Below are 128,717 nucleotides of genomic sequence, written 5' to 3'. Positions count from 1 at the left end.
ATTTAGATGACATGGATATCGAGATGGACAAAGGAGAGGAGTTAGAATATCGTCAAATATTGGCAGCAAATGTTTGTTTTAATTTTCGTAACCACACATTATATTGTAGATCTACATTGTTCTTCTCGCTGTAGCTGTAACGTTCATAGTCCACGTTGTGCATATATCTGACCACAACGCAAACGAAGCAAATTTCCAAGTATCCCGAACGTGTAGGGAATTGCTTCGTTTGCGTTGTGGTCAGATATATGCACAACGTGGACTATGAACGTTTCTGAGTGAAAGTACGAGTAAACCCAAGTCATTTGAGCAGCCAACTGCCGTTATTTTTAGAGCAGTCCTGAAACATTCGTAATAGTTGTTGTTTTTATTTTACTTATTTTGTTACAAACCGAGTTGTTGGCGACAAGGTCTCTTGTACAAGCAAACATTTGAAACTATTACGGGCCGTTGGGTTTTTTGAATTTTGCACAGAGCTTGCCTGAAGCATGCTGATGAACTTGGTATAAGTTTTGTTTTTGATATACCGTTTGAATCTGAGTGCATTGGTGCGTGAAATTATAAACGTTGAAAAAAAAATATATTTCGCCGAAATGACAAAAGTGATTGAACCATAACGATCATAGGGTGTTTACTTATAGCCCACGTGTTGCTGTCTCTAGTTACGTTAAGTTGGCAGATGAATCAAGCAGGAATTTGTACGCATTTGTAATTCCATTTTATGCCCAATTCGATTTAATGCACGTGGAAGAAAATATTTGTGGTTAGTATTAGGGATACACCGAAAGCTCGGTTTGCCAAATTTATTCGACCGAATGTAAGGTTTTTGTAATTATTCGGTTTCGGTCGAATATTTTTGCCATATTGGGCCGAAACCGAAACTTTTTTACTGCTTGCAACGCCGATAAGCAAAGTTCAGTATAGATTGGAATCATTGTTCAAAGAGTACGAATGTGTTCGTTTTGTTTGTTTTTTTTGTGTGACAGAAATGATGACATTCAGTGCACAAAAGTAGTTATAGTATGAATTGGGCTTGCATGGGCATGAACGGGGCGTTGATTTTTTATTGCGTCTCGAACATCTTGAGAAATATTATCGTGTGTGTCGATGTCGTAGTTTGGTAACTAACGCATGAGAACGGCTGGGCGTATTTTTTATCAAAACATTGTCGATAAACTATAATAGTTTTGATTACAGGATTCCCCAAATCACGCCCAAAATTGTGTTCTCCTTTTGGCATCGGACTGGCGACGCAAAGCGCAATATCAACGAAGAAATACATGTGCGCATTGATTTTTCAATAAAACAAACCTATAAAAAGCTTGAAATAACGTACGATCAACCACAAGAGTGTCGAATAGCAATATAACGAAAAATGTAAACAGTGCATAGCGCGTTTTAGCGCCGTTGGCGCTAAATATGTCACGAAGTGTACAATTCTCCGTCACCCTGCAGGAGATGTCGAACAGACTTAATATTTGCACAGACAATCACAAATGTGTCTAAAAAAAACATACCACAAAAACTAAGTGTTGCGACCTGTATGCCAAATGTTATTAACTTAACGTTGGATGTTAACAAGATTAATTAACCATTGATAACGAAACCCTATTTGATTAAATCATTTGACATAAGGCCACTCGTGAGTTCTAACCGTTGTGTTCCTGACCTGCTTTTAATTGCAAACCTGATAAAAAATTACTTTACCATATATTAGATTAAGGATACATGATTATATTGGTTGAGTATATAGAATCGAAATTACAAGTTACGAGATCACGAGACAAACTGATTACAAACAAAGCTTAGTTGAATTAGACGTAGACCGAGTTAGACTGAGTCAGAGACTGTGACTGAGTTAGTCAAGGAAGCATGTACATATATACACTACAATAAAAGTCACCACAACGAAAAAGTCGGTTCGAAATTCCCACGACAAAAGCTATTATGTTATCTGATGGACATCAGCCCATCTCTCCACAAAACAAGTACTTGAAAACCAAACCAGAACAAGTGATGCATTACAACAATTACGTGAGAAGCGAACCCTCTGCAAAAAATGACTGGGCAGTTCGGGTAGAGAACGCGTGCAAGCACAAAGACTGGTCAGTTACTGGCCACATGTCAATCAAACAAAACAACGAACATCGCGTGAGAATAGCGTGGGAGATTTGCAAAAGCACAATTCTACCAGAGATCAGGAAATGAGGTCACCAACGAATGCGCATGCCTATTTTACCTACGTAACGGTTCGGAACGATATTTTTTTTGTAACATAATTTTGGTTAGCATTGGTAACGGTTCCTAACGACCATTTGGTGTTACAATTTTTGTTCGCAACATAATTTTTTAATTCGAGTCTCAACATTGGAAAGTCGTCAGATGGAGGTAGAGGTCCATATATTTTGGCGTTGAAAATCCCACACTTGAATTGATTTGATATGTTAATTAGTTTGGAATTCTCAAGTCTGTATTTAAGCAATAAATTTACATGAAGTGAAGAGATTTATTGAATATGAAGTTACATAGAAAAGAAATAAACTACAGTGATGAACAACGTTGTTGCAACAAGGCACAGCTGTTAGAGCATACAGTGATAAAAATAAATGAATATTATTTACAAAAATAATGGAAGTGAACACTGAACAATGAAAACATTGCGTGTAGCTTCTATGAGTCTCTTATAAACCTCTTAAGTATCAAGGTTGCGTAAGTTCTTCCGGGGTCTAGTGCAAGTCCGACCATTAGTGACAACAAATCTTTTTGTTTTAACGTCTCTATGTTTGAACACTGAATGCATAGCTGGTGGTACTGCAGGTAGTGTGATGTAAACCGCCATTGAAGTTTTGGTAACTGTTTTGAGGGAGTGACAATGTTCCCGCAATTGCATTACAAAGCCGCATGTGTGAAGATGTTTTGATAAGACTTTTTCCCGTGTTCCATCATAGGGGGGAGTTTTTGTTTGACAGGGACACTCTATCTTAAATAATGCCCTAGAGACTTATCCACTTATCAAATGTCCACATGGTATTTACGAAAACACTGCCTTTTTCTCACTACAACACACGTCACGTGGCTTCCAGTTTGTACGATAACGCTTTCGTCTTTCTTACCATTCTATTGTATTTGATTCAATTCTATTCCATGCTATGCTATTTTGAACAAGACTAATTCTGATTTCGATTCGATCAATATAATTACAATTATTCTGCCTGTCTGCATCTCAGCCGAGAGCGCAGGTGAACAGACAATTCAGTGGCAACTAGCCAGCAAGTCAGCCGACCTTCATTGAGACTCATCGCGGTAGAATTACCGACACAAATTGTCAGGAAAGCCGAGTACTCTGCAGTACTGAATTTTTCAATATCAGATTTTGAACTGCTCCGCGAGTCCAATTAAATCTATTGATCTCGTCATGACGTTTTGTTTGTCGATTTGCTTCTTCATACAATAAAGATAAATAGGTCAAAAGGCCGCAAAGTAATACACGCGACGAAAGAAACTGGCCCAGTGTGAATTTAATCAATCAAACTCCGCGGCAAATGGGAGATTACAAAAGCTGTAAAACTTCATATGTTTGTGATGAAATGAGCTTATACTTTACTATTATACTTCAAATTACAGCTACATTAATTTTCAAGATAATTTTCACAGCTTAGTCGGTTCGAAAAATGCACCCTATCAACCTCTTACAACTAAACTGCACGATTGCAAAAATCTATCGCGCATAGAGAAGTTGTCGCGTAAAATATTGTAACTTCCAATATGAGATGTAACTACACTCAAATAATGTAACCACCATGCAACTACAAGGAATAATAGAGCATATTAAGTTTCGCACAAGTACGAATGCTTTAAAGCTGAAATTCAAAAGGAAATTTGCACGACCAAATATGACAAAATTTTGTTCCAAATAACACTCTTCGTAACAAAATTTTGGTCCAGCTAACACATTTCGTAACGAAATTTTGTTTCAGCTAACACTTTTCGTGACAAAATTTTGTTCCTATGTAACAAAATTGAAATTTCGTAAACGAATTTTGTAACAAAATTTCTCAGACAAACATTCGACACCAGGTTGTGGTTAAGAGTTGTACGTAAAGTTTATACACCACGATACCCCGCTAGGCTACGAAAGTACCATTACAAGTCATTGAGATTTTAAAAACATCCACATGGAATGACTTACTCAAAAAAGTAACAATGTGGATGGAAGCAAAGAGTTAAGGGGTGAAAGGTCGAGTCAAAACTGCAACGGATTTGAAATTCGTTTACAGCGTCTGCACCATACGGAATCCAGTTTTAAAATTTATACTAATCAATTACCAACCATTGCTCTAACTGTTTCCTCACATTCAATGCAGTAATATTTCATGCAATGGCATGATTGGGAGGATCACCTCACTATCACTGCATTAGTAGCCTATATTTAAATATACAGATATGAGTGACGATTGGTTGATGCTATGGCGGCTGTAAGATGCGGCGGTATTAACAAAGAGTTGCCTACCTGCAATATAAACAATTTTAATTCAAGCGACTTGAAAATTTGCACACAAATGCTAGATGCCACTGCAAAACAAGTAAAGAAAACCAAACTTGACTATGTCCTCTAGTTTTTTATTTCTGCGCAAAAACGCATGTTACAAAGTGTGGTGGCGAAGGTCGGGCGGAATTAATTAATTTTGAGAGTTGAATCAAGCGACTTGAAGTTTTGCACACAAATACTAGATACCACTGCAAAACGAGTAATGAAAACCAAATTTGAATATGTCCTCTAGTTTTTTATTGCTGCGCAAGAACGTATGTTATAAACTGTGGTGGCGAAGGTCGGGCGGAATTAACTAATTTGTCTGCCTGTGATTTCAACATTTTTATATCAAGCGACTTGAAGTTTTGCACACAAATATTAGATGCCAGTACAAAACGAGCAGTGAAAACCAAATTGAAGTATGTACTTGATAACTAACATTTTTTCAAACAAAATTTTGTTCCAGCTAACACGTTTCGTAACAAAATTTTGTTCCAACTTACAATTTCCCGTAACAATATTTACTTACAACTATCGCTTTTTGTGAGCTAAATTTATTGAAAACCGATGATTGTTGTAACTTAAAGTTTGTTCCTAGCTAACATTTTACGCAACAAAATTTTGTTCCAGCTAACACTTTTCGTAACATAATTTTGGCCCAGCTAACAAGTTTCCTAACAAAATTTTGTTCCCACCAGCACTTTTCACAGCGAAATTTTGTTTCAACTAACACTTTTCGTAACATAATTTTGGCCCAGCTAACAAGTTTCCTAACAAAATTTTGTTCCCACCAGCACTTTTCACAACGAAATTTTGTTCCAGCTAACACTTTTCGTAACATAATTTTGGCCCAGCTAACAAGTTTCCTAACAAAATTTTGTTCCCACCAGCACTTTTCACAACGAAATTTTGTTCCAGCTAACACTTTTCGTAACATAATTTTGGCCCAGCTAACAAGTTTCCTAACAAAATTTTGTTCCCACCAGCACTTTTCACAACGAAATTTTGTTCCAGCTAACACTTTTCGTAACATAATTTTGGCCCAGCTAACAAGTTTCCTAACAAAATCTTGTTCCCACCAGCACTTTTCACAACGAAATTTTGTTTCAACTAACACTTTTCCATAACAAAAATTTCATACAGTTATCGCTTTTTGTGAGCTAAATTTATTTAAAACCGATGATTTTTGCAACTTAAAGTATGTTCCTAACCAATATTTCGAGTAACAAAATCTTGTTCCTACTAACGCTTTTTGTAACGAAATTTTGTTGTATCTAGCACTTTTCGTAGCAAAATTTAGTTCCAGCTAACACTTTTCGCAACAAAATTTTGTTCCAACCAGCACTTTTCCGTAACAAAATTTTGTTCCAACTAACGCTTTTTGAGAGCTAAATTTGTTTAAATCCGATGATTTTTGCAATTTAAAGTATGTTCCTAAACAATATTTCGAGTAACAAATTTTGTTCCAGCTAACGCTTTTCGAAACAAAAATGGGTTCCAAATAACACTTTTTGTAACAAAATTTTCTTCCAACTAACTCTTTTCGTAACAAAATTTTGTTCAAACTTACACTTTTTGCAGCAAAATTCTGTTTTAACTAACGCTGTTCGTAACGAAATTTTGTTCCATCTAGCACCTTTCGTAACAAAAATTTGTTCCAGCTAACGCTTTCCGTAACAAAAATTTCATACAGGTATCGCTTTTTGTGAGCTAAATTTATTTAAAACCGTTGATTTTTGCAATTTAAAGTATGTTTCTAACCAATATTTCGAGTAACAAAATTTTGTCCCCACTAACGCTTTTCGTGACGTAATTTTGTTCCATCTAGCACTTTTCGTAACAAAATTTTGTTCCATCTAGCACTGTTCGTAACAAAATTTTGTTTCAGCTAACACTTTTTCGTAACAAAAATTTCATACAGGTATCGCTTTTTGTGAGCTAAATTTATTTAAAACCGATGATTTTTGCAATTTAAAGTATGTTTCTAACCAATATTTCGAGTAACAAAATTTTGTCCCCACTGATGCTTTTCGTAACGTAATTTTGTTCTATCTAGCACTTTTCGTAACAAAATTTTGTTCCAGCTAACACTTTTCGCAACAAAATTTTGTTCCAAATAACACTTTCCGTATAAAACTTTTGTTCCAACTAACACTTTTCCATAACAAAATTTTCTTACAGGTATCGCTTTTTGTGAGCTAAATTTATTTAAAACCGATGATTTTTGCAACTTAAAATACGTTTCCAGCTAACGTTTCGAGTAACGAAATTTTGTTCCATCTAGCACTTTTCGTAACAAAATTTTGTTCCATCTAGCACTTTTCGTAACAAAATTTTGTTCCAACTAACATTTTTCGTAACAAAATTTTGTTCCCACTAACTCTTTTCGTAACAAAATTTTGTTCCAGCTAACACTATCCTTAACAAAATTTTGTTGCAACTATCACTTTTCGTAACAAAATTTTATTACAGTTATCGCTTTTTGTAAGCTAAATTTATTTAAAACCGATGATATTTGCAACTTAAAGTATGTTCTTAGCCAACATTTCAATTAACAAAATTTTGTTCCAACTAACACTATTCGTAAGAAAATTCTGTTCCAACTAACATTTCGTGTAACAAAATTTTGTTCCAGCTAACACTATCCGTAATAAAATTTTGTTTCAGCTGACACTTTTCGCAACAAAATTTCCTTCCAGCTGACATTTTTGTGAGTTAATGTTATTATTGCAACGATTTTTTGTAAGATAAATTTTGTTCCAGCTAACACTTTTTGTAGCCAAATTTTATTCCCACTAACATTTTTGTGACGTAAATTCTTCCAATAAACAGTTTTGTATCAAAATTGTGTTAAAGCTATCACTTTTGGTGACGAGATCCAATTGGTTTGTTTTCAGCATCTATGTACAAATTGAAGATACAAAATCTTGAGAAAATATTTAAAAAATTCTCTCTGTCGTCATCTAATGAAAAGAAATACGGTAACAAAATTTTTTTTACGGCCAATTTAACGATACTTTTCTGTTTAAAAAATTTTGTTACGACATACCAAAAATTTTTGTAACTTGTAACAAAATTCGAAACAAAATTTTTGTTCCGAAACGGAATTGTTCAATTTGGAACGAAATTTTGTTACTTGGAACGGTTTTGCTTTCAGAGTTAATGGAAAATTGCATTATGCCTTATTACCCTTTGAATTCTACAACAGAAAATGCACTCCCTTTGTCACCTCAGGTTTAGTGGTGGAAGCTGAATTTGCAAAGCTATTTTCGCAGACAGATGTTCTGTAAGATAATGCTTCAGTGTTATGTAAAATTGGGCACAAACAATATCTTGGTAGAAATATTTGGTAATGTTCATTCTTCTGTATTCCTATGTTGCTACCATTGCACTCATTATCAAAGGAAGTGTTTCGGCATTTCATCATGTTTTCTGCAGCCAGGAAATCTGAATGCAAAGGGCAAATACAATTGCCATGCAATATTTCCAAGGAATTGTAATTGTGAATCACTGTCACTGCTGGATTTCCTCTTTTCACCTCTTTTCTTGTAGGCTTTTTCATGCAAAGGTTTCTACTCATTGTTTTCAATCGGCTTTTAATATAACCCGATTTTTACACAGGGTCATAAAAATGTTCCTAAAAATATGCCTGGCTATTAAATAGTTATGCAAAAAGTAAATAATGCAAAAATACACTTACAAAGCCTTCACAACCACCGATTTTACTTTTGAAATTAGGAAAACTGTCAACAATTGCTTTGGCAAGCAGAAATTTTTACTCTGTTGATGGATATCTGCAGCAATAAAAACACTAGTCATACTAACAATTAGTTCTAACTCACTGTTTTTTTTGTCTCCACGCTTCACTGAATGATCAATCAGAACAAGCATTTTTTTGTTCGGGGTATTGAAATAACCATCTTGTTCCCATTGATCCAACATCTCTGCACCTCTTGTGTTATTTTGAAAACTAAAAAAAATATATTATATATGTTGTGTAAGCAGTGTTATATCAACTGATTAACAATAATTGTTGTATATACCGGATTCGTTGGTGCTGGCACAGTAGTAGTAGCTGGAGTTAATGCAATAATAAAACGGGAAATTGCTTTTCGTTGTCCTATTGTCTTTAATCCTACAGCAGCCAGCTCAAGTTTGATTTAGTTCCAATAATGTTTGACCATCTATTTGTTGCTCTAAAGGATCTATATAGGTATTAAATTGCAGAAATCCTGTCTTCAAGCATGTTAGCGACTGTTCCGGCACTTTTTCTGCAACGAATTTGATACCATTGCATAGAGAAGAATTGGAACTTACAAAAAAACGCAAATAAATGGGCAGTTAAACGATTTATTTTTCTGCAAAATCCGGTTCCATTTTTTTTGCCTTTTTACCAAATATTGACTAACCAGGGGGACAAATGGCCCTAGGGGGTAGCTAAACCATTATTTCAAAGGCTAATGTTGATCAAAATTTGTAGATATGGCATGAATCTTTCATAAAATCATGAACGATCGGATACTTAAACGATTCTATTTTCAACAAATACAGCCTGATTTTTTTGCTCCATTTTCAACATAATTTTCAGCAGCACCCACCTTCAAGTAACTACCTTATTAAAATAGCCCAAAACCCAACTAAAACTGCCCCAAACACCCTGAAATTCGCCATGACAACAGCATGCACATGTGTGTTCTTTCAACCGTAAAATTAACTTACTGGTTTGCTTTGTGATGTAAAATTTCTATTGTGACAGGGGTCTACACGGTGGGCATTTCCCAGCACCAAAACTTATTTACATAGAAATACCAATATGTGTCCTAAAGTAAATAACACAACAAAACATTAAAAATGTTTTGGATCCACAAAGTACAAATTCCCTCTGTAGTTGCAAGGTGACTTAAAATTGCAAGGAAATATGCTTTTAAGTTTATTATGTGAAATGCACACATATTTTTTGGGTAATATTTGTCTGACAGCATGTACATAATAATGAGAATCAAACCATTAGGTTTTATCAACAATAAAAAATACTTTATAATCTGGTGAAAGAAAAAATTGAACAATTTACCAAACAATGGTACATCATCAACCATATTATTACTACACAAAACATGATTATGCGTCATTGCTAAAGGTTAAATTTTATGCCACAAACACACTACTTAAACATTCTGATTTCTCCAATAATAAGTTTCCATATTTCAAATTAACCACATGCTCTATTGTACCATTGCCAACATTCAATTTGTCACCAAAATCAGAAAAATATGTCAAGTCGAGGCACTGACAAATTTGATTTTTGACAGCTAACGATTTTGTAATATTTTTGAAATTACAGATCATATGAGCATGTTTTTTAAATACATTATGTTTTGCTTCATATCTCATACATGATAATAAGGACAGGGTGCGATTATTTCTATACATGTTCTTTGTACAGGATGTGAGGTTCTGATATAAGGTCGTGTATCTGGGCAAGTTAATTGGCCTTTACTCACACTGTGGGAAAACACAATCTCCATTACTTTAAAGAGCAACAAAATTAATTTCAAGCGAAGGCTATCTTCTTTAAACAAATCTCTATGATAAGAGGAAGGTGACGTATCAAACACCATGTTTGGACAACTTTCTGTTTGAAAGAACTTTTTGTCACTTTATGCAAACTGTGGTCCGCAAAGTTTGGAGATGGTTTTTTCTTTATTTTCAATATTACCATAGTTAAAGGATGCCAAGCGGTTGTTAATTTCTGTGATTTATACAAATAAATCGCAGCTTTCACTGTGATTAATTTCTTGACTAACTGATGCAGAACCAATTTTATTTCTTTGGGGCAACCCCTTCCAGTATGTCATGCAATAAATAATTTTCAACTACGTTAAAATGTTTTGACTTTGACAAAGGGGATTTTTCCAAGACACCGCAATAAGGAAATTTGTTTTGAACAATAATGGATTCATGACTGCAGGTCATACTCATCATGAAATCAGACACTTTGAATTTAGTTTGAATATCTCTGCGTGTAGCATAACACAATCGACGCAAATAGGTAGCAGATGGTGACTGGAAACCCAAAATTGAATGGGCAGCCAGTGTGTCAGCATCAAGCATTGTGACAGGACCTTGGATAGAAAAACCGGTGTCGATTAAAAAACCATTCTCACTTTCTAACTCATTCAATTCCTCAATAAAAGGATGAAATTTTCGCAGATGGGCTAAATGATTGTAAAGTCGATTGAATGTTGAAAGACAATTGTTTTGCATATACTCTATATACTATTAATGTCTCACGGTGAAGAAGCCGAAGGTGTTTTGAATTTTTTTTTGATTTGCCGTGTAATAAATCCACACCCATACAGACAAGTTTAATTCTCAATATCCATTTGGCTAAGATTTGTCTATACTTTTTTTTCGACATTTTATTTTATAGTAAGCCTTATGGTGCAACTAGGATAACTTCTGTTAGCCTATACCAAAAGCAGTGATGGGATTCAGCCGGTTCGCACCGGTTCTACAGAACCGTTTCATGATGTTTTATGAGATCAGCGAACCGGTTAGCATTACTGGTTACTGTCAATATGACTTTTAACAAGACCCGCTGAAAAATATGATTTTTGTGATAGAACCAACTGACAAAAATTTTGAATCCCACTACTGACCACAAGAAGAACAAACAAGTTAGTTTTAGTTAATAGTAAAACAGTCTTACTTTGCATTGAATCTTCGATATTTTCGTCAATTAACTCTTGACAGTTCGGCAAGTTCATAATTTCTTCAATCGAAAGTGATGACACTTTTGAAACTGTCAAACTGTCCATTGTGATCAGGTATTCTATTAAACGAGCTTGTAACTGGTGAAATTTGAACAGCCAAAAACAATTTTTCGTTAACTTTAACATTACCAAGTGACGTTTATACAAGAGAAAAACTGCATGAAGTTCAGTATTTAATTACATTGGCACTTTTACCAACCAAACTTTACTTAACTCTCTAACTAGTCTACTCGCAATTGATACCGCCAATTTACTGAGACCATGCATGTGAATGACGAAAAAAATACAATTATATAGCCGCCCACCAGGCAACGACCAATCAGATCCAGGGTAGCCAGAATATTTTTTTTTGTTTAGAGACAAACAGGACGACAAAAAACGCCAAAACTAGTTTTCTTGAAGGAACCAGAACAGAGCCAATCGTTTAAATACTGTACGGTTGAATTTTCTGCTTCCCCTGACATATGTTAAATAAACTGTATTTACAGGCAAAGTACATTCGTGTGGTAGAGCAACGGATAACCTACATTCTTTGTTTATTTATGCTCTTGAATTATTTCCGTCTTTCTATGTGCATAGCAATGCCAGTGCTACGCAAACATTCAACAAACAGTCTTTCAAAACTCAATTATGACGTCACTATAGAAGTAGTCAAGTTCACGCTACCCAGCCATAGAGTTTGCAACGCTTCTGAACTAGCTTGGGCTGTGATGCGTGATGTTTTTTTCCTAAAAGAAGCATGCCGCGAACCTGCCCCGTCACAAACGAACGCGGCCAACTTCCGAACGCAAAACTAACAGGGAAGACGCCACCCAGCAAACAATTTGACGTAATTTCTACTTTCGGTCTAATCTACGTAGTGTCGGAATGTTTTTTTTGCGTAAATCTGTCGACGCGAAACTACGTCTTCAAAACGTTTTCAAAAACGCCAACCACATACGTAGAAATGACGTTCTGTACAGTAACGTTCAAAACCAACGTTGGCTGGACATTCGTAACAACGTTATGTTTACGTAGAAATGTCGACTCGAACAACGTTTTCCTGACGTAGCTGCTTACGTCGCGAAAGGAAATTTGTTTTACGTCTAATCTGACAACGATCTGACATTTTTGAAACGTTCCTTTCAACGCCAGATATGCCTTTCAAAAAATTTAGATTTTGTTAATTAATAGTTTTTGATTGCATACACAATAAGCACCACCTGCACGGTCCTGCAGTTTGTCGACATAAAATAATTTATTAAAATAATCCCAGCACAACAATACTATGCTAAATCCGTCAATATGAAGGCAGTGGTGTCCTATAATCCGCTTTTGGGTAGGGGTACTGCAAAAACAAAGCAAGAATATCACCAATCAATATAATTAAAGTTTTATACAGCAGTGTTACACACTAAGACACAGTTTTAAAGTTTACACAAAAACATACCCTTTAAAAGTCGCCACAACGCCTTTCTCTCCGCTTTGTCTTCTCGGTGCATGCTTAAAAAAACAACCCACTTCCTGTTAAATTCTTGGGGGCAGCATGTAGTTTTTCGGCAAGATCATGTAATAACAAATTTTTGTTACAATCAGTTTTGCTATTCTCATAAAAATGCAAATTTAACTTTAAAGTGCATTAAACAAGCCGTGACATGTACCGCAGTACCGGGACATAAAATGTTATACGCATAGCAAGTATTATATGGAAAAAAGATTTGTATACTCTATAATTATAATTTAACACCCTATAGTTGATTTAAACAATCCGCTACAAGTTTATTATTATATCCAGACAAAACCAACACCTACTTATTCATTTGTCCTGTGAGTGTTTTTTTTTTCACATTCCCAGAAGTACCGCCGAGAAAACAGAATATCTGAAAATCAGGTTTTGGTGCAAGATTTAAAAAACATGTCTTTGATAATTTTGGAACCAAAATAACTGTACATGAAATATGAAAAATAGCAATGTATACAATATACAACAATAAAGTTAAATTGCCTTTACTTTCTGTAGGTTCCTTGTCCTGCTTTTCAAAATGATTCTGTCATGGAACTTTTGAACTTAACAAACAAATAATTTCACACTAAAGCCATTTACAAACGATTAAGCTGCAAAACAACCCAAGTACATTAGAGGCCAACAACAAACTTAACATTTTCTAAATAGAACCAAACAAAATATATGTTGTAAGGGTATGCTATTATAGTATAATACTAGAATATCATCTGATGCAATTTCTGTTTCTGACATGTCAAAAGACTAGAGGATATAAGTTTGATTTCACTCGCAGCCAATATCAATAATATCCCTCCCGAGAGGAATCCAACGGTACTTTGAAAAACTTTCCCGCCAATCGGCTTCTCTCCCACAAGCCGCGGCAAGGCCAGATAGCGCCAAATTTTCTTTTACGAATATGTGAGGAATGCGGTGCGTTGACTTGCCGAACTGTGACCACACGCTGTGGCAAATCCATAAGGGACGAACTATAGCGAGGCCGGTGGACAGCCCCAATTAATCATAGTGTGTGGTGTCGCAAGGAATATAGAATTTGTCGAACTGTGTACGGGACCAATACTGCGCATATGACGTTAATATTTGCAAATCATCACTCTAAAAACAACTGACCTTGCCCCATTTCCTAAAAACAGATGTTTAGAAGCAACTATAAAACCACACAAAAGCCTTTCCATCACGTTTACGTTTTCTTTTACAATTTTGGAAAGACTTGTCCTTCACTATCCTGAGATGCGAATTATGCACAGTATTACAACACTCTGTTTTGAGTTGAATTACAAAAACCGCTTTCTTTTGAATGGCTTTTAAGATCGAAACGACTAAGCATTGCTACGTGCGCAGTCAATAGCCGAGCGCGACGGTCGTGCCTTGTTTTCAAACAAGTTGTCAGTCTCTCATTCGTTTGTTTCAACTTAAATCGAAATCAAATTTTACACATTATTAGAACACTCTATTTTGCAGAGTTTAACTGCAAAAACCTATGTGCAAAACGAATTCCGGACTTTCACTTTCATTTTTAATGTAACCGCTCTCTGTAATGGGAATGCCCATGTTTTAGGTGTTTGTTTGATTTCAAATAAAGTAAATTTAGCAGTTTTATGAAATCCAATCCTGAAAAGTTTCCAATTGCACTGGAATTGACGCGAAGGGAGTCCGTCGACGTTGAGCAAAGGAATATCTGAAGCGTAAACAATTGTCAGATTTTGACTGATAATACCTTTTTCCCATGTGAAACGTTTGCGGCCAAGATTTAATGGCTGCATCAACGGGGGATAATGCGCCAAGAGTTTAAGCGAATGCGAAAATGATTTTTGTTCTTAACCCAGATAGTTTGTTTGTAATTTAACTTTCTGAACGATGAATCAAAAGCGTGTTAATAACGATGTCTAGCCCACTTCGCCTGAAATATTAACGATATTTTACAACACTCTTATCTGGCCTATCTTGTCAATAATAATATCCTGCTAAAATACTCACAATTATATTTTTTTAAATATATCAAATTAACATCTTCTCTTCGTTTTACGGAACGTGAGATTACAGGAACTAGCAGAAAGGGGCAAAATGAGAAAATATCCAAATTTAGGGAATTTGGCGCCGAAAGCGCCAATCTGGCAACCCTGATCGGATCTTCGTGTTTGACAAGTTGAGCGCATAAATCAAAATAAAATAGTGGCGCGAAAATTGTGAACAAAGGCGGCAGGTCTCTAGGGAGTTACGTATGCCGCGCCTCAACGTTCACTTCACACACGTCAACAGCGAAAGGTTCAAAATCACTCCCCATCTTTTGAAACTTTTTGATGTTTTATGGAATGTTGTTCCATTTCTGCACGCCTTTAGAGTGGTGAAAAAAGCACTAATCGACGCCCCAGGCATGAACATCAACAATAGTTTATGCATTAAATAGTTACGGATTTTTCTGTTGGTGGTCTAACAAATTGTTCAGATATGTGATCATAGATTTGTGCTTTGACTAAGTCAGTAGAATATCCATGCCTGCATCTATTTTGAAAATTGGTGACAATGTCAAAGTTTCGCAGTCCATCTTCCATAATTTTTTCTAATGCATAAAGAAAAATTGGTATTAACGATATTGGTCTGTAATAAGTCCTCCTCAAATAATGGTATTACTTTTGTTATTTTTAAACATTTGGGACAGGTTGCTGCTTAAATACAGCAATTTAGTAATAGGCAAACGATTAGTGTAACAACTAGTGTTTCTAATTTGAATAGTTTAATAGGAATGTCATATGGATGTGTTGACTTCTTTATTTCCAATTGTGCAATAGTGTGAAAAATTGTATTTCTACAGTGCAGAAAAAGAAGGATGCTGATGGACTGTTTGTGAGGTAGTCTATTGGTTGTGTGGCAGATGGTAGAACAAGTAGTGCCATTTTGTTTCCCTTGTTGGTTGAAAAAATGAAAAAAAATTCCTTTTAATGTGTGTTGGATCTTTAACTGTGCTTTTTGATGTGGTAAGTGATATTGGTGTTTTCTTTGTGGTGTTACTTGTGGTTATTTTGTTGATAAGTTTCCATGTTTGCTTTGGATTTGCCTTGTTAACATTAAATAAGTTTTTGTGATGATTTTGCTTGGCTGCTCTAACAACTAATTTTTTTTATTTGATTATGGTTTAAGTTGATCACGAGATTTTCTTTTTGAATAAGTTTTCTGTGTTTGTTCTTGTTTGTTTTTGTGTTTAATTGCCTTGAGTTTACCTTTGGTCATTCAAAGCTATGTCGTGTACGTTCTGTGTTGGACTGTATATATTTTTGCAGTATATACATAATGTTTTGGAAAATTTAGATAAAGGTTGCAAATTGATCCTAAATGTCTAATTTGTTTTAAATAATGTTGGTTCTGTTTTCAATCAAAATTTTGTGTCAAATTTAAGTATTTTTATTTTTTTAGTATTTTTTTTTTTATGATTTTGGGTTCAAATGAGCATGTGAGCAATAGCAAATGGTCTGATATGTTGAATTTAGTGAACCACATGGAATGGCATTTGAAAAATTGTTGTAAAAATATGATCTATAACGAATGTAGGCCCTATCATTAATTTGTATTCCTGTATGATTTTTTTTTTGATTTGATTTGTATGTGTGGTGTTTTTTAAATGTCAATGTTAAAGTCTCTAAGAATATAAATGTTGTGTTTTTATTGTTCAGAGAGTAAATAATATGTTATAAATTTAAAGTGAAAACTGTTATGTGGTAATCCGAGTGGCTGTGGATTATTCCAATTACCATTGTTTTCTTTTTTTTTTCGTTCAACTTTAATCCACAAATTTTTGCAACGAGGTATATGTATCAATTTTTATGCCTGTCATTTTTACCATAAGCCAGTAGTCTTTTAATATATGCCCACTGTACCACTACCAGCATATGTTAAGGAGTTTTCTCTGAGGAAATCATATTTATTTGAAGAGATGTTGGTTGCCGTGTTTTATGTAATTTTTTTTTAGAAATTTTAATTATATGAGGTAGTGTACTGCATGCATTAGTAAAGGCTTCTAGCATGGCCAGATTATGAAGCAAACTTCTTGTATTAATGGGTTATTACAAATTTCTATTTAGTCTGTCTGTTGTATTGCTGCAACAAATTCTTGCATACAATAAAAACATGTTTACGTAACATGGACATTGGACATATCATGAACATTGATCACAAATAGCCAGATTACATTATTAAAGTTCGGGACCTCTCTCAAATTCGGATTGTAAATAGGGATGCGCATTCGTTGGTGAACTAATACCTTGATTTATGGTAGAATTGTGTTCTCTGCACATGTGGTCATCAACTGACTAGTTTTTGTGCTCGCACGTGATCTCTACGCGAACCGTCCAGTCATTGTTTGGGGAGGGTTCTCTTCTCACGTAATTGTTGTAATGCATCACTTGTTCCGTTTTAGTTTTTCAAGTATTTGTTTTGTGACGAGAATAGCCTACTTGATATATGAACATTGGTAGTGAGTGGGATATACTGATATAACTTTTGTTGATGATCACTTCCGGTTCCACTTGATTTTGCAATGGAGATAACAATGTCTTTTAAACTCTAGACAATCAAGCCTCCCATACTGTTCCTATCAGAACAGACAGCCATTCGAATCGTTAATTGTTTGATGTTTTCCTTTAGTTCCATATTTTATTTTTAGTTCTTTTTGAGTTTGATTCAGTTTTTTTCCAGAGTTTAAAATTTTTGTTTCATGAAATTTTGACATTCTTTAATTGCATGTAAATCTGCAAATGCTAAGTCTGGTTCGTTAAGTATCTGATTTTTTTTCTGCTGCTTAATTAAAATATCAACTTTTGCAGAGGAGGCTTGTTCCAGTTTCTGTTTTTTGTGAGTGGCAAAATAACAGGGTTTTAATACAGACTTGTTAATGATATTTCAACTTTAGCAACACTCTAATATCTTTTCCAAATGTGGCTTCACATAGTAGTTTACAATTATTTTACACAATGCATTACATCGCTTTTTAGACACGCATGCAACTTTGGTATTGAGTCATGAAAATAAAATTTTTGTCATGGGAAAGGATCAAGACACACTGGTACGGGAACAGAAAAAAGAGAAATCTTTCAAATGCTCATTTTGTTCAAAATTGTTTACCTCAAAAGGGAATTTAGTCACACACGTTCGAATACATACTGGAGAAAAGCCTTTCAGATGTGAAATTTGCGAAAAGTGCTTCAAAAGCGCAGGTGAAGTCAAGATGCACAGACGAAGCCATACTGGAGAGAAACCATACAAGTGCTCATTTTGCTCAAAATTGTTTGCCTTAAAAGGCAATTTAGTCACACATGTTCGAATTCACACTGGACAAAAGCCTTTCAGATGTGAAATTTGCGAAAAGTGCTTCAAAAGCGCAGGTGAAGTCAAAATGCACAGACGAATTCATACTGGAAAGAAGCCACACAAGTGCACAATTTGTTTAAAAAGCTTCTGTTCTTCTAGCGGTTTAAACCACCACGTCCGAATTCATACCGGGAAGAAACCATACAAGTGCTCATTTTGTTCAAAATTGTTTACCTTAAAAGGCAATTTAGTCACACATGTCCGAATTCACACTGGGGAAAAGCCTTTCAGATGTGAAATTTGCGAAAAGTGCTTCAAAAGCGCAAGAGAAATGCTAATGCACAGGCGAATTCATACCGGAGAGAAACCATACAAGTGCACAATTTGTTCAAAAAGCTTCAGCTCTAGTGGCGGTCTAAACCAACACGTCCGAATTCATACCGGAGAGAAACCATACAAGTGCACAATTTGTTCAAAAACCTTCAGCTCTAGTCGCGGTCTAAACCAACACGTCCGAATTCATACAGGAGAGAAACCATACAAGTGCACAATTTGTTCAAAAAGCTTCAGCTCTAGTGGCGGTCTAAACCAACACGTCCGAATTCATACAGGAGAGAAACCATACAAGTGCACAATTTGTTCAAATAGCTTCAGCTCTACTGGCGGTCTAAACCAACACGTCCGAATTCATACCGGAGAGAAACCTTTCAAGTGCACGTTGTGTTCAAAAGTTTTCAGCAACTCAAGCAATTTAAGAAGACACGTTCGAACACACACTGGAGAGAAACCTTTCGAGTGCAAATTGTGTTTTAAATCATTCACAAGTAAAGGCAATCTCAGTAGACACGTTCGAATACACACAGGAGAGAGAGAAGCCTTTTAAGTGTGAAATATGCGAAAAACTTTTCAAATCTGCAGAGGAATTAATAAAGCACAGGCGAACTCATACTGGATAGAAGACATATACGTGCGTAATTTGTTTCCAAAGGCTGTAGTTCCAGTCTAACCAATCACATTCGAGTTCACACAGGAGAGAAACCCCACAAGTGTTCATTTTGCTCAAAAGCATTTCGCCAAAAAGCACGTCTAACCGACCATGTCAGAATCCACTCAGAGGAGAAACCATACCGATGTGAATTTTGCGAAAAATGCTTCAGAACATCAAAAGAAGTCCTGATGTACAGACGAAGTCTTACTGGATAGAAGACATATAAGTGCATAGTTTGTTCTGAAGGGTCCCGCTGCAAAAGCAGTTTATACAGGCACGTTCGAATTCATAAGTACATCTAACCGACCATGTCAGAATTCACACAGGAGAAAAGCCTTACAGATGAAACATATGCAAAAAATGCTTTAAAGCATTCACATGACGAAAGCCCTCTCATTAGGGGATAATGGGCAATTGCGTCATCATTTGCGACTTGTTGCCACTTATCTTTGAGAGATCATGCATGCAACCTGAGATTAGTGGAACCACCCTGTCATTACGTCTAAATGCACGGTCGACAACCATCTCTGGAAATTGGTTCTTTGTTCACATGGTGAGTTTCACATCGTTTCATCTTCTGTTTTATTTTCGTTGTTGTATGCTAAATTTCGTTACTTTGTTCAATACGCTTCTTGCCCATCAGCGTCCTTGGAGTATGGAGAATGTGGCGAAAATAAAATATGGCAATTTGGCTTTTCCTAATACTTTCTTCCTTCATCGTTGTTGTTTATTCAAAGCACAATTTAATATATTCGCATACACACAACACACTGCATTATATTTACTCTCCTCGATTTCCTGCAATTACGTTTTAGGCCGCATATCAGTATTAAATCCCAAAAATCTAGTTTTGAAGGCTATCACCATTAATACCCATACTGAGTAATTTACTTTTTTGCCAACAACAATTCCTGTGGTCAGTGACCTATGAAGATCTACTGGTACTATTCATGGAGAAAAAAAATTGATTGCAGCTGCATCCGCAAAAACACAGCAAGGATCTGAGGAGCCTTCAGGAGGATCTTGTGCCCTATAGGATAGCAAAAGCAGTCCCAGGGGCGCAACCAAAGCAACTTTCCTGTGACAATTTTTTTTTGCCATTGCATAGAAAAGGGTTAGGGCCAACATTAAATTGCAAATTGGACGAGGTTTTGGTGATTCATTTTTTCGCAAAACTATCTTACATTTTTTGCAGCCCATTTAGCTAAAATAATGACTGATCGGGGGCCGAAATGACCCCTAGGTGGTGCTTTAAGCAACTATCTTGCAACTAATTTTCACCTTACTGCGCAGCCAAGAGGCGGGCCTAACATAAAATCACAAATTAAGGTATACTTCTGTGATTCAATTTTGAGCTACATCCCCTTGAACATTTTGATGGTTTTTCAACTAAATTTTTCACAGCACCCTGCACCAAACGTCTGACTGACTGAGAAGAGCAAAAAATGCACTAAAACTGCACCAAACACGCTGAAAATCGCCCTGGTTACACCACGTGACTTCTTGCTCATTCAACCTGAAAATTGACCCCAATGCATCACCGGTTGCATGTGACGAAACTGAGACTCTTTATGACAGGAGAGTACAAGACGGGCATTCCCCGCGGGCAAAACTATTTTAATAAAATTACTGATATGCGGTCTTTACATAGGTTGTATTTACTTTCGGACGGCACTCTTTTTCAATGTTTGCCACATCCTGTATCGCGCCAGTGACTTGCGTGTAACTGTCCTTGATTGGTTCATTGACTGATGCAAGGAGCGTTCCGGGAATGATCTGTTAGTCGTGATATGAGTGTCGCGCTGTACTGTGGTTTGTAGTATTGCCAAACTAGTACTTTGTATTGAAGCGTTTATTGGCGTTCAAGACAACAATGTGTCGTTTAAGTCTCCTGCGGCCGCGCCAATCAAGAAATCGCACTACCTCGCGACTGTTACCAAAGCGAGAAGCAAATGTTCGACGAAGAGCGAAGACTTAACCTTGGTTTCTGTCGGTTTTCTTGTAAAAAATAAAGCTCGCTTTTCGCACACCGCATCGAGTGCTCATTGATCAATGCCATCCTTCATGCGAAAATGTAGTCAGGCGTACGGTTGTGTTAAAGAATTATTTTGCCAGCGCGGGAATAAATCTAGTGAGGATTTAAACGGCGACCAACTTTTTTACTTTAATTTTGTTTAAAGTTTCTAAAGCTTTTAATATTAGTTCACTTATTAAAACCAAACGCCAATTTAGTGAAGCCAGTTTGAGGTTTGGCTTTATTGCGAGGGCCGAGCCTTTTCTGAAATAGGATGCAGCGTAAACGATCATATTTGAGCCTCATGGGTTAAAAAAAAAATCAATCACAAAAAGTACCCTCCATTTGCGATTAAGTGAAGCCACCAACCCTCCTCTACACATTTCATTAAGAATTAGATGACTTGTAACTGTTTTTTGGGTCCCCCCAGGGCTGTTTGTACCCCTAGGACTGACAATTTAGCAGTTAGCCTTTGCAAACCCCCCCAATGTGCTGTCTTAATGCAGCTGCAATCATTTTTTTTCTGTTCAGCAATAGTAGTCCCCCTTTATGAGTCATCAGACCCGGCAATTGTTTTTGGCAAACAAGAGAAACTGTAACCAGGTGCACAATGACAAATGACTTCTGAAACTCAATTTTTAGGATTTAATTGTGAGATGCGGCCTAAAGGCTTGTGGTCATTGTCAAAAATAGCGTCACGCAACACAGCCCAAGCTAGTTCGGAAGTGATTGGTATTTGGCTGAACTGGTGTCAGAAGGTTCGAGAGCTGGCATATTAGAATATCGAATGTGTTTGAGTTGTACATGTTTTGCGAGTAATTGAGGGAAAGAATTATATAGACCAGCTCGCATTTCATACCTGCACTGTAATAAGTTTTCAAACTTATGGATGTATTGCGGTCAGTATATTCTGACAGCATGGTCTGTGGACAACCAGGCGTCAAACTGTGTGAAAACGGTGCAGCAAACTGTGTGAACCAAGGAATAGAAATACAGTAAGAGGCAAACAGAGGTTTTTTTCGGGGGGTTATTCACTGATTGATTGACTTGTGTAATGCTTAGTTGTTTCCAGAATAGCGACGAATTTCTATACTGTAAGATGTAGCCTATTATAACATGCATAAATTTCTGTGATATATGAAGAAATGGCGCGATGGTTAACATACGAAAATGAATATGATAATGTATTTTTCTGCAGATTAATTATTTGCATTGTTGTTTTTATCTTGGGTCAAACATTCTGTTATTGTTTTCATTGATCATGTTTTTTCACGATATAGAGATATTTATAGAAATAGAAACACAGGGAAAACAGAACGTGATTCAACAAAGTGGAAACTGAGAATATTTGAGTCCAGTTGTTGGGACAAATAGTGGGTCATGGAAGGTCGTGGAGTGAAGCGGGTAGAAAACCACGAAGGGGAAGATTCATTCAAATGCTCATATTGCTCAAAGGGATTTGGTCTGAAAATAAATTTAAGAAAACGCGTTCTAACTCACAAAGAAGAAAAACCTCACAGATGTAAGATTTGCGAAAAATGCTTTAAGGCTGCGAAGGAATTGAAAGTCCATGGTCGCATTCATACTGGAGAGAAACCATTTGAATGTACAGTTTGTTTGAAAGCTTTCGCCCAAAAAAGTAATTTAAGATCACACGTTCGAAGTCACACTGGACAGAAGCCATTTAAATGCACATTTTGTTCCAAAGTGTTCACCCAAAAAATCAACTTAAGCACACACTTGCGAATTCACACAGGAGAGAAGCCTCACAGATGTGAAATTTGCGATAAATGTTTTGGAACCGCAAGGCAAGTCGGAATCCACATGCGAACACACACTGGAGAAATACCTTTTAAGTGTGCCTTTTGTCCAAAAGTGTTTCGCCTCAAAGTTACTTGAAATGCACATGTTCTAAGTCATGCTGAAGAGGACAGTTTAAGTGCAACATATGTAAAAAAACTTTTTCCACTTCGAGCAATCTAACAACGCATCTTCAAATGCACACGTGAGAGAAGCCATTCGAATGCAAAATTTGTTCGTTCAAACAGAAATACTATTTGAAGGCGCACGTTCGAATTCACTCGGGGAAGAAGCCTGTTAGCCCTATTTCCTGGTGCTTTCACCTGTGACCAATTGAGCAAAAGATACACAACAAAAAAAAACTTTCTCATTTTATTGAAAAACTAGTAAACCTATGTTTTTAGCAGCACACATATCAACTGTAATGAAATCGAGGTATTATTTTACGATGAGTCTGTGAAGAGGAAACACATTGTTTTAAATCGCTTTTGTTTTGTTGTTCTTTTGCGTGTGTATTGAAATAAGTGCCACAGTAAGAACTGATAAATTGGATTGCGGTTTTTCACTTTTGTTTTGTTAACAAACACTCAAACACATTTTCCACTGATCTATTCCATTGATGTTCATTTGTGAAGAAGTAGAGCCTTAAAATCAATATAACAAACAGACATGTGTTTATGTTTTGGAAAGTTATTGAAAAAGGACGCCTCGTCACTGCTGGCCCTAATGTGTAAAAGATTATTTAACTTGGTATTGGGCATTGTTTTTTATTATAGTTTGCTATTTTGAAAAAGAATAATTGTCATAAAATATCATGCAGGCGTAAAGAAACAAATATTCTTTCACCATGAAATCATCACCACTGTTACGTGTTTACGTAACATGGCATTCAAGATATCATGAACATTATGGTCACAGTCAGATTACGTCATTATATTTGTGTGTAAGCTGCAGACAGATGGCCACTGTTTCGACCTAAAAGGTCTCATCAGTGCAGCTGGTGTGACTATCAGACGACTTTGCTGACCAAACGGCCAAGCAAGAAGATGTATGGGAATGCTCGGTGTGACAGATCTCGTTCGTCCAACTTTGATATGCGGAATAACTCCAGATAGATATGATCATTTACAACGTTCGTATACAGCATAGTATATAGGTACGTAACCAGCCAATGGTAACAAATATTGCTTGATTGCTATGATTCGCAATGAAGTTTGTTGAGAATTAGAAATGCAACCAAATACAATCGAGTTTAAACATCATCGAATCAGAATGGAATCAAAGAAAATAATAAGAGAGGACCAAAGCGATACATTATAAATTGGCGGTCACGTGATATTGTGAGATACAGGCAGTGGGCGCGTCAATAAATTCAAAAATAAAATTTTCCAGTTCATTTCGTAAGATAAAGTGTCCTTGTCTAACTCCACGAATAATGGAATACGAGGTCAAATTCTTATCAAGGGGGTTGGCCCGTATGTAGCATTTTTACAAATGCGGGCACGTTTTTTCTCCCTCAAAACAATTACTCGTACGTGAAAGGCGGTTAAGGCCAGGTCCATACAGAAACTGTCGCGAGCGTAGCGTGCACGGGCATTGCCTTCCACACACACAGAGAAACTTTTGGCTGGCGAACTCGCGCGCTGGCGGAAAGAAAAAATCGGCGTCCTCACTTGCCTCATTTTCGCTGTTAGTTATCACACTTGGTGCTTTGTTTTGTATACCACCAAAAAACTTGAGAATAATGCTGTTTACTGCTGACATGTCGGCCGTGGTGTTTGGTGTTAATCATGAGAATGAAGCAGATGGAAAAAAATACTTATGCATATTGCATTAATCAACAATATTACCAAGAACAACTTTGATTATGTTTGTCTAGTTGTACATAACTTTTGTCCAACATCAATACGCGGAACATCTCATTTTATTGGTGTTTTTGATAGTTAAAGTTGATCGTTACAGGAATGTTTTCTTCAAATGCAAGGAGAAAAAATAAATATTTAATGATTTTAGGGCATGACTTAAACCAATAACCTAAAACAACGCAATCAATCAATACAAAAACGACTCCAGTTGCATTGTTCAAGTTTCTGTCGCACCCACCCACTGCGTGTTTCTCTGAAAGCATTATTACTCCCTGCGCCGTACGATTGTTTCGTTTGTCGGGAAATGAACGCATTGGTTTACTCTTGTCATAAGATATAAGTGCCAGAATGCGTGATGATAGGGGTTGAAATTTGAAAGTGTCATTGGCAAATCCGCCCAATAAACCGCAACCCGTCAAAATAACCCGCAACTCGATGTTAAAAACCAGCCAAATTGGGCGGGAAACCAACACCTTAGCAACACTTAATACCAACTCCGCGAATGCTGGAATACGAGGTCAAATTCTTATCAAAGCAGCTTCCAGCTGTGAGTTGTCCCACATGCGGCTTTGTTACGCATTTTTACTCCCTCAAAACAATGGATCGTACTTGGCGGTTGACATCACAAGACTGCAATTCAAACCGAATCACGCTGCAGCACGAAACTATGTGAAAGTTGTGAATTGGTGCTGTGTGAACGAAATGAGGCGAGCAACAGATTGCGTTGAGAGCATACAGAGGTTAGAGAGTTTATTTATGCGATCTTACACCAATGTGTGAGAAAGCGCAATACGACAGATTTAATTTGTCCGACATCAATATGCAGAACACCTCATTGTATTGTTTTTTATGATAGTTAAAGCTGATCTTTACAGGATCAGCTATTGGTTTGATGTTTACAGAAATTGTTGTTAGTTCGTTGTTTTAGACTAGTAAGACACGGCCACCTTAAACTACCGCACTCAGTACATTATGTGGAGGTTGTAATGCTTGAAACAGTAACTTTCATTCTCCTATGAGTCACAAATTGTTGAAATTGTTGCGACTTCACAGACAAGATTAATAATTTCCAATTCACAATGACAGCATCGTGTGCGCGCCATAAAGACACCAAACTATGTGAAAGTTTTGCATGGAACTGTGTGAAGGAAGGATAGGAGTAACACTTTGTGTGACAAAGTTTTCATTTAATGAGAGTTTATTCACATCTGCAACCAAACTGATTCGCAGATAAAAAAAAAGTAGGCAGATAAATAATATATGAGAAGGTGCGAAGAGTCTATATATGATTAGATTTAGAGATCAAATGTAAGTAGACTGTCCATGTTTTGAAGAAACTTTTTTATGAACAACTTTGGAATGGTTTGAAACTTGGTGGATTTGCCATTTTATTGTAAGTAAATGTCACACAATATTTAATTTCCAGAAAAGTGAATCACTATTCATGATTTTTTGTTGGTGGGCTACCATGTTGCTCTGTGTTAAAGGTAAACTCAGGGCAAATCGCAGTTATGTCAATTAACTGAACGCAGTACTGTCTTTTATTTGCCTGTAATTACAACATTGCCAATGACAGTTTTTCCAAATGATTGTTTTTTTATTTAATCCATCAAGGTAAAAAAGAAAACATCAGAAAGTGAGAGTCATTACATACACACCAAGCTACAATAAGTTATATGTCTTAAAATAAATAGCTATATCAAGACTAAATGTTTTTGAATTTAGTTTCTCTCCATAACATACAAAGTGACATGTTTGGTGACACGCAATGTGACATACTGGTAACATGCAATGTGACATACTGGTGACACGCAATTTGACATGCTGGTGACACGCAATGTGATATGCTGAAATTTGAGTTTAAGACTGTGTCTAGGTTAGTCCAGGAAGCGTACACATATATATACACTGCGATAAAAGTCACCATAAGAAAAAAGTCAGTTCGAAGTTACCATGACAAAAGCTATTCTTGATGGACAGCAGCCCATCTCAATTACGTGAGAAGCGAACCTTCAGCAAACAATCGCGTGAGAGAAGCGAACCTTCTGCAAACAATCGCGTGAGATCTCGTGCGACATGAAAAGCGGTCATTTTAATGAAGTGGTCAAGAAGTGACCAACCACTTATCAATCAAACAGAACAACGAAAATAGCGTGCGAATGGCGACGAACTTCGCGTGAGAATAGCGTGAGATCTTTGCAAAAGCATAGTTCTACCGTAAATTGGGAAATGAGGTCACCAACGAATGCGCATTCCTATTTAACCTGCAGAACAGTCCAAATTTGAGAGGTCCCGAACTTTAATGACGTAATTTGGCTATTTGTGCTCAATGTTCATGATATGCGTAAATGTCCAATGTCCAATGTCCATGTTACGTGAACACGTGAACGTAACAGTGACATGTTCTGGATTGGTGACACACGTCAAATAGTGACACGTGTCATAAAAATGGTTACAAGCCCGCCTCAAGCTAGTTCGGTAGCTGAACTGATGTCAGTAAGTTCGAGAGCTGGTATAATAGAAAATGGATTGTGTTTAAATTGTATATGGTTTGTGAGTAATTGATGGAAAGAATTATATAGACCAGCTCACATTTCATACATAATCCATAATAAGTTTTCTAACTTAAGGATGTATTGTGGTCAGTATATTCTGACAGCATGGTCTGTGGACAACCAGACGTTAAATTGTGTGAAAACGGGGCAGCAAACTGTGTGAACAAAGGAATAAAAATGCAGTAAGAAGCAAACAGAGTTTTTTTCGGGGGTTTATTCACTGATTGATTGACTTGTATAATGTTTGCTGCTTAATACTGCTCTTCTGGCAAACTTTATTGTATTTACGTTTCTCGACGTTTCGGCTATTATGCAACAGCCTTCATCAGGAGGAAGTATCTAAGTCTACCACAGTGGACGATTTGAGGCACATAAACAGAAACGCTAAAAAGAAAGAAGTAGTGAAACAACGAAAAAGCGATAAGGGCGAACACACAAGAAACAAACTCTGTTTCCACCGGTGTATCGACACTTGCTAGAGAAAAATTATGCCGATAGACATTACGCACTTCAAAAACCGTGATAAAACCGTGCGGTTAGTGATAAGTATACTGTGCAAGTGTGTTCGCCCTTATCGCTTTTTCGTTGTTTCACTTCTTCTTACTTTTTAGCGTTTCTGTTTATGTGCCTCAAATCGTCCACTGTGGTAGACTTAGATACTTCCTCCTGATGAAGGCTGTTGCATAATAGCCGAAACGACGAGAAACGTAAATACAATAAAGTTTGCCAGAAGAGCAGTATTAAGCAATAAATATGCCTGGCAGCATCAGTAACAATTTGTATAATGTTTAGTTGTTTCCAGTATAGTGACGAATATCTGATTGTAAGATGTAGCCTATCATGAAATGTATAATTTTCTGTGATATTTGAAGAAATGGCGCGATGGTTAACATACGAAAATGGCAATGTATTTTTCTGCAGATTAATTATTTGCATTGTTGTTTTTGTCTTGGGACGAACATCTTGTTATTGTTTTCAGTGATCATATTTTTGCAATATAGAGATATTTATAGAAATAGAAATATAGGGAAAACAGAACGTGATTCAACAAAGTGGAAACCGACTAAACAGCAATAAACACGCTGAAAAATATTTGTGTCCAGCTGTTGGGACAAATAGTAGGTCATGGAAGGTCGTGGAGTAAAGCGGGTACCAAACCACGAAGGAGAAAATCCATTCAAATGCTCATTTTGTTCAAAGGGATTTGGTCTGAAAAAAAGTTTTAGAATACACGTCCTAACTCACAAAGAAGAAAAACCTCACAGATGTAAGATTTGCGAAAAATGCTTTAAGGCTGCAAAGGAATTGAAAGTCCATGGTCGCATTCATACTGGAGAGAAACCATTCGAATGTACAGTTTGTTTGAAAGCTTTCGCCCAAAAAAGTAATTTAAGCAGGCACTTGAGAACTCACACTAGAGAGAAGCAATTCAAATGCACATTTTGTACGAACGAGTACGCACTTATAAGCCATTTAAACAAACACGTCCGAACTCACGGAGAAGAGAAACCTCACAGATGTAAGATTTGCGAAAAGTGCTATAAAAGTGCACAGGAATTAAAAGTCCACAGTCGCACTCATTCTGGAGAGAAGCCATTCAAATGTACACTTTGTTCGAAAGCGTTCACCCAAAGCAGCAATTTAAGATCACACGTTCGAAGTCACACTGGGGAGAAGCCATTTAAATGCACATTTTGTTCCAAAGTGTTCACCCAAAGAAGCAACTTAAGCGCACACTTGCGAATTCACACAGAAGAGAAACCTCACAGATGTGAAATTTGCGATAAATGTTTTGGAACCGCAACGGAAGTCAGAATCCACATGCGAACACACACTGGAGAAAGACCTTTTAAGTGTGCCTTTTGTCCAAAAGTGTTTCGCCTCAAAGTTACTTTAAATGCACATGTTCTAAGTCATGCTGAAGAGGAACAGTTTAAGTGCAACATATGTAAAAAAACTTTTTCCACTTCGAGCAATCTAACAACGCATCTTCAATTGCACACTGGAGAGAAGCCATTCGAATGCAAAATTTGTTCAAGAGCGTTCAAACAGAAATACAATTTAAAGGCGCACGTTCGAATTCACTCCGGGAAGAAGCCTTTTCGTTGCGATATTTGCGAAAAAATGTTTGCAACCCTTTCTCACGTCCAAATCCACAGACGAACCCATACTAGAGAGAAACCGTACAAGTGCATGATATGTTCAAAAGGATTTGCGCAGAACAGCGGTCTAAGAAGACATGCTCGAACACACACTGGAGAGAAACCTTTCCGGTGCGATATTTGCGAGAAACTGTTTACTACTGCGTATTGTATGAAACTCCACCGATCAAATCATATTACAAAGAGACTTCCGAGACCTTATCAGTGTGACAAAGCCTGTGGAAATTCTGGCGATTGAACGAAGACCGTTTAACTCCACAACGGATGAAAACATTACGTGTATTCTTTATTCCAACAGATTTGGTGATGTTCTCTGATTACATTAGTATTCCTACATTTTCTTATATTTAGTTCTAAAATTTTTGTTTGTTCAGAAATATATTCAATTTGAGGTGTTATTGATTATTTGAATCATACCGACGCACGAAGATGACATAACCACTGTTTTTTCGTTATTTCGGTGTTTTTGTTCTGCAAAGTGTTTTTAAATTCGTGAAAAATGGAATCCGAAAGCTTGGTAAAACGTTTTATTTGACTGAAATATTTGTTACAATGAGTGTAGAAAACAGCTGCTGGCATAACGCGCCTAAATGGGGTATTTTAAGACCAAGATAGAAGTTAAACCGCCTAAGCTAAGTAGTTAGAGCGTTGAACCTGATTAGGTCGGGAAAAAGCGTCTAATCCAGCTATGGTACACTGCCTATTCCAATCTTTCTCACATTATTACGTCTATTATACACAAGATACATGACGGTGTATGCAATAATAATGTTTTCTTGGTCTTTTCTGCAAAAACTTTTCCCTAATCTCAACTCTAATTGCATTTCTTGCACTAAAAATTGTGTTCAAAAAAAGTGTATGTAGGTGTGTTATAACATATGTTCGCTGCCCTTACTACAGCATTGACCCCATGTTCTGCTAAATTATAATGTGTTTGCACTTGTTTTGTGAATGGAAACCAATTAGATCAGTTTTCGAAGACAACAATTTAGATTAATTGCCCGAACCGCTTCCGAACTAGCTGTGGTGCGTGGCAGTTTTCTGGTAACCGAACAGCGAGAAACAATAGTCTAAGATGTTTTGTAAAGTTAATGGATCCAATATTATTTTTCATACAAAAAGTGTGATGTTTGACCGTTAACCCCATTTCCTGGTGCTGTCACCTGTGACCAATTGAGCTATAGATCTTATTGAAAAACTAGTGAATCTATGCACTTCGCAGTACACATATCAATTGTAATGAAATCGAGTCAATTGTGTTTTGACGTGATGAGTGATTTGCTTGTTTGCCAACAACAATTCCTGTGGTCAGTGACCCATGAAGATCTACTGGTACTATTCAAAGAGAAACAAATTGATTGCAGCTGCATCCGCCAAAACACAGCAAGGATCTGAGGAGCCTCCAGGAGGTTCTTTTGTCCTACAGGATAGCAAAAACAGTCCCAGGGGGCAGCCAAAGCAACTTTCCTGTGACAATTTTTTTTGCCATTGCATAGAAAAGGGCTAGGGCCAACATTAAATTGCAAATTGGATGAGGTTTTTGTGATTCATTTTTTCGCAAAACCATCTTACATTTTTTTGCAGCCCATTTAGCTAAAATAATGACTGATCGGGGGCCGAAATGACCCCTAGGGGGGGCTTTAAGCAACTATCTTGCAACTAATTTTCACCTTAATGAGTAGCCAAGAGGCGGGCCTAACATAAAATCACAAATTAAGGTATACTTCTGTGATTCAATTTTGAGCTACATCCCCTTGAACATTTTGATGGTTTTTCAACTAAACTTTTCACAGCACCCTGCACCAAACGTCTGACTGACTGAGAAGAGCAAAAAATGCACTAAAACTGCACCAAACACGCTGAAAATCGCCCTGGCTACACCACGTGACTTCTTGCTCATTCAACCAGAAAATTGACCCCAATGCATCACCGGTTGCCTTGTGACGAAACTGAGACTCTCTATGACGCTGGAGTACAAGACGGGCATTCCCCGCGGGCAAAACTATTTTAATAGAATTACTGATATGCGGTCTAAAGCTTACTGATCATTGGTCTGTTGACAATTGTTCTCTTTAGAAATGTCAAATCTTTTGTGTTAGTGTATATAAGTGCATGGCTTCTTGTCTAATTCAGTCTATATTTACGTTTTCGTCTGCGTCTATGGCTACTCTATTCTACTTCGTGTTCAGGCAACATTTTGATTCGATATGCTCATGTATGGCATAAGCATGTAATCTTCATATAATGATTAGTAAAGTGCTTTACGTCGCGTTTTCAAATAAATTCAGGTCAGAAACACAACAATTAGAACACACGTGCGACCTGATGTCAAATGCGTCAATCAAATAGGATTCTGGCGAGCTACAGACAGGGTGTGTACACGCACTGTTTCGACCTGTAAGGTCTCATAGAAATTAAAATCTTCAGGTACCTGAAACAGCAAAACAAAAAGCGGTTCATTTTATGCACAAACATTGCTTCATGTTTTCATTATACCATCATTAAAACACTCCCATATTACCAGATTTGCCGATGGGTCCAACTACTGCATTCCAATAATGAAAACTTCATTTTCTCTAGAAACGCTGCTGTACCACGGACACAAAATTTGGAATTCAATATCACTAACTATTAAAATTCTTCAAAGTAATGCAGTACAACCAAAAAACTATGAACTGATGTTAGTAAACAATTCACACGTGCTTTATTCCCTAATGTGTGCACTGGTATACACTTTCCGAAATCAAGCTCCACTAAAGAATACGGAGATGAAATTTCGCTGTAGATAACGAGAATTCCCTCCGATTTAGATGACGTGGATATCGAGATGGACAAAGGACAGGAGTTAATGAATATCGTCAAATATTGGCAGGCAATATTCGTTTTTATTTTCGTAACCACACATTATATTGTTCTTCTCGATGTACGTTGCGTTCGTAGTCCACGTTATGCATATATCTGACCACAACGCAACCAAAGCAATCACCAACACGTTAATGTGTGTGTTATTCTAACCCCTTTTTCCAAAGGCAACTGGCAGTCCATGTTGTAAATTGCTTCCGCTGCTTTGCGATGCTTGTGTTTGCAAGCTGATGTATTATTTCATTACGTTCCATTGTGTGACATCAGGTGGATATTAGGAAGCCCAGCGCAACATCACTGCTGCGTCATCGACTCTACACAACCAGAAGACCGTTTGCCTCGGGAAATGTAATAAAAAATCACTGCTTTCAATCAACGGCAGTCTGCTTCTTTACGCACAAATCTCTTTTCAATTGTTTGTATTCATGATAAATGTGGTAACTGAAAAATGAGAATAGAATATAACACAAATACAACATCGCTACGAAGGATTAGATCGTATTCACTGACATGTTGACCATCCTGGTATATATCCTTACATGAGTAGATGACCAGAAAGTACCAAAAAAGGATACGAATGGAATTTTTTAATGCTATCACGCTAGAAATGTCCTGTTTAAGGTGACTGGGAGGATTTTCTTTTCAATCTCCATGTTCTGTCAACAGAATTTTGGATGGGTTTGTATTCCTATAAAGCAATCCTTAACTAAACGTCATACAAGTAAAAAAAAACTCAACACAAATGCTGTTAAATTTTGAATAAAAGTTGGTTTTGAATTTAATGCATTTACTGAACATTTACTGAGTGTTACAACTTGCGGACACCCAGTTAAATATGCAGGCCTACCAAGCAAAACGTTTCAAGCACGCTATGTAACAATCCTAGAGTAAATATAACAGTTGTAAGATTTTTGTGCGCGTAACTTTCCATGTGAAGAAGTTTCACAACAATAGAAACGCCATAATGCCCCTACCAACTGTATGATGCAAGGCTAGTGCCAGCAGTCTTAATGTCGGCCACGTGTTGAACTTGTCAGCGTGCAGTAAACCGTTTTGGTGGGTAAATATCTGTTGTGAATTGCAGTGAATTGACTCAAGTTGATAACTTTAATAATGACTGCCTAACGTAAATTTACCTGGTGCAACCGAATGCGATTCGAAGTCGGTCCTTATTACATCTTGTATTGGTGAGTTAAATATTGTCTGTCATGTTACATGTGTCACTGTTCGTTAATATGTGTTTGTTTGTTTGTTTAGTGAACGTGTCACAGTTCGTAAACTGTGCCGCAGAATAAAAAAATACTGTTCTTTGATGTCTGTGCGCTCAAACCCCTATGACAAGGTTAGCTGGCCTTGGGGCCTGTTAAGATAGCCGTGTTACGACGTTAACGAACTTAGAATCGTCAACAAGCGAAGGATCGACGATTGACTTTGTCACGACGGACATTGCCACGCCATGAAATTGAATTACCAGTAAACCGTTTGACGGAAGATCAAGAAAACGAAATAGAAGATTCTTTAAAGGCTCCACAAGATAGCTACGCTTGCGCAGAGAGTCTTATGAAAATGCCGCAAGATCTTTCAGCGCTACGTGAGTTCCTGCCCCAAGTAAATGCGAACTTTGATAAGCTAATAGTATTTTACTCAAATATGTCGGATAGTGATAAACCACCCGAGACAATCTCGAGTAAGCGTAATTACTGCCGAGACAAACAAGAATTCGATGAAAGGGTCGCAACGTGAATATCGAAGCTACATGACCCGCAGCCTAGACCCGTTTCCCTACCAGTGTCACCAGTCGACGCGTTGTCTGTTCACTCGAGTAGAAATTCAACCTCTAGTTCTATACGAAGTGAAATTCGACCCAGTAAAGGTTGTGAACTCGATTTTTGGTAAGGTGCTGTATTCATCGAATGAAGACAACAAAGAAAACCGCCGGCCGAGTTACGCACAGCAATGTGCGCGACTTCTGCGCCGACAAGTAAGGACAAACACACGTGCAAATGAAGTGTTTACTGCGCAACGGGAGCCATTCTCTTGACGCATGTGTCCAGTTTAAGAAAATGTCGTGGAATGATCGACGCAAGTTCGTGCGTTCAATGGGTTTGTGTTTTAAGTGTTTAAAGGCTGGCCACCGTGCTGACTGTGATTCCAGTCAAAGTTGTTTTGTCAACGGATGCGATGGTAAATCGTACCACAAATTGCTGCATTACCCGGCCCCTCCTACTGTTTCCGAAGGGGTAAGGAACGACAATCCTGCTTGTGCTACGATCCGAAGTCGCGAGTACAGCGCAAGTGTCAACGCGTCTAGTGTGTACCCGAATGTCGTACCTGTCGTTGTTCACCATGGGACCACTGCCATTGCCACGTACGCTTTTCTGGATCAGGGTTCTACAACAACGTTATGTGAACGTAAGTTGGTAGACAAATTAGGTGCGTCTGGACGACCTGAACAAATTTTTTTTAAAACACTGACGACACGCAAAAATTGGATACAATCGCAATTTCCGTGTCAGTCGAACCACTTGACGGAGGTGAGCAAATAAACTTGCCAGAAGTAGTGGTTGTTGAACGAATACCTATGAAACCGAACAAGTCTCCCACCTGGAAAATTCAGAAGATGCACCCATCGATAAGGAATCTGCAACAGTCTTCCATTGCTGGATGGACTGTCACATTGTTGATTGGTGCTAGTGTACCTGTGGCACATCGCGTACAGTGCAGTCGTCCTTGAATCGACGAATGCCCAGATGCCGTGAAGACGCCTCTTGGATGGTCTTTGCTGGGTCGATCGCTCGAGGCTGCCTGCAATCCTGTTAAAGATGCCAACTTTGCTTGCGTCGTGAACACCGCACATACCATGTTTCTAAGCGATGAGTGAGACCTGAATCCCAGAGAAGAAGACGAATTGTTTGAAAGTCCTATCTCCAGGGAAGATCGAAGGACGTACCAATTGATTCCATCCAATACATTAATGGACATTATGAATTGCCACTGTCGTGGAGACATGATCACCAAGTTTTGCCTAACAATGTGAAGATGGCCAATAAAAGATTGGAATCGTTAAAACGTCCATTGAGCAACGACGAGAAAATGCATACACTGAGCAAATGCAAGCAACAATCGACAAAGGATTTGCTGAAAGAGTACAAAAGGAGGAACTGAATACCAAACGTCGGATGTGGTACATACCTCATCATGGTGTTGTGAACCCTCACAAACCTGGTAAGTTGCGTGTGGTGTTTGATTGCGCAGCTCAATACCGTGGACTGTCTTTGAACCAAACGTTGATGCAAGGTCCTGACCTTGTTCACAGTCATTGAGGCAACAAGTGCAAGTTGCCCCTCGTGATCGTGACAGTTTGCGTTTCCTTTAGTGGCCTGGTGAGAACCTGTCACGCGAGCCTGTGCCCCACAGAATGAATGTTCGGGGCAACTTCGTCTCCAAGCTGCGCAACCTTTTGTTTACGTCAACCGCTAGTGATTGTGGAAGTGAATTTGAATCCGTTGTTGCCTCTATAGTTGAAGGTAATTTCTACGTTGATGATTGCCTCACATCGGACAGATGTTGAAACTGGGTTGCAGCTTGTCGGTGGTCTGCGCTCCTCACTTAGAAAGGGTGGATTTCACTTGACCAAATGTTGTCAAACTGCAAGGAGATTCTTGATCGCTTACCGGAAAATAAATTATTAATGGCTTTGCAGGTGCGCCCACTGGACGCTGAATTACAAGAGCGTGTGCTCGGTATACAGTGGAATGTTCATACTGATGTATTTCTATTTGCTGTATCGTTGCCAATGAAACCGCGCACTCGTCGAGGCCTCTTGTCAACTATGAATTTTCTATTCGAGCCATTGGGTTTTGTTACCCCCGTCGTGTTGCGAGCCCGGCTCATTTAAGAAGCTTGTGCAAGCAAGAAATTGAATGTGACGATGAGATACCTGCTAAGGACGAAAATGGGAGAAGTGGTTAGTCTGCTTACACAGCTTGCAAGAAAGACGTATTCCACGTTCATTCGGTTTTGGTGTCAGCGCCAATGTAACAAAAAGTCAACTTCATGTGTTTGCTGACGCATCCAAAAAAGCCTACGGAGCTGTGTGCTATCAACGATTGAAGAAAGCGAAGTGACCTGTACCTTGGTTATGTGTAAATGTCGCCTAACACCCCAGGGTGAAAATTCTATTCCACGGTTGGAATTGATGGCCGCTATTCTGGCTCTGAACGTGGAACTGATTGTCAGAAAGGAAATGTGTTTGGGCGTACGTCCCTCCATATTTTGGACAGATTCGTCTGTGGTGCTGCAAAGCATTAAAAATGATAAACGAAGATTTCCGTTGTTTGTCTCTCGTCGTTTGGCAATGATCGAGAAGAATATCTGTGTGAAGAACTAGAAACATGTTATGACGACGGAAAATCCTGCTGATTTGCTTCGAGGGGACTCCCAGCCGATACCTTGATGAGGAGTGTATTGTGGTTTGACGGACTGTCGTTTCTAAAGAAGACACCCGACTGCTGGCCAAACATGTTTGTTGACGCTGCTTCAGATCCCGTTGAGGTTAATGTATTTGATAAGAAACCTTGTGGTGTGTTTACTGTGGCAGAGAAATGTCCTCCCACAATTGTCCTGTTTTAATAACGAAATTTTTTTCGTTGTATCAGCTTAAACGTGCTGCTGCATGTTTTTTTGCGTTTGAAGGCAATCCTGCGAAGTGCGAGAACCGCGTGATTTGGCTCCTCGGCCCTGAGAGTTGATGAGATGCAGACGGCTGAAGCCGAGTTGGTGAAATACGTGCAAGAGGTCATTTCTCACAATGGATGATAGCAATTACCCCAGATGGAAACTTGAAGAAACCAAGCAAGTAATCGGCAATTTTTAGCCCGGATCCCGTGATAATTGATGGAATGCTTAGGATTGGCGGTCGTTTGGAAAAGGCGCCTATTCCTTTTAAGGCCGGACATCCTGTCATTTTGCCTCACAACTCGTACCTGATTGAGTTGCGAATTTCCCATTTCCATGCAGAGTGTGGACATTCTGGCGTGAACCACATTCTGTCCCAGATGAACCAACGCTATTGGATCGTTAAAGGTGTAGTGGCGGTGCGGCGTGTTTTCCGCAGTTTAGTATGCTGGCGTCGTAACGCAAAGCCTGAAAGGCAAATTATGTCCAATGTTCCGCCAGCTCGCTTGCAATGAATGAATTTCCCTTTGCATTTACAGGAGTTGATTATTTCGGACCTCTAGTCGTCGGGCAAAGGCGCTATGCGAAGTTAAGAGATGGGATTGTCCCTTTTCACTACAAGAGCAATTCACCTCGAGGTGGCATATGACCTAAGCACCGATACCTTTATAAATGCCTTTCGCAGATTTATTGCTCGTCGGGGCAAAGTGCTGCAAATTTATTCCAACAACGGCACGAATTTTGTGGGTGCTTCGCGTGTTCTTCGTGACGCCGTACGTGAATGGAACCAGAACCAAATAGAAGAGTTCTTCAAAAAGAAAGAATTTCAGTGGCACTTTAACCCACCTGGTGCAAGGGAAAGGATGATTCGGTCTGTTCGACTCGTCCTCTCCCTGCTGACGAACGAACGAATCCTCAACGATGATCAACTGCAAACATTTCTGCTTGAAGCGGAATAAATTATCAACTTGCGACCCCTGACTCCGGTCACACTTGATGACGTTGGTAATTCACGTTGACACCTAATCACTTGCTAAGGATAAATCCGTTCGGAGGGTTGCCTCCAACCGTCACAAGTGATCGTAACTGCTACGCGCGCCGGGGTTGGCGCAAGGTCCAACATATTGGAGATCAATTTTGGAGACGATGGTCTCGGGAATACTTACGTACAATCATCGCTCGCCATAAGTGGCAGCATGAGAAGAGAAATGTCCAGGTCGGTGATTTGGTCCTTCTGGTTGATGATGCTGCCCCCAGACGTTCTTGGTCGATCGGCCGCGTTGAATCAACCAATCCGGATGATTTCGGTGTGGTCCGCAGTGTTCGAATTCGATCGAGAGGAACGATTGTGCGAAGACCCATTCACAAGCTGTGTGTGGTCGTACCAGTTGATGGGAGAGGAGACGATAACCTGCCACACGATGACACGGCGACAATGGTCGCTGAGAGACACTGATAAACGGTCGATACACCCGCGGGTTGAAATTGTGTTGTGAAAATTGAACGTCGCTGTGACTTATCAATTTTGGGGGGGAGTGTGTGATTTTTGTGCGCGTAACTTATCATGTGAAGAAATTTCAAAACAATAGAAACGTCATAATGCCCCTACCAACTGTATGATGCAAGGCTAGTGCCAGCAGTCTTAATGTCTGCCACGTGTTGAACTTGTCTGCGTGCAGTAAACTGTTTTGGTGGTTAAATATCTGTTGTGAATTGCAGTGAATTGACTCAAGTTGATAACTTAAATAGTGACTGCCTAACGTAAATTTACCTGGTGCAACCGAATGCGATTCGAAGTCGATCTTGTATTGGTGAGTTAAATATTGTTTGTCATGTTACATGTGTCACTGTTCGCTAATATGTGTTTGTTTGTTTAGTGAACGTGTCACAGTAGGTTGACTGTGCCGCAGAATAAAAGAATACTGTTCTTTGCTGTCGGTGCGGTCAAAACCCTGTGACAAGGTTAGCTGGCCGTGGGGCCTGTTAAGTTAGCCGTGTTACAACAGTATCAGTTAACCCAATTTAAATTCCAGTGTTTTTGTCAAGATTATAACAACGAACAAATTTTATAAGTTGTGTATAAGCTGCAGACAGATGGCCACTGTTTCGACCTAAAAGGTCTCATCAGTGCAGCTTGTGTGATTATAAGACGACTTTGCTGACCAAACGGCCAAGCAAAGACTTCCACTTTGTGGTGACTATACAATCACCGTCAATCACCGTCAAATTTTATAAGGTTTGGAGAAACTGCATCAAATCACCAATACGTCCACTAGATGTCGCCTTCGTGTTGACCTACAAGATTTTTCCGGAGGTCAAGGTTTTGCCGAGTATAGGTAAGACTATGACGTATTTAATGTTTTCCATTTAATGTCATTGTTCTAACGATAATTTACCGGATGCTGCCATGTCGTCATAACTAACAAAATCTTAAAAGACATTAGGGGAATACCCCCCCTTATTACGTCAGATTCCCAAAATTTGGGATTTAAGTTTGAAACAACACATAATATTCCTGCTGTGTTTCAATGCATTTACTCGGTTCGGAATAATTATGAAGCAAAAAGTTTAGATACCGCACACACATAGGGATGAAGCGTAGGCATCTGGAAGACAGTTCAAGCGAAATTAACCACGGCTAAACCGTTTGACAATTGATGCCAGCAATCCGGTGAATATCAGTGCTGTGTCTCGCATCGTTATATGGGATCAATGGATTGTTATATTCTCCATTTAACGCCCATGCAGTGTTTGAAATTTCTATTATCTACCCAACATGCTTGACTCCCAATGTTTTGAATGAGGCAACAAAAATCCTGTAATCGCGACGTGTAAGACGCTGACGCAACTTAATTGTCAGTGTATAATTTGTATAGTGTAAACTCTCTGTGTTCTCTTTGCCCACCCCTGGGTTAGCTGCTGGTCGTTGCGTGGTTGATTTGATATTGTTAATTCCTTAGGCCAGCGGTTCTTATCTGGTGAGAAATTGTAGGGTTGTAGGTGAATAATTAGTTGGCACCGAAATACACAAAAGCAGTCGGAAAAGCATTATAATGATCTGTATTCACTGTGTGTTGTACACTTATTGGTAATTGGTAATGCCATGCGGTAGAAAATGTTAAAAAGTATAGCAGATATAGCGAAAATACAATAATTCAATTCTTAGTTAAAAAATGTAACTACCAGTGGGAAATAAAGATAATGATAAAACATGTCTGATTATATTTCTGTTCTACTAAAAAAACAAAACGAATTGTGTTGAAAACGATAAAATCCATTTCTTGAAACAGTTGAATTTCGTTGACAAAGTGAACCGCCTACCCTAAATCAACAATTGTAAAAATCAATTGCTCTGAAACAGGGGGTTGCCTCAAAGTTTCAGTTAAGCGCAAGTTTTAACTGAGTTTAAATAAGTTGTAACACAGAGTTGTTGACAACCGACTTAAATGAGGTAAATATGAAAAAAAATATGACGTCGACGCTACTTATTATTACATTTTGTGTTTTTCGGATGCCACGTCTTCCATAGAATTATGTCAACGTGTCAATTAGATATTGACAACATATTCCGTTTTATCATTCCTTGTATATCATGTCGTTGCAACCGTTTCCATGCTTTATGTTGATAATCCATGTAAATATAAACATTGATCCATCAGATTTGACAGTTGATTTCTAATTCGAGGATGTCAGTAAATTTGATTCAGTTTGGTTTGGCTTTCTCTGATCAACCCAAAAAATGCATTCACGACAATTCACCGCAAATATTTATAGAAATGCGAGGATATCGCGGCGCCATTTCACCGACTTATGGGAAAGGCTACCCGCAGACATACAAGGAACCGTGTTTATAAAACAACCAAATCGAAGGAAAAATAAATTGATGCGAATGTACAATAAATAATATTAGACAGATAACAATGTTAAAAGATATGCAGTCTAAAGATAAAAGGGTTGACAACAATAGGTACGAAGGCGGTTGGAATATTTCATGTTACGCGGTGACGTCGTCATATTGGTGACGTCGTCGTATTGGTGACGTCGTCGTATTGGTGATCTTAATGCCATGGGTCGTGCGCTGTCGAATCTTTTTGCGGCAATCGGATTCCAAGTGTCTTGTTAGGTGACAAAAATGGCAGGTTGCATTCTTGAAACAACATTCGGAAGCCTGACGCGAAGTCTTGCCACATCGATAACATTTCCTCCCTTTCGGTGACTGCACCGTCCTCGAATCCACGTTACGTTTCTCCCACGATTTAGTTGTAGCACGTACCTTGAACACCGAAGTCGATGGCTGCGTCCCGTAAACAGTTTCTTTAGCCACTTTGGCAGCATCTTCGGTTTCGACCGCAATGTCAATTGCACGAGCAAAACTCAATTCGTCATCCTTCCTAAACAGAGCTTTCAAAACCGCTTCGTTTTCAATTAAACAGATAAAACGAGTGCGCAAAGCTTCATCCAATGGATCTGTGATGGATGCAAAGTCGCAAGTTGCTGCGCTTTGTCGAATGCAAACAGCGAGCTGTTGAATGGTTTCACCCGGCTTGCCCTTCATGTCGGTCCAAAACTTGTTTCACGGACTATAAAACTTTTGGGGTCGAACTGAAACTTCATGTGTTGGACGATTTCTTCTAACGTGAGCTCGTTGATATCTCTTGGTGTCGATTCCTGTGCAGCCAAATTGAAAAGCATCTCGTACACAGTTGAAGCCAGTCGATCGTCGGGTACCACGTGAGACCAGTATTCAACCCACAGCTGTGACGTCGAATCAAAAGGCGAAAAATTGGGCGTATTTAGGTGAGTTACCGTTGATGCCATTCCTTCACTCGAGCGGGGCTTCCCCACAATTGCCATCATTTGTTCTTGGTGTCGATGTTCTTGAATTTCGCGTTAAACGGAACGAAGCAATGAAAATCAGCTAATTTAAATATTCATTAAATTGCATTAAGATCAACTACGTCTTGTTCCCGAACAAACCAATTAAAGGAAGCCATCATTCGAAGCAAGAATCAATGTAGAAGTTTACAAACTCTTGCAATCGAGCGCACGCACTTTAAGGTATTTAAGACCGACTTCCATTGCCCAGATGCATTTTGATACGCCGTGTTTTCGTATCAGTGACGTTATCGTAGGTCTGATTGGGTCCTCGGAAATTCAAAGGTTTCCGATAACTTGAAGGAGGTTTTTTAGCAAGTCAGAGTTGCGTCGTGATTACTGTTTGGAGTTTGCTCGGGTCTGTGTATTTGGAAACGCATCGTTATCCAGTTCAGATCAAGCTTGTATTGCAGCTGGCCGTGGTTTAAAGTCACTCGTGCTTGGACAAGTTATAACTGATTAAGTTGAAGGTGAAGTTTAAACCAAGTTAAGATACCAGATGTAATTTGCGATAGATAACTCGCCTGCAAAACTCGTTTACAAGGATATGTTTTTTCCTTTGTTATTAAAAAACAACTTAATCATAAACAAATATTCTCAACACTCTCTGTGCGGCTGACTTATATCTACATCAAAAGATCCTTAGCGCACATTGCTAATTGACGTGGAAGTACGTCAAAATTTTTTAAAAGCCCAAGCGGTCCACGTGATGAATGCATGATCGGCGCGTGTCTAGGTCGAAGCATTGCGATCACTGAAGCACTATGTGACTTGTGGCAGGTGGCTTTTTACAACGGGTGACGTAAGAGGACCAGTGACTTTTGTATCGCAACAATTGACAAATCAGTTTGTCCTAACAAAGTTTTGTGGTTTATTTGGCAACGATGTACATAACAACAGCATTCTTTTCATTGCATTCGTTTACTGATGTTGTTAACACCTCAGTAGACGGGACAATGCAGTTATGCGCAATTAACAATTAACAATCAACAAACGCACGCACTGAGCACTTCCTTGCGTAATTACTGACCGCACTTGAAGTGTTACATTGAGTAACGTAACATTGGTCAACAGTTTAAGGTTGTATTTTGCGCAACTTTTCTTTAAACTCCACATTTATCATTTGCATTATTATTATATTTGTTTCATCTACGCAGCATAAACGTGTATTGATATTCGCCAGCAGGTCTCAGTGAATCTTCTATATTTTCAATGTAGTTGTTAATCAGGTAATTTTGGTGCAAATTTAACGATGACGTTTACTTTGTTGATTTCCATGTAATGACTGGGCAACTATTTACAGATTTTCAAAGTCTGGCTTGTTTGACAATGTTGAAATTGTTGTTGTTTGGAGTTTTGTTGGTCGGCCATCTTGCTATAACTCACCAACAACAACAAGTATGCAGAGTTGTTTGTGACGGACAAGAACAAGGATCAGAGATAGAACATTCGGGCTTAAAAGGTGCCAGAGGAGAGACGGGAAGACCAGGAAAGATGGGACCACGTGGACCTCGAGGTCACCGAGGTGAAAAGGGAGACCAAGGACAAGTGGCTGGCAAAGAAGATTTGATGAGACTTGTTACAGGTATAAGATTCTTTTCTAAACACTTTTCGACAAAATTTATTATTGGATAGGGAAGCTTTAACAGACCAAGCAGTATAGATAGATATTTCATACAAACACAGCAGTACAACAAATCCACTACACGGTGAACTGTCATAAAATCATATTCAAGTAAATTCATCGAAGATTTTATTCACAGAGTTGTCAAACAGAGTGGATCAACTGCAAGGTCAACTGAGTAACACTTCCAACAGTTGAGTTTTGTTTCATTTAAATTGATATCTCACGTATGTGTCAAGATAACAAATGTTAAAACCTTTGCCCGTAACTCACGTCATGACTCCCTTCTGCCCCTAGTGGTGTAAATACCTGCGTGCTCACCAATCACGTGACAATTATCGGTAGAGACTCAAATCCCCTTCGTAACGGAACAGTCCGTCTGGGTTACTACAGGTCACTCATGTCGTACCACCCACAAAAAAGCAGATTCTTTTTGAAAATAGTTTGTTTATGTCAAATATTGTGTTTTTATGAAGTATATTGTTAGTTATCTGACTTACTCTTGCAAGCCTCGTGATACGACACAAGTGACCAGGATGTATGGCAGAGATTTGTTTTGTGCAAAGTAAGTATTGCATTTATCAACCACAGTCAAGATTTGAATCACTTGTCAGAGGATAAGCTGAAGCTTTTTTTAATAGGTTTTTTCGACTTAAAAGTTTTTTTGCCATTTAGCCCCAAACTCTTTGACTAGCGTTAACGAAAGTTTTGTTGACAGCTTTGGCGAACAAAGTGGATCTACTGCAGAGTGAGCAGAACCGCACATCTAACAGTTAAGTCCATGCACTTGACATTCAATGTCCACTCATACATCGAAGATTTTATTCACAGAGTTGTCGAACAGAGTGGATCAACTGCAAGGTCAACTGAGTAACACTTCCAACAGTTGAGTTTTGTGTCATTTAAATTGATATCTCATATATTTGTCAAATTCCAAAAACCTTTGCACGTATATCACGTCATGACTCGCTTCTGCCCCTAGTGGTGTAGATTGAACGTGAGTTAAGGGCAAAGGTATTGGCAAACCCAACATATACGTCATCACGTGCGAATCAGAGAGGGTTTCATCTGGCACCGGTATATTCCGGTCATAATGCAGGTCGTGCAAATATTGTGGGGTTTTCACCGCCTTCTTGCGTGTGAATGAGTTTAACTTAATAGTTTAGCTGATGTAATAAGTTTTAATTGTCTGCAGATCTCCAGAATCTCATGTACACTGTTTTGCCGGTTTCCTGTAAAACTTCAGATCTTAAAGGTCGCCAACATCTCAGATCGGGAGAAGAAGTTTACTGTGAAGATGGGTGGCAGGTATTGATACTGTGGTAAATATCACTAACACAGGGGTGGGCAATCCCTGGCACCAGCGCTATGTTGGTTTAGCGAGGTGATTATGCACGTCATGTAATATACGATTTCACACTACAATACTTTACCATACGCCCGGGATTGTGTTGTTTATAAAGGTCAGGAAATTACACATGAATGTGAAAAGTCATACATTGACATGGAGGTCATCGAACTTTTTTAGACCAATTCACCGAAAATCAGTGTCAAGTGTTTTACTTGATAATTACCAGGTGTTCCAGCGTCGTTATGATGGATCTGTGAGTTTCGATAGAGATTGGGTGGATTACAAGAACGGGTTTGGGGATCTATCAACAGAATTTTGGATGGGTTTGTATGCCAATAAAGCAATCCTTAACTAAGTACAAATGTTGCAAAACTTTGAATAATGGCTTGTTTTAGTTTAAAATGTACCGCTCTTCTGCCATAAAATACACGAACACATTCACAAAAACAGTGGATGCGTTAATGACAAAGAACAATCTGTTTTCTTTCTGGCAGTTTATAACAATTTGTTGTAACTGTTGCGCCTCCTGCAGTGTTTGGTGTTTTTGCCTCTGCCACGTGATCTGACAAGCGGTGTCAACGTATCCTTTTTCTTTTTTGTGCCCCTGAATGTTTTAGTGTAGTTTACTTTGAAATTGCGGCATCAATACCTAATGAAGTCTCGCCGCATGGCAGACGAAACGTCGTAAAATTACAGCACGTATATTTTATGCCAGAAGAGCGGTACATTTTAAATTGAAATATGCTTGGCAGCAACAGGAATTCCAGGTTTGTTTTAGGTTGAGTGCATTTACTGAACACATTGTTATAACCTGTGCACACCCAGTTAAATATACAGGCCTACCAAGCAAAACGTTTCAAGTACGCTATGTAACAATCCCATCAGTCAATAGAACAGTATCATTTAATCCAATTTAAATTCCAGTCTTTTTAGCAATATTATTGCAACCAACAAATTTTATCAGGCTTGGAGAAACTGCATCAAATCACCAGTGCGTCCACTAGATGTCGCCTTCGTGTTGACCTTCAGGATTTTTCCGGAGGTCAAGGTTTTGCCGAGTATAGGTAAGAATATAACGTATTTAACGTTTTCAATTCAATTCCATTGTTCCAACGCTAATTTACCCGATGCTGCCAGGTCGTCATAGCTAACAAAATCTTAAAATACATTAGGGGAATACCCCCCTTTATTACGTCAGATTCCCAAAATTTGGGATTTAAGTTTGAAGCAACACAGAATATTCTTGCTGTGTTTCAATGCATTTACTCGGTTCGGAATAATCATGAAACAAAAAGTTTAGATACCGCTCACACATAGGGATGGCAATCAACTCGTAACGACCCCACATCATCGCTCTTGAGGTTTGCGCGATCCCTTGGTCGCGGATTGCCGGAACCGAGCTCAGTGGGGCTCGGATTGGGTCGAACGCCACCTTTTTGAGCTTAGAGAATGTGGCTGCATAAAATTTTCTTTCCCTTGATTCCAAATCTTCTGAAGCGTAGGCATCTAGAAGTGAATATTAGTGCTGTGTCCCGCATCGATATATGGGATAAAAAGATTATTATATTCTCCATCTAACACCCATGCATAATCCAGTATTTGAAATTTCGATTTTCTGCCCAACATGGTTTTCAATGGGGCAACAAAATCCCGTAATCGCGACATGTAAGACGCTGACGCAACTTCATTGTCAGTGTATAAGTTGTATAGTGTAAACTCTCTGTGTTCTCTTTGCCCACCCCTGGGTTAGCTGCTGGTCGTTGCGTGGTTGATTGGATATTGTTGGGCCTCTATGCAAGAAAATGGGTGCATTGGCCTGCAGAGTTAATTCCTTAGGCCAGTGGTTCGTATCCGGTTGGAAATTTTAGGGTTGTAGGTGGATAATTAGTCGGCACCGAAATACACAAAAGTAGTCGGAAAAGAAATATAATGATCAGTATTCACTGTGTGTTGTACACTTATTGGTAATTGGTAATGCCATGCGGTATAAAAAGTTAAAAAAGTATAACAGATATAGCGAAAATACAATGTTTAGATTCTTAGTTAAAAAATGTAAATACCAGTGGGAAATAAAGATTCCGTTTACACTGGAAGTGGGAAATGAGATAAAAAAAGATTAAAAACCGCTGCCTTAGGCGACATCTTGCAATGTCAGCATCGTATGCTTGATTGACATCTTATTTAAATGGAACAGGTTTCAGGTTGCTTAAAAATGGACCTCCAGTCGTTTGTGAACTTAAAGTTGAAAAATATCTGAGTTTCCTTCTCAAAACTTCTAATCCCACTCTGTGTTTATTGCTTAGTTGACAAATAATTATCCCACACAAGGGTTTTAATTTTAACAATCATTCCCTTGAGAAACAAACCAATGTAAGCGAATTGATTTAAAACAACAAATTATCCGTTGTTATTTAAATTACTTTGCATTAAATTAAACATTATGACATTGTTGTTTTCAGTACTTTCAGCATTGGCGATGAAGGAAGTTCTTACACAATTACTATATCCGGATATTCGGGGAATATCGGAGATGCCATGACAAGCGGGCAGAATCTAAACGGGATGAGATTTTCAACTCGCAACAGTGACAATGATTTGTGAGTAATAATGATACCACGTGTCTGATTATATTTCTGTTTTACTAACGAAGCAAACCGAGTTGTGTTAAAAAAGATAAAATGCATTTCTTCAAATAGTTGATTTTCGTTGACAAAGTTAACCGCCTACCCTAAATCAACAATTGTAAAGGTCAATTGCTCTGAAACAGGGGGTTGCCTTAAAGTTTTAGTTAAACACAAGTTTTATCTGAGTTTAAATAAGTTGTTACACAGAGTTGTTGACAACCGACGTAATTATAATTGCAGGTGGTCAAGAGGCAATTGTGCAGTGACTGATGGTGGAGCTTGGTGGCAACGTAGTTGTTCACATGCCAAACTCAATAGTCCGTGGTCGAGAACTTCTACTAGTGAGAACACTATGACTTGGTAGAGCTGGAAGAGATCATGGAGTGGAATAATGAGTTCTAAGATGAAAGTGAAATGCGAATAATTGTTGGGGAGGTTTAAGTGACGAAAATTAACATTGCGTCGTTAGTTACCATAGCAACGTTGTGTTGATTTACAATTATTGACAGACATTGTAAATACTTTCACCTGTTTTGATAAAGGCTTTAAATCGTAAATAACACGAAAACAATTATACCAAACCGAATTGATTACACAAATCCTTTTAATTTTTGTGTTAGTAGAGAAAACGTCACATTTCTGCATTTTTGTTATTATCATGGTATTTGCAAAGCGTTACTTAAAACGTCTACACAAATAATAATACTGCCATATATCTGACTCCTGATAAAAAGGCTGCTATTAAACCCACAGTCAATCGATCAGTTTAAAACATTTAAATTAAAACGTCCCTTCGTATCATTTTTACGCAAAAAGACATGTGACCTATATAGAAAATGCATACCGGGTTATTTGAGTTCGGATTACCACGTGACTCATTTGAAAAGGCGGCTGGTTGCTGGAAGTGTCAACGAACGAATAGCACGTTCGCCGTAGATCAGTTGAACTTGGTTTACCGCGTGATTATTATCCGACGTTAAAAAAACGGTTGAGGTAAATATGACGTCGACACTACTTATTATTACATTTTGTGCGTTTCGGATGCCACTTCTTCCATACAATTATGTCAACGTGTCAATTAGATATTGACAAACTATTCCGTTTTATCATTCCTTGTATATCATGTCGTTGTTGTAATATCGCATGCAACCGTTTCCATGCTTTGATGTTGATAATCCATGTAAATATAAACATTGATCCATCAGATTTGACAGTTGATTTCTAATTCGAGGATGTCAGTAAATTTGATTCAGTTTAGTTTGGCTTTCTCTGATAAACCCCAAAAATGCAGTCACGCCAATTCACCGCAAATATTTACAGAAATGTGCGGATATCGCGGCGCCATTTCTCCGACTTATGGGAAAGGTTTAATGTGAGGGTAAATTGTGTAACAAGGTTTCTTGTCAACACCCAGGTCCTCATTGCAGCCCAAATGATGACGTCACGGCCGTGGGCTTTCCAGTGGCGCCTGTCACGTGTTTCATTTGTGTTGTTGTTTTTGTCTGTTCAGTTACCTGCCTACCTCTGCACACACCTTGCTGCAACTCATTCTTACTTGGCACTGGTGATGAACACAGTGGTGTTTGAAACGTTTGCTTCGGCATGAGTAGCATACTAGCTTTGGCTTTCCTTTACAAATCACTTTCTTGTCACCTCCCAAGGTTAGACCTTATACACTCTTGTGTAATAACCAAACTTAACACAGCAGTTTGTGGAGGACACAGACGCGTCCGATGCGTCTGCCGGTTGCATTCCATGGCAGAATGTAGATGGCATGGAGAGAGTGAAGTTTTGTAGAATTGATTCCTGAACTCGAAATAAACTACTCGATAAATAGAATTTCCAGCCACCAAACACCAAGGGTCATGACGTCAGTTTCAGGCCATATTAAAAACCAGAATTTTCCGACAAGATCTCAAAATATGAATTTCTTTTCGATCCCAATTCAGGGTTTGTTTCTTTTTCAAAACCGAGCGACAGTGAAACAATAGCAGTAATTGGAACGTAACAATAAGGAATTGTGACATCACAGGCATCAACTGGCTTGCCGCAGACATACAAGGAACTGTGTTTATAAAACAACCAAATCGAAGAAGCAATAAATTGATGCAAATGTACAATAAATAATATTAGACAGCATCACGAGGTTTTCAGGCTTGGCAGCCCAGGCAATGCAGCCCAGCTGGATCAGCCACTTTTTCCTGACAAGTCGAAGCAAGATTTGAAAAATCAAGCTCCCGGTGAGGTTTGAACTCACGACCCTGGGCTAACCAGGCCCAACGCTCTACCAACTGAGCTACAGGAGCTCAGTGGTTTCACGGGGTATATTGTGGCCAAGGTACACTGGTGCGCAAGCGCACAACTTGCCAGGCAACCTTCACATATACGTAGGGGATCTCTACCACCGTATCAGATGACGCAGTAATATTTCATGCAATGGCATGATAGGCAGGATCGCCCCACTGCGCAGGTCCTTGCTTGGCGATCACAGCTAACGTATCGCGATCATGAGGTTTTCAGGCTTGGCAGCCCAGGCAATGCAGCCCAGCTGGATCAGCCACTTTTTCCTGACAAGTCGAAGCAAGATTTGAAAAATCAAGCTCCCAAAGGCCAAGGTGTGTTTCGCGTTAGGCCAAGTAATATTTTACGCCACTTGGTGTCGTTGTTGTTCCATAATATTGGCATGCATTCGATCGCGATACTTGAACCCACAGAAATCATACAAATTGCTTACTCGCACGAATCGTTGTGTGTGTACGATGTTCTTCTTCAGGCGAAGAAAGTATTTTCGCGCCGCTACAGCTCTCATCACTGATTGGATGATAATAGCGGCACGTGACACCTTTTCAAATCGCGCCTTTTCCAACTTTTGTTCGAGAATTTCCTTCATGAACGCCTGCAGAGTTAAAAGATCCAACGTTACGTCATTATTTCTTATCAATAAAATAACACAGAATGTAAACATTGTTCGAGGCAATTGCGCGGTTACGCAGGGTTTTCGCATAAGACCCTTGAGTGAAAGATCTGCCAGCAGTTCGCGACTTAAACCAAGACGGCAAATACTTAACACCTGTGAAGAATGGATCTTGTTCAAATCCCACCTTTGTATTTCCGAGTCTCCAATTCGTCCCTTCGGGGTCAACCAAGTTCAAAACTTCCTTGCTGTGATCACGTGGTTCGTTGGATGACGACAGAGCGCAAATCATTCCGTATCTTAATGGTCAAAACATTTAGCAGTTAAGCGACAGAGACTGGTGTGATTTGTAGTCCAACATGCACATTTTGAATGGTCGAAAGTGGAGGACATTCACATGAATTTTGAGTTATTACTAGATCCATGTCGCGTGAACAACCAATCACAGACCTGGATTTTATCGAAACTTATTACATTTAAATCGTTCCGTTCTAGATAGTCACGTGACCCACCTGTCAAGAAAGTCTTTGTAAAACCGCCTGACTGGAAAGCCAGCCTTCCTCACTCTCACAGTTTCCAACATTCCCGAATAACGGAGTTGGTTTAGAACGACCCCGGGGTTGAAGTTCTCCGCCACCTAGTGGTGAATAACAAGTTTGTTACAAACTTTCTGATCGCGGCGACTTCTGCTGATATTTTTGTTGCTTTTATACGGGATTGTGTTTGTTAATATTTATGTTTATTTGCGTATATTATGTGCATTAAATTTCCTTGTTCCTGCGCAACACAGGAAAAATAACAAAAGTTAATTATTCGGGTAACTAAGGTACCCACATATGCATTTTATACATTGTGAACATTTTACAAGTAATCACCTTCTCCACATTTGGTTTCACGCATCTTACGAAGAATGGACTTGCAGATGAAAGTCTTTCCATTAAAGCGTGGAGGGATTTCTGTCAAATTGTTAAATGTATGGAAAATCCAAATTAACTTCAACTGTAGAAAGAGAACTTACTTTAAAGTGGCCACTTGCTGTTACGGCTGACTGCTTTTTCCGACCTTTTCCTGAGTCTTCCGAAGTTCCCCGAACTTTCTCAAACATGTCGTAGATAAGATCACAGCTATGAAAAATAATGTCACGAGTTTTTTTTTAGATAATTAAATTAGTTAATATATATACCTGGAATCCTTCAACAAGCCGAGTAAATCATCACGAAATGTATCGCGGTTTTTTTCCAGGAAGCCATCGATATTGTAGAGAACCTGCAATATTAAGTTAGCCATCACCCACGAACGCATAAAGCAAAATCGTTTGGGAATACCCAATCTCAACCTAGCCTTAATCCAACTTCAACTTCAACCCAGCCTCAACCCAACCTCAACCCAGCCTCAACCCTTACCTCCCCAGCGTAATGTCGAATCCCGAACTGGTTTCCGGTCACTCGAGGTTTCACGTAGAAGGGATTTTTCTGCGAAAAAAACAGAGTTAAAGTTGTGACGTAACAAAGCGGACACTAGTGCTTTAAACTCGAAATACCGAGTTGTTGAGAAAGTTGTGACGTAACAAAGTAGGGTGAATAATATGTTTTTTCTTACCGCATGTTGGTTGTGGAGTTTCTGCAGCAGGGATTTGTCCGTTCCTTTAGGAAATCTACTCTCCTCGTTAATAAGTGACATCAAACCGAGGTTTTTCTCCACCAGGTCGAGACACTCACTGTTATCTGACCACTGGACGTCGCACCAGTCTATACCTTCCCTGTAAAGTGGAAGATTGTGAAATGGTGGCAACATTGGTCAAACGCCTGACCCATATACCAAGCAGAAACCTGATCGGGATTCATGGCCAGGATATCCTGGGTTCGAATCCCGGTGTGGTTAAAAACGATTATAAAATGGTTGGGATTGAAATCACTAAACCCCCACAAATAAGTGAACAAATTTACTAGGGTTCGTGTGCAGGATAGCATTGGTTCGAGTCCCAAAGTGGTATAAAATACAGGCGAAAAAGTGAAAAATGTAGAGAAAAAAATACAGAAATAAAGACTTTTTAGGTCCTTAATTAATCTAAATAACAAGTGGAGGGGAATGGGAAGATTGTATGGTTTCCATGTTTTGTTGCATAAATTTGTGCTTTCCAATGCAGTAAGTGATGTTTTACGAAGACTCACTTGTTGTATTCGATTTGTTCCAAGCTGAAAATGTGCCGGTTAAAAAATTCCTGTAGTTTTTCGTTTGCAAAGTTGATGCAGAATTGCTCGAAACGATTCACCTGAAAACAACCCGTGTAGACCCGGCGATAGAAGGTGACTGAATGATTGCAAAGATTTCAGTACTTTCTCACACAAAACATTGATGCAACAAGAACAAATAATGTATATCTTGAATTAGAAAGTAACTAAGCAACCCTATAGCAAGACAAACTTATATGTCCACGTTTCTGGGCTTTAAAAATGCATAAAAAAACGTTTGTAATTTCGACTTGAAACGAAACGCTGCTGGTTTTAAAGCAATAACTGCAGTGTAACTCTAGCTGACATGTATTGTTAATTTAAAGGAACTGTTCTTGTGGCAACCCTCGCCGGATGGCAGACGTAACTTCGGTTGAAATAAAAACATTTTATACAAGAAGAACTTTTTCTTCATACAATCAAAGCAACTTCGTTACCGAGAAGTTCTCGAAACCGAAAATATCGAGAATTCCGATGAAATGGAAGTCGTCCGGCCCCTTGATGCGGTGATTCACCTTCGATATTATCCAACGGAATAATTGGGAGTAGAGCGCCATAGAAAGGGAGTCACGTGAGTCGCAGGCCTGCCAATCAGAGACAAGGAATATAGTATTTCATGGGTTCGACTATAGTTGCACAGGATGTAATACAAAGAAAATTGTGTGCATTTTTTGGAACTTCTCATTAACATAGTATGAATATATAGACGTGTAACTCTTTAAAACGTTGGCGTTTGAGCTGAATATGATATTTATTCTTGTTCAAATGTTGACGCGTGACTGTGGGAACGAATTGCTGACTCATGCTTACGTAGATCCGCAAGTGCTGAGTAACCGGGTCAGGACTGTTCAAAGCTTTAATGACGCAAGACAGATTTACACAAACATTTGGACAGTTTGTTTACACAACACCACAAGTGCCGAACTAAAAAGAAAAATCGTTTTCCGACCGTGCGTCTGAACGTGATTACGTTGTACAGAAAGTCTAGTTTGGATACGAATTTGAGTGGTTTCCACTGCAAGGTCACCATGACCTTGTGCTTGTCTCCACTACCTGATCCACGCTTTGCGGTGAGGTTATGTTTTCACCTCTCAACTTCATCGTCCTCTCTTTCATCACCGCCTCCAACCTCTCACTATCGATCCCGAGCAACTTGGACGTTCTCTCAACAACTGCAGGAACAAAATGTAACTTCCTGAATATGAAAGCTATGGGAGTCTGTATTACTTTACACTGGATCTGCGCAACACACGCAAAGTGCACGACTTTCCACAGCACATATTATTGATTCTTTATTCTCGCTACGTTATGAATTAAATGACTCACAGTTTTCACAGCAAGCTTTTATCACAAAGTAGGCAGAAATCCAAGATCTGGGGCGGCATTACGAACACATTTCGCTAAGTTTAGCGAGCTCGGTATTGACGCACGACCTCGTTAAGTCGAGATTTGGTATTACGAACTGCCGTCTCGCTAATCGGGCCTCGCTAAACTCCTCGCTAAGTAGCGAGAAGCTTAGACCACTCGCTAACGCCAAATTATTCCGGACAAAGCCGTACAGCTGCATCAGCAATTAATAATGGCTGTCTATTTTGCCGCTAAACGCTCATACAAACGAAAAAATTTAAGACACAATCCCTTGAAAATGTCGGATTTAGAATTAATTTCAGAATATCGAATGCGTAAAGATGTGATAATGGATTTGTGCAACCACTTGCACCAAGATTAAAACCCAAAGAATGCCAGTAAAAGATGTCTTACAGTGGAAGAACAAGTTTTGTTACAATATTAAAGTTTCACAACCAACTGTCAGCATAGTACCAAGTCGATTTATGGATAGTTTGATTTCAAAACAACATCAATTCATCCACATGCCAAACAGGGTGTCTTCAACAATGATAAAGCAACAATTTTACTCAATTGCACGGTTTCCTGGCGTCATAGGGGCCATTGATGGAACACATATTCCCATAATTGCACCAAGTGAGGAAGAACATCTCTTTGTCAACAGAAAGGTTTACCATTCCATCGATTTGCAGGCAAGTTGCATACTTTTCCCTTGTCATAAATTGGTTTTGACTTCAAATTATTGTTGCAGGCTATATGTGACGCCAATATGGTGTTTCTGGATGTGGTATGCAAGTGGCCTGGCTCATGTCATGATTCATTCATTATGCGACAATCAAATGTGTACCAGGAGTTTGAGAGTTGAAAATATCACGATGACATTTTGCTGGGTGACAGTGGTTATCCATTAAAACCTTGGTTAATGACATCTCTTAGCCATCCAACTACCCCTTCACAACAGAAGTATAATAAGGCTCACAAACAAACAAGGTCAACTATAGAGAAGTAAGTTACATTTGTCTTGCATCTCATAACATTAACATAAATAATAATAAAGCTTTTTTGTTTAGGGCATTTGGTGTTTTGAAACAGAGATGAAGTTTGTAAAATTACAATGTGTTGTTTCATTCTGCACAATATTTGTCGCCTTCACAATGTGCCACTGCCTCAACCACTGCCAGCAAATGCTGACATAGATTCACTACTAGACATCACCACAACAAATGAAATTCATGACTTGCAAGGTAGTACTGTGAGAGATTCAATTGTTTCTACATTCCAATAAAGTGATGTTTGTGAAATGTATTTGTGTTTGTTTATTGAAAAAAGTGGCTGCACAGAAACACAGAAATGAACTTGAAAAGTAGGTAACAGAACACTGATCGAATATGAAAGTGATAAGGTAGTTAAAAAAGAACAGTGAAGAACATGAAACGGGCAATAAAAAACAGTGAAAAAGAATGAATAAAAACCCTGACAGATTTGGGCCTTTAATTAAAAACCAGCAGTGAATAAAAGAAAATTGAAAAACACATGCAGAAAGCAAAAATTGTTAAAAATGCAAATTAGTTCTAATCATCAACTGTAAAGTTGTTGAATTATAGCTATGTTTGATATTTGGGCATAAATTTCCTTTTGTATGTCAACTATGTCCTATTCTGGATCACGACGGCGGCGCTTTGCTTTGGGTTGTAATGATGCTTCGGAGTGTGATGATGCAGGGCTCACTGGTTCGTCGATTATTTCAAAAAGGCTGTCATCCATAGTTGAACATGTGAATGCAACCGGTTCTTCAACATCTTGAGGTGCATGGTTAGTAGTGGCAAACTGGGAAACACTTTCTACAAAAAAAAAACAATTAAGCATTACAAGTGCACAAACCGTTTGTAACATGTTACTGCTTTTAAGTGATGATGCACCTTTTATTCCATAAACTGCTTGTTGTCCAATTATGTTGATGATTTTATAATGCACACCCGTTTTAGTTGATTCTTTTTTCCATTCCGACACTGATTTGTTCCACTTGGTCAATTGTGCGATTAACACCAGTGATGTTTACTGAATTGACCTGCAAATATCATAATCTATGTACAGCAGTAATAAAAAAATGTTGTGCTGAAATCTTACCATAGTTGTCACTACTTTCCACGCTTGTTGTTTAGAAGCAACTGTAATTTCTAGTAAAAATGAACCCAGAATGCATTTTGCATTTTTTTTCCACTGCATTAACTAATGTCTCTACTTCAACAGCTGTCCATCTTCGAGATCGCTCTTACAGTTTTACTGCTTATTTTTGTATCCATAATCAATTTCTACTTTTCAAAAAAAAACTAAAGTTTACACAATTACTAAACACAAGAAATAAAATTATTCGGCGTAAAACTTGCAAAATAATGCCCTCAATGTCCACGTGAAGCTCAACTATCAACACAATAAAGCCTTCCGTAAGATGTCGCATAGCGCGACTTTCTAATTTTGCTGCGTCAGACGTATTTTTTCTCACGATTTTGACGCATTCTCTCGTTTTTGCGTCAGGCTTTAGCGAGGCGTTTACGAGGGCACTTCGTAATACCAAATACGTTACCGAGTTCCTCGCTCGTTAAGTCCTCGCTAAAAATTATTTTAGCGAGCTCGTTAACTTAGCGAGCGAGCAAGTGTTCATAATGCCGCCCCTGTTTACATTACTTCTAAATGAACCACACAAAGTTGTCTACACACAAACAACTACACATGCTTGCGGCCGTGATATTAGATAAGACACAAACCATTTGATGTGAATATTTTACCGAGCATGCACTTGAGTCTGAATACAACATACCGTGGTAAGGTATTTGATTTAACGTGATAACCACAGGACCCCATGCTTATTTTACATAAATTGTTTTTGCAAAAGATTCAACTCTAAAAATTAAAATATGAAACATTCAAAACAACACGAAAAGGTTTATTGTTTGACTTTTCCATCCAGTAAACAAGATTTTTCTTTTTAGTTGTGTTTTATCGCGAAGTTGTCACCACAAATGCTTTATTGCAAGACACACTAAACCTCCTGGATCCTACTCACGGGGTTATTAGTTGCGGTGATCGGATTTAGTGCACATTCTACATGTTGTTGCAAATTAGTGTTGGCTAACTTGGGAGTTAATTAAAAGCATGCGGATGATTCCATCTACAGACAGCTACAGCCTACAACCAGCAATACGTTTACCTGGCAAGATATCCGGTGGAAGAAACGCTTTTCCTATGTTACAAAGTGGAGGAAACGAAAGTAGTTTACATAATAGGACACTAAACTTAAATCAAGCAAGAAAACGGATTGCTTGAGTTGAGTGGTCGAGATTAAAACGTACAAAATCAAAGGTTTCCGATCAGCGTTAAATTTCGAAAGACGTGATTGAGAGAAGGCAAACGCCCAAGGAATTAATAAGGAGCAGAGAACAAAGAAAGAAACCAAGTGTTTACGCCCGTGGTTAAATTTGGTCGAACATCGGGGTCACCAACAAAGGTAGGATAAACACCAATGCTTATAGATAAACTTTGTGATACAAATTATTAAAGCACCTATACCCGTGTAACACGAAATGTTGGGTACTGACCAATTAGTTATACATGTGTAATTGTATAAGACATATCAGAAAGAAAGACTTACCGTCTACATCAACGACTTGGGCACCACCAGCGTTGGCAAAAGCAACATTGCCAAGTTGGAGAATCCCAGCAAGCACACTTTTCATGTCCTGCTGTTGGCCGTCTTTGAAACCAATCGTTTTGAGCGCTTGCTAAACACGAAGAAGGGAAAGTTAAGGCGTTGATATTTTGTTCTTATGAAAATATGTAGCTTTTCGGGTCGTGAAAACCATCCATGGCAAAGCCAGCATTTGCAACAGTTTAGCAATTCATGATTCCGAGTTTTAAAACAGCGCTGGCTCGAAAGTTCATCGCATCAAATGTCCCCAACTCCAAAACAATAAAAATTTAGCGATAATTCATCACTGTGACGTAACAAACTGACACGAAAACATTTAGGCCTTGTCACGTCCGGCGCGGTATTGTGACGTCATCATTTCCGAACTAGAGATAGCGTGTGAATGAAAAGCGAACAAATAAGGTCGACACGAAATAAGTTGCAACTTGCTGGGGAAGTTCGACCTCACGATTCTTTTTACACCGAGGCTTATATTGTTATCTACGAACGATATTTTTCATTCATTGGTTTATTTTGCCCAAAGTATTTCAGTAACGAAAACACATGGAGAATGTGGGAGTGTGGGCAGGGAGACGCTATTCAAAATAAACCAATTTTATTCAAAACATATATTTTGTAAGTGATGTAAAAGCACAATTTACATTCGGTAATAAAGTATAACCCAGGACTTGCTTTCGAACTGATTTGGATTAAAACAATTTGTTGCCTATTTCTGGTGCATTAGTGATGTTAACTGTGACGGGTTTTTTGATGGAAATACATGCGAAATCAAAGCTTTGTACGACTCAAAGTCACATGACCAGATTTATTCACAAATCAACATAAACTTTGTGACGAATGCTTGGAACATTGCTTGGAAATCAGTAACTTTGCACGCAAAAGTATCCACAAAGCAGACATTTTAATCGGAATACCGAGCAACATTTCTTTCTCCTGTTATATAAATTACAAAACACGTATTTTAGTAAAGGGGCCAGCACGTGGTCTACGGCCACGGAATGACGAAACGGTTTCAGGAAAAAAACAGGTTTCAAATTACGCGGGGGGACAATTAAAAGATTTGATCCTTGTCACGTGATTTCCGCAAGTATCGGGTTTAGTTTATTCTGTTGCGAATTTGCATTACTGGTGTTTGTGGATATATAAAGCCTTGCGGCTTCTAAATCAGAAAGGATTTGACCCGAGGTGTCAATTCGTTTTGAATTCAAGATCGTGGTTTCAATTGAATTGCAAAATTAGCACAGGTCGGATATTCTCGTTTTGTTTATTTATAAACACGTTTATAGGTCAATATATTCACCACACAGAACAAGGAGTCGCAAAACATTGAAAATAGTGTTAAATATATCTGTGCTTTCTAATGGTCAAACACGAAGAAAGAACCGCCTTAAATTAGACGACAATTTGTTTTCAAACAGTCCTAATCTAGGGGAAGTACCTCTAATTGCTCCCAGTCTTTGACGTCATCGAGGGTAGGATCGGAGTCGCATCCTGATTGGTTGAGATAGTGGTAGTTGGCGGGTTCACCCAAGTGCAACTTGTCTGCAAGTATTTGCAAAATGGTTAAATTGTCCCAGCAAAGATACCCCAAGGTTTTTTTTGTTTAATTGTTGCCTTAACCGTTCGTTCGGCATAAACATGACGTCATACAGTAAAAACAATCCATCGAGATATCACGAGATTATTTCGTGTTTTAAGTTATTTCATGCAAAGCAGCCTCACCTTTTTCATCTTGAGAAAGACCGCGGACTAATTGATAAAAAATGTGATAATTCCTCTCTCCGGGGTTCTGACGGACGACTCTATGCTGTGATGACGTAAGAACAATACTATAACGTCACGCTTCAGTTATAAAAGTTCATCGGCGTCGATAAACGGGAACGAGACGTGACAAACGTCAGAGTGTTGCAGCACGAGATAAGTGTTAAGTTAACTTCGAATAAATTTCTGTGGTCAAACAAAACCACTAACGATGTCAAAATAATTGGAGTGTTTTTTTATAATTTTATGTAAATATGAAGACCTCGTCATCGGTCTTATACATCATACGCCTTATGTATTTTGCACGATTGAACTGAATTGGTTTCAAAATATTTTCAAATAAATATAAAATATTACAATGTCTTTCTATAATATTGTAAAACTCTCAAAACCTTACCTTCTCAAGGAGATCTGGGGTTCGCGGACATCACAGGGGGTTAAGGGGCGATAATTTACAAATACATAGTTTTGTTCCATTTTAAGTTACATGAAATGTTTTTTACGGCGACTTTATCGAATGAATTGCCAGGTGACAACGGTGACGTTCATAATATTGGTATTATAGGGGTTTCCCAACCAACACCGGCCACTTTAGACGAGCCAGGCAACAACCCAGAGCACGGACATAAGTGAAAGTGTAAACGTCTTTGTTCGTTTTGTTTTTCACACGCTTTATTTCTTTTTGTATTTTCACTTCACCTTCACTTTAACTCACATGTTTTTCTTTGTTTACTTTTCACACTCACCTTTATATTATATTTGTAATTATTTTGCAATTTACTCGTTTTAATATGCCCGAGTGATCATGCTTGCGTGGCAAACGCGGGCAGAAATGATTGGTCAAGCGCTGGCGAGAGAAATAATGAGCGAAAAGCCAGACAGTTCTCTGGTGGTGGCGTGTGGTAAACACTGTTTTTGGTGAGAGATCTTATGTGGTAATTGCTGATGAACGCTAGTCGTAGTGGAATGTGTATTTTGTGCCAGTCTTAGAACAAACGTTGTTTTATTCGCGCTTTTATCGTTTTATTCTTTTTATACCTATTAGCGTTTTTCTATTGTATTACAAAAATAGCCACCTTGGTCGTGTGACTCCAGGCCTCTGCGATAGGCCGTTAGTGCAGAGTAGCCTAGGCCCAAGACAAGCTAATTTCGGTTACATTTGGCGAGCACGCCAGGACTCTGCTATCGCTTATAAGGGGTCACACGGCTTTCAGAGAACTTAATGTCTTTTAATTTGTTTTTATCGCCACCGCGCTTTGTACCGGGACAAGATGTTGGCCAGTTTGTTTCCTTATTTGAATCGTACTGTGAGAGTGTGAAAGCTAGTGAGGAAGTGAAGCGTCATCTTTTTTTGACATCAATTGATGATGACCTCCGCTGGCTAGTTCAGGGAAACGACAATAATGTTTTTCAACTGAAGTACGATGAGTTAATTAGCCGCGCCCTAAAGCAAGGTTCTGACCACTCGCGCCTCCATGAAACACGCGCAATGTTGTTTGGCCGGCGGCAGTTGCCACAGGAAAGCATTAAGGACTTTGTGTATGCTTTGAAAGCTCTTGGCGACAAGGCTTATCCTACGGAGGAGACTGTTAAAAATGAGGTGTTATATTCATTACTCTTTGTTGGCATGTTGGACCAGCACATGGCCAGATCCCTGCCGCAACGGTTGGAATATAAACGGGACTTTTGGACGGCCGCTCAGATGGTTTTGTCCACGCATGTACCGGAAATGTTCCAGGTTTTAGGCGTGTGTCGTCGTGACGTTCAAGGTCCATCAGTATCAAAACAACCGGAAAAGGATGCAGACATCAGCGTTCGAGAATTCCAAAAAACTGTGACCGCGCTCCAGAAGGACATTGAGCTTGTACGCCGCGAGGTGCAGCGATTGGGGAAACCAACACCACAACAGATGGCAGACAGGTTGGATCGACGCTGTTATGCCTGTGGTAAACCAGGACACTTGCAAAGATTTTGCCCAATGCAAGGTAAGCGCGGCTTTCATACCAGTTTTACGCCTCGCAGGAATTTCAATAAAAGACCTGGTACCCCTGTGACCCAAGAGGCAAAAGCAAGTGTATGTTTGAAGGACACCGAACCCAAAACTTCGAATCCTACCAATAATCAGAACACGAGCGAGAATCCCACCAAACCCCGATTAGTACGGTTTGTCAACATTTCTATCGCTTCGGAGCCGGTATGTGCTTTAGTTGATACTGGTGCAAGTGTCTCTTTGATAAGCCAAAAGTGTTTAGAGACGTTGAACAATGATCGCCTCAAAATCTCCCCGCTGGGCCAAAACGAACGTTTTTCTGGAATTAACGGTAGTTTGGTTTCAGTAATTGGGAAAATCACTGTAAATGTTAAACTGGGAGGGCTAGATGTTCCCACGTGTTTATATGTCGCGTCGGGCGTCGCTCACCACTTAATTTTGGGTTTGGATTTTCTGCAGAAGAACCGCTGCAGTGTGTGTTACGACCAAAATTTGTTGACAGCGGGCCGTGCTAAGGTGCCATTACTCTCGTCGTCTTTCGTACAACGTACCAGAGATATTTGTGTGACCGACGCCACAGAAGTCCCTCCAATGTCGGAGGTGTGGGTCACATGTCGTTACCATCTTGACGTCCGCGGAGAAGACATCCCTGACTTTGAAGTGTATATCGCGCGAAGACCGGGGTTTACAGAAAAGGTTGGACTCTGTACAGCGAACTGTGTTTCAACTGTGCGGAAAAATGAGGTAAACATACGTATAGCCAATTTTACCGATGACCCAATCCTAGTACCATCAGCAACTAGGGTTGCTGTCGCGATTCCAGTACACGCTTTTGGCAACGTTGCATGTCCATTATCGGAATGGTGTGTTGTTGTTGAAGATAGCAGTGTGCAACCTACAGAGGAAGTTTGCAATATCTCCTATGCACAGACACCGACCAATGAAGAAAGTTGGGAATGCATTCACCAAGGCGTGAGTATCGGAGATGGGTTGTCAGCAACCCAGAGGGAGGATGTTTTAAAACTTCTTCGTCGCCATCAAAAAGTATTTTCGACATGTAACTTTGACCTAGGCCGGACTGATCTTGTTCGACATTCGATCGACACCGGGGATGCGGCACCAATCCGTCAACATCCTCGAAGAATGTCCATCCATCATAAAACGGAGGTTGAGAAGATCATCAACGAAATGCGAAGCCAAGGACTCGTGAGACCTTCAACCTCGCCATGGTCAAGTTCGATTGTTCTGGTGAAAAAGAAGTCTGGTGAGTTACGATTTTGCGTCGACTATCGACAAGTAAACGAAGCAACCAAAAAAAACAGTTACCCTATTCCCCGGGTTGATGATAGCCTGGATGAAATGTCTGGGTCACGTTTCTTTTCCACCCTTGATCTAAAATCTGGCTACTGGCAGATCCCCATGGACGAACAATCAAGGGAGAAGACAGCCTTTTCCAGTCACATGGGTTTGTTTGAATTCACCGTGATGCCTATGGGATTATGCAACTCAGCGGCAAGCTTCCAACACCTAATGCGTATTGTGCTGCAGGGTATAGAGTGGCAAGGAACACTCGCATACTTAGACGATGTGATTGTTTATGGTAGAAATTTCAACGAACACATGCAGCGTCTTGAAGATGTTCTTTCACGCCTGGAGTCGGCTGGACTTACACTAAAGCCCACGAAGTGCGACCTGTTCAAAGATGAAGTGCGATTCCTTGGCCACATAGTGTCAAAACATGGAATACGATGCGATCCCGATAAGGTACGATCAGTTAAAGATTGGCCAGTACCAAAATCTGTAAAACAGGTGCGTCAATTTGTGGGTCTTACATTGTATTACAGAAAGTTTGTTAAAGATTACGCTCGTATCGCCTCCCCCTTAGACAAATTGACAGAAAAGGGACGTCGTTTTATCTGGACGGACAGTTGCCAGCAGGCGTTCGCCAGCCTGAAAAGAATTCTGACAACAGCTCCAGTCCTACAGTATCCCGACTTTAGCCGACCCTTCGTGTTGGACACCGATGCCTCGGACACAGCCGTAGGTTGTGTTCTCGGTCAGGAAATTGACGGTAAGGAGCATGTGATCGCTTACGGCAGTAGATCATTGAGCAAAGCTGAAAAGCATTATTCCACAACTCGCAAGGAATTGCTGGCCGTCATATTTGCGACTAAGTTATATCGCAGTTATTTGCTCGGATCGAAATTTTTGTTGCGCACAGACCATTCATCCCTTCGCTGGCTGTGGAGATCCAGGGAACTCTATGGACAATGTGCTCGATGGGTTGAACACCTGGCTAGTTACAATTTTGATCTTCAACACCGGCCCGGAAAGAAGCACACAAACGCAGACGCGCTCAGCCGGAGGCAACCGGAAGATGACGGATTCCCTTACACAGTTCGTGAGGATGAGTCATTGGAAGAGGTACTTGCACTTGATTTAAAGGCGGAGTACGGGTATGAGTCCACCCATGTAGCAGAAGCGCAGTATAGGGACTTAAGTTTGCGCCCTGTAGTGAAATGGGTACAACAGGGAATAAGGCCGTCTTTTCGCCACGTCAAACGCCTGTCGGCAGAGACAAAACACTTATGGAGCCTTTTCGAGCGGCTCTCATGTCACGGTGGGGTGCTATTCATTACTGACCCCGGTGCGGTGCCAGGTTTAAACGATGTTCAGAAAGTGTTGGTACCCTTTGCCATGCGCAGCGAAGTGCTGTCCGCGTGCCATGACCAGGTACATGGCGGGGGACACCTGGGAATGGCTAAAACCCTGAGCAAACTGTCGCAGCGTTTTTACTGGCTAAAATGGAGAGAAGAGACCGAGGCTTATTGCCGTAAATGCGAACACTGTCAACGAAATAAGAAACCAACCACTACCACCCGAGCACCGTTAGTTCCATCACAAGAAATGCGACCGATGCAACGCGTTGAGATTGATGTGCTTGGTCCACTTCCGTTAACCAGGACAGGATACCAGTATATCCTAGTCGCTTGTGATTTATTCACAAAATATGTCAGAGCGTGGCCTATGCGGCATCAAACCGCACATGAAACAGCGAGCATTTTGTTTCACAGGTGGCTAACGGTACATGGGGTACCTGAGGTAATTCACTCCGATCAAGGGGGGAATTTCGAAAGCAAATTATTTGCAGAACTGGTGAGGTTGATGGGTTGTAAAAAGACCCGAACGACGCCATATCACCCCGCGAGCAATGGGGGAGTCGAACGCAACAACCGCACCATCATAACAATGCTCCGCAATTACGTCCAACGCGATAATAAACAATGGGATGAAGCACTGTCGGCGGTGGTGGCTTCGTACAACGCAAGCCGGCATGAAAGCACGGGGGTATCCCCTCACTTTCTACTTACAGGACACGAACTGCGCCTACCCGCCGATCTCATTTCTCCAGATAACGAAGTGGCAACGACTCCGCTGGTTTATTTGGATGGGCTACGAGCTCGGTTGCGGCTGGCTGAGGAAGTAGCCAGAGAAACCCTGACGACCCAACGAGTTCACATGCAAGAACAATACAACAGACGACGGCATGGAGACGAAATCAAGAAAGGCGACATCGTTCTTTTGGAGAATCCGGTGGTTCCGCCTGGCGAGTGCCGAAAATTCATCAGACCATACAAAGGCCCTTTCAAAGTTATTGAGCAACGAGGTATGGTGAATTACCTTATTGAAGGAGAGGATGGGAAACAGCAGCAAGTACATTTTAACCGCTTAAAAAAGGCAAACATGCCTTACCATGAAAAAGAACGCCGAAACACGCAGCCGGATGAGCTCGGGCTGCACGACACAGACAATTTTGTTATCTACACACCACAAAGCGAAACACCCACGGACGCACCCACGGTGCAGGATACAGGGTTGCCTACACGGCTATTGATGGACGTTGGTCAAGGTTTGGGCGCCGACATAAATGACGCTGCGGCGACGATGAATGATAGCCGGCCACAGCGAAATCGGCGACAAACCAAATTTTATCAAGCGTCCTAACGGAGTAGGACAATTTTTAACGTGGGGGGTGTAAACGTCTTTGTTCGTTTTGTTTTTCACACGCTTTATTTCTTTTTGTATTTTCACTTCACCTTCACTTTAACTCACATGTTTTTCTTTGTTTACTTTTCACACTCACCTTTATAATATATTTGTAATTATTTTGCAATTTACTCGTTTTAATATGCCCGAGTGATCATGCTTGCGTGGCAAACGCGGGCAGAAATGATTGGTCAAGCGCTGGCGAGAGAAATAATGAGCGAAAAGCCAGACAGTTCTCTGGTGGTGGCGTGTGGTAAACACTGTTTTTGGTGAGAGATCTTATGTGGTAATTGCTGATGAACGCTAGTCGTAGTGGAATGTGTATTTTGTGCCAGTCTTAGAACAAACGTTGTTTTATTCGCGTTTTTATCGTTTTATTCTTTTTATACCTATTAGCGTTTTTCTATTGTATTACAAAAATAGCCACCTTGGTCGTGTGACTCCAGGCCTCTGCGATAGGCCGTTAGTGCAGAGTAGCCTTGGCCCAAGACAAGCTAATTTCGGTTACAAAAGCAATTTACATAAAATTATATGTTGGAAAAACCTTCCAAATTGGTGCGACAAGAAACTGCTTGAGCTATATTGATGTAATAAACAACGACATGGTCGCTAGCGGTGTTTCCGATTTAAAAAAGTGCAAAATGTCCCTTACTTTTTTGTGCAGACGGGGAGGTGCCGACAGACGGTTATCAGCCACGTTGGTAAATACGAACCAGCAAGAAAGGCATGGAGTCTCTTACAATATTAGGGACTATTTGAGTTCCAACCGGATGTATTTATGCTAAGGTTGGCCTACAACCATTGATAAGATTATTTGACCACCTTTGATACAGACTTTAACCGAGGTAACCAAGCCTAGATCCTTTAATCCCAACATATCAACCCAAGTCCCTAACAATATCACCGCAGTCCCATATAGACACTGAAGGATACAATCATTTATCCGAGCCCCTTTGATCTGGCCAGCCTCACTGAAGAGAAGCTGGATAAACTTTCCGAACCGACTCGAATTATTGTTGTACACGGTTTTCGCGTTCCCGAGAGCCTCGAGTAATGGACTGCTTTCAAGAATGGACTGCTCGATCGAACGCCCGTTGTCCTTTGATGGTCTGTTGGGGAAAAAATGGAACAGGGTTTGAGACGGCAGGGGTCACGAAAGGTCAATCGTTCTTTGAGCGATGATTTAGTGAAACCTCATGCCCGGTTACAACGGTTTAGATAATTTTTACTTATAACCAAAAGCTCGAAGCAGAATTTTTATTGTCCCACAATCTTGTACGTTGGAAGACACAGCTTTCACAGCTTAGTTATCGGAAAAATTCATGCGCCGATTCCACTCATATAGACTGAGGGTTTGCATCACAAGTTAGCTGCACAAAAACCCCAAGTACTCCCGGCATTCGGGATCAAACGCCATTGAAAACCTACTGCCAGTTTCCCCATTCATAAATTTCCACATGCCGTGACGTCATAGGTTAAACTCACTCTGTCTTGCTGGAAGCACGGCTGACGTGGGAGAGATAACTGAGCATGAATTTGGTCGTTTCCGTCTTTCCAGCTCCACTTTCTCCGCTGAATAAAATATTCGGGTTATTAAAGGTCACACAAAAGGTTGTAAAATATTGTATCGGGGTTATCTCAGGTTATACCGATATCAGGGGTTATTATTGGGCCTTTGGGCTACATGTATATGGTCATGTTTGGTGGAGTTTATACAAGGGCGAGGAAGGCGCCGCGACACCAAGCTGTCAATTGTGGCGAACAAGTCAATACATTGCATTGCGTTATTGCAATAAATAAATACACGCACATTCAGCAAAACTTTGGTGCAAAAAGTGATTCGAAGGCAACGAATTCGCACTGAAGAATCCTAACATTCAGATGGCATTTGGAAAATTCTGTTGCTTTTCCTTTACTCAAATTTCCCCGAAATTTGGCACAGAAGATAATGGGGGAATACCCGGCACTGACGCACTTTCGTCACGAAGACCGAGATACAGAGAAATTTGAAATGTTGTTGGAATCGATTTCCTTCGGTCCAATCTTAAAAGAATACAACATGAGGCGAAACGGCCAAAAAACTGTCAATGAACTCTCATAATTCTAGAAGCAATTAAAAAACAGAACCACGTAAATTTGACGTCACGTCTGACGTCAGCATATTGTTACGTTTGTCAACGTTGTTTCAGTAACAACGAAAGACAAGAATAATAACACGTGTTTGTAACGATACGAGTTGAATGCAACAACACAGGCCACGCAACAGTGTTTCCAAAAAGTTTTCTGTCGTGGTAAAATGTTGGTTCCTTTCGCAAGTGTCCCTCGGTTGTCATAGTAACCGTATTAACGTCAATTAGCGAGTCACTTTCTGCTGTACTTGATGAGCAGGGAACAATTTGTCAGTTTACGCCGTCACAGACAAGTGCTCGGTTACAATTTTAGGATTAACAGGAGCGATAACGAAAAAGTGTTTACACTAAAAGCAGGAAAATTTGAGTTGCAGTCCCAGCAACTCGTCCGTCAACTTAATTTGAAGATTTCCAAAACAATTCGCTTGCGTTCGATTACAATAGATAAGATTTCCAAAATGTTTTAAACAGGATTCTGTTCAAACGTTCGTTTGAGTTATGCCGAGTCGATCTGTGGTTGTTGAAGGAAATACAACATAGAAATTGATCTTTGAACCTCATTTAATTGCAATTCACCAAAACCTTTCCCCGAAACACGCCGTGCGTTCACATAAAGTGTTTAAATACACGCATGTCCATGTTTAGCGCTAATCTCCGAATCATCCAATTTTAAAATTTTTGTTCAAACACCAAACTAGACTCAGTCGTGACCTGTTGCCATGGAAACTGTTAAATCAAAGGTCAGCTAATTTTCCACGTAACACATTACCGGAAAATGCTAAACATGATTCGGCGCCAAATATGCACCATGCGCTTGTGGGGTGGAAACCGGGTTCCGGGAAAAAATCTTTCCTTTAAATCTGCTCATAATGGAAATAATCGCATGACGTTCAGTGGTGATGTGGATTGGATTTAAATCCGGACCCAGAAGAGCGGAGGTAACGCGGTTTCAAACTTTTCGAACTATCGACATGAGTATGAGACGGGATATGCATAAAAAAAACGATTCGTTTCTCACATAAATGTTCAAAAACATTTTCAACTAAAACAACTACAAGGCTGACATTTCCTATAGATCGTAAACAAACTTCCCGATGTTTTACTTGTTCTCATGGGATTCAAGTCCACCCACCTGATGAGCACACACTGATTTTCCTCACTCTTCCACATGCACGTGTAGCACTCATTGGATACAGCGTACACGTGTGGGGGTTCCTCTCCAAGGTCCTTGTTTTTGTATTTCGCCAGAACATCGTCGGAGTAGAGGTCGTGGAGGCGTTTGTACGGGTTCACAGAGATTAGGATTGAACCGATGTAAGTCTGCGCAACAAGGTTTATACGTCATCAATGATGACGTAACACAGGATTTAATGAGGCTGCTTTCGGTTATTAAAATGATGGAAACCCCTAATATAAAAGTGGTACAAAAACATTGAGCGGGTTCAGCATTATACGAAGATTGAGGTTTTTCGCTTTTGCTTATTGAACATGGACAATAATTTGCTTCGATATTCGTTCGTTTATGTTGTGAAGCTTTGGCGTGAATCGTGTTATGTCTGAGTGATGTTCGCAGAAACACTGAATCAATTTCAACTGATTTGTCGGGGCATCGTCTCAGCAAATCAATTAAATCACTTTTAAACTTGGGAAAAATCCCGATTACTCAGAAGCTTTAACGCAGCATCGTTAATTACATAAGATGGGTCGTTTGAAAATGCGTCTTCACATGTGTGGTGTTAAAGACGGTTCCACTTCCCAGGTAATTATATGAGGTAAGTGCGCGTAAACCCTTCCCCGGGCTACGTCAATCTGTCAAGGTTCGTGTGTTGCGCATTCGGTGACGTTAATGTGTGGAATTGATAGCTTAACTGACGTGTGAAAAGTGATCACGTGACTTGAGCGTTCGTTCACGCGAAAATATTGCAACAAATTGTTCGTAACGCTGGCGGTTCTCGAAGTTAATCCGTTCGTGATTTGTGTTTTGTGTTGAATCAAATCGATAAACATCCAAGTCGTTGTTTACATAAAATATGAAACAGACGTAAAGGTGTTGAACGAACAACCCAACGATTAAAGTTAAAATTAGTTTTCGGCTATTAACATACAACATATAACCAAATGTCTCGGGGAAAACGAAACCAAAACCTCAGGTTGACAAAAGCCTTTGTACTTTTGCATCCACAGAAGTTTGCCTTTACATATTCAGACAAAAATCCCGACTTCCACCGAAATATTCCAACACAATCACAAACATCCGAAACCACAACAAAACCTTAACCGAGAACCAAACCCTTTTTACTCGGCATAAACTTTACGTTCATTCAGTGCGCTAAAATTGATGCGTGTTTTATGCAAATTTTTATTTAAATGTTTATGCAAAGTAAGTGCGATTAATACCGGATGGATAATTTTATGAAAAAATTTAATAACGTTTAAAATTTTATGTTTTTGTGTTGCAGAGGGAACATTCATTTTATCACAATCGGGTTGAAGCACAGGACACACAGACTCAACGAAGGCAATTCTGTCGGTCGCACAAATCAACTTTTGCGACAATAATCGCGATCATTTTCAGCCCAAATGCAAAACCAAATCACTCTCAATCAAACCCCACCCAAGGTACAAAATATAAATACATCTTGTTTGTAAAAACGTAAGCTGTTACGTAAATGTCGTTCTTCTGATATCTGGTGTTCAGATTGCATAGAATAGTAGCTTGGTTCAACTCGGAGAGTTTCGCCATGTCCGGGACTCCATCGTTGACTCCATTCATCGGCTTCACATCAGACCCAGTTACCTCCGAAACCCACTTTCGTTGTTCCTAAAATAAATCCAACAGTTTTTTTTTAAACGTCCACAAAATACCCTTGGTCACATGCATTTGTACACTGTAGTTCCCAATTAAGCTGACACAGGTCAGGTTACTATTGCAACACGCATTTAATGTTTACACTTTAATTTAGTCAGTGCAGCTTATTGACTGTGGCACTGCGCAAGCTTTTACACTAGCAGGCACACAGATTTCCACTTTGTGGTACCTTGAGGTTAACGTCGATTCGTTGGCCACAGTCAACAGCTCCACTTATAAGACCTTACAAGTTGAAACAGTGTGTACACCCTGTTTGTAGGGGGTATTTTTTCCGCCCATGGTTTATATAGAGACAGTAAAGATAGTTTATCAACTAAAGGCATGTAGCTCGTGGTTAAACACCAATATATCGGTTCAACTGCAACTATGGAACAAAATAAAAATATGTTTTGTAGAAAATTTAAAAGACATGGGGATGGATAAATTCATGAAGTAATGAGTCCATAAAAAAGATAATTTCCTCGTGAATCAGCCTTGAGATCGTTGCCTGCTGCCGTTAAACCGGGAATTTTTTGTTTCAGCAAAGCTCCTTGTCCTGAAATGAATGAGGAGTTCTACTTCCATTGTGACGTACAAAACGACGGGAGCCAAAATCCTTTCACCGGTGTTTCAAGTCGCTTAGTATCAGGAAACGTTTCAACGCAAAACTCACAACAATGGCTTCAACTAAGGGCATTGAAATCTTGTGTAAATCGAAAGCATTGAGAAATTGTGCAGGAGAACAGAGTAAGTTTGAGCGGCATTAAAGCTTTCAGGCAAGCTAAGTTGCAGGAAATACACAAGCTCTGTGCGTGACGCTGAAAATGTTACCTTTTTTGGCAATTTTTTCCCAGCAGTAGAACCATTCATCTTCTACCAATCCAATAATACGCAAACGATTCTGCATTCCCTTTAAAAACGCCAAGTTATCACTTTTGTGACGTCACTTTCGCACGTATCTTTTCGAATGGCGGATGAGAGCAACGTATTAGACAGGCGGCAAAACTTTTCACGGCATTGGTTTTGCCCCAAAGAAAACCGCTCGATTGTGATTATTACTCCTGTACTACAGTGAAAATAAACTGCCCAAAGCCATGAAGTCTGCCCAAAACTTTCAGTCGTTTTACAACGGAGCGGTGAAGTTTTGTGCTAGGGTTGCTAGGTCGGCCGGTACTATATATCGGTTACTTCCACAGCTACATATTTTGTGGCATAACAGTTAGGACAGGGTGCACAACATCGTAAGGCACGCATGACAACTTGGGTACGCCATCGGTTTGAAAATGGGAAGGGAGCTGATTTTCAATGTTTGAAAATATTTTCGTCCCAAATTGTTGTTCAATGAACTTTCTTTGTCAACATATTCAGGACATCGCCCTTACAAACGGCTCGCAAATGTTTGGCAAGCATTAGTAAGTTTCGGCAAATGTCAAACTCACATGGCAAGAAGAACTGTAACTACCTGTATTATAGGAGGAAGTAAATTACCTCCCACTCTTTCAACCGAGAAACACGTGATTGCCACGAGATATCCGGACGTTGGTTCGCAAGAAATGTTGTAAATATTTCCAATGCATTTGTAACAAACTACAGTTAGTTAAAGCAAGGTTTAATGCCTGCTTCGTGGTTTAAGCCAGGTGACCACAACTTTTCGTGCAACATTGACCGGTTAAACGCAGGCATTATTTTCACGCTCAACCGATCTTCAAAGCGCGCCAGATAAACTTAACCATAGATCAACCGAAGGCCGTTTTTCCGAATATCAATACATCAATACATCATGAGGTTAAGGCGTCCTTTCTGTAGCGAGTTGCAATAATGACTCATGGCCCGGTTTACAAGTGGGTAAAGACACGTGATTTAAGAAATGTTTGGTTTATTTTTTTTTTAAATGTGAAAAATCGATTTCGTCTACAGCATACTGTAGCAACACGCATGTTTCCCTACTTAATTCTTTACACATTTGGAACACATACGGACCGAAGACTGCAGACGGTGTTAAGCTTTCCTGCCGGAGCACCCACTGGCTTTCTGGCATCCTGCTGGACAACACATTTTTTCTCACACTTTGTTATAAAACGCCTATTTCGTAATCCTTCGAGAGCCCAGTCTAGGCTAGTCTTGCCTACTCTCAGTCGCTCGTATTCTCTCGGCCCTGTCGTTATTCTTGCCATCGCGCTGTAAACGTTCGCACGTTCTTTTAATAGTTAAACGCGCTTGAAACAAGTTAAACTTAAGCCACCTGGTAATTGCAATCGTGTGTTTCCATTAATAAAGAAGTCTGTTCACGGAGCTTTTAATTCAGTAGTCTATATCAGCAAGAACACGCAAACAGACTTTAGCTTCAGCAAAGCAGTGACTGGGGAATCCTACTTGTACGCTGCAATACGTCATCATATTTTTTCACATTAGTAAGATTAGCAAGTCGAAGATGAAAGTGAAATGCGAATGAATGTTGGGGAGGTTTAAAGTGACGGAAATTAACATTGCGTCGTTAGTTACCATGGCAACATTGTGATGATTTAGAATTATTTACAGACATTGAAATTACTTTCACCTGTTTTGAAAATGGCTTCAAGTCGTAAATACGAAAACCATTGTATCAAACCGTATTTAACCCACAAATCATTTTTTTGTGTTAATAGCAAAAACTATACATTTGCATTATTGTTATTGTCATGGTATTATTTATCAAAGCATTCCGTGCGTTTCGCCTACCACTTTTTTCACAGAATTGTGTAAACGTGTCAATTAGATATTGACAACATATTCCGTTTTATCATTCCTTGTATATCATGTCGTTGTTGTAACATCGCATGCAACCGTTTCCTTGCTTTATGTTGATAATCCATGTAAATATAAACATTGATCCATCAGATTTGACAGTTCAGTTTGGCTTTCTCTGATAAAACCCAAAAATGCATTGACGCCAATTTACAGCGCCCAGTTTTCCCAATGAACAACCGCTGCACCCACGGCAGGGAATGTAGCACATCCACACCCTGGTGTCGAGCTTATCAGGCGCTTTAACGTTTCCGAAAGTCCAAAAACCTACCTTAAGAGTCCAATGGAAGAGATACGAATTTACAAGGGACTTCATCACAATATATTGTCATAACATTATGAACTGTTGTCATTTATACACAGACAAAACATGCTGATGATTGATAATAAATTTCCTGAACAAACATAGTGAACTTTTCAACCTCAACTTCGATCTAAAGCGGAGTTGCCACCACCGACTTGCAAAAAGTCTACGTCATATGGCTTACGGCTGAAGCCAGACATTGGAGCCACGCGGTTAACAGAAAACAAACGCAATGGCTCGTTTACAAAAAACGATAGATAAACATGAGGAAAGTTGGAACGCTTCAGATCTGGTGTAGATTCACAAATCGGGATCTGCGACCATAAAAGGAGAACATGCAGGAAAATCAAACATTGTAAATTAATTGGTGGCGCCCAATTTAAACAACTTCCAGCCATCCGACCTGAATGAAATTCTTTATTCTGTTGAACAAATTTCAAACCACCAATGACGTCAGTAAATAATATTAAGGGATAGTGCAGTGATTCCCTACCTTTTTTTGGTTTCATCCCATTTGGAGGTAAAACAAAGGTGCTCGCGTTCCATCTGGATTGCGGTCGCGCACAACCGGTTGGGAAACACTGGGTTAGTGGCATCGCAGCCAAGCTGGAACAACCATTTTCCTCGTCCCGTCATTGCGATATTTAAAAAAAAACAAGTTGCCGGTAATGTTTGAACTCACGACCTTGAGCTTATCAGGACCAACGATCTTCCGACTAAGCTGAGGTAGCTTACTTGTTTTGCGGGGTGTCCTTCACATACGGAGGGGAGCTCCACCACCGTTATCAGACAACACGTGAGTGTTATATGATATTGCATGACAAGCCAGGATCGTCCCACTGCGCAGTCTAATTTCGGATATATTTTGATTGATAAATAGATATTTCGACGAAAATTCCGTATAATTACTGCAGTTTGCCAGTATACCGAGACGTGGTAAAACTCACTTCACAAATCCGAGACATTTCTTCATTTGAGATTGGTTACGAAAACGCCTCAGGATATTTATCACTGTGAAACGTACCTGGCCAGTCGTGCAGAAAATCGTATACGAATTTAAAGCCGCAATCAACTAAAATGTTCATGAAACTGCAAGGAATCCATGAAGTAGAATTCCCCACCATAAAATGAAATGTCAGGTGTCAGATAACATCGCAGATAATTCTATAAAGCTGGGTATGTTACACATTATTGCCATTTCGCTTATGTTGTGTCAACGTTTCCAGAGACGATTTGCAAGACAATTATATGATGGCGTTGCAACGAACTATTTTGCTGGTGTTGTTTATTTCAAGTGTAAGAAGTCAGGTAAGTTTGGAATCATGCACAGTTAGCCTTCAATGTGGAAGCACTAATGGTTTGTTTCAATCAACTGGAATTCGAAATAATTCCCCAAAACTTCGAGGTCTACCTGGAAAGAGAGGTAAAATCAAATGCACAAATATATGCCTGTAGGGTTGTTTGATTCTAATTGAAACACGTTGCAATACCACGATGTATCAACAGTGATTTTTCATGCAAAAAATATTTAAGCATCGCCATCAACAGGATGTTAATTTTTATTTTAACAACAAGTATTTTTTTGTAGATCATTAACTTCACCATCAGTAAAGGACAAATAAGAAGTTTAAAATGTATGTTATCAGAGGAAATACATTCCGGAATGTATATATGTTTAGGTCCTCGTGGATTTCCAGGTCAGCGCGGGTTCAAAGGCGAATCTGCAGAACAATGCGAATGTGATGGAGTAATTCAACTTCAAACTGCCTTGCAACAACTTGAAGCGAGACTTAAAAGTGCAATCATGTTTATTACTGTAATAATTTCCTTGTTCTTTCTTTGAAAGCAACGTCTAATGTTTAACAGCTGCTCTCAACCAGACCACTTGTAGTGACGTCATGCCCAGACATGTAAACGACAAAGAGGGTGTTTACACGATTTACCCACTCACTGGAGGACGCAAGGGTGTCCAAGTGTTTTGGTGACAGATGGTGGTGGATGGCTGGTGAGTCGACAAATTACTTTAAATATGTAAATCCATCACTAGCATGTGATATATTACATTTTATACCACATTAAATGTTGGACATTCTTGTTCAGGTATTTCAGAAACGAGAAGATGGGTCTGAAAATTTCAATCGAGGTTGGAACGATTATGTGAATGGATTTGGAAAACTTGACGGAGAATTCTGGTTGGGTGAGAAAATGTTCAGTGGAGTGTCAGATATTATCATGCCTAAAACAATTTCTATTATTGATCAGGACTTGAGAAACTCCATCAGATAACCAGTAGTGGTGGTGAATATGAGATGAGAATTGATATGGAAGATTTCGAAGGAAATAAAACTTATGCTGTTTATGGGTAAATATAAGCAAACTAACTGGATCCAAACGAAGTTAATTTTGTTTCAGTCGTTTTTCAGTAGGAGAAGGAGGAGGTTACAGACTTAACTGGGAGAATTTCTCAGGTCCAGCAGGTAAGCGAACTACATGAAGTTTATTGAAGACATATTAGTTTGTCCATTTTAATCTGTTAAACCGAGTTTAATTTCCAAAGGCAATGGCATGAGACCATCTGGGAGAAACTTCGCCACCAAAGATAACGATCAAGACACTCATCCAGGAAACTGTGCAATGAGTTACAAAGGTGGCTGGTGGTTTACAATTTGTCACGCGGGAAACCCAAATGGTTTTTATTACGGAGGTCCATACGAATCTTATGCTGATGGTGTGGGCTGGTATCATTTCCGTGGTCACCATTATTCACTTAAAATTATTGAAATGAAAATCAGGAAGAAGTGATTGATATGTTTTTGTGTTAAAGTGATGTGTAAATATTAATTGTTGAACGATTTATCTGCGTAATCAAATTGTTTGAAAACTTTTCCGGATCTTTTTGCTATCATGAACTACAACCTTTGAGTCGATTTAACATTGGACGTTTGTTATAAATTTACCTTACATCACTTTCTCTTTATAGAAGTTTCTCTGTGGTGCAACTGCAAATTTATTAGTTACTGGACAATAAAATCCCCTTTCCATGACGTTAGCTTGATGCCAAATAAGCTGTTACATGTTTCATAATCATTGTGTTTTAATATAAAAGATGTTCACTAATCACACATGAATCATTCCAAATTTGCTGTAAATATCACAAAAAATGAGAAAAAAGTTTTTTTTTATATAAACTTAAATAATTATTCACCAGTAGTGAGCATTAAAGCAATCCTAAAACACTCATGAACAGCACAGCGAATCATATTTTCAACTCTACAACAAGCTATTTCGTTACGATGTGCTTACGATGTACGACGGAGTAGATCTCAATTCTACTCGATTGTTGCGTCGTTAAATTGACTTCTTTCGTCGTAAGCGGCGCCGCCGAATGCTTCTCTGACAGCGCTCCAACGCAGTGGGCATACAATTGCTCCGACGGTCGTAATCGTCGTGACGTAATGCCCTTACGACTCGCTTACGACTGCAGTGGGCATCCGCCCTAAGTGTGCTAAACCTCCAGTTTAAATAATGGAACATTTCCGCGTTTAGGTTAGGTGAGGCGAGGCAGGGTAGCTCTGCTCGATGCTGTACTGTGCTCACCTCAGTTCTTTGGTTTTGTGATTCGGTTCTGTTCAGTTTTTTTTCAATTAAAGTCAGGTTAGGAACACACAACAATTAGAACTCACGTGCGATCTTATGTCAAATGCGTTAATCAAATAGGATTTCCCGTCGATCATAAACAATTTGTTAATACTCGGCTAGAGGCTCATTTTTGGCATAATAGGTCGCAACAGTGTTCATCATCAGTGCCAAGAAAGGTCGCAACACTGGTCGATCATCATTCAATTTTTCATCGAAATGAAACGAGAAAGTTATGAAACTACGATTCGCTCTGATCCCAAGGAACACAGTAAGTCGTACAAACCGGTTATATTATCTTTGTGTGGAGAAACTAAGATCTTGTTGTCTGACGCGGTTTCCCAACTGCTGTGAATAAAGCGGGAAAGTCAAAACCATTGTTTAACAACTTTTGACGTCACTATTGACGCTTACTGAAAGCTTTGTACCAAAATGTCATTTATTTGACAACATGTATTATGACGTCATAACCTTTGCATAATGAAACGCCATAAATGGGCTTATGTAAGAGTTTGAATATTACAATGACAAACTCAAGGATAAAGATACTAGACCTCGTAGCGTAAGGCTTTGTTGGAAGCTAAATTACCCGAACCAAAAGCACGTCTGTAAACTTAATAACAATCAGTTTACGAGGAACCTCTGCAAAGCGCGGGGAAGGAGAACTTGCCACAACTACGCGCTGAGCTTAGAAGAACCAAGTTTGTGCTCGTGGTGGTGCTGGTGGTGCAGGGTCTTGTTATTGCAGCAGTTCTCGCTCTTGTAAGTGTCTTGTCATTAAGAAATTAGCGTAGCGTCAACATGCTATGGGTAAACGTAAGTTGGAGCGTAATAAATCAACCGTGTTCTTTGTGAAACGAGTTACATCAATCATGACCAATATAAAAGTTTCGTTTCTGTTTTGGGAGCTAACATAGATCTTGTACGCTTCCACTACTTGGGTAAATACGAATGGAAGGAATAAAACAATGTTTGAAACAAAGTGTTTCTGATTACATTCAGTTGGTTTATATTTTATAAATTATGAAAAATCGATTTCTCCTACAGCAGTGATTCCCAACCTTTTTGTCGTACCTCATGGAGGTGAAACAATTTCGACGCTTACCACCTAGTTGAGTGTTACAAAGTAACCTAAGGGATGGAGTAAGAAACATTTTAAGAACACTTGCGATTTTTTAAATTCGAACTATATCCGCAAATTACAAAAATGTGTTAACTAGGACTGGCCTAGATATCTACTTAATCACCAATCAATTTTTTTTTTGAATATATATATTTCGCCTATGTGGCATCCTCAGTATTCTAAAAACAACAACAGTAATCGTAGTAATTAGTATCAATGGCACATATCAAGACTAACACACACTTAGCCTCCAGACCGCAATCCTGTACCAAACCAAATAAAAACACACAAGCACACCAGCAGTTGAACGGTAGCAACAAAAAACGTTGTTGCGTCAGTGGTTTGCTCGCGGGGCAAAGATAACCTTTTCAGGCATCACACCAGTGGCTGGATGGATTAGAACGGTTTAAAGATTAAAATATAAATAGAAAATGTAAAAAAAGTTAAAAATAAAAACAATAAGAAAACGTTGTGTTTATCGTATCCTGGGCAACACCATGCGTTGAATGTTAATTGTTGCATTGGTTATGGCCTGCCATTTCGACTTGCATACGTCAACTGTTCTGCAGCAAGGTTGTTCGACAAATGTTACGAAGTAGCATTTATCCAGGCTAGGCTTTGTGCTTAGCACCGTGTTGTACTTGCTGACGTAATGTCCAAAAATGTGTTTGCGTACCACCTGGAATGGCACAGCCTACCACTGGTGGCACGCATGCTACCGGTTGGGAAACACTGGCCTACAGCATACGCATCATCAATTTCTGCAAATCAAATGCATTAAAACACTCGATGCTACATGTACCTAAAATAAGCCAACAAATAAAAATAAAACTGAAATGGTGAGCAGAATGTCCCCTACCACTGCATCTACACAACTGCAAACTTCACACCAGTGCAAGACCCGCTAAAATGAGCAACATTAAAAACAACGGTAAAAGATGTACTCCATCCATAAAACACAACACCAAACAAAACTGCCAGCAACTGCTTTTTTAAATGTTAATTGAAACTTGGGTACGGTTGCCAGTCCTTTGGCCCCAGGCTGTTCCACCAATACCACCGAAAAACAACTTAAAATGCTTCGGCGCGTTCCTGCTGGTGGGTGCGCGTTTGCGAAATGGTGGCGCAGAGCCGTCTTATCGTTGCTTTCCAATTTGCCTTTGGTTGAATTCCAATCTGTGTTGTGTCCATCTTGTTGAAAATTTGTTTTTGGTTTGGCCAACGTATTGTTCTTTTAGTGTGAGCTGGATAACATGAGGATATGCTGTACCCCAAGCAATTATTTGACCACGTTCGTGCCTCTGCGATACTCGTAACAATGACTTTCTTGGAGAATTTCCTGCATTTGTTCTCAAGGCTTTGGAGGAAGTGGCCCTGTTGAGGCGGCGCAAGCGGCATGCTTTACCGAGGACAATCAACTTGTTCTCCAAACGGATTGCAACGACCCTCCTGGTAGCTACCCTTGTGGGCGGTTCGCATTGGGCGGTCACCAAGGTAACTACATATCCATGGTTAATGAAACGCCAACATTAACAACAATAGCAGGCAAACAATATAAACTGCTGCAACATGTAACTTGTGCGAATTTCAGCATTTATGTTGCGACGTGCACAACATGTCATGAACAATACGTTAGCCAAAACCACAAGTTGGACACAACACAGATTGGAATTCAACCAAAAGTAAGTTGGGAAGCAACGACAAGACGGCTTTGCGCCACCATTTTGCAAACGCGCACCCACCGGCAGGTACGCGCCTAAGCATTTTAAGTTGTTTTCCGGTGGTATTTGTGGAACAGCCTGGGGCCAAAGGAAAGGAAACCGTACCCAAGTTTCAACAAACTAAAAAATAAAGTTTTGTTTGGTGTTGTGTTTTATGGATGGAGTACATCTTTTATCATTGTTTTTAATGTTGCTCATGTTAGCGGGTCTTGCACTGGTGTGAAGTTTGCAGTTGTGTAGATGCAGTGGTAGGGGAAATTCTGCTCACCATTTCAGTTTTATTTTTATTTGTTGGCTTATTTTAGGTACTTCGAGTGCTTTAATGCAGAAACTGATGATGACGTATGCTGTAGGCGAAATCGATTTTTCACAATTTTTAAAAAATAAACCAACTGACGGTAATCAGAAACACTTTGTTTCAAACGTTTCCTATCGGATAATTGCTGTCGTGTTTTAAGACTGTGCAACATCAGGGGCTAGATTCTGTTCATTTTAGAGATCACGGAATAAAACAAAATATTTTTCAGGGTTTGATTCAGATCTTCGTGACCAATGGTAGGAAAATATGAGAATTTATGAGATTGTGAAAGCTGACACTTAAATACACAGGAAGTTATAATTACTTTAAACAAAGAATTAAATATTACCGGTTTTGTAATAAAACAAAGAATTAAATATTACCGGTTTTGTAATAAAACAAAGAATTAAATATCACCGGTTTTGTTATAAAAATATTTCCCTTTTTCGTTAACGATTGCACTTTCAGGTCAACTTACGAACAAGTTGCAGGAAATTCAAACCCAACAGACTGACCTGGTGGATATTCAAAGTATATTATCTTTCTATAGCGCCACCTTTTGGCCTTATCATCGCCACCTAGTGATTACTAGTACAGCTATCCAGTTACTGACTACATTAATGACCTTTGTGTATTGAGTATATCTTACAACTTAACTAATACCAGCAAAAAAAATACAACCGAACCATACTAAGAAAACCCGGTGAAGTTTTTTTACACTTGTGCAAAATTACATGTGAGTGCAGGAAACCGATGAAAACAAAGGGATAGAAGGGGTGTGTTGCGTGCATAAACAACACAGATAATCAAACAAAACGTGGAGAAAAGTATCAATATGTGGTTTTCCTCCATACGATGTTGGGAAAAAATTATGTTGTATTTTTTGAGAAGGTCCGCACAGTAAATAACAAAAGGCACTTTATTAATTTCGGTGAATAACACAAAGACGCACTGACCTGGACTGGTCTAAAAAGTAGCTTGTTTTGTTTCTTAAGAGTTATATCAGAAAAACATGCATGTTTCCAGGCCAACTTAAAAAAGACAAAAACCAAACGATCCAAGAAATGCAGACCGATTACATTGGAGTTCATGGTAACAAGGGTAATGTTAGTGACGTAAAACATGTCAACGTTAACGTAAGTTTTGTTGGCAGAGTTTTCGAACAGAGTGGATCAACTGCAGAGTGAACAGAACCGCACATCCAACAGTTAAGTTCATGCACTTAACATTCAATGTCAACTCACACATCGAACATTGTATTCACAGAGTTGTCGAACAGAGTGGCTCAACTGCAGAGTGAGCAGAACCGCACATCTAACAGTTAAGTTCATGCACTTAACATTCAATGTCCACTCACACATCGAACATTTTATTCACAGAGTTGTCGAACAGAGTGGATCAACTGCAAAGTGAGCAGAACCGCAAATCTAACAGTTAAGTTCATGCACTTAACATTCAATGTCCACTCACACATCGAACATTATATTCACAGAGTTGTCGAACAGAGTGGATCAACTGCAAGGTCAACTGAGTGACACTTCCAACAGTTGAGTTTTACTTTGTTTAAATGTAAATCTCACATATGTGTCAAATTCTGAAAACCTTTGCCCGTAAGTCACGTCATTACTCGCTTCTGCCCCTAGTGGTGTAGGTTGGTGAGATATCTACACCACTAGGGGCAAAAGCGAGTCATGACGTGAGTTACGGGCAAAGGTATTGGCATACCCAACATATACGTCATCACGTGCGAATCGGAGAGGGTTCCATATCAGAGAGTATATTCTGGTCATAATCCAGGTCGTGCAAATATTGTGTGGTTTTCACCGCCTACTTGCTTGTAAATGAGTTTACCTCAATACTTCTACCAATCTGATGAGTTTTAACCGTCTGCAGATCTCTGGAATCTCATATATTCTGTTTCACGGGATTCCTGTAAGACTTCAGATCTTAAAGGTCGCCAATATATCAGATCGGGAGAAGAAGTTTACTGTGAAGATGGATGGCAGGTATTCATACTGTGGTAAATATCACTAACACAGGGGTGGGCAATCCCTGGCACCAGCGCTAAGTTGGTTAAGTGAGGTGAATATACACGCCAAGTAATTTCCGATTTCACACTACAATATTTAACCATACGCCCGGGATTGTGTTGTTTATAAAGGTCAGGAAATTACACACCAAAGTGAAAAGTCATACATTGACATGAAGGTCATCTAACTTTTTTGGACCAATTCACCGAAAATCAGTGTCAAGTGTTTTACTTGGGGATCTATCAACAGAATTTTGGATGGGTTTGTATTCCAATAAAGCAATCCTTAACCAAGTACAAATGTTGCAAAACTTTGAATAATGGTTTGTTTTAGTTTAAAATGTACCGCTGGCATAAAATATACGTGCTGTATTTTATGACGTTTCGTCTGCCATGCGGCGAGACTTCATCAGGTTTTGATGCCGCAATTTCAAAGTAAACTACACTAAAACATTCAGGGGCACAAAAAAAGAAAAAAGGACACGTTGACACCGCTTGTCAGATCACGTGACAGAGGCAAAACACGAAACACTGCGGGAGGCGCAACAGTTACAACAAATTGTTATAAACTGCAGGAAAGTAAACACATTGTTCCTTGTCGTTGACGCATCCGCTGTTTTTGTGAATGTGAAGCGACTCAAGAATGCTAAAATAATCGCTCCTTTTGTTGGGCAATAGTCCGCACCATGTGAAAAACTCACTCGAGTTTGCAGTCGAGGTACGGAGCTTACGAGTGGAGCAACATGACAGCATGGTATCCTTTGATGTGGTGTCATTGTTCACCAATGTACCGGTATCCCTATCAATCACCACTGTTATGGCACGCTCAAAATATACTGGCAATAACCCGTAAGGATGAAACGCGCACTAGCGGAGCAGTTCTTATTCCCTTCGTCCCTGGCCTTGACGAAACATTGCCAAGATTGATGTCGGATTAGGCATTAAAATCTATACCAAGCCCCATACAACTATTGGCAATGTAATTTCACGACCCATTGCTACGGAGGCTTCCGAGCCAAAGGGAATGGTCTGTTTAATACCATGCAAGTAATGCGATGGTATTTACATCGGCGAAACTAAAAGGGCCTTTAAGACGCGACTGAAAGAGCATCGCCGTGATGTCGCATCGAAAAATGCCAGCAAGACTGCGTTGGCCAAGCATGCGGTGACACTGCGACACGAAGTTGCCTTCGATAAAGCCCTTTCCAAGTTCTGGAAAAGTAGTTGGACCACACCAAGCGGCTCTTTCTTGAGTCGTTTCACATTCACAAAAACAGTGGATGCGTCAACGACAAAGAACAATGTGTCTACTTTCCGGCAGTTTATAACAATTTGTTGCAACTGTTGCGCCTCCCGCAGTGTTTCGTGTTTTGCCTCTGCCATGTGATCTGACAAGCGGTGTCAACGTGTCCTTTTTTCTTTTTTGTGCCCCTAAATGTTTTAGTGTAGTTTACTTTGAAATTGCGGCATCAATACCTGATGAAGTCTCGCTGAATGACAGACGGAACGTCGTAAAAACAGAGCACGTATATTTTATGCCAGAAGAGCGGTACATTTTAAATTGCAATATTCCTGTGGCAGCAACAGGAGTTCCAGCTTTGTTTTAGGTTGAATACATTTACTGAACACATTGTTTTTACTTGTACACACCCAGTTAAATATACAGGCCAACCAAGCAAAACGTTTGAAGTACGCTTCGTAACAATCCTAGAGTCACTATAACAGTATCAGTTAATTCAATTTAAATTCCAGTGTTTTCAGCAATATTATTACAACCAACAAATTTTATCAGGTTTGGAGAAACTGCATCAAATCACCAGTGCGTCCACTAGATGTCGCCTTCGTGTTGAACTTCAGGATTTTTCCGGAGGTCAAGGATTTGCCGAGTATAGGTAAGACTATGACGTGTTTAACGTTTTCAATTTAATGCCATTGTTCCAACGATGATTTACCTGATGCTGCCAGGTCGTCATAACTAACAAAATCTTAAAAGTCATTAGGGAAATACCCTCCTTATTACGTCAGATTCACAAAATTCGGGTTTTAAGTTTGAAGCAACACAGAATATTCTTGCTGTGTTTCAATGCATTTACTCGGTTTGGAATAATTATGAAAACAAAAAGTTTAGATACCGCACACACATAGGGATGGTAATCAACTCGTAACGACCCCACATCACCGCTTTTGAGGTTTGCGCGATCGCTTGGTCGCGGATTGCCAGGACCGAGCTCAGTGGGGCTCGGATTGGGTCGAACGTCACCTTTTTGCGCAGTTCAAGCGAAAATGACCACGGTCAAACCGTTTGACAATTGATGACAGCAATCCAGTGAATATTAGTGCTGTCTCCCGCATCGATATATGGGATGAAAATGATTATTATATTCTCCATCTAACACCCATGCATAATCCAGTGTTTGAAATTTCGATTTTCTGCCCAACATGCTCGGCCCCCAATGTTTTGAATGAGGCAACAAAAATCCCGTAATCGCGACGTGTAAGACGCTAGCGCAACTTGATTGTCAGTGTATAAGTTGTATAGTGTAAACACTCTTTGTTCTCTTTGCCCACCCCTGGGTTAGCTGCTGGTCGTTGCGTGGTTGATTGGATATTGTTGGGTCTCTATGCAGAAAATGGGTGCATTGGCCTGCAGAGTTAATTCCTTAGGCCAGTGGTTCTTATCTGATGGGAAATTTAAAGGTTGTAGGTCAGTGTTTCTCAAACTTTTTCCAATCACGTACCGCTCATTTGTTTTTTAATACACTGCATACCACCGTATTACTATATCATAACTGTTATGACATAACACCAATGAATAACAATTTAGCCAATATCTGCTTGGTTTTCTTTATTGTGCATTTGTGACGCAATAGTATCAACGTGAAATTGTTGCACAGTTGAATACACGATGTCAGAATTACTTCAACAGTGCGATGCACAATAAAGAAAACCGACATCATGTATTTGCAGCGGTTTTGGCTTCTGCAAAGTGCGGCAAATTATATAGAGTAGACTAAATCGCGTACCACTTGAAAAGCTCTCGCGTACCACTAGTGGTACGCGTACCACAGTTTGATGACCACTGTTGTAGGTGGATAATTAGTCGGCACCGAAATACACAAAAATAGTCGGAAAAGAAATATGATATGTATTCACTGTGTGTTGTACACTTATTGGTAATTGGTAATGCCATGCGGTAGAAAAAGTTAAAAAAGTATAACAGATATAGCGAAAATACAATAACTAAATTCTTAGTTAAAAAATGTAAATACCAGTGGGAAATAAGGATTCCGTTTACACTGGAAGTGGGAAATGACATAAAAAAGGTTAAGAACCACTTAAAAAAGGTTAAGGAAAATCTGTTGCCCAGACGAGTTTATGCGGTCGTTGTTGCCCAAGCCCTTGTGGTAAAATCTTGTACTGACCTTTGCCAAAACGTTGCATCTTGACTGGAAAGTTAGATTTATCCGCTTTGTTCTTCAGCTACAATAAAGCCTCCTTGTAATCCTCCAGTCGTTTGTGAACTTAAAGTTGAAAAATATCTGGGTTTCCTTCTCAAAACTACTAATCCCACTCTGTGTTTATTGCTTAGTTGACAAATAATTATCCCACACAACACAACACAATGTATGACACATGTCGTTTATTACGTCATAAAAGGTTTTATGTTTAACAATCATTTCCATGAGCAACAAACCAATGTAAGCGGATTGATTTAAAACAACAAATTATCCGTTGTTATTTAAATTACTTTGCATTAAATTAAACATTATGACATTGTTGTTTTCAGTACTTTCAGCATTGGCGATGAAGGAAGTTCTTACACAATTACTATATCCGGATATTCGGGGAATATCGGAGATGCCATGGTTGGATTCCACAGTCTAAACGGGATGAGATTTTCAACACGCAACAGAGACAATGATGAGTGAGTAATAATGATACAACGTGTCTGATTATATTTCTGTTTTACTAACGAAGTAAATCTAGTTGTTTTAAAAAAGATAAAATGCATTTCCTCAAATTAGTTGATTTTCGTTGACAAAGTTAACCGCCTACCCCAAATCAACAATTCTTCAAATCAATTGCTCTGAAACAGGGGGTTGCGTTAAAGTTTTAGTTAAGCACAAGTTTTAACTGAGTTTAAATAAGTTGTAACACAGAGTTGTTGACAACCGACTTAATTATAATTGCAGGTATGCAGCTAATTGTGCTGTGTATTTTGGTGGAGCTTGGTGGCATTTTCAGTGTTCTCGTGCCACCCTCAATGGTCCGTGGTCGAGAACTTCTCCTGGTAGCAACACTATGAGTTGGTATACATGGAAAAACTCATATGGCGGAATAATGAGTTCTAAGATGAAAGTGAAATGCGAGTAAATATTGGGGAGGTTTAAGTGACGAAAATTAACATTGCGTCGTTAGTTACCATAGCAACGTTGTGTTGATTTACAATTATTGACAGACATTGTAAATACTTTTTCCAGTTTTGATAAAGGCTTGAAATCGTAAATAACACGAAAGCAATTATACCAAACCGAATTTATTTCACAAATCCTTACAATTTTTGTGATAAAAGCGAACTTCACCTTTCTGCATGTTTGTTATTATCATGGTATTTGTAGGGCGTTACTTAAAACGTCTACACAAATAATAACACTGACGTATATCTGACTCCTGATAAAAAGGCTGCTATCAAACCCACAGTCAATCGATCAGTTTAATACATAATAAACAAGCGCACGAGGATTAACAATAACACGTTACAAACCACGCGTACAAAAAGTTTCTGTCCTATATGTCCTTTGTCCTCTGTCCCTTCGTATCTTTTTTACGCCAAGGCATGTGACCTATACAGAAAATACATGCCGGGTTATTTGAGTTCGGATTACCACGTGACTCATTTGAAAAGGCGGCTTGTTGCTAGAAGTGTCAACGAACGAATAGCACGTTCGCCGTAAATGAGTTGAACTTGGTTTACAGCGTGATTATTATCCGACGTTAATAAAAAACGGTTGATGCCAGAAAAATGCAACATAATAATTGCAATTATGACGTCGACACTACTTATTATTACATTTTGTGTGTTTCGGATGTCACTTCTTCCATAGAATTATGTCAACGTGTCAATTAGATATTGACAACATATTCCGTTTTATCATTCCTTGTATATCATGTCGTTGTTGTAATATCGCATGCAACCGTTTCCATGCTTTATGTTGATAATCCATGTAGATATAAACATTGATCCATCAGATTTGACAGTTGATTTCTGATTCGAGGATGTCAGTAAATTTGATTCAGTTCAGTTTGGCTTTCTCTGATAAACCCCAAAAATGCAGTCACGCCAATTCACCGCTAATATTTACAGAAATGTGCGGATATCGCGGCGCCATTTCTCCGACTTATGGGAAAGGTTTAATGTGAGGGTAAATTGTGTAACAAGGTTTCTTGTCAACACCCAGGTCCTCATTGCAGCCCAAATGATGACGTCACGGCCGTGGGCCTTCGAGTGGCGTCTGTCACGTGTTTTATTTGTGTTGTTGTTTTTGTCTGTTCAGTTACCTGCCTACCTCTGCGCACACCTTGCTGCAACTCATTCTTACTTGGCACTGGTGATGAACACAGTGGTGTTTGAAACGTTTGCTTCGGCATGAGTAGCATACTAGCTTTGGCTTTCCTTTTCAAATCATTTTCTTGTCACCTCCCAAGGTTAGACCTTATAAACTCTTGTGTAATAACCAAACTTAACACAGCAATTTGTGGAGGACACAGACGCGTCTGATGCGTCTGCCGGTTGCATTCCATGGCAGAATGTAGATGGCATTGAGAGAGTGAAGTTTTGTAGAATTGATTCCTGAACCCGAAATAAATTACTCGATAAATAGAATTTCCAGCCACCAAACACCAAGGGTCATGATGTCAGTTTCAGGCCATGTTAAAAACCAGAATTTTCCGACAAGATCTCAAAATATGAATTTCTTTTCGATCCCAATTCAGGGTTTGTTTCTTTTTCAAAACCGAACGACAGTGAAACAATAGCAGTAAGTGGAACGTAACAATAAGCAATTGTGACATCACAGGCCTCAACTGGCTTGCCGCAGACATACAAGGAACTGTGTTTATAAAACAACCAAATCGAACATGCAATAAATTCATGCAAATGTACAATAAATAATATTAGACAGATAACAATGTTAAAAGATAGGCAGTCTAAGGATAAAAGAGTTAACAACAATCGGTACGAAAGCGGTTGGAATATTTCATGTTACGTGGTGACGTCGTCGTATTGATGACGTTATTTAGATGTTAAAATTAAGCGGAAACAAATGTTTTGGGTGTGGTTCATGATTGCGGCGAAAAATTGTGAAATAATTTTGAAATTACAAATCACAAGTTGAAATGCCATGAGTGAGACTGACAACTTTATCGCTGGTAGTGATTTCTATGGTTATGGAATTTGGTTTCCCGAAAACAAAAAGACAGAAAAGATCACCAAGTGCTTCAGGACAAGAAAGAATATGACTAGCGAAAAAAACATGTGAAAGTGGCAAAACAGATAAAAATCGTCACTGCAAGGTTTAAACACTGGAGCGGAGTATTGAGAGTGGGTGTAAGCGTGTATGCCGAAACTATAAGATACATGATCCTGTAAATAAACCTTACTGGACGTGAAAGACTTGGAACATCTCGCGAGCTCGTTCGGGTATAGCGACACCCTGGTTAACTCTGTGGATCCTCCCAACCGACGAAAGTTTTTGCTTAGTAATGTCACAAAAACATGCATCGGCGAAGGTAATATTGTGTGGTAATGTGGAAGCCATTGATATAGATCGCTGTGGTCCATATGGTGATCCTGTGGAAAACCCCTGATTTTAACATTCAAGTTTGTGGCTAGAACGACAAATACTAAAGTTTCGTTAAAATCTGAACGCAATAAAAGTGCTCGGTGTCAACTTTCAATGCTTTCGGCGGAAGAGGGCGGTGACGTAAGCTCGCATGAGTTTCACAATCTCATTAACTTGTTCTGCGGTGAAGGAAATGTCCCCTCTTGACTCGGTCTGAAGTCTGAAAACATTCGCAGATGCCGCTCCGAAAGACTGGATCCTGAGAGGAAGACACAATAACATGTTCAACTCAAGGAATGTAGCTGCAAAATCTTGTTTAATTGTTTGAAACAGTGGTTCTGAGACTTTTCAAACGTCAGAGCCGAATTCGAAACCGGCCGCAGCAAACCCGAAACCCTATTTCAGAACTTTTTTTGTAAGTGGGCATTTGACCGAATCAAACATTTGGGCCGTAGTTCACCAACAATTTTGTTTTCTGACGCCAAATAAACTGCAGGTAAATATGGCCTCCACGTTACCCTACTACTATGGTTATGATAAGTTTATGTTTCGTAAAATAAACTGCATTATATTCATAAGACCGATACGTTGAGACCCAATAACTCCAACAAGTTTCGTGTCTTCCCGCGTTGAAAACGAACCATTGTGTTCGATCAAACTTACTTTTCATATGAGAAATGATCCAGGGACTGTGAGTGACCCAGTTTGAACACGAATTTGACATCCTGCAGTTCCTCCAGGAAGAGAGTCCTCTTCATCTCACCGCTCTCACCTTCCTCCTTCACCTTCTTCATCCCTCTCTTCTGGAACGTGTTAAAAAGACTCGAACCCTGAAAGAATTAAAATCTGACGAAACTCTTCGTTGACAAAAATGATTTGTTAAATTTTAACGATTCGGCCTCAATTAGCTTCGTCCACAAATTAAAATTCTTTGTTGTTTTACTAACTATCAATATACGAGCTGATTTAAAGAATGACAATTAGTTGTGGAATACGATTCATGCGCGGTTGGTGCCAACGTCCAAATATAACTTAATTTTGTTTTGAACAAAAACGACTTGAACGTGTGTGAACAATAAATATGCGGAATAAAATGGCATGGGCACCGATAAAACCACAAAGTTTATCGAGTCAGGCGCCCATGGGAACGGATAACTAGCATGGGATGAAAGGATGTGTTCGAAGGGGGGCAGATCTACGTGGCGAGTTTGGAATTTTACGTAATTTATGAGAACGTCTTAATTACCGAAAAAATCAAATTGAGACCGAATAAAAACCTTTACTCACAGAACGTTTCTTGGCTGGCATTGAGTTTGCATTTAATTCATTCGAGAAAGAATCGGTTCGTTTGAAGTAGAAGTCTTCGTTTTCGTTTGTGATCTCGTAAGCGGCCATCAACTTGTTGATTGGATAATATTTGCCGATGTCAGCACTGGAAAAAAAAATCCATGTTTTATATTCGCAAAAGAAGTTTTGAAAATCCATTGGCATTTTTATATTTTCATGCGTTTTGTTGGCTAAACGGAACGAAGCAATGAAGATGAGAGTTTCGGCTCCACTTAAATAAACTTACTCAATATTGATTTGATGATAATTTCCTTCAGCGAATTGCAACCTTAAAGCTGCGATATCTTTCAATACGTCATCAGATAGAGGGTAAAGTTCCTGTATCACTTGTTCGTGGACCTGCGACATTAGGGAAGTTCTGAGTTGATGTTTTTAAGAAAGCTAGAGGTTTTATGAAATTTATTTGTTTAACTTAACAAAGAACCCAAAAATTTAGTAAACCTTTTGTGTTAAGGGTTCCGCAAACTCTACATTGGATAAAGTTATTTACACACTTAGTGACGTCATACCTCTTTAGATGCAGCTTCAGGTAAGACAGCACGGGACGTGATGGGTGGTACGCACAACGCATACAAGCTATGAGATGCCAGTAATGTGTGGTGGGTAGAAGAAATGTAAGAGTAGAGAAAACCGAAGAATTTTTAATTGAGAATGTATAGTGATTTGAGCCAGATGGTGCGTATATATTGTTTCGGCCACAATGGTGCGACCGTCAGAGTCAGAAACGGAATTAAGAATTCGAAGATTGTGGGAGTTTGGAAGAACTGCGACACCCCCGCAGGCTGGGCCTTTTGGAGGTGTCGAGTTTTAAGAGGGTGGGGCCATAAGTCGGACTTCCACAGGGATTCCGGTTGCGAGAATGAATTTTTTGTAGGCAAAAATGTCAAAGTTTAAAGAGGAAAGGTACCGGCACAGGACCAGCAATGTGTGAATTTAGTCGAGAAAACGATGGCGCAGAAACCTTTCAAATGATGCGCGTTTGCAAGACATTTAGTTTTTGTCGCAGCACCAAAATGAATGCAATTCGTTGATGGGGAAGAAATGATTTAAATTTAGACGATTGAACGATGGAAAAGAACGTTGTCGAAAGAATTCAAAGCTCTAATTACTTTGCTTGTGTTCGCGTGAATTCTCTTAATTTTGAAAGTAATTGCCAAGTTACTGACAAACCTTCAGTCTGATTACCTTTAAGTTTGTTGGATGTTTTTCAGCCTTGATCTGTGTGGAAATGGATGACGTAGCATATGACTGAATGATGAATTGTGGGACATTAAACCTATTCAATATATGCTTATATTTGGCAATATTCATCCGTTTGAAATACACGTCATCAAATATACGTCACGAAAACCAAAGTAATTGATTGAACTAATGGTTATGCACACAGCGTCTGTCCCGAATGGGTGATGATCATTAATAATTTCAGTTAGAGTTGATTTAATTAAAAATCAGTCCGTCATCTGAAAATGGTTTGGTCGTTTCGTCATCTTTTAAAACAATTGTAATTAACGGTTAAAGCTTATTGAAACATATGAACAGATATCAGTAGGTTGAGGTTTTACCAGCAGATACGAAGCTTTGAACTCAGAGTGCAGACCTTTTATTAACAGAGGAATATTTATAATAGAAAAATACATCGCAAATCATTTTCGGGGATGTTTACGAGATAAAACTATTAATGTTGCGATTGCTTGCTTGGTGAATTTAAAATATTTGCAGAAACTTGTCCTTTATTTAGGCGCAAATTAACTTTAATATTCTTGATATCTTTACGTTTCCTGTTTACTTGTAGCCGATGTTCTGTCATTTTATGTAGCAATCATAGTGTGTTATGTTCTGTGTGCTGGGTGAAGGTATAGCTCTGAACCAAAATGACATTTTTACGACAACTTCTATTATGACATCATAACGTTTAACTTACTGAAACTATGATGTCACAAACAAAAGGTTGCGGAACACTTGGCTTACGTAAGAATTAAAATTATATATTGGCAAACAAATTACACGAGAAGAAAGGCTGGGTGACGGCTAGGTGAAATTTTAGAGAGCGTTTGCAAGAAATTTTGTGGTAAAAGCAAAGTTTATGTGGTTTTCGGGTTTGGATTATTATTCATAGTGAGACAGGATTCCTTTTTCTAAACAAAATTTGGTTTTATTATTAAAGTGTTACTTAAAAATTTTATAAAATACTGACGGTTTACTCGCATCACCAAAATGAATGCAATGCTATTGACCGGTCAGCAATGTGGGAATTTAGCCGAGGAAATGATGGAAAAGAAACCTTTCAAAAGACTCCAAAGTAATTAAATATATTTCCTCTTTAAACGCATCGTCGTGTGTCAAAATGTTGTCGGATTTAAATCACTAAATGTCCAAAGTAATTGTATGTTGTGTTCTATATTCTGTCTAATGTTGTGGGGGGTGTTTTAGGCGCGCTTGCAACAATTTATCGTTGAATGGAACAATCGTTTTGCATCAGATGATTTCGCAAAACCAGCTTGGTGAATGTGTTATTTTTGTTCAGCTTAAAGGTGTTGGGAGTACATTGTGTTTTTGGTTTAATTAGAAACCTCTCCAGTTCCGTGGTGCCTTGCTGTCGCGTTACGTTGCTCTATATTAAAAACAGTGTGTTATGTTCTGTGTGCTGGGTGAAAGTATAAATGGAATTTCGGAGCGTGTTTGCAAGACATTTAGTTTTTGTCGCAGCAACAAAATGAATGCAATTCGTTGATGAGGAAGAAATGGTTTTAATTTAGACGATTAATAGGGGAGATAGCATAAGACTGAATGATGAATTGTGGGACATTAAACCTTTTCAATATATGCTTATATTTAGCAAACTTCATCCATTTGAAATAAGCGTCATGAAATGAACGTCGCGAGAAGCAAAGTAATTGATTGCACACAGCGTCTGTCACGAATGGGTGATGGTCATTAACAATTTAAGTTGCAGTTAATTAAACCAAAAATTTCGTCGTTTCGTCATCTTTATAAACAATTGTAAATTAGAGCTTATTGAAACAAATGAACAGATATCAGTAGGTTGAGGTTTTGCCAGTAGATACGAAGTTTTGAACTCAGTGTTCAGAGCTTTTTATGAACAAAGGAATATACGGAAATATATACGAGATAAAACTATTATTATTGCGATTTTTAATTTGCTTCAAACCTTTAAATTTCTTGTTTACTTGTACCGTGTGTTCTTTCATTTTATATAGCAATGATGTTAAAGTATTATTTGCAAGCTTTCCTGCTTTGTTATCTGCAATGCAAGAATCAATGCAATTCGTTGCTGCGTTTCAAATTTACTCATAAAATTTTCGTCTACTAAAGTCTACTAAATATTTCGTTTCCACAGCAACGTGTGACACAAAGTTATCAGATTTAAATCACTCAATTTCAAAAGTAATCTGCCCACCCAACTGCTTGAGACAATATTCGGATTTGTGTGGAAGTGATGATTACGCCTCTGGTCCCCTTTGTCTGGCTGCAATGCATGCAGGACTGATGGATAGTAAGTTACAGTGACAGTACCCTGGCATGTTTACCAGATTTTCTTTGATATGAACTCAAACCAAACATTTTTGTAAAGATGATGGAGGCTACTTTGAAGTATACAAAAGTGATCCAATACATGAATATAAAGGATTGGACAGGAACGGGGTGAGAAGCAAATCTTGTTCGTCTGCAAGATGGTCGTACACATTTGAAAGTAAGCTATCCCACGGGTAGCTTTTGGTCAGAATAAATAATTACTATTTATGTAAATATAGTAAAATGCAGCACGACAGGAAACAGTGAGTTTTCTGTAACTGATGTATTTTTTCCACCTGGTTGTTCGTCCAACTACGTCTGTGGAACAAATTCGTACAACAAGAATTCCTCGGTTTGTGCCTCTGCCATTCACGCTGGTATCTTGTCGCGTAAGTTGGTGTAATTAACACTTTGTGGTTTGTTTGAATCAACCATGAATATTTTCAGGAAGTGGAGGATACGTGACGTTTTATTCTAGAAACGGAAGGCGCTCATTTATTGGTTCGACCAAGGATGGTGTAACCAGCAAATCGTGTGGTTCATCAAGTCAATACTTTTCGTTCACTCGTAAGTTAACAAAAAGCCTTCTAACAGATAAACAGGGATTGAAAGTGAAAAGAAGTGATCAATGAAATAACGCTTGTTTTTCAATCAATATTTCAGATGAAGATTGTTGGAGAACTTCTTCTAACAACGGTGAATGTTTGTCTGGAGTTAACGACCAACATTGTTCTTGCAACCCCGGGTTGATTGGGTCAGACTGTGAAATAGGTAAGAAATTGCCCTGAAAGCTGGAACATTTGGTGCTAAATGTGCCAAGTAAGTCGTAAACGATTTGAAAGTGCAAATTACGCTTTAAAAATAATACGCTACAACTCACATTGATTCTGGCGCCAATCTTTTCTTAGCTGACGTCAACCAACAGGAAGAAAATGTTACTTATTTCATGTTGTATTGTTTCTCATGTTTAAGCAGCAGAATATTTGATAGATCTGAATTTTCGGCCTTACGAACTTTCACTTATAGCCGTGTTGAAGTTGCTGTTCTTAATGAAGTTCATGCCCGCATTTATCTTCGGAGCTAAATGCCACTCAACATGTAACAGTCCACTGAAATTGATCGTAATTATCATATTCAGATATAAACGAATGCGCGAATGTAATGTACAACTGTCATCAACATGCAACTTGCATCAACACCGTCGGCAGTTTTCAATGTTCTTGCAACGCAAACTACACCGGAGATGGCATTGAATGTTGTAAGTTTGACATTGTTTTTACAATATTCAAATACAGGGATTCCAATCTCCAGGCCACGAACCGGTTAGAGTCCGTGATGCATTTGTAACCGGTCAGTAGAAAAAAAGAGAAAATTTAATGTCATTAATTTGAGGATGCCACATGCTATCCTAAATGACAACCAGCTAAACGAAATTGCCTCGCGTGCGTGACAGTAAATATCATTGAAATACGGACTAAATAAAACCCACTTTTAAACATCAATCACCTGTGTGTGTGTAGGGCCGTGAAGTCAACTCTTCCCTTGGAGTAATAATGCAAATTCAGATCATGAAACTTGATTCCTTTTTAGATCCAGATTTCTGTGCACAAAATCCTGGTATTTGCCAGAACAATGGAACTTGCATGGATACAAAAACCTCCTACAATTGTTCATGTGCCCACGGGTACAGTGGATCACATTGCGAAAAAGGTAAGATTTTGTAGTTTTGTGTTTGGTTCTTTTTGGATGAAAGGAATGCAATTTAATAACAGTGTTCATGGTGTTCGAAACCTAGGTTCGTTTCCAACCTGCAAGGACGCGTTACAAAACGGCCTTAACGTAAGCGGAGTCTACAATTTAACTTATCCTCTGACTTTCCATGGATATTGCGACATGGATGGTGGAGCTTGGCTGGTAAGTTTGCCTCTCGAGGCTGAAACTGTATCCTAAGTTTAATTGTTGGGAAGAGTTCGGTGGACGTTTACATGTAAAGTTGTTGTCTGAACATCTTACCTTGGTTATGATAAATACCAGGTGTTCCAGCGCCGTTATGATGGATCTTTGAGTTTCGATAGTGATTGGGTGGATTACAAAAATGGGTTTGGGGATCTAACAAAAGAATTTTGGATGGGTTTGTATTCCAATAAAGCAATCCTTAACTAAACGTCTTACAAGTTTAAATACAAACTTACAACTGCTGTTAAATTTTGAATAATAGTTGGTTTTAAATTTAATGCATCTACTGACCATGTACTGATTGTTACAACTTGCGCACACCGAGTTAAATATACAGGCCTATCAAGCAAAACGTTTTAAGCAAGCTTCGTAACAATCCTAGTGCCAATATAACAGTATCAGTTAATCCAATTTAAATTCCAGTGTTTTCAGCAATATTATTACAACCAACAAATTTTATCAGGTTTGGAGAAACTGCATCAAATCTCCAGTGCGTCCACAAGATGTCGCCTTCGTGTTGAACTTCAGGATTTTTCCGGAGGTCAAGGTTTTGCCGAGTATAGGTAAGACTATGACTTATTTAACGTTTTCAATTTAATGCCTTTGTTCCAACGATAATTTACCCGATGCTGCCAGGTCGTCATAACTAACAAAATCTTAAAAGACATTAGGGAAATACCCTCCTTATTTCGTCAGATTCACAAAATTCGGGATTTAAGTTTGAAGCAACACAGAATATTCTTGCTGTGTTTCAATGCATCTACTCGGTTCGGAATAATTATGAAAACAAAAAGTTTAGATACCGCACACACATAGGGATGGTAATCAACTCGTAACGACCCCACATCACCGCTCTTGAGGTTTGCGCGATCGCTTGGTCGCGGATTGCCGGGACCGAGCTCAGTGGGGCTCGGATTGGGTCGAATGTCACCTTTTTGCGCTTAGAGAATGTGGCTGCAGAAAATTTTCTTTTCCTTGATTCCAAATCTTTTGAAGCGTAGGCATCTGGATGACAGTTCAAGCGAAATTAACCACGACCAAACCGTTTGACAATTGATGGCAGCAATCCAGTGAATATTAGTGCTGTGTCCCGCATCGATATATTGGAAAAAAAGATGATTATATTCTCCAGCTAACACCCGCATAATCCAGGGTTTGAAATTTCGATTTTCTGCCCAACATGCTCTGCTCCCAATGTTTTGAATGAGGCAACAAAAATCCCGTAATCTCGACGTGTAAGACGCTGGCACAACTTGATTGTCAGTGTATAAGTTGTATAGTGTAAACACTCTTTGTTCTCTTTGCCCACCCCTGGGTTAGCTACTGGTTGTTGCGTGGTTGATTGGATATTGTTGGGTCTCTATGCAAGAAAATGGGTGCATTGGCCTGCAGAGTTAATTCCTTAGGCCAGTGGTTCTTATCCGGTTGGAAATTTTGAGTTGTAGGTGGATAATTAGTCGGCACCCAAATACACAAAAGTAGTCGGAAAAGAAATATATTGATCTGTATTCACTGTGTGTTGTACACTTACCGTATTTACTCGATTGTAAGTCGCGACTTATAAAGTTTTTTAACCTACCGTTTTTGCGGCTTACAATCGAGGGCGGCTTATATTCCAGGGCGGCTTACATTATTTTATGTCACGCCGATATTTTGTCTGCGCTCTGCTTTTTAATGAAATTTACCATCAACTCGCTCCATCGTACCAGTATGTTTTATCGCCCAAGGTTGTAAGCGTATCTGACAATTTAAAACTATACAGATTTGTTGACAATTATTGTTGTAGGGCACCTAAGTTTGTCTTTAACATTAACGTGCGGCTTACATTCGAGGGCGGCTTATATTAATTTTTGAACACCGTCGCATGCGGCTTACAATCGAGGGCGGCTTACATTCGAATAAATACGGTATTGGTAATTGGTAATGCCATGCGGTAGAAAAAGTTAAAAAAGTATAACAGATATAGCGAAAATACAATAATTAAATTCTTATTAAAAAATGTAAATACCAGTGGGAAATAAGGATTCCGTTTACACTGGAATGGGGAAATGAGATAAAAAAAAGGTTAAAAACCACTGCCTTAGGCGACATCTTGGAATGTCAGCATCGTATGCTTGATTGACATCTTATTTAAATGGAACAGGTTTCAGGTTGCTTAAAAATGGACCTCCAGTCGTTTGTGAACTTAAAGTTGAAAAATATCTGAGTTTCCTTCTCAAAACTTCTAATCCCACTCTGTGTTTATTGCTTAGTTGACAAATAATTATCCCACACAACACAACACAATTTATGACACATGTCGTTTATTACGTCATAAAGGGTTTTATTTTCAAACAATCATTCCCTTGAGAAACAAACCAATGTAAGCGAATTGATTGAAAACAACAAATTACCCGTTGTTATTTAAATAACTTTGCATTAAATTAAACATTATGACATTGTTGTTTTCAGTACTTTCAGCATTGGCGATGAAGGAAGTTCTTACACAATTACTATATCCGGATATTCGGGGAACATAGGAGATGCCATGACAAGCGGGCAGAATCTAAACGGGATGAGATTTTCAACTCGCAACAGTGACAATAATTTGTGAGTAATAATGATACCACGTGTCTGATTATATTTCTGTTTTACTAACGAAGCAAATCGAGTTGTGTCAAAAAAGATAAAATCCATTTCTTCAAATAGTTGATTTTCGTTGACAAAGTTAACCGCCTACCCTAAATCAACAATTGTAAAAATCAATTGCTCTGAAACAGGGGGTTGCGTTAAAGTTTTAGTTAAACACAAGTTTTAACTGAGTTTAAATAAGTTGTTACACAGAGTTGTTGACAACCGACGTAATTATAATTGCAGGTGGTCAAGAGGCAATTGTGCAGTGACTGATGGTGGAGCTTGGTGGCAACGTGGTTGTTCACATGCCATCCTCAATGGTCCGTGGTCAAGAAATTCTACTAAAGACAACACTATGAGTTGGTCCACTTGGCAGAACTCATGGGGCGGAATAATGAGTTCTAAAATGAAAGTGAAATGCGAATAATTGTTGGGGAGGTTTAAGTGACGAAAATTAACATTGCGTCGTTAGTTACCATAGCAACGTTGTGTTGATTTGCAATTATTGGCAGACATTGTAAATACTTTCACCTGTTTTGATAAAGGCTTTAAATCGTAAATAACACGAAAACAATTATACCAAACCGAATGATTACACAAATCCTTTTAATTTTTGTGTTAGTAGAGAAAACGTCACCTTTCTGCATTTTTGTTATTATCATGGTATTTGTCGGGCGTTACTGAACACGTCTACACATACAATAACGCTGCCATATATCTGACTCCTGATAAAAAGGCTGCTATTAAACCCACAGTCAATCGATCAGTTTAAAACATAATAAACAAGCGCACGAGGGTTAACAATAACACGTTACAAACCACGCGTACAAAAAGTCTCTGTCCTATATGTCCTTTGTCCTCTGTCCCTTCGTATCATTTTTACGCAAAAAGACATGTGGCCTATATAGAAAATGCATACCGGGTTATTTGAGTTTTGATTACCACGTGACTCATTTGAAAAGGCCGCTTGTTGCTGGAAGTGTCAACGAACGAATAGCACGTTCGCCGTAAATGAGTTGAACTTGGTTTACAGCGTGATTATTATCCGACGTTAATCAAAAAAACGGTTGATGCCAGAAAAACACAACGTAATAATTGCAAATATGACGTCGACACTACTTATTATTACATTTTGTGTGTTTCGGATGCCACTTCTTCCATAGAATTATGTCAACGTGTCAGTTAGATATTGACAACATATTCCGTTTTATCAGCATTCCTTGGATATCATGTCGTTGTTGTAATATCGCATGCAACCGTTTCCATGCTTTATGTTGATAATCCATGTGAATATAAACATTGATCCATCAGATTTGACAGTTGATTTCTAATTCGAGGATGTCAGTAAATTTGATTCAGTTCAGTTTGACTTTCTCTGATAAACCCCAAAAATGCAGTCACGCCAATTCACCACAAATATTTACAGAAATTCGCGAATATCGCGGCGCCATTTCACCGACTTATGGGAAAGGTTTTTATGTGAGCGTAAATTGTGCAACAAGGTTTCTTGTCGACACCCAGGTCCTCATTGCAGCCCAAATGATGACGTCACGGCCGTGGGCCTTCGAGTGGCGTCTGTCACGTGATGTGTTTCAGTTGTGTGGTTGTTTTTGTCCATTCGGTTACCTGCCTACCTCTGCACACACCTTGCTGCAACTTATTCTTACTTGGCCCTGATGATGAACACAGTGGTGTTTGAAACATTTGCTTCGGCATGAGTAGCATACTAGCTTTGGCTTTCCTTTACAAATCATTTCTTGCCACCACCCAAGGTTAGACCTTATACATTCTTGTGTAATAACCAAACTTAACACAGCAGTTTGTGGAGGACACAGACGCGTCTGATGCGTCTGCCGGTTGCATTCCATAGCAGAATGTAGATGGCATGGAGAGAGTGAAGTTTTGTAGAATTAATTCCTGAACCCGAAATAAACTACTCGATAAATAGAATTTCAAGCCACCAAAAACCAAGGGTCGTGACGTCAGTTTCAGGCCATGTTAAAAACCAGAATTTTCCGACAAGATCTCAAAATACGAATTTCTTTTCGATCCCAATTCAGGGTTTGTTTCTTTTTCAAAACGGAGCGACAGTGAAACAATAGCAGTAATTGGAACGTAACAATAAGCAATTGTGACATCACAGGCCTCAACTGACTTGCCGCAGACATACAAGGAACTGTGTTCATAAAATAATAATCGAAGAAGAAATAAATTGAATCAAATGTACAATAAATAAAATTAGACAGATAACAATGTTAAAAGATATGCAGTCTAAGGATAAAAGGGTTGACAACAGTATGTACGAAGCCGGTTGAAATATTTCATGTTACACGGTGACGTCGTCATGATTGGGTCGAAATAATTATGAAATAATATTGAAATTACAAATCACAAGTTGAATTGCCATGAGTGGGACTGACAACTTTATCGCTGGTTGTGATTTCTATGGTTATAGAATTTGTTTTCCCGAAAACAAAATAGACAGAAAAGATCACCAAGTGCTTCAGGACAAGAAAGAAAATGACTAGCGAAAAAAACATGTCAAAGTGGCAAAACATATGAAAATCGTCACTACAAGGTTTAAACACTGGAGCGGAGTATTGAGAGTGGGCGTAAGCGTGTATGCCGAAACTATAAGATACATAATCCTGAAAATAAACCCTATTGGGACGTAAAATACTTGGAACAAAATTAACGACAAATAAACAACAAGACATTAAGTACAAGTACAAAAAAAGGAGTTGACGATCACTGACACAAAATCGGTCAAATGACTCTTACATTAAAGTCCACAGATGTGCGCTGAGGAGAGAGTTTGCCAATAGTTTTGGCTTATTGCCGGGAGATGTATTTGCCTTAAATATTCATGTAGTTGCAAATTACAATATGTACAATCTTAAAGAAAAGACGAAAAACACAAGGTTGTAATAACGTGGAGAAAGTTTTTTTGGGGGTGTCATCCTGGAGTGGGCGCTAGAGCGCGGAATCTGCGTCTCATTTGTTGGGTGTGGCGTTAACAACACCGGCCAAGACTTCCTCGAGAAAGGGGTTGCCCCTGTTTTGTTGGATAGCTAGCTTAAAGTGTACAGAGGTTTTGAAGGATGAAACCAAATGCCGGGAAATGTCGTTGATGGGTCGTGTTTATTCTGTTCCGTGTTTTCCAATTAGTGTGTGTAAGTGAGGTGTTAAGGAATGCTGCTAGTGTTTTTGTGTATGGTGTTGTGTTGTGAAGTTGTGGAAGGGCGATGTGTAAAGGTGTTGAGTTAGTTAAAGTTCGAAAAATCTTTTGTAATTAGGATGAGAAGACGTTGAATGGATCGACGGTTGTTAAAGAGGTGAGAAAAGGTTTCGAAGGAGGAATTGCAAAGGTAGCAGTGGGATTGTTGATCCAGGGGAAAATAGGTCTGTTGACATTTTAACGGGAGGATTTTGAGGGTAAGGCGATTATTACAAGTTTTAAAGTAGTTCGGGAAAATAGGATGGTGGATTTAAGACCAATCGTTGAAATGTTGGGGTACAGTGGATTCGTCAATAATTCGGTTATTAGGTGCTTGAGTTTTGGGGTCATGAGTTCAGTTTCGGTAAGTTTTAAATGTTTAAGAAGGTCGAGAATGTATAAATAGTGGGGAGAAGGTGTTGTTGCGTGTGGGAGGGAATTTCTAGTACGAAGGTTGAAGAGTTTACTGAGGGGAAGTCCAAGATCATATTCTATGAAGGAAAGCTGCGGAGTACTTGGGATTCCAAAAGGCGGTGATTGTAATGTTGCTTGATAGAATAGAGAAGTGATTGGCCAGAGTAGAGTGGAATGTTTGCCGCGACGTAACCACCATGGTTACGACGGGCTGCCAGGATGTTAATTGGCAATGTGGGATTGTTTGGGCCGACGACGAACTTTACCACAATGCCGTCGATCCGTTTTCGTTGTTGGGGTGGTAAGGGGTAAGTTTCAGCAAGATATGAAATTTTGGGTAAAAGTATGGAGGACGCATTTAGAGTCAAAAGTTGGTGAGGGAATGCCGATGAGCCACCTCTAGAGTGACGTCATCGGCGTAAACGACAAAGCAAAACCGAGTCTAAGGTGGACACAAAACCTAAATATAAATACTCGCCTGAGACAAATATATTTTCGGCTCTGGTTGCACACGACTCATTTTAATCGTCCCTTGGTTAGACAGCAGTGTTTACCACAGTTTAACCTTGCTACAAGCTCCCAAATTGCCTGGGGCAAGTCTTTATTTCAGCAAACGTTATTGTCTCGTCTTTGCTCAAAATCAATGGCAGTCTGTCGACAGAGACGGTTTGCATCTCTCTATAGGGCAAGAATCTTTAGGACTAATTTTAGATGGAACATGTTAAGGATTCATTGGAGGTCAATTTTATGTGGAGTGGCAAAAAGCGCTTACATTTTTAAAGTCTTTGACTGCACTTCTCTCGAGAATATTTTTTGCATGAATTTTGTTCACACATTATACCGCTCACATTTTTAATTCACTAGAAAATTACTTTTTCTATTGCTGAGTTCCACTACACACCTTTCAAAACTGACAACAAATCAAAATGTTGGACTCTTTAAAATGTCTTTGCTATTTCAGTTGGCTTTACGTCGTGGAAAAAAGATACGAATAACTTCTGAAATCAGGGAAATTTATTAGGTTATCCTTACATAACTTACACAATCATAAAAATAAACTTTTGCCGTATGTACAGGCTTAACGATGCCAAGAATCAAGCTTTTAACTAAAGCAACAAAAAAGAGGGCAAGACCGAACGACATAAATCACGCGAACAGTCAAAATTAATCCAATTTGGCGCTGAACTTTTTTCCAATTTGCAAAGGGTTTGAATGAATGGCGAATTAAATTGTAACAGGAACATCTCACGAAAGCCATACTTGTAGCACAAGTGGAAATAATTCATTGCTGGTGCTGCATAAACAGAGCAACTACTTTTGCCAGAAGAGCCGTCTTATAGTAACAAGAGGAAATACTAACGAAATTTATGCAAAACGCCCCAGTTTTTTGTCTGATGGTGGAGCTCTGCGATCTTCGGACGCTTCATCAAATTTGCTCTCAAACAACAAAAAATATTTCACTTCGTCCAATCGACCACGATCATGATCACACTCAGAGCACAAAAAAGAACACCAACCACTGCTATCACCCAGACCTGGAAGTAATGCAAAGCGTCAGGTGAATTATAAACGTTAAAACGTACACAACCGGTGGAACACGACGTTAAGAAAAAAAATTAACATGTTATGAATTCGATCATGCGCATTTTGTTCTTTCAAACAAACTGTGCACTTGTAAGGTCTCCTTTTTGCTTCTCGTACTTACTGCTCTCTTTCCCAGATTATCATAATAAGGGCGCTAGGCACAGTCGAATTCTAAGCTAATACATTTGGTTATTTTTAATTGAACTTAATTATCAAGTTCTACTTTCGTTCTTGGGACTACATTTGAAAATGTTGTATTTAAGGTGATTAAACTATGAAATGATCGTAACCAGGTTTGCAGGCTTGGCAGCCCAGGCATTGCAGCCAAGCTCGATCAACCACTTTTTCCTAAAAGATTTTTTGGAAAAAAAAAAATAAAAGATTTGAAAAATCAAGCTCCCGGTGAGGTTTAAACTCACGACCCTGGGCTAACCAAGCCCAACGCTCTACTAACTGAGCTACATGAGCTCAGTGGTTTGACGGAGTATGTTGTGGCCAAGGTACACTGGTGCGCAAGCGCACAACTTGTCAGGCAACGTTCACATATACGTATTGGATCTCTACCACCATATCAGATAACGCAGTAATATGTTATGCAATGGCATGATTGGCAGATTCTCCAAACTGAGCAGATCCTTGCTTGGCGATCACAGCTAACGTATCGTGATCATTAGGTTTGCAGGCTTGGCAGCCCAGGCATTGTAACCTAGCTGGATCAGCCACTTTTTTCTGACAAATCGGAGCAAGATTTGAAAAATCAAGCTCCCGGTGAGGTTTGAACTCACGACCCTGGGCTAACCAGGCCCAACGCTATATTTGCAGTGTGTTTCGCATTATACAACGTGGTAGTGTCACGTGACCCCCTCCTATATAAGTGTTCCCCTGTGCCATCAAGGGCATTCTATTGCAACTTACGTTAGTGTGCCCGCTGTTCCGTTCTGTTTATGTTGTGTAATAAACTACAACCATACATGGTGTCATAAGCTGGACCTCAATATATTTGCCTCGTCCACTATTTAAGAGAAAGAAGAGTATGGCTTTCCAGATATCACCGCCGGAATGCTTTGATTTCAACAAGCCGGAAAGCTGGAGGACATGATTTTTTTTCGCAAGTTTGAACGCTACAGATCAGTGTCTAAATTGTCTGACGAATCAAAGAAAAAGCAAACTGATACACTAATATACCTTCTCGGCGATAAGGCCGATGATATTCTAAACTCTTTTGGTTTATCTGGTGACGAAGTTAAAACGTACGACATTGCAAAAAGAAAGTTCGATGAACACTTTGATGTTCGTAGGAATGTAATTTATGAACGATGCCAGTTTAATTCACGTCCGCAAAGACCTAGAGAAACTATTGATGAATTTATTACTTCACTATTTTCACTAGCCGAAAGCTGCAATTATGGCGAACTAAAAGAAATGATAAGAGATCATATTGTGGTTGGGTTGCTTGATAAAAGTTTGTCTGAGCGATTGCAACTAGATCCTAATCTAACTTTGAATAAGCAGTGAATATGGCCAGAAACACTGAGATTGCGAAAAAGCAGCAGGTGGAACTGCGTCGCACATCTCATTCTTATGCCGACGTTCAGTGAGTTCAACGCAAGCGCCAATCAAACACTGGAATGAAGCCCGAGGGAAGATGCCAGTGGTATGGAAACGCGAAGGCTCACCCAAGACTATTCCGTCGAGCGCGCAATGCTACATGTCACACGTGTAACACGCGCGGTTATTTCCTGTCGGCATGGAAAAGCAAATCGCTTCATTTAATAGAAGAAAATAAGTTGTCTTTGTATTTGGGACAGGTGTATATTTGTACCGCTATGTCAGGTAGACCTAAAAATAACTTTTCTGTTTCTGTTAATGGCACAAGAATCAACTTCCGTATAGACACAGGTGCGGATGTAACTGCCATTCCTGTTCAACTACATAACTTCTTGGATGCCCCGGAATTGCTACCTTGCAGTGAAGTGTTCGACTTTCGCTGAAAGGAAAATTCTTAGCCAAATTGGAACATGAAGGTATTTCTTCGTTACATGGTATTTACGTTGTCAAGGGATTACGGCAATCACCACTTGGTTGGCCGGCTATAGAGTCTCTCAATATTCTCAAGTCTCTTTGTGCAGTAAAATCTGAAAGTAAGTTTACTGATTTATACCCCAAGATTTTTTCGGGACTTGGAAAATTGACACCCACTTATGATATAAAACTCATAAATTCAGCAAAACCATTTTGTCTAACTTCACCTCGCAGAGTGCCACTTCCTTTACATGGTAAAGTAACAACCGAACTAAAAATTTTACTCTCAAAAAAATCTCGATTGCTCACCACTTTCATAACACCTGTGGGGAGGTTCTGTTTTAATAGATTACCTTTCGGTATAACATCTGCTCCAGAACATTTTCAAAAACAAATGTCACAAATATTGGTCTCACTTCAGGGAGTTTTGTGCCACATGGACGACATTCTCGATTTTGGAGACACTCAGATACATCACGACGAGCGTTGATAGAAGTGTTTTCGCGCCTACAGCAGCAGGCTGGAGTAACGTTCAATGCAGATCAGTGTATTTTTTCTGCAAAAAGAATCGGTTTCTTGGGTCATATCATTGATGAAAATGGTATTTATCCAGATCCTTCAAAAATAGAAGCAGCAGTGTCCATGAAACCTCCTGACGGTATAGCGGGATTGCGCAGGTTTTTGGGTTCAGCAAATCAACTCGCTAAATTTGTTCCTCGTTTGGCAGACATATCTAAACCGTTGTGTGGACTGTTACAGAAGGATGAACCATGACAGTGGCTTCGTACACATGAAGAATCTTTTAAGGCAGAAAAAGATCTTCTCACGAGCGCTAACGTTCTTCAACATTATGATCCTCAGGCTGAAACTGTCGTTTCTGCTGATTCATCATCGTATGGATTCGGGGATGTTTTATTACAGCGTAGAAACGGTAACTTTCGTCCAGTAGCTTACGCATCACGAGCGCTAACGAAAACAGAACAGAGGTACGCTCAAATTGAGAAAGAAGCTTTGGCATTAGCTTTGTCGTGTGAAAAGTTTCGTGAATATTTGATTGGAATAAAGTTTATTATGGAAACTGATCATAATAAGCCCCTGATTAGTCTCATTGAAAAAAAAGAATATTAATGGCGCTTGCCTTAATTACATATCTTTGCAGAAAGCTGAAATTGCCCCGGTTTCCACCGGGTTTGGCGTTTATTTTAACCTATACACAACGAATCTTTTTCTTCTGTTTTGTCCGCTGGAGATCCAGTTACCGTCCCTGAGCATATACTTGCAAAACTTGAATTACAAGTTTTCTGGCAACACAGGGATTTTTATTAATGTGCGCATTTCTTGCACACATAATTTAAAATTGTAACAATTTGTTTCTAAAACGTTTTGTTACGGCTAAATTGTTTTGACCTTTGTGTACTATATTTGACATTATTGTTATTTTAGGAAATTTGTACCCAGCGAATCATTTAATGCCCCAACCAAGTAATTTGCATGATTTAAGCTGAAACTAGCGTTGCGCTTGGTACATTCGGGAGAATTAACAAGGTATGGAATTATTAGAAGCGTTGTATAATTACAAGCACACATCTATGCTAGTTTGTAACATGTAGTTGCGCCAAACCAACAAAACACATCAAAATATTTCAAGGGCGTACACACAATCAAAAGCTGCATGAATTAAATTTTAAATGCAGAATTTCGGCACAGCTGTGGGTCATCTTTAATTTGCGTTGCATCCGCTTACATTTATTATTCTGACTTTTATCATTGATTCATTCATTCGATTTTCACTGTTTTCTAATTTATGTACATGACATTCTGTTCTTGCCACGTGCAATTTTACGGGTTACAAGTCAGATTGTGAAACTCCTATTTAAATCAATGGAAAATGTCTTGTATTCAATGCAAGAATACACTTTTACTACAGTGGTCAATGAAAAACAAAAAAATACGCAAAACACTCTTAAAAAATTAAAACAAAATAAACACTTACAAAGTGAAAAGAAGATAAAGGTCACAGCATTGTTTAAATGTTAAGTCAATTCTTCTGTTCTACAGGAATTGGACACATCGCTTGCCCATTTTTACATGAGATAGTGTTCCTGCCAAACACAAACTACCAATATGATTATATACGAGAACAAATTCTCATTAAATTATCCATAAGTTACGACGTTATTCCCTATACGCTTTAGTGCATACTTTCACTCACCTAATACAATTACTCATATGTCAAAGGCAATTTACATCGCACGACCGCAACTTAAACCGAATGTCGCGGCAAGTTTGTAAGTTTTTTCTCCATATACTGGAATTGCGTAGTGGGATAAGGCAAACGAAACAACTCCTATTTCTTCTCTAAATACATGACAGCGACATTTGAGACACAAAAGCACAAAGTTACGAAATGACTTCAAGTGCAACTAGCACTACCTTCAACAAAGTTAATGCTCACTAAGCATATTAAACAAAAACAACGTAATTTAGTATTGAACAAAGCAACGAAAATAAAAGAGAAGATCAAAAGATGTGAAACTAACCATGTGAACAATTGCCATTAACCTCTTATGAAGGGCTTTTGTCATGTGATTGCTTTCTTTACGTCTTCTCGCCTCTGTCTGCCTGTCGACAGGCTCAGAATATAACTCTCCACGAGTATTTTAACACATGTGTTGCATCAAATATGTGTCTATCCAGTACGAGTTTTTCTGTGCCATATGATCTCCACTTCGATTGTAAAGCGTAGTGCACTTGCCAGTTTTCTCTGCAACATGCGTTATTCTGTGGCTTTTTAATCTCCCAGCGGTCTTATAGCACTTTTTGCATATGTTACATTTGTAAGGTGTTTCTCCTGTGTGAATTCTGACATGGTCGGTTAGATGGACTTGTGAGGTTTCTCTCCAGTATGAATTTTAACGTGCCTGGATAAATTGCTACTAAAACGGAACTCTTTTGAACAAACTATGCACTTATATGCCTTCTCTCCAGTATGACTTCGTCTGTGCATCCGGACATCTTTTGATCTTCTGAAGCATTTTTCGCAAAATTTACATCTGTACGGTTTTCCCCTGTGTGAATTCTTACATGGTCGGTTAGACGTGATTTTTGGCGAAAAGCTTTTGAACAAAATGAACACGTGTGGGGTTTCTCTCCAGTGTGAACTAGAATGTGATATTTTAGACTGGAACTCACGCTGAACCTTTTGGAACAAATTGTGCATTTGTATGGTTTCTCTCCGGTATGAGTTCGTCTGTGCCTTTTTGTTTCCTCTGCAGATTTGAAAAGTTTTTCGCATCTGTCACACCTAAAGGGCTTCTCTCCTGTGTTTATTCGAACGTGACCAGTGAGATTGGCTTTACTTGTGAATGATTTGAAACACAATTTGCATTCGAAAGGTTTCTCTCCTGTGTGTATTCGAACGTGTGTTCTGTGTATTCGAACGTGTGTTCAAGTTTTCAGCATCCCCGAGATTGCTCGAGATGCTGAAAACTTTTGAACACAACGTGCACTTGTATGGTTTCTCTCCGGTATGAATTTGGACGTGTTGGTTTAGACCGCCACTAGACCTGAATATTTCCCGATCTTATGTCAGTGTTTGCTTCTATTGTAAAACCCAGCGACAGACAAACAATGGCAGTAATTGGAATGTAACAATAAGCAATTGTGACATCACAGGCCTCAACTGGCTTGCCGAAGACATACAAGGAACGGTGTCTGTAAAACAACGAAGTGAAGAAACGATGAAATAAGTTAATTTATGTAAATGTACAACTAATATTATTAGGCATACAACAATGTTAAAAGGTAGGCATGCTAAGGATAAAGGGTTAACAACAACATAGGAACGAAAGCGGACAGAACATTTTTTCGTTAGGCCGTGACGTCGCCGTATTGGTGACGCCATTTAGGTCTTAAAATTGAGCACAAACACATGCCTCGGGTCTACTTCATGATTTGGGCAAAAAAGTGGCAAATAATATTGAATCACAAATCGAAACTTCCAACTCCTTTATCGCGGGTTGTGAAACAAAAAAATGCTTGACTAGCAAAAAAAAAAACATTTCGAAATGGAAAAACAAATGAAAATCATCACTGCAAGGTTGAAAGAAAGACATAATAATATTTTATAGTCAAGGAATGTAGCTAAAAATTCCTTTTTTATTGTTTGGAACAGTGATTCTCAACCTTTTTAAACGGCTTTACAAAACATTTGTTGCTTTTCCAACGGTGGAGAAGGAATCGATCGATATTAACCACCATAGTTGTTAGTAACAGTGACCAGGTCCCCCACCTCCAGCACAGCACAAATCTCAGCAATGGAAGGAATCATCTCACGTGCTTTCAAGTCAAGTAATAATTGACTTTGTCAAATTTACAGCATTTTTGGAAGCGCACACTGAATCGTTTATCGAAGAACATTCGATATGTCGATGGACTGACACGATAACCCTTACGGTTTAAATGGCGTCCATGGGATTTTTCGTATATTGTTCAAGATTGCGTTCAAAATTCAAATGACGTGATTTAATTTGTCACGGCTCAGATTTTTTTAAAAAATTCTTCAAAGAAAAATAAACGAAGAGTGCAATTCGAAAATAAACTCTTCGAAGCAAGCAAAAGCATTTAATCTGAAACACTGAGGTCGCATTGTCCCGCCACAAGTATCGCCGCAATTTTCCAAAAGCCTTTCGGACTATTCGCAGAAATAATTGAGTCACGCATTTTTGACTATGGTTGGGTAAACAACTATATTGCCTTTATATTTTGTCCAAGCGTTTTGGGTAATGTTGTTCATTTACCCAACCTCCTTGCAACAAGATTACCCAATTCCATTTGCAGAGCAATTCAATGGGTTTTGCTACTTACAGTTCAAAGAGTTTGTTGACATGTTCTGAAGCCATAAATGAGCCATTTGTATGTCACTTACAAATTGCATGTATATGTTTTTCACCATGTGTTGGCTTTTCTTTTCTCTATTGAAAACGCTCACTTTGTTTTTTTTTGGAGAAAATTCCTGTTTTCTGCAATATGTTCGATACTTACCCGTGTAAAAGCAAATCCTATTTCGATGTTAAACTCTAATGAAAACCAAAAAATAGCAACTCTCAGATTAGAAAGGTCGCAAATTGCAGCGACCGCTGTTAGATATTTCTGCTTGCCCTTTTTATCTATTTGCAGTGTTTTATCGTTTGCACCGTGTTCGCCTATAGTTCGCAACGTCCATTTGTTGCTTGAGTTACTTCTATTTGTGCGAATGCTCACTTGTCATTGTCACAGAGTTTTTACAGGACCCAGGGTTTAATGTAGCAGAACATAGTAGGTCAACCCTATTTTATTTATTTCTGAGATTTTATTTTAATTTTTTTTTTTTATGATGGTAGAAGTGCAATACTTCATTTTGAAAGGTAATTTGACTTTGCCGCCATCCGCACATAATCAGCGCAATCACCAAATCATCACCACAAACACTTTATTGAATGTATTTAAAATGCCAAATTAAAAAAAAACTCAATATCATACCTTAGATCACAACATATATCGGTAAAATAAGGCGATGAGAGCTTTGCTTCAATTGCGCAACGTTTTCCTTCTTTCTCTGTCTTAGTCATCGCTAGCGTGGCTTACGGCCATCGATATATATACGATTATTGAAAGTAAAAAATTACTAACATGGACAGAATTATGAAAACGTCGATTTGATTATTAAACCCAACGCTGATTTACTCATATGTCAGAGATTTACCCTATATGTCAGGGAGAAGCGAGCGATTAATCCAAAACACGCAATGTAATTACAATTTGACACAAAACATAGCAAAGTTTGATCCATTGGCATTGCAGCGACATTTATAAACCGCATGAAAGCCCGATGAAAATTGCTGGCTGTATAAGAAGAGTTAAAGTCGCAACAGTGGCCATCTCCATTTAAATTTTTTTATTGGGCCAAAAAATAAACGATTATGGAATATTTCACACAATTCTATATATTCCATTTTACTAAAAATACTTTTGAACAAATCGTGCATTCAAACTTGAAGTCAATTCCTCACAAATACGAACTAAATATATTTTGTTTTTCTTGGTGGGCCACAAAATATCACTAAAGCCAAAATACCTCACAATGGTTTCACTAAATGGGCGTTTGGTTTTAATAAGTGAACTAATATTAAAAACTTAGAAAAAAACAAACTTAAAGTAAAAAAGGTGGTCGCCGTTTAAATCCTCACTAGGATTTATTCCCGCGCTGGCGAAATAATTCTGCAACACAACCGTACGCCTGACTACATTTTCGCATGAGGGATCGCATTGATCAATGAACACTCGATGCGTTGTGCGAAAAGCGAACTTCTTCTGTTATACGGAAACCGGTACAAAACGGTGCCAACTGGTCGTTCTTTTCGTCGAACATTTGCTCCTCGCAATGGTTGCTCCCCGTATAATTTCTTGATTGCCGCGGCCGCAGGAGACCATTTTTTTCACCTCACCGGGACTTGAACCAAGAATATCCTGGCCACGAAACCAGATCAGGTTTTCTTCTTGATACGTAGGTCGGGCGCTTGACCAATGATTGACTTAAACAACACGTTGTTGTCTTGCACGCCAATAAACGCTTCAATACAAAGTACTAGTTTGGCAATACTACAAACCACCGTACAGCGCGACACTCATATCATGACTAACCGATCATTCCCGGAACGCTCCTTGCATCAGTCAATCAACCAATCAAGGACAGTAACACACAAGTCATTGGCGCGATACAGGATGTGGCCAACATTGAAAAAGAATGCGGTGCGAAAGTAAATACAAACCGGGGGAAAATGTGATTGCAGGAAATCGATGAGAGTAAAATATAGTGCATGTGTGTTTTGTGTATGTGCGATAACGTGTGCTTTGAATAAACAACAACGATGAGGAAGAAAGCATAAGAAAAAGCCAAAATGCCACGTTTTATTTTCGCCACATTCTCCATACTCCAAGGACGCTGATGGGCAAGAAGCGTATTGAACAAAGTAACGAAAATCAAACAGAAGATCAAATGATGCGAAACTTGATGTTCTGAAGCATTTTTTGCAAAATTCACATCTGAACGTTTTTTCCCCTGTGTGAATTCTGACATGGTCGGTTAGACGTGCATTTCGACAAAATGCTTTAGAGCAAAATGAACACTTGCGGGGTTCTCTGCAGTGTGAACTCGAATGATTGGTTAGACTGCAACTCAAGCCTCTGGAACAAACTACGCACGTATATGTCTTCTGTCCAGTATGAGTTCGTCTGTGCTTTTTTAATCCCTCTGCAGATTTGGAAAGTTTTTCGCATATTTCACACTTAAAGGCTTCTCTCCTGTGTGTATTCGCACGTGTCTACTGAGGTTGCTCGAGTTGTTGAAAACTTTTAAACACACCGTGCACTTAAAAGGCTTCTCTCCTGTGTGTATTCGAACGTGGCTACTGAGATTGGCTTTACATGCGAATGATTTGAAACAAAATTTGCACTCGAAAGGTTTCTCTCCAGTGTGTATTCGAACGTGTCTTCTTAGATTGCTCGAGTTGCTGAAATCTTTTGAACACAAAGTGCACTTGAAAGGTTTTTCTTCGGTATGAATTCGGACATGTGTGGTTAGATGATCTTTACTGCTGAATGCTTTCGAGCAAAATGTGCACTTGTATGGTTTCTTCCCAGTATGAATTCGGACGTGTTTGTTTAAACCGCTAGGAGAGCAGAAGTTTTTTGAACAAACTGTGCACTTGTATGGTTTCTCTCCTGTATGAATTCGTCTGTGCATTTGGATTTCTCCTGATCTTTTAAAGCACTTTTCGCAAATTTCACATCTAAAAGGCTTTTCTCCAGTATGTATTCGAACGTGTGTGACTAAATTGCATTTTAAGGTAAACAATTTTGAACAAAATGAACATTTGAAAGATTTCTCTTTTTTCTGTTCCCGTACTAGTGTGCATTGACTCTTTCCCATGACAACAATTTTTTTTTAATAATTCAATACCAAAGTTGCAAGCGTGTCTGAAAAGCGATGTAATGCATTGTGTAAAATAATTTCCAACCACTACGTGAAACCACATTTAAAAAAGATATTAAAGTGTTGTTAAAGTTAAAACACACTTAACAAATCTTTACTAAAACCCTGTTATGTTGCCACTCACAAAAAACAAAAACTGGTACAATTAGCCTCCTCTGCAAAAGTGGATATTTTAATTAAGCCACAGAGCAAAAAACAGGTATCTAACAAACTTAGCATTGGCAGATTTACAAGCAATTAAAGAATGTCAAAATTTCATGTCACAAAATTTTAAACACTGGATATGAGTTCACCAACGAATGCGCATCCCTATTTACAATCCGAATTTGAGATGTCCCGAACTTTAATAACGTAATCTGGTTATTTGTGTTCAATGTTCATGATATGTCCAATGTCCATGTTACGTAAACATGTTTTTATGGTATGCAAGAATTTGTTGGAGCAATACAACAGACAGACCAAAAAATAAATTGGTACAACCCATTAATGCAAAGAACAGAAACATTTTTGGCAAATATATAATAGCATATGTTGAGGAGTTTCTCTTAGGAAATCGAGAAAACTCCTCACCATATGTTGGTACTGTGGGAGTGTATATTAAAAAGACTACTGGCTTATGGTAAAAATGACAGGCATAAAATTGATACATATACCTCGTTGCAAAAATTTGTGGATTAAAGTTGAACGAAAAAAAAAACAGAAAACAATGGTAATTGGAATAATCCACAGCCACTCGGATCACCACATAAAACTTTTCACTTCAAATTTAAAACATACTATTTATTCTCTGAACAACAAAAACCACAACATTTATATTCTTAGAGACTTTAACATAGACATTAGAAAAAGACCACACACACAGGAATACAAACTAATGACAAGGCCTGAACACCAAAATTATAATAGACAAAGTATTCCACACAAACCCTTACAGAGACAATTCGTTATAGATCATATTTTTGCAACAATTTTTCAAATGCCATTCCATGTGGTTCACTAAATTAGACATATCAGACCATTTGCCATTGCTCATCAGTTCAAACCCAAAATCAAAAAATAAACCATACTTAAAAATAAAAATACTTAAATTTGACACAGAATTTCGATACAAAACAGAACTAACATTATTCAAAACAATTCAGATATACAGAATCAATTTGCAACCTTTGTCCATTTTTTCAAAACATTATAGAAGAGCATACTCCAAATATAGCCTACAGTCCAGCACAGAAGGTGCACGGCATAGCTTTGAATTACTAAAGCCATCCTTAAAATAATAAAACACAAAAACAAACAAGAACAAACACAGAAAACTTATTCAAAAAGAAAATCTCCTGATCAACTTAAACCATAATCAAATAAACAAAATTAGTAATTACAGCGGCCAAGCAAAATCACAAAAACTTATTTAATGTTAACAGGCAATCCAAAGCAAACATGGAAACTTATCAACAAAATAACCGCAAGTAACACCAAAAGAAAAACACCCATATCACAAGTAACCTCACCAAATAGCACACTTAAGGATCCAACACACATTGCAAGCAAAATTAACATCTTATTCGCAAACATAGAAAAAAATATGGCAATACTTGTTCTACCATCTGCCACACAACCAATAGACTACCTCACAAACAGTCCATCAGCATCCTTCTTTTTCTGCACTGAGGAAATACATGAAATTTTTAACACCATTGCACAAACAGATATAAATAAATCAACAGATCCATATCACCTTCCTACTAAACTAGTCAAATTAGCAACACCAGTTGATACACTAATCATTTGCCCATTGCTAAATTGCTGTATTTAAGCAGCAACCTATCCCTAATGATTAAAAAAATAACAAAAGTAATACCACTACTTAAGGGAGGGGACTCTGATAACTTAAGCAATTACAGACCAAATATCATTAGTATCAATCTTTCCTAAAATATTAGAAAAAATTATACATAAAAGGATGATGGACTACGAAAATATGACATTCTCACAAATTTTCAAAATGGATTCAGGTCTGGACATTTAACTGACTTAGCCACAGCACAAATCTATGGACACATACATAGTCAATTTGTTAGACCACCAACAGAAAACATGTGCAACATTGCTTGACCTTTAAAAAGCATTTGACTCAATCAACCATGACATCATGCTATCAAAACTAGAATTTCATAGTCAACGGGGGTGAACACAAAAACCTTCCTTACGAGCTACCTAACAAGCAGACAGCAATATACAAAAATTGCCAATTCTCACTAAAATGTGCAGCGCAAAAATTGTTTCACGGTCGGCTAGCTCCCGTGCTAAAGTCTGCTTGCGTGTTCTTTCTACTAAATTAGACTCCGAGAGCAGACTTATTTATTGAATTGAAAGAAACGTTTGCAATGTCAGGCGGTATAAAGTTTAATTTGTTCCAAGCGCGTTTAATCAGAGTTTAACACGTGACTCAATTGCAGCGAATTAACTTTCAAAAAACGTGCGAACGCAACAGCGCGAAGGCGAGAATAATAGCAGACCTGAGTCTATCGAATGATTACGAATGCACGTTTTATAACGAAGTGTCAGAAAAAATGCGTTGTCTAACAGGATGTCAGAAAGCTTGAGGGAACTCTTGTTGGAAAGCTTAACTCCGCCTGTGTCCTTTCCGTCTGGTGTTCCAGTGTTGAGTTTCAGGAAACATGCGGAGTGGTCAGAACTAGGTCAGGAAAAACATGCGTGTTGCCACAAACGCCACTGTTGACACAGGCGGCGTGAACAAATGAAAAAAAAAAGTTATACTGGTATACAGTACCACGAACACCCCAAAGCTATTGTTATCAACCAAAGTCCATAATTTGAAATACTTTCAGCCTAACATTTCGGTCACGAAAATCCTGCACCATTAACACCAAGCTTCTCTCAAAAAGTATTGGCGTATGTAGAGGGTCCACCCTTTTATAAATAATTTTGTCTGCATAAATAGCTATTACACGTAATAGCAATTAGTTTCTTGCCAAAAACCATTTAAAAATCAGCACTTGCTTTAATGTTCATGTTTGTAACTGACCATTATTTCCTAACATGGAGCATTGCCACCGAACACGTGGCATTGTTACTAAACATGTTGCATTGTTACGAAAAAGAATAAGTCGCTACCGGTCTATAATTCTCTCGTAAACAATGATAAACTTTTGTTTGTGACGTAATAGCGTTGATGGTAGATGAATTCGATCAAAATTGTGATCAACTTACAACACCATCCCTTCTGTACAATCGCACCAATTTTTACATTAATCGGACCAGTGGTACACTTTCCGAAATCAAGCACCACTAAAGAATACAGAGATTTAATTCCGCTGTGGATAACGAGAATGCCTTCCGATTTAGATGAAGTGCATGTCAAAATGGACAAAGGAGAGGAGTTAATGAATATCGTCAAATATTGGCAGCAAATGTTTGTTTTAATTTTCGTAACCACACATTATACTGTAGATCTACATTGTTCTTCTCGCTGTACGTGTTACGTTCGTATTCCACGTTGTGCATATATCTAACCACAACGCAACCAAAGCAATCCCCAACACGTTTATGTGTGTGCTAACCCTTTTTCGCATGGAAACTGGCAGTCCATGTTGTAAATTGCTTCCGCTGCTTTACGATGCTTGTGTTTGCAGGCTGACGTATTATGTTATTACTTTCTACTCTGTGACAGGTGGATATTAGGAAGCTCGGCGCAACATCACTGCTGCGACAGCTGCTCAACACAACCAGAAGACCGCCTGCCTCCGGAAATGTAATAAAAAATCACTGCTTTCAATCAACGGCAGTCTGGTTCTTAACGCACAAATCTCTTTTCAATTGTTTGTATTCATAATAAATGTGGTAACTGAAAAATGAGAATAAAACACAAATACAACATCGCTACGAAATAATAGATCGTATTCACTGACATGTTGACCATCCTGGTATATATCGTTACATCAGTAGATGACCAGAAAGTAGCAAAAAAGGAAACAAATGGCCGACAAAACATGGCCATCGACGGAAAATCCACCAGGTGACCAGCGTAATGTCTTTAAAGTTCATCCAGACGGCGCCCATCGCGATAGATCATTCGACCATGTGATGCAGATTGTTTACATAAACAAACACAACAATAATCTATGTTCAAAAACTATCCATGCGTGACTTAGGTCACCAAAGATCTTTGACCCACCAATGCAAATTGACGTCACATACATGCGTTTTGCGAGGGATATCGACAAGAAATACAATTTACACAACATTGTAAGTTGGATTTGCAATGGTTGGTGAATTCAGGGTCATGGTTTTTGGTGACCAGGTTGCGTGTGTTTTGTTTTGGGACATGGAGCACCGTTAGGTCTATTTCGGCAGGCTGTCGTCTGAATGGAAATGTTTAATGCTATCACGGTAGACATGCTCTGTTTAAGGTGACTGGGAGGATTTTCTTTCAATCTCCATGTTTTGCCACTTTTTACCTTTTTTGCGACTTCCTCCGCCCTTCAGGAGTAACATATACTCGTTTTAATGGTGATGTCCAGTTTTGATTATCTTGAAGTTGTGATTATTTGCACTTAACCTGACGTAAGTTGCTTTGCGAAGATTCGTTTTTTGCTTTGCGAAGATTCGCTTTTTAACTGAGTGATTGGATGAAATTCAATTGCGAAACGTAAGTGATGTGATTACAACGTAACATATTATCACTGTGGTTATTGAGTTTCAAATATTCGTAGACAGACAGGATTCCTTTTTGTAAACGAAACTTGGTTTTATTATTGAAGCATCATTTTTTTTAAATCCTGACTGTTTACTCGCAGTACCAAAATAAATGCAATTACATTAATCGGTAGGCAATGTGTCAATTTAGTCGAGGAAACGTTGGAACAGAACCTTTCAAAAGACTCAAAGGCAATTAAATCTATTGTTTTTATAACGTTGGCGCATCATCGTTTGACACAATGTTGTCTAATTTAAATCACGCATTTCCAAAACAAGTGGATGTTGTGTTCTAAATGCTTGGTGATGGTGTGGGAAGTGTTTTGGAATGCGTTTCCAAGACATTTTTAGTTGAACGGAATTACTGTTTTGCATCAGATCGTTTCGCAAAACGGTTTGGTGAGTATGCTATTTTTAAGCAGTTTAAGTTCGGTAGTGTTTACATTATGTTTCTGATTTAATTGCAAACCGCTCCAGTTCCGGTGTGTCGCCTTCCCGCTATACGCTATTTTGTTCCATTTTGAATGCAAGTGTGTGTTATGTTCCATGCGTTGCAATGGGTAAAGGTATGACTGGAATTTTGGAGCGCGTTTTCGAAACTTCTTTCGACAAAAACAAGGAAAATGCAGTGTGATGTGTGAGGTTATCGATTAGACAATAAATGTCTATATTACGTTGCAATGTTGCAGTGTATACAAAAAAAAGAACCTTTGCAATTTATAGAGAAATTTCATAGGAACACATTGTGAAGAAACCAAAAGTACCCGGTTTGATAGATTCGTACTAAATTACATCACTCATAATAGTTACTGCTCCGAGTTGGAATTTAATGTTTAATAAAGGAATAATTATCAGTAAATATAAACTTTAAGTGCTGATTATTTGCGTAGGGCTTAAATTAAGTTGCTTTACGGAGATTCGTTGATTACTAACTGAGTGGTTGGATAAAAACAAACCTTGGTTTAATTATTAAAGTATTGCTTACATTTTTTAATTCATGACTGTTTATTTGCGGTACCAAATGAATGCAAATCAATTGATCAGTAAGCAATGTGTAAATATAGTCGAGGAAATGATGGAACAGAACCTTTCGAAAGTCTTATTAAAAGCAATTAAATCTATTATATTTTATAACGTTGGCGCATGATCGTTTGACAAAATATTGTCAAATTTAAATCACGCAATGTCAAAGCAAGAGGATGTTGTGTTCTAAATGCTGTGTGATGGTCTGGGAAGTGTTTTGGAAAAAGACATTTTCAGTTGAACGGAATTACTGTTTTGCATCAGATCGTTTCGCAACAGTTTTTTGAGTGTGATACTTTTATGCTGTTTAAAGTCGGTAGTGCTTACATTGTGTTTCTGGTTAACTAGAAGCCGCTCTAGTTCCGGCGACAAACTGTTGCGCTTCGCTATTCTGTTCGATATTTGATGCAAGTGTGCGTTATGTTCCATGCGCTACAGGTGACGACATGGGGTGAATTTTGGAGCGTGCTTGCAAGATTGTGTGACGTATGAGATTACTGATCAGATATCTTTATGTTTCTTGTTTACTTGTAGCGAATGTTCTGTCATTTTTATGTAGCAATGGTGTTAAAGTATTACTTGCAAGCTTTCCTGCTTGGTTATCTGCAATCCACGAATCAATGCAATTCGTTGATAGGTAAGCTGCGTTTGAAATTTACTCATACAATTTTCATGTACTGCTTTTTAGTCTAATAAATATTTCGTTTCCACAGCAACGTGTGACACAAAGTTATCAGATTTAAATCATTCAATTTCAAAAGTAATCTGCCCACCCAACTGCTGGATAAAATATTCGGATTTGTGTGGAAGTGATGATTACGCCAAAGGTCCTCTTTGTCTGGCTGCAATGCATGCAGGGCTGATAGATAGTAAGTTGTATTGACAGTACCCTGAAATGTTTATCGGATTTTATTTGATATGAACTCCAACCAAATATTTTTGTATAGATGATGGCGGCTACTTTGAAGTATACAAGAGTGACCCAATACATGAATTTAAAGGATTGGACAGGAACGGAGTGAGGAGCAAATCTTGTTCGTTTGCAAAATGGTCTTACACATTTAAAAGTACGCTATGCTTCGAGTGGCATTTTATTTAGACTAAATATGTAATATTATTCTTGATATCAAAACAGTGAAATGCAGTACGACAGGAAACAGTGAGTTTTCTGTAACTGAGGTATTTTGTCCACCTGGTTGTTCGTCCAACTACGTCTGTGGAACAAATTCGTACAACAAGAATTCCTCGGTTTGTGCCTCTGCCATTCACGCTGGTATCTTGTCGCGTAAGTTTTTTGCACTTTCTAGTTTGTTTGAATCAACCATGAATATTTTCAGGAAGTGGAGGATACGTGACGTTTTATTTAAGAAACGGAAGACGCTCATTTATTGGTTCTACCAAGGGTGGTGTAACCAGCAAATCGTGTGGTTCATCAAGTCAATACTTATCATTCACTCGTAAGTTGACAAAAATTCTCCTCATAGCAAAATTAAATCATCAACGAAATAGCGCTTCTATACCAATCAATCTCTCAGATGAAGATTGTTTGAGAAGTTGTTCTAACAACGGTGAATGTTTGTCTGGAGTTAACGACCAACATTGTTCTTGCAACCCCGGGTTGATCGGGTCAGATTGTGAAATAGGTAAGAAAATTGCCCTGGAAAATTGCTGGAATATTTGGTAAAAAAAAATCGAAAACAAATTCTGCTAAAAGTACTTTCTACAACAATGTTTTTTTTTGTTTTAGCTGCAGAATATTTGATAGAATTTTTGGCATTACGAAAGTTCACTTAGAGCCATGTTCAAGTTGCTGTTCTCATTGAAATTCATCCGCGTTTTCTTCGGTGTTAAATGCCCCTCATCATTCCACTGAAATTTATCATAATTATCATATTTAGACGTAAACGAATGCTCGAATGTCATGCACAACTGTGATCAACATGCAACTTGCATCAACACCGTCGGCAGTTTTCAATGTTCTTGCGAAGCAAACTACACCGGAGATGGCATGAATTGTTGTAAGTTTGACGTCGTTTTTACAATGTTCAAAATGCAAGGATTCCAATCCCCCGGGCCGCGAACCAATATAAGCCGTGGGGTATTTGTAACCGCTTGATTGATAAAGAGAAACACTGATGGTTATTTCCTCATTTTAGATGCTCTACGTTAAAATCGGCTGACGTACATTAACATTGATTTCAGTTAACGTAATTTATGTATTTCGTTTTTCTTCTTTAATCAAATGCACGGTATGGGTAAAAAAATCTGCTGAGCATTGACGAAGAAATTTGCGCTTACATTATTATCGAATTATGCACTAAATAAACCCACATATAAACAACCTGTGACTCGCGTTTCCGGGAAGTCCTTCAAGGTAATGTATTCAAATTTCGCTGCAAGCAAGAATGCAAATTCAGAACATGAAACCAAAGTTCTTTTTAGATCCAGATTTCTGTGCACAAAATCCTGGTATTTGTCAGAACAATGGAACATGCGTTGACACAAAAACCACCTACAATTGTTCATGTGCCCACGGGTACAGCGGAACACATTGCGAAATAGGTAAGATTTTGTAGTTTTGTGTTTGGTTTCTCATTGGTTGAAAGGAATGCAATTTATTAATAACGTTTATGGTGTTCGATACATAGGCTCGTTTCCAACCTGCAAGGACGCATTACAAAACGGCCTTAACAAGAGCGGAGTCTACAATTTAACTACTCCTCTACCTTTCCAGGGATATTGCGACATGGATGGTGGTGGAGCTTGGCTGGTGAGTTTGCTTCTAGAACTGCATCATATGTGTAGTAGTTGGGAAGCATTTGGTGTTCGAAGTTATTGTCTAAACACCTTACGTTGGTTATGATATATACCAGGTGTTCCAGCGTCGTTATGATGGATCTGTGAGTTTCGATAGAGATTGGGTGGATTACAAGAACGGGTTTGGGGATCTATCAACAGAATTCTGGATGGGTTTGTATTCCAATAAAGCAAACTTTAACTACACGACTCACTAGTTTAAAGAGAAAACATGCTGAACATGTATTCAACGGATCGTAATATACAGATCTACCAAGGTTTCAAACCCGCTACGTAATAATCCTATGGGTCTTTATAGCAGTATTCATTAACCAAATTCAAATTCCAGTGTATATAAAGCAATATTATACAATCATTTTTTTATGAGGTTTGGAGAAACTGCATCAAATCACCAGTGCGTCCACTGGATGTCGCCTTCGTGTTGATCTTCAGGATTTTTCCGGAGGTCAAGGTTTTGCCGAGTATAGGTGAGGTTATGACGTGCTTAAAGTTTTCAACCTAATCGATTTGTATCTATGCGATAAATTACCTTAAACTATTTAGTCGTTACAACTTACTGTGAAACGCACTAGGGAAATACCCTGCATATTCCGTCAGATTAAAAGAATTCGGGATTCAAGTTTGGAGCAACACACAATATTCTTGTTGTGTTTCAATGTATATATTCGTTTCGGAATAATTATGAGCCAATGAAACAAAAAGTTTGGATCCCGCACACACGTAAGGACGGTAATCAACATGTAACGAGCCCGCATGGTCGAACGAAGTTTGTGCGATCGCTTGGTCGCGGATACCCGGGACCGAACTCAATGTTTTTTTTTGTTGGGTGGAACGCCACGTTTTTCCGCTTGGTAGAATGTGGCTGAAGAAAATTTTTTGCCCTTAGTTTCAAATCTACAGCGGATGCATTTCTAAAGCGAAATCATCTGAAAGATCTTTTAAGCAAAACGAACGACTGCCAAGCAGCTAACAATCGGTGGCAGCAATTCGGCGAATATTATTGGTGTGTTCCGCATCGATAGATCAGAAAAAAGACTATTATATTCTCCAGCTAACACCCATGCATAATCCAGTGTTTGAAATTTAAATTTTCTGCCCAACATGCTCGACTCCCAATATTTTAAATGAGGCAACAAATATCCCGAAATCGCAACTTGTGAGATGCTGGCGCAACTTTATTATCAGTGTATAATTTAAATAAACTCATTGTGTTCTCATTGCCGTCCCCTAGAATAGCTTCTGGACGTTGCATGATTGATTGATTGATAGGATATTGTTTGGACTCTCTGCAAGAAAATAAGTACATTGCCATGAAGACTTATTTCCTTATGGGCGCTAGCAGCAGTATTACTGGACAGTTTGTTACCCAGATGAATTTGTGCGTTCGTATGCGGCCAACTCCTTGTGATAAAATCCTAGAAAAGAATCCAAATACCTCTTGCAATGACAGCATCATATGCTTGACTGGCATCTTATTATAAATGATACAAGTTTCACCCTGCTTCAAACTTGGCCTCAAGACGTTCGGGAACTTTACAAAAAATTTAAAAATATCTGGGATTCCTTCTCTTGGTTCTAATTCTACATGTGTTTATTCCTCAGTTGACCAATAATTATCCCACACCACACGACACAATGTATGACACATTTCGTCTATTACGTCATAAATGCAGTTATGGTTAATAAACATTTCCATCAGCAACAAACTAATGTAAGCAGATGGAATTAAATCAACAAATTAACCTATGGTATTTAAATTGTTGTTTACAGTACTTTCAGCATTGGCGATGAAGGAAGTTCTTACACAATTACTATATCCGGTTATTCGGGAAATATAGGAGATTCCATGGTTGATAAGTCAGGCAGTCTAAACGGGATGAGATTTACAACTCGGGACAGAAACAATGTTGCGTGAGTAATAACGATACAACGTGTCTGATTATATTTCTGTTTTACTAATGAAGTAAAAACGAGTTGTGTTAGAAATTGATTTTCGTTGTCAAAATAACCAGAAAAATCAGAATCTGTAAAAATCAGTCGGACACAAGTTTTACTTTAAACACACAGAGTTGTTGACAGCTTATTTTATATTTTGGAGGCATCCTAGTTTTTCGACTGATTTATAATTGCAGGTCAGTAAATTGTGCTGTGATGTATGGTGGAGCTTGGTGGTATCGTGGTTGTTCATTTGCCTTTCTCAATGGTCTGTGGTCGAGAACTTCTACCAGTGACAACACTATGAGTTGGTTCCTTTGGAAGAGCTCATGGGGCGGAATAATGAGTTCTAAGATGAAAGTGAAATGCGAATAATTGTTGAGAAAGTTTACAGTGACGAAAGTAACCTTAAATCGTTAGTTGCCATGGCAAAATTGCGAAACATTGACAGACATCAAAAATAAATTTAGCATTTTTTTGAAAGAATTGACGTCGCAAATCTCTAAAGAATATTTACATCTAGTAAAATTCCTGAACGACTGTTTTTGGTGTTTTAGCAAAAGCTACACATTTTTGTATGTTAGTTGTTATCATGGTAATATTTCCCAAAAATTTGAGAACGTGTTATGTACGATATTTATTTTGCAATTCATGTCAAAATCTCAGTTGGTTATTACCAACATTTTCTGTTCCATCATCCCTTGCATCTCATGTAGTTGTTGTAATATCTCAACTAACCGTTTCCATGCTTTATATTATAACCCATGAGCGTTTGTAAATATAAGCATTATTTCATCAGATTTTACTGTCTATTTCTGATTTGAGAACGTCAGTAAATTTGATTCATTTCTTATTCACTCCAAAAATCTCCATAGATGCATTCACGCCAATTTACCGCAAACATTTGCAGAAATGCGTGGATATCGCGGCGCCACTCTACTGGGAAATGTTTTACGTGAGGATAAATTGTGTAAGAAGGTTTCTTTTCACCTTCCAGGGATAGACTTTGTGAACTGTGGCGTAATAACTAAACTTAACACAGCAGTTTGTAGAGGACGCGTTTGATTCTCTTTGTCAAAGGTGTTCCATTTTCTGCCGACTGTGCTTTCCGGAAGCTCGGGGGTTTAGAACCTGTATATAGTGATTAAGTATACGCTGCTAAACATGCGCATAAGGGTATAATGATGAAATACGAATCTGACGTTTTTCTTGTAAAAAAAAACAACAAATATACACTATTTGTTTAAAAAAGATTGTATTTTCTGACGTTTCGCCTGTACGTACGACTAGGCTTCTTCAGAGAATAAAACAAACACAGTAGCGAACCAAAGGGCAAAGAAATTAAGCGAGGAAAAAACACAAAAGGGCGCAACAGTTAAAACACAGCGGGACATAAATCAATGGACAACAACAATCGCGGGTCAAACGGCCAAACGTGGGAAACAAAAGTCACCAATGATCGCAGGCGAAATTGTGGAACACGGGTGAAAATACTTTTCAATCATTACGATTTAAAACATTAGGTAGCGAATTAATATAATAACTTTCCACAACCAACCGTTTTGACAAAATTGTTTCTTGTTTCAATACTTTTGCTTCCTTCCAATTGATACGGTGGTCGGTGTCAAGCATGTGGGCACATAGGGCAGATTTATTGGGTTCCATATTGCGTATAGCTGCCTTGTGTTCTTTAATACGAGACGTTAAATTGCGCTTAATCTGGCCAATATACACTGTGTTACAATCAAGGCAAGGTATCAAGTAAACTACACCGGTCATTTGAAGCATGGAAGTACGGTCTTTAGGTTTGGGAAACATGTTTTCTAAAGTGCACACCGGTTTCATAGCAAATTTTACACCAGTGACGTTGAGTATTCTTGATATCCCCTTAGAAACTCCCTGTACATATGGTATCGAAGTGAATGCGGTGTATGTTTGTGTGGGTTTGTTGTGTGTGGGGGGTGTGAGATTTAGGTTGGTGGGAAATTTGTTTAGTTTTAGGACGTTCCGAATGTGTTTGCGTTCAACCCTCCGAGTGTGTGGATCGGCAATATGTGTAATCGTTCTGTTATACAGGGTCATGGCCACAATGAGTTTTTAATGTTTCGGATGGCGCGAGGTGTATTGCAAGTAGCGGTTAGTGGGTGTAGGCTTGTAAAAATGGAGGTGGTAAAGTCAGTATTATTAACTAAAGGCAATACAATTTGGCAGATGAACTTAGATAGCTGGTGGGTTGGCGAGTTAACAATCGGTCGTAATGAAATACCTTTCTTGTGGATTTTGGGTAACCCGTAGAACTTAGGGAGCACACCGTCGCTGCTATGTAGTCTTCGATACTCCAGTTGGGATATGTCTTCTGTTCGTAATTTCCACACCAATTTGTTCAGTTTCGCCTCCAGTGTGGTACAAGGTGATTTGCCAAGTTACTTGTAGCTTTTGTTGTCCGAGAGCAGAGCAACCGGTGAAATAGGTTCGGACGCTATTTCACCGGTTCTGGAACAGATTGAGCAAACCGCTCTTGCTTCATTCAAAACACCCCCGCGACTTTGGCTCCGCTATGTTGATGACACGTACGTCATCATAGCAAAAGACGAGGTCGCAGGGTTTCATAATCACATAAACAATATCGAACCTTCTATCAAGTTTAGCCGAAAAAAAACACAACACGACCATAGTTTATCATTCTTAGACGTAAACGTCACTGCAAAACCGAACGGGAAACTTACCCCCTCCATTTTTTTACAAACCTACACACACTAACCGCTACTTACAATACACCTCACACCATCCGAAACATCAAAAACTCACTGTGGCCAGAACCATACAACAATGTTAAAAGATAGTCATGCTAAGGATAAAGGTTTTACAACAACAGAGGAACGAAAGCGGGCAGAACATTTTTCGTTAAGGTTGATGTCGTCGTATCTTCAAATTGAGCACAAACACATGCTTCGGTAGTTCATAATTTGGGCAAAATGGGAAATAATATTGAATCACAAATCGCAACTTCCAATTCCTTTATCGCGGGTTGTGATTTCTATGGGTATGAAAATTTTCCCAAAACAAAAACATGCTTGACTAGCAAAATAAACATTTTAAAGTGGAAAAAATAATGAAAATCATCACTGCAAGGTTGAAAGAAAGACATAATAATATTTTATAGTCAAGGAATGTAGCTAAAAATTCCTTTTTTATTGTTTGGAACAGTGATTCTCAACCTTTTTTAAATTACTTACTTTTCCAACGGTGGAGAAGGAATCGATCGATATTTACCACCATAGTAGTTGATAACAGTAACCTTGATCCCCACCTCCAGTACAGCACAAATCTCAGCAATGGATGGAATCATCTCACGTAGGCGTGACGTCAGCTAACTAAAAGTATGTTCCACCTCATGTGCTTTCAAGGCAAGTAATAATTGACTTTGTCACATTTAAAAGCATCTTTGGAAGCGCACACTGAATCGGTTTATCGAAGAACATTCGATATGTCGATGGACTGACACGATAACCCTTACGGTTTTAATGGCGTCCATGGGATTTTTCGTATATAGTTCAAGATTGCGTGCAAAATACCAATGACTGATTTTAATGATTTAATTTGTCACGGCTCAGATTTTTTTTTTTAAATTCTTCAGAAAATTAACCAAAAGTGCAATTCGAAAATAAACTCTTCGAAGCAAGCCAAAGCATTGCATCTGAAACACTGACGTCGCATTGTCCTGCCACAAGTATCGCGCTGATTATCCCCGCAAATTTCCAAAAGCCTTTCGGACTGTTGCGTCATGCCTGTTTATTATTTTTTTGCGATTTCAATAGAGAAAAGAAAATCCAACACATGGCGAATAATTTCTGCATGCAATATATAAGTGACATACAAATGACTCATTTATGGCTTCAGAACATGCCAACAAATTCTTTGAACTGCAACGTGCAATACGAGAAACGAGTACCAAGTTACAACGTAAATTGGTTCACGGACGAGCTCTATAACAAATGATTATCGCCAATCAAAGGTGTAGTAACACATACTTTTCTGGGCAGAGATTATATATCGTACCTGGATATTGTTTCAAGATAATTAGCCGCAAATAAAAGATCTTTAGAGGTATACCAAATTAAAGTACTTCACCAACATAACGCAATCGCATTATGCAAACGTAATAAATGATATGACAGGCCTTTGTAAAGGTACAGCGATGGGCGTGTGACACTGCAAGTTTTAACATGATGTGAATTTGTTATCAACACAGTAACACACGCGGTGTTACATCAAATATGTGTCGATCCTATAC

At 38.9% G+C, this 128,717-nt stretch overlaps 8 protein-coding genes, 1 non-coding gene and 3 pseudogenes across 9 annotated transcripts; 6 read left to right on the top strand and 6 right to left on the bottom strand.

Moving 5' to 3' along the window:
- Positions 1–18,023: 18,023 nt before the first annotated feature.
- On the top strand, positions 18,024–18,989 carry LOC145906900 (uncharacterized). The gene is made up of 2 exons (XM_082994362.1): positions 18,024–18,082; positions 18,251–18,989. Exons 1-2 carry the CDS (start codon positions 18,024–18,026, stop codon positions 18,987–18,989), a joined length of 798 nt encoding a protein of 265 aa, XP_082850488.1.
- A 24,244-nt stretch (positions 18,990–43,233) lies between these two features.
- Positions 43,234–86,745, top strand: LOC145906899 (ryncolin-1-like). Its single transcript, XM_082994361.1, has 6 exons — positions 43,234–43,489; positions 44,724–44,836; positions 45,106–45,202; positions 45,844–45,943; positions 47,339–47,476; positions 86,565–86,745. The coding sequence occupies exons 1-6, from the start codon at positions 43,234–43,236 to the stop codon at positions 86,743–86,745; spliced, it is 885 nt and encodes a 294-aa protein (XP_082850487.1).
- Positions 49,736–49,809, bottom strand: Trnat-ggu (transfer RNA threonine (anticodon GGU)). Its single transcript has one exon. It is a non-coding gene; the product is annotated as a tRNA-Thr (tRNA).
- Positions 50,148–59,745, bottom strand: LOC145906291 (unconventional myosin-X-like). Its single transcript, XM_082993706.1, has 16 exons — positions 59,725–59,745; positions 59,424–59,508; positions 59,140–59,243; positions 57,645–57,774; positions 57,204–57,236; positions 53,702–53,820; positions 53,086–53,232; positions 52,589–52,689; positions 52,017–52,176; positions 51,821–51,889; positions 51,601–51,683; positions 51,436–51,541; positions 51,293–51,373; positions 50,930–51,054; positions 50,605–50,716; positions 50,148–50,399 (listed from the first exon to the last, which is right to left on the bottom strand). The coding sequence occupies exons 1-16, from the start codon at positions 59,743–59,745 to the stop codon at positions 50,148–50,150; spliced, it is 1,728 nt and encodes a 575-aa protein (XP_082849832.1).
- LOC145906292 (uncharacterized) lies at positions 55,574–56,511 on the bottom strand (annotated as a pseudogene).
- Positions 60,391–65,457, top strand: LOC145906289 (uncharacterized). The gene is made up of 3 exons (XM_082993705.1): positions 60,391–63,609; positions 63,674–63,876; positions 64,527–65,457. The coding sequence occupies exons 1-3, from the start codon at positions 60,685–60,687 to the stop codon at positions 65,455–65,457; spliced, it is 4,059 nt and encodes a 1,352-aa protein (XP_082849831.1). The 5' UTR covers positions 60,391–60,684.
- Positions 66,281–71,346, bottom strand: LOC145906287 (unconventional myosin-X-like). The gene is made up of 5 exons (XM_082993704.1): positions 71,308–71,346; positions 70,294–70,449; positions 68,761–68,948; positions 66,985–67,071; positions 66,281–66,608 (listed from the first exon to the last, which is right to left on the bottom strand). Exons 1-5 carry the CDS (start codon positions 71,344–71,346, stop codon positions 66,281–66,283), a joined length of 798 nt encoding a protein of 265 aa, XP_082849830.1.
- LOC145906286 (microfibril-associated glycoprotein 4-like) lies at positions 74,816–76,523 on the top strand (annotated as a pseudogene).
- LOC145906284 (uncharacterized) lies at positions 80,776–83,309 on the top strand. The gene is made up of 8 exons (XM_082993702.1): positions 80,776–80,873; positions 81,369–81,434; positions 81,496–81,549; positions 81,609–81,662; positions 81,722–81,775; positions 81,835–81,888; positions 82,236–82,348; positions 83,085–83,309. The coding sequence occupies exons 2-8, from the start codon at positions 81,407–81,409 to the stop codon at positions 83,307–83,309; spliced, it is 582 nt and encodes a 193-aa protein (XP_082849828.1). The 5' UTR covers positions 80,776–80,873; positions 81,369–81,406.
- A 7,203-nt stretch (positions 86,746–93,948) lies between the features above and the next one.
- LOC145906898 (uncharacterized) lies at positions 93,949–122,765 on the top strand. The gene is made up of 11 exons (XM_082994360.1): positions 93,949–94,074; positions 94,153–94,272; positions 94,334–94,487; positions 94,546–94,661; positions 94,758–94,865; positions 95,233–95,352; positions 95,685–95,804; positions 121,570–121,689; positions 122,114–122,233; positions 122,320–122,441; positions 122,736–122,765. The coding sequence occupies exons 1-11, from the start codon at positions 94,053–94,055 to the stop codon at positions 122,763–122,765; spliced, it is 1,152 nt and encodes a 383-aa protein (XP_082850486.1). The 5' UTR covers positions 93,949–94,052.
- Positions 108,776–118,447, bottom strand: LOC145906279 (uncharacterized; annotated as a pseudogene).
- A 3,155-nt stretch (positions 122,766–125,920) lies between the features above and the next one.
- On the bottom strand, positions 125,921–127,772 carry LOC145906897 (uncharacterized). Its single transcript, XM_082994359.1, has 3 exons — positions 127,660–127,772; positions 126,851–126,916; positions 125,921–126,488 (listed from the first exon to the last, which is right to left on the bottom strand). Exons 1-3 carry the CDS (start codon positions 127,770–127,772, stop codon positions 125,921–125,923), a joined length of 747 nt encoding a protein of 248 aa, XP_082850485.1.
- Positions 127,773–128,717: the final 945 nt, after the last annotated feature.

Source organism: Ascidia mentula, chromosome 6, assembly GCF_947561715.1.
Source record: "Ascidia mentula chromosome 6, kaAscMent1.1, whole genome shotgun sequence".
NCBI classification, from domain to species: Eukaryota; Metazoa; Chordata; class Ascidiacea; order Phlebobranchia; family Ascidiidae; genus Ascidia; species Ascidia mentula.
Note: the sequence above shows the minus strand (reverse complement) of the source record. Positions and strands in the feature narration are given on the sequence as shown.

Excerpts from the sequence above, each read along its gene's own strand:
- LOC145906900 (XM_082994362.1), top strand. The coding sequence starts at position 18,024 with ATGCACAGACGAAGCCATACTGGAGAGAAACCATACAAGTGCTCATTT. Across the intron at positions 18,083-18,250 it reads TGCTCATTTTGCTCAAAATT|CTTCTGTTCTTCTAGCGGTT; the intron begins GTTTGCCTTAAA and ends TTGTTTAAAAAG.
- LOC145906899 (XM_082994361.1), top strand. The coding sequence starts at position 43,234 with ATGTTGAAATTGTTGTTGTTTGGAGTTTTGTTGGTCGGCCATCTTGCT. Across the intron at positions 43,490-44,723 it reads TTTGATGAGACTTGTTACAG|ATCTCCAGAATCTCATGTAC; the intron begins GTATAAGATTCT and ends AATTGTCTGCAG. Across the intron at positions 47,477-86,564 it reads CGCAACAGTGACAATGATTT|GTATGCAGCTAATTGTGCTG; the intron begins GTGAGTAATAAT and ends TTATAATTGCAG.
- LOC145906291 (XM_082993706.1), bottom strand. The coding sequence starts at position 59,745 with ATGTATAAGACCGATGACGAG. Across the intron at positions 52,177-52,588 it reads GAACAAATCGAATACAACAA|GGAAGGTATAGACTGGTGCG; the intron begins GTGAGTCTTCGT and ends TCCACTTTACAG. Across the intron at positions 51,055-51,292 it reads TGAAACCAAATGTGGAGAAG|GTGGCGGAGAACTTCAACCC; the intron begins GTGATTACTTGT and ends ATTCACCACTAG.
- LOC145906289 (XM_082993705.1), top strand. The coding sequence starts at position 60,685 with ATGTCTTTTAATTTGTTTTTATCGCCACCGCGCTTTGTACCGGGACAA. Across the intron at positions 63,610-63,673 it reads CTCGCAAGGAATTGCTGGCC|ACCATTCATCCCTTCGCTGG; the intron begins GTCATATTTGCG and ends TGTTGCGCACAG. Across the intron at positions 63,877-64,526 it reads AGGATGAGTCATTGGAAGAG|GTGGCTAACGGTACATGGGG; the intron begins GTACTTGCACTT and ends TTTGTTTCACAG.
- LOC145906287 (XM_082993704.1), bottom strand. The coding sequence starts at position 71,346 with ATGAATGGTTCTACTGCTGGGAAAAAATTGCCAAAAAAG. Across the intron at positions 70,450-71,307 it reads GGAAAAAATTGCCAAAAAAG|GAACAACGAAAGTGGGTTTC; the intron begins GTAACATTTTCA and ends GATTTATTTTAG. Across the intron at positions 68,949-70,293 it reads ATCAGAAGAACGACATTTAC|ACTTACATCGGTTCAATCCT; the intron begins GTAACAGCTTAC and ends CTTGTTGCGCAG.
- LOC145906284 (XM_082993702.1), top strand. The coding sequence starts at position 81,407 with ATGCAGACCGATTACATTGGAGTTCATG. Across the intron at positions 81,663-81,721 it reads GCAGAACCGCACATCTAACA|AGTTGTCGAACAGAGTGGAT; the intron begins GTTAAGTTCATG and ends TTTTATTCACAG. Across the intron at positions 82,349-83,084 it reads ACTGTGAAGATGGATGGCAG|TCGAGGTACGGAGCTTACGA; the intron begins GTATTCATACTG and ends TCGAGTTTGCAG.
- LOC145906898 (XM_082994360.1), top strand. The coding sequence starts at position 94,053 with ATGCATGCAGGACTGATGGATA. Across the intron at positions 94,662-94,757 it reads TCAATACTTTTCGTTCACTC|ATGAAGATTGTTGGAGAACT; the intron begins GTAAGTTAACAA and ends TCAATATTTCAG. Across the intron at positions 122,234-122,319 it reads CGGAACACATTGCGAAATAG|GCTCGTTTCCAACCTGCAAG; the intron begins GTAAGATTTTGT and ends TTCGATACATAG.
- LOC145906897 (XM_082994359.1), bottom strand. The coding sequence starts at position 127,772 with ATGATTCCATCCATTGCTGAGATTTGTGCTGTACTGGAGGTGGGGATC. Across the intron at positions 126,917-127,659 it reads CCTTCTCCACCGTTGGAAAA|AACCGGTGAAATAGCGTCCG; the intron begins GTAAGTAATTTA and ends AATCTGTTCCAG. Across the intron at positions 126,489-126,850 it reads TCGGACAACAAAAGCTACAA|AACGATTACACATATTGCCG; the intron begins GTAACTTGGCAA and ends CCTGTATAACAG.